Source organism: Solea senegalensis, linkage group LG11, assembly GCF_019176455.1.
Source record: "Solea senegalensis isolate Sse05_10M linkage group LG11, IFAPA_SoseM_1, whole genome shotgun sequence".
Classification (NCBI taxonomy): Eukaryota; Metazoa; Chordata; class Actinopteri; order Pleuronectiformes; family Soleidae; genus Solea; species Solea senegalensis.
The window spans coordinates 1,994,160-2,135,095 of NC_058031.1; the positions used below are offsets into that span (position 1 = coordinate 1,994,160).

Here is a 140,936-nt window from a genome sequence, read left to right on the forward strand (position 1 = left end):
AACCAGAACTGTGCCATTCAGTGGTTCCATTTAGGATGTGTATGTCATGATCTGTCACTTCCGTTAAGTATCTTGTTTTGTTTCTCCCTTCATGTTCCATGTCTTGTCTTCCTGTTTTATTTTGAAATCACTCACCCTTGTCTCTGTTTCAGGTTCCTGTCTACCCCGCCCCCTTCCTTGTCTGCGTGCACCTGATCCCTGATTGTGTCTACCACACCTGCATCCTATCACTCCCTAATCAAGCACTGCTTATATTCCCCTCTGTGTCTTGTCTCGTTGCCAGTTCGTTGTAGTTCATAGCTCACGTTCCAGCACTCTTTCACAGCCATAGTCTTGCCTTCTCGTGTTTTTGAACTTTGCCTGCCTTTTTGCCTGACGCTTTTGTACCTCTGCCTGATCTCTTGTTGACCTCCCGTGAACCGAACCTCTGCCTGGAATTAAACTCTGTTACTGACTGATTCCTGTTCTGAGTCCTGCATTCGAGTCCCTTGTTCTGCTCAGCCATAGTTCACGACAGTGTAGGACTCGGTTCTGCACCTGCCCAATACCAGCCATGGCTGTGTGACACATGTACACTGGGTTGAAACAATTTCCCCCCAGGGATTCATAATGGATTCTGATTCTTCTGTAGTTTATAGCAGAAGACTCTGATGGAAACAGTCTCTGTACTGTGGAAGACTCCCCGTCTCGTCCCCAAAAGTAGGAGCGACCGGTGGAGCTGAATGACTTCAGACTGGTGGCCCTGACTTCCCACATTATAAAGACCTAGGGTGGCTCCTAGTTTGTCGCATGGGGCTGCAGGTTGCTGAGGATCTGAGGATGCTGCACCGGGCATATTCCTACCTGGATGTACCTGGTATATATGTGAGGATTATGTTCTTCGACTTCTCAAGTGCGTTCAACACCTTGCAACCCCAGATACTGAGAGACAAGCTCCTCGGTATGCTACCACAATACGTCAGGCTGGGGAGATGCGTTTCTGGGAGACTGGAATGCCGCAACGGGGCTCCACAGGGGACTGTGTAGGGTCCCCTTCTGTTCACACTGTACACGTCAGACTTTCGCCACAACTCAAGTTCTGCCACATCCAGAAGTATTCAGATGATACAGCTGTTGTGGTACACGGTGGACAGGAGGGGGAATACAGGGACCTTGTGGGAACCTGCACCGACTGGAGCACGAGGAACGGCCTCCTCCTGAACACCAGGAGATTGTAAAAAGAAAATTAGAAGACAAAATGTGGCACATTTTAGAGTAGAGTGGCCAGAGTGATTGACAGCTGGTTTTGCCCATTGGAACCCTGGTTGCAAGTGACACCTCTGAACTTCCATTTGCAAGACATCAGCATGGCATGGAGACTTCAAAATGAAGTTAGTATTAGTGTGAGGTGGCTGGTTGGTTTGAATTTTTGTTTGATGGAGTAATGGAATGTTTTGCTGATGGATGAATGAATAAGAGCTGCATGTCGCTCAGAAACATCCACACATTTCTATCTTGTAGCAAATATTTCCATTCAGCTCCATTCAAGGCCACCCAGCTTCAAAGCACAATTACTGTGGAGTTTGTTTTGATTCAAATTCACGGAACAAAAAGCCTCGTTTTCAGCTCTGCACTTGTTACATGAATGGTGTTGGCCCATGCATGTGTGCGCTCCTCCGCTACAGTGTCAACCCCTCGACTTTAGAAACTCTGAACAAGTCGAGAGAAAGAGTGACGTCAAGGACGACGTTACACTACTGCTGTCAGGAGAACCAGATTTCCCCCGGCCAAACAGCATCCCCGCCTGCCATGCCTTGTGATTCACGTCATCTCTGAGGTTGAGGTGAAAATGTATGAAGACATCCAGCGGGTTTATTTATGGTGGTGATGGCAGCGCTTCTTAACGGCTGCTATGGTTACCTTCACACCAGATACGGGCGTAGAGCTCAGGTTGGCGGTGTTGTTGTCGTCGCTTGTACGCTCAACTCACTTATTTTTCTCTCAAAACAGATCTTACTGGTGGAGGTGTGACGCCTTAGAAGTCCATCCATGAGGGGAGCTGTGATGATGAGGATGATAAACATGATGATGCATGGAAAAGCCTGAGGGGGAGATCACTGTGTCACAATGTGATTGTGTGTTTCCTACAGGAGCATGTTTGCTGAATGAGAGAGAAAGAAATAGACAAACGATAAAGGACACTTTATTTCACGGTCGCTGAACTGTAGACAAACAATGCAAGGTTACTATCTGTGTAATTGTGCTGTAAATCATAACACGCAAGATAACAGCGGACTTTACAGTGTGTGTGTGTGGGAGGAGTGCCAGATGCAGGTGTCTCCAGGTTACTGGAGAATGTAAATGCAAACAAGCCTCCTCAAACAGAGGAAAGGAGAGTGTTTATAAAAACCCTGCAGCCACACACACACACACACACACACCATTGTGTTATGTGTGCGCGTTAGAATGATATCTTATTGGCAGATATGCAAATGTATAAGTTTGGTTTTACTTGTAGAAACATAGACCCCGGTACTCAAACTGTGGTACGTGTAGCATCAGTGGTACGCAGGCTTCTTCTGATGGTACTAGAGAGGAAAAATAAGAAATACTCTTTTACTGTCCCCATTTTTCCTTTTATCCCAACTGGTCCAGGAAGATGTTGCCTTGAGATAATGTATGTTGTGATACAAATAAAATTCAATTGAATATACCAGGGTATATGGAGCTGAGGAATTATGACCAGAGTGCATAGAAAAGGAAACAACGTCACTCTTGCCTTTGGAGCGAGACCCGGTTTTCAAGACCCGGTCGGAATGAGGGTATGTGCGTGGGTTTTCTCCGGGTTTTCCGGCTTCTTCCCACAGTGCACAGACATGCCGATTTTGGGATTAGGCATGGTTGTTTGTCTATGTGATGGACTAGCAATCTGGCTGAGATTGGCACAGCGTCCCCTGTAACCCTCATGTGGAGGATAAAGTGGTAAAAGATGGATGACTAGTCACCTTATCTCTCGCTCCATCTTAATCTATTTTCACTATATCAGCGTGTGAAGTATAAGTGAGGAAGAGGAGGATGATGAGAGCAAATTATCTTATTGGGAATAAATCTGCCTCCTGTGAAAAGTCTGTAGCTGACTTGTGTTTTAAACGTTGGTGATTATGGTTTTACAAGGTTTGAGAAACACTAAGTGTTTATATACAGGAAATGGCCGTAGACTTTCAGTTTGAAAACAACTCTGCTCGAAAATGAGCTTCTACCTCTCACTTGAAATACATGTTGACCATTTTGTAAATTATGGTCCCAATAACAGGCGACAGATGCTTTTGTCAAATAGGAGCCCGGAGTTTCTTGTTTCGGCTCAAATATTTCAATGTCTTTCTTGGGTTCCCTCTTATAGACAGGGTCTCCTACACTGTGTTCCCCGAGCATGTAGTTCAACCATTCCAGAGAGCATCTGAAGAGCAGAGCCCTCAACAAAACAAGTCTGACTGTGTTTCCATTTGTTGCAATAAATGATTTAATGATGTTCCTGACTGAACTGTTTGACCCATCCATGTGTGGTTAGGTTTGGGCACACAAAGCACCTGGTTAAGGCCAGGCAGGAAAAAACAAACGTGTCACTGCAACAAATCCTGTGACGTTTTATGGAAAGCTGAATGGTGGCGGACATCTCACCGTGTTTTCACACCACCACCAACCCCTTCCTCCTCCCTCTGGCGAGAACTTTGCCTCTGATATTTGTGAACTACGTCACTTTACAAACACTGATCTGACACTTATGAAACTATTTGCCAAATCGTCATATTCAAACTATTTACTCTGTACAGAAATGGTATGTGTATTCTATATACGGTGTTAAATCTGTGTTACTTTTCTGCAAATTCACATAACCAATAATAAATAGTTACCAGTCTGACCTCAGTTTGTGTGTGTGTGTGTGTGAAAAGCCTTAGGAGTGGATTAATCATTTATTTAAATCAGGAGGTGAGCACAAACATCAGTGTCTTATTTGATTTGCCGGAGCGGAAGCTGCGGTTTCGGGCGGCAGATGCTCGCAGAGATCGTTCTCTATTAATTTAACTGAAGGAAAACAGAAACGCTCTCATCACTGCTTTTGGGATTCTACACGTGGGCCAATCCATGAGGAGAAACAGCACATACCTGCTTTCAGAATGTGAGGACAGAACACCTGGATTTGTGTGTGCAGAATACACACAAGATAAAGCAAAGGAAATTCAAGAAGAGAAGTTGGGTAGTGTTGGACAGTTTGTGCTAAATCAATGACAACATCCTGAATTAGGACTAGAAAGATCTAGAAAGATTGGGTTTTCTTCCCCTCACAGCACTGAATCATCTTCTCTGTAAAAAACACACTAGAATGTCCTCATGACACCAGATTAAGACCTCATCCACACAAACAGATTTGTAACCAAATGACTCTAAACACTGTAGTAAATATGCCAGGCCTGTATGTGGCGCTGTAACATTGCCTAAAGCCAATTGGCCAAGGGAATAACTGGCTAGATTTCAGTCTATATCTGGTCCTTCCGACAATTGTGGGTAACCTCCGATTTTAGGCTGAACTGAACAGATTATCTGCACAATTATCTCAGCACATACACACACAGACAGTTGGCCTCCATGTCTGTTTATATTCTGAAGTTACTCCTCCCTGAAATGGTTTGATTTAACGACAAGTGTGTGTGTGTTCGGTGCCTCGGAAATCTAGCTTGTGCTTTCTCAGGATTAAAACATTAGTTCAAGTTCATTTTGTCTGTGTTCTCCCACATTTTTAAATCGGTCTTCTAGTGTTGGGCAGGGCTAAAGGAATCCAAAAACAAAAAAAAGACTTGTGCATAAAGCTTGCCGTGTACATGACATGTGATTCTGAACAAACTGCTAATGGAGTTGATTGTGTTTGAGCAAACTTTTAATCATGAAATGTAAATGCAACAATTTGGGCAGTTATTTTATGTCATTTTAGAGAAAACAGAGCTCCCCTTGCAGTTTTAAAGCAACTCCCTCTCCCTAGTAAAGCAACATAAATGAAAGACTTATTTCTTTGAGTGTGGTTTGCAGCACTGGAGACAATTATTAAACAGAATAGGACTCAGGAAATAAAGGTGCATGAACCACATTGATCAATGAAAGCAAAGAGAACACAAATGCCCCAAGGAAAATTAACAACACACATCCCAACAACAAGCTAACACAGTCTGTCCCCTCAAACACTGCTCAGGTGGCTTCTTATATCCTTCCTAGCCCCGCCCTAATTGGACTGAACCATTGCAAGAGGTAAAGGTAGGTGAAACTAAAACAAAGAGAACTCAATAAACTTGAGCCTGCAACAGAAACATATAGAAAAATGTCATTAAGTAAATGTCAAATGACACGATGAAAATCAACAACTTAACAACTGTTAAAGAAAAACATGATTGAAATGTCTGTCTTAGTATTAAAATCACACACACACACACACACACACACACACAGGAAGAGAGAGAGAGGGAGGGAGAGAGAGGGACCAGGTGAAATTAATGAGAGGCATTTTGAGATTTTCTTTCACTTTTATCCAGACAATTATGTTTAATTAAAAAAAACTCTTTACTTTATTGTCCTGTAGAGAAATTATACAAATGCAATTAAAGCAATAAAAACAACTGCATATAAATACAAAACAAAGCACACTGTATCAATCACAATAATCACAATAAACAATTCCTCCCTGGTCCAGTTTCATGTTTGAGGCCGTTTTTAGCTTTTGTCGACACTTGTGATATCAGGAAGCAGCGCAGGACACACAGGTGACGGCAGAGAGTGTAAATCTACTGAGATCCGTTAATATCACAGATGTCCTGTGGTTAAATGACATTACTCCACTCACCCATGTAACCCAATGGTTACCAAACCATGCTGGCATTCTACAGTATATAGAACTGGCTGGTTCACAAACCTTTTACAGTGTTACAGCGTTAAAAGCAAAATGCAAGGAAATCATGAACACACAAGAGCCACAGTGTCCAGTACAGGAATCTAGTAACAGTGTAACAGTAAGAGCGAGGGGCAAGTATCAAGGATCAGACAAAAAAACGAACTATAATTAAAGATAATATAATTCTCATTATCTGACCGATTCCTGCGTGTACAATTACAGAGTGATACCGTTAGTACAGAAAACATCATTTCTAATGGCGTCTCGGGGGGAACGAGAGAGTCTGTGTGATTTAAATGAGACAAACACAGGCTCATTTAGTGATTTAAGAGCAGAAAACGTCTCCACTCTCTGGATCGTGGAATCATTTTCAACTGGTGTCTGTTCATGCAGCAACATTTATTTAATATGTTTAGTTTGTGTCTGATTTTCACTTAGATTCCTCTTATTATTATTTTTGGAGTTCTTCCCTGTCCCGTCCTCCCTCCTCTGATTGTTGGCTCCGCCCTGACGCGAGTCACCTGAGTCTCATGAGTTTCACCTGTGTTCAATCAGTCTCCCCTGACTCCACAGTGTATTTAGTCTCTGCTCTCCTCAGTGTCTCTGTCACGTTGTTCTGTTTGTGTCATGAGGTTTTTCTTTGTGTTCTCAGTGTGTTTTTTGTAGTTTTCTTCAATGTCACCATATCTGGTTGTTTTTGCTTACTTTGTTAGGCTTTGTCTTTTGTTAAAATACTCTTTGTTCAAAAGTGTGCGTCCTAAACTTTTGTGAACCTGACAGAACCACATTTGAAAGCTATGCACACAGAGCTTAACAAACGTATTAGACCACCTGTCGTAAAAATGAGAAGATATTTTAGAAGTCTTTCAAAAAAAATCTCATTACTAACTAAAAATGTTAGTTATTTATTTGGCAAATAACAAACTGATTACACTTTATACAGGGAAGTCAGAAATGAAGCAAACCTAACATTCAAGTACTTAAACAAATGTTTAGGAATGACAACAAGTAAATAACTTGTCTTAATCAAGAAATAATGCACTTTCCTTTTTTGTCAAACAGTAAACTTAAAAGTTCATAGCTAACAATAATTATATTTTAGCATTAAAATGATCATTTCAGTGAAAGAGCTTCTACATACTAGTGCATTTAACATTATAAAAACATTTTGGCTTTGATAGGTGATCTAATACATTTGTTGAACACTATATAGGTTCAAGGTTCAAGGTTTTTATTTGCCATTTGTGCTTAAACAGACGAGTCAGTTGTAGGGGACAGAAACACACTTAAGTATAAATAAACATACATAACATATATATATATATATATATATATATATATAAAACAGAAGCTGAAGACATTCATATTGTACTACCATGCTATGTGAGGCATAATGTTGCATAGTGCCCCTTTTCTTTTAAATTCTACAAAATGAAGCACACTTGATTCGTTTAGAGCTTCACATTAACCTTAGTCTCTCACGTTGACGAGTCACCTTCAGGCAGCTCACAGCAAACACGACGAGAGAAGAAAATTGTCGCTCTATTGTTTGGAATCTGAGTCACGCTGTGAATCAAGGTCAGAGTTTTCTGTTTATTTATGACCAAAAATAGCATCCAACACGGAGAGCATGTTGCCAAGAGTGCCAGTGATGGGAGACATTGGACGCATGACGTCCATTTACAAAGCACTGCAGATTAGCTTCTAATGCTCACTCACTCACTCACACATTCATTCATCTTCTTCTGCTTTATCCTCCACGTGAGGGTCACACAAGGGTCGCTGGTGCCAGTCCCAGCTGACATAAGGCAAAAAGCAGGGACACACCTAATCCCCATATTGCATGTTTTTGGACTGTGGGAGGAAGCCCCCCACACACACACACACACACACACACACACACACACACACACACAGGGAGAACATGCTAAGTCCATGCAGAAAGACCCTCGTTCCAACCGGTGCTGGACCCGGGTCTTCTTGCTGCAAAGACAACAGTGTTAACCACTACACCAACCATGTGGCCCTTTGATGACACGACTTTAACGTCTTATAAATCTTCCCCATTCAAAACCTAGATATTGAAGTATATGAACTTAGAAGAATACATTAACACAGCTAATGTTTAATCCTGCAATGTATTAATATGGACATTAATAAGTAAACATGAGACAAGAGGGTATTCTGGACCCATGACGGTCAGACCATCATATGCTTTACAATATGCATCCTCTATATGACAGGAAGCTTGAGATATGATGTGTTAAGGAAGTATAGATGTCTCTTGTTTGACTAAATGGTGATATTGTCCAAAGTTGTTTATAGATCATAAGACTATGGTGTATTGTTTTTCATGTTGCCCCATGGAAACCGGGTGAATGGCAAAAACTATTTCGTGTACAGCAGTGACGTGCGGTGACCTTCATGACTGCTCTGGTGTCAGATGTCAGCTTATAGAATATAGAAGCTTATATTTCAATATATTTATATTTCTTTTAATTATGCTTTAATCAACTCTTCAACAATACGATGGCAAGAAAAACAAAAGAATATTTATTAATATTCAAATTGGATTTTTGACCACATCAAGACTAGAAAAGTGCTCTATAAATACAGACCATTTACTGTGTGTGTGTGGACCGGGTCGTCTCGTCTGCGTCTTTCTCTGGATTAAAATGTTTAAAATCACTTACAGAGTTTGTTGTTTTTATGTCGGATTTAAAAAATACTACTGTGTGATAGACTTTGGGTCTGTTTTTTTATATGAAGGATGCACCATATAAAGATAATTACGTTGTTTCTGTTGGAGAAGACAAAACAGGAGCAGATTAAAAACTCTACAGCTTTACGTTAAATCGGGCGTGTCCAAAGTCCGGCGTGCAGTCAGATTCTGTACAGTTTTATAATGCGTTATTTATGGCTGAAGTGGGACAGAAAGTCACCTCCATTAGCCCAGGCCAAACTATACACAAACTATACCCCGTTTACCCGGGGAATAAACTGCCCTAGGCCAAACATCCCCTGGGGGTATTGTCTGTTCTATGCCTATAGATTTTTTTTTTACACAGTATATTCACTCACTTATATTTATGAACATGTGTATATACCCTGGAATAATCTATATTTTAGTATTTCATCCTCTATTATGTTCTCTGACTCCAGATGTGAAAGGTTGAATTATTTTTGTTTGTTCTCTCCTGCGTGGCTTAGATTTGGATACACTTGCATTTTAAAAATGAAAATAAAATTATTATAAAACATAATGTATTTGTATGTAACTTTAATTTAAAAAAAAAAAAAAAGGTCAGAAGGGACCACTGGGCCCCGGAAATCTTCACATTATAAAATCAGATAAACCTCGTTTTAAAAAAGGTTTGAACCCCTGTGTTAAATATGTTCCTAATGAGGAGTGAGTGATAATGCAGTTTAGTTTCATGGGAACACAACTTTGTTTTTATGGTCATGACCCCGTCCTTAGTCCCAACTGCCACATAGTAACCACGTGGCTTGATTAGTATTCTTAGTCACCAGCAATTATACAGTAACACGTGTGTGTATATAGTTCATCTGTGTCTCAAAGTGACAAGACACTAATTGGATCGGGGGGATCATCACAGACTGTGAATAAATACTGCAGAAGAACCTTGAGACAGAATAAAGCAGCAGTCGAGTGTCACATGGAGACATAAACGAGGGAAGGAAGAAAGAGGAAGGACTCAAAGTGAAATCCTACTCCAGGTTGCTTAGGAACCTCAACACAGAGTGACACAGTCTCATTAGGCTGCGATAACATGAGGCACAAACACTTAGTGGAGAGGGACGGCGTTGATGAACGGCTTACAACACCATCATCATTTTTAAATGTGAATAAAGGAAACACAGAGTACATTTTGTCACTGACGACTCCACGCGGTACATTGACCTTGTGCTCACGGTCTTTTTTTTCTTTTCTTTTTTCTTCATACATTCGTATAGAAACATTTCAAATATCAGTGAGTCATTCGATTAGAAAAAATATTCCGAGTTTCAATTACATTCCTTTTTATTATAATACACAAGGTGTTGGAGTTCCGGTATGAAACATTTTAGATTTTCTTTTTTTGTTGAACAAGTTGAATATGCCCACCATGTAAAAGTGTAAAAATCACTTTAAACCTCCTTAAGAGTGTCATGATAATGAGGCCGCCTGGATTTATTTTGATTTCATGACGGTTGAATTGTCAAATGTTCAATGAGTGAGTGTTTCTGCAACTTTCAATATATGGCAGTTATTCAATGGACTTTGAGCTGTACCAATATTGTTGTATCAAAACGACTCTTTTCACAAACAAATGAACCACAAAATCAAAATACACAAATTGCAAATAAAATATGGATTGAATCATTCAAAAATATTGGATTTCATTTGTTGGAAAATACACTTTGTTTACAATGATCGTAATTTTGTTTGCTCCGACTCTCTTGCTTTTGCACTGCCTGACTTGTTCTGTGCGCTCCCTGATTTTGATCACTTTTTTCAGACTATTTGAGTATTTCCTGCGTTTCCACTACTATTTTCCAAGATTGGATTGTGTTTACAAAAAGCGGCCACCTTATTGGTCCAGCACGGTCACGTGACAGCTTTAGCACTTGTGGACAAAATCTTACTACACCCAGAGCAAACTACTGCGCAATTAAAACACTGATCATAAAAACTGCGGGGTTACAGGAGGATAACCTCTTAAAGGTATTTTAACAAAGTAAGAATTAAGTAGTTCACAAGCAGGGCCGCCACTCCCTGTACACAGAGCGCATAGGGCCCCAAGTAAGTAAAGCTTTATTTGTATAGCACCTTTTTAAAAACAGCAATTTACAAAGCACTTTGACATATATGTATATTGGTATAAACAAATAATAATAATGGCCATATTTACCCATCATGGTATGAAGGGGGAGACGGAGCAGCATTAAAGGACAAAGGAAATTATTAGCTTATTAGTAAATTGATTTAAGGTGCTTGCAATGAAATAAAAGGATAAAAAGATGGCATCTCATAAACGCAAGTCTATAAAAATCAGTTTTAAGAAGTAATTTAAAAGATGACACTGATTTAGCAAGCCTTATCTCCACAAGGCTGCGAACAGGCTTGTATGGGGTCAACATGTCTGTGATATATTCATGGGCTAGAGCCTTAAAAGTGATCAGTAAAATCTTAAAATCATTTAAGTCGTCTGTTAAAACCAGTGGGAAGCCTGGCTGCTGAGTTCTGAACCAGCTGGAGGTGGGAAAGGGATTTATGACTGATGCCGGTTAGAGGGGAGTTGCAGTAATCTAAATGGGAGAATATGAGGGCGTGGACTACTTTTTTAGGTCAGGCTGAAAAAAGAAAAAAAAGAATTAGCTATGAACAGGTCCACCGTTGCTGGGTTTTTTTTTTATTATGTACCCTATCCCTCAATTCGGGCAAATTAGATGTTTTACCTAATTTGTAAAAAGAGGGGAATAAAGAGTCCAATATAGGAGCCTGGTTGCAAGTGACATGGCAAAAACGGACATGACAACAGTCAAATCATGAATCATGAGTGTGTTTTGCGACATTTGTTTTTCACATACAGTCTACGGTCGTGACGTAAAAAAACAAATCTGTCACCAGACAACACAACTACACAAACTCCAACACTAAGAAATACAGAGTGCTGTGTGGAGCTAAAGGGGCTTAAAGCTCCGGGGTGTAACTTCTGTCTCCACTCAGAAGAATTCTGAGTAATAACCGAAACACTGGTGGCGCACGAATATCTTCTACTGTCACAAAGCTGTTGGCGTGCAAACACTGTGAAATATGTGGTTCACGTGGGAGCGCAGACAGTCAAGCTCAAAGACAAGGAAATGGATAGATAATCTCGTTTTACCCAGGAATATGTTAGAATGTGATGAAAGTGGTAGACAGCTTTTTTTTATTTGTTCAGGTGCTTTGGTCTGAAGGATGTTGTGAGGACTCAAAGCCGTGAGATGAAACGCATTTATTTTATATTTATGGTTTTTAAGGAAGTTGTAAAATGGGTCAGGTTAAAACAAAACTAAATCAAACTTAAACTAAACTTAATTATGTTAGGTTATTGCCAATGTGGGTACCTTTTTTTTATATATATATATATATATATATCCAAAACACAGAAAAACAAACTACACAAAAACAAACAGAATAAAAAGATTACTGTCTGCTTCTGTCGCTCTGGTAAACAATAAATTAAATAATCATACTCATATTAGTCATCCTACATAATTAACTTATGTGATGTCCAAAGCATATTTTCCACATTTAAATATGTTAAAAAGACCTGTTATAGATTTATTTTTTTCCCCCATACAACTAAATTGTTCAAACTATTAATTCCCTGTCCTGTAACTTCATGTCTCACCTTCTTTTCTTTGTGGGATTTAAAGTGTCAAACGAAATTTCTCTGGTGTCGCTCGGTTGCCAGGTCTGTACGCGAGCAGGCAAAAGCAGACACCCAGTGTTTTCCGTTTTCAGTAATGTGTTTTCATGACCATTTCAGTTAGTCATGAAATGTTGGACAAAGCTCTCTCTCTCTCTACAACCTCCACCATCCTCCGTGTCCTCGGGGACCTCCTGAATATGAGGTCCAGTGTTCTCAATATGTAGAAACACTGCAGTGCACAGAGGAAAAGGGTAAAACAGATGCTCCACACACTCGGCCTTTAATTGTCTTTTTAATTTTTAACTTTCAATCCTAACTCCTCCCTTTTTTTAATACTTTTACTTCTAAAACTTAAGAACATTTTAGTTCAGAAAATTACTTTGATACTTAAGTACAGTAAATGTCGTATACTTTAAGGCTTTTACTGAAGTAATATTATAAAAAAGTGACGTCAGCATCTACAAGTCATTTAAGTATACTAATAAAGCAAGCAGTTTAAAGTTTGCTTGCCAAAAAAACAGTCTATTTTTAGAAATAGTACAATCAGACACTGGAAACTTTAGCAGTGAATGATGAGGACAGGACAGGTGAATGAATGATGAGGACAGGTGAATTGGAGTTAATTAAGGTTCCTGAGTGAGTCAGTGAGAAAGTTAAAACATTTGTGACCTTTGACCCTTTCACTTTTGTAAGTCGCTTTGGATAAAAGCGTCTGCTAAATGACATGTAATGTAATGTAATGTAATGTAATGACCCATTCTGACGGATACATCATGTGTTTACATATTGTATTTGTTATTTGTCAGTCCTTTCATTTGTAAAGGTTTGCTTTTAATTAAAAACAACTGTGTTCCCTTGTCATTTTTGCACGATACAAGAAAGAACCTCAACCTCGTTAAAAAAGTAACTACGGAACTTTTACTCTGAGTCACTACTTTCTTTTTTTTTTTTTTACTTTAACTTAAGTACATTTTTAGACTAATACTTGTACTTAAGTAAAATCTTATCAAAATAGTGGCACTTGTGCTTGAGTAGAATATTTCAGTACTCTTTCCACCTCTGAGGCACTAAGGGTTAAAAATACATTTGATTTGCTTCATCTCCTTGAGTCACCTTTTTGTTTTTCCTGTCAGTCTTGCAAGTTGGCGTCAGAATAATTAAATTACCAGTGCACACTTCCTGCTTAAATTAGTTCTGTTTTTATTGTTATGACATATCACGACCCACTGGCTGGTTCTATATTTACATGGCATTCAAAACTGGCCAAACCTCATCAGAGAATGATATGAAAGCACAGTTGTAGAGTTATCACTGATGATTTTCTACTTATTTTCTATTTCATTTTGTTCCCAGAACTTTCCCCTAACATCAGTTTGTCACAACCTTTATAGAACGTTCTCTAAAGTTCCCCCAATGTTACAAAGGTGCCCATAAGTACATGTTATATAATTATTATAAACACTAAAAGGTGACATTTTTACCTGAAAACTGAATCCAAAATTTCATGGTGGCTGCGTCAGTCACTGCACTATTTCATTCTGTGATTGTTTTATATTAAAGTGAAATAAATAAGTGTTTTTATGGTACTGAACGGGGTAATTTAATTATTTTGTTGACTATGATCTTATCCCCAATTATCCACTTGCTCCTTTAATGAGAAATAGATTTGAATATCCCTGCAAATGTGGTAATTATGTTCAAGATTCCATATCGATTTTTTTATTAAAGTTTCTAATTATTCTGTGAAGGTTTGTAAGAAACAAGAAACAGCCCTCTGTGGTTCATGGTTTGTTTTTGGTCTTCTCTTTTACAGTATGTGTCTCCTGGGTCATGATGTCCACTCCCTGTTGTGGACTGTGTGTGCGTAGTTCTTTGTGTGGTTGAATAGTAGAGACAAGGTCTGAGATCTGTGTGTGTGAGAAAAAACCCCAGAATCAGGCTGTATAACACTATCTCTGTGTTATACATATGATTGGATTTTGAACCCTGTCGCCATAGTTACAGAGATTCATTTTTATCTTTAAGTGATGATTTAATTTGTTAAGAACATGTTGCTGATATAAAATGTGCAAATTAAATCACACATCACTATCTCCAAAGGGGTAAGAAAACCTTTATTTCCTCTTATGACGGAAGCTTAACACACAGGGAACCTATATTTTGACTGTGTGTATGTATATGTGTGTGTGTGTATATACATATGTGCATATAATGTGTGTATAATAATAATAATGCATTTCATTTTAAGCGCCTTTTTAACACTCAAGGACACTGTACAAAACAAACAACAATTTAAAAAACAGAAACAGGAGGACAGTAAACAGAAAATGTGTATAACGTGTGTGTGTATATATACACATGTGTGTATACCTTGTGTATAACGTGTGGATACTGCAGACTGTGCTCTCCTATAGGCCGCATCTGTGTTGCACTTTTTCTTCCTTCCTCCTCTAAATCTAAAGTATGAAGACTCTCAGAACAGAATCTCAGAACAGCCTTGGTCTGTAAACGAGTCTCTAAAGACTTCAGCCTTGAAACGGGATGAGGCTGAATTGTAATGTGCGGATCGTTTCATCGGGTCCTCCTACTGTACGACTCGGAGCGAGAGCTCACTGGCCCTGTTTTGCTGTTGATCTCATACACAAAGCAACCTGAAGGTGTTTACCCACCACATGGAACGTAACCGTGACACAGAGTGGGTGAAGGTTTTCCTGAGAGGTGGGGGAAGTATGGACATTTTGTTTTCCTCACTTGTATTACACACAGTCTGTACGTAACTTAAAAAAAGAATGGAATGGCTACTTTTATTTCTAAATGACCGATGTGTCGATGGACGACCTGTGCAGGTTCCTCATCCACAACTGAGCTGATGCTTTCAGTGGAGATTTTAGGTTTTTTGTCAAGCTTGTACTCGGAGCTGTTTCTAGGGTTAAAATAGACCAGACTAAGACAATAATTCAGTTTAATCCTCATGAACAAGGAACAATGTAACAGGATTTGTATGCTGCACACTTCATCTGTAAATGTGTTTTGTCAAGCAAAACCTGGCTGAGGGAGCGTTTGTGTGTGTGTGTGTGTGTGTGTGTACACTGGCAGAGCAGGGTCGGGCGGGGTTGAAAGATGTTGTATATCATTTCAGAGAACTTAATTTTCCTGTGTTTTCTTTCCTCTCAATGAGATTACCTGCTTAACCCCAATCAGTGTGTTTACATGCTTGTTAAAAGTACAAGTTTTAGTCACACTAAGACGATAATTCAGTTTTTTTAATGTTGTATAAATGCGTTAGTCCAACTAAAATCGAGCTAGTCTTAGTGGGACTAACATACCTGAATAATGTGATTCATAGTCCGATTATGCCGCATGTATACTCCAATTGCCTGTCTTAGTCAGACTATGGCCATAGCTTGATTTAAACTGCATGTAAATGTACAGAGTGTTAATGTAATTCACTCTTTGCTTGTTTATAAAAAGGTCAAAACACACAGGAAAAAGTCCTGTTAACTTAAATACGTGCCCACATGTGGACTGAACCTTGGGTTTTTTGCCAGTTCACCTTGTCCTCATCCAAGTATTAATTTGTGAATTCCTAGTGTATGACAGTCTCTGTTGTTTGGACATTGCCTCCCATAACTTCTTCGCATGCCATTTTTGATTGACTGCCTGTGTATTGACATTTCTCTTGACTCGGCAAATTGATTTTTGCCTCAACCCTCCGTGTGCCGCGCTGTGCTCTTGAATCGTCCGTTAACTGCAGCCGCAACACAGACTCTCAGAGGCTTTTCAGCCACGCACTTACACTCTGGATGCTGGAAAAATACTCTGAAGATGTTGATATAAATGCTCAAATTGTTGTTACATGGCAGCTATGAAAGAAGACAAAAATTCTTCTGTGCAAACACACTTATTATTATTATATTATTACCTGTTTGCCTGTGTTTTATCTTACTATGATGTCATAGCTTTCTAAACTGTAAAAAAGTACAAAATGGGTGTCCCACAGGGTTCCATTCTGGGACCATTGCTCTTGTGTTTGTACATTGATAAGATGAACTGAAGTGCCAAATAATTCCCTAACGCTGAAGTGTGCAAAACAATTTCAATGTGTTGTCAATAAGATGAGGAGAAAAAATATGTGAAGATTTCACAAGAACCATTCATCAGGAGATGGTAAATGAAACTGTTCACGTATTAATGGATCGCTCCTCGAGATGAGCCTTCTCATTTTTCGAGTGGGTCAACACAAAACACATGACATATTCACACTCATAAACCTATATTTGTGTTCAGATATCCTGGTATTGACTTTAATCTCCATTTTAAAAGTTGAGGCACATTTCAGGAAAACATTTTTGAAACCACAGGGTGGAGCAAAGTGCAGTACATATGATACACACCAGCTATAAGAGGGCTAAAAAGATTAACAATACATAAGTCACATCTAAAAGCCAATAAAAGAAGCATTTAAGGAACAGAACTCACTCTGGGTTAAAAGCCAATGAAAATAAATGTTTTTAAATGTGATTGTGTGTGTATACATAAAAGCAGCCCAGCTACATGCCATAAATCTTTGCTACTATGTAACAGTTTGAGGTCAGGCCGCCTAAGCAGCATTGATATCTGTATCTCTACAAACAAGCTGTGCAGATATTGAATCAGCAGAATTGAGCCATTACTTTGTAACTTATTAGGTTTGTAAGATTTTTCATTTGTTCTCTCATCAAATTGATTTTTTTTTGAGTGTATGAATGATCTTGCTTCAGCAGTGATGAGTCACATGACCTCAATACATTTTCATATAAAAGTCCAGTATGAGACACTACAGTAATGTCAGTCACTGTCACTTCATACAATCACCAGCCACTTTCAACATTCAACACTGTATTAATATAAATATCTAATATTACATGGAAGCAACTCAGTGCATTTAGGCATGAAGACATGCAACCATCAACAAAGTGTTTACTGACAGAAAATGGTTTTGAAAAAAATGCCTTGTTGATGCCAGAGGTCAGAGGAGTACGAGCAGTGTGGTGAAATGTTAAAAAGTTAACAGTAATTCTAACTCTAATAACCACTTGTTACAACCAGAAGACCATGTCTGAAGATACAGCAAAGACACTGCTTGCCAAGTTGTGTACTCTGGTAACTAATAAAGTGGCAGTTGTGTACTGAATATACACACACCATAGAGAAAGCAGTCTTGTATAAAGTACCTGAAAGAGATACTTATAAAAGAATAAAAATACAAGTATCTTAACCAGAAAATTACTTTGGTAGAAGTTGAAGTTACGTGTTTTATAATCTTACTTAAGTATTAGTCTTTAAGTCTATGACATTTGCTGTACTTAAGTACATTTTATATCAGAAAATGACTTTTGATACTTAAGTTTTAGAAGTAAAAGTATTGAAAAAGTGAGCAGTTACGATTGAGCCATGGTAGCTCAATCCTGGTGAGTTGTCCTTCAACTGGGAGGTTGTGGGTTCAATTCCTGGCTCTGCTAGTCTATGTATCCTTGAGCAAGATACTTAACCCCATGTTCATTTGTGTGAATGGGTGAAAACTGTAGTTTCAAGCAGCTCATCAAGACTAGAAAAGCTCCATATAAGTACAGGCCATTACTAAATCATCTGATTTTATAGGAACGAGTAACAAAGACAGTTGGAGGAAATGTAGTGGAGTAAAAGTACACCATTTATTTGGGAACAAATGACATGACAGTGTGGGTTCACTGTGATGAACAGCTCAGGGTTTGATTCAAATCCCACCAGAGATGGACTGATGGTGATGATGATGATGATGAGATGAACTATGATGCTTCTCCTATACCTTCTCCGTGTGGGTGTCGTTAAAGCTCCTGGAGCGGGGAGGAGGGGGGGCGGTGCCATTATTTACGCACTTTGTTTGCCTCCCATTGGGCCGTTCACAGAAGCGGCTCTGATGCACTGCGGTGACACGGCCGAGTCTGCGGCGATAAAAAGAACGGCGCGGAGCCACGCAGGAGAGTGCAGCACAGAGCCCCCGACAGTGAGTTTCCATTTGAAGGTAGATGCGCCTCTGCGAGTCCTAACGCGGCTGGAAGTATCTAACCAACTCCTGAGGTAGTGACTCTATACTTTACTGTCTCTGTGCAACTGTGATTTAAGATCATATTTAATGTTTCTCTGTTTAGATGTCAGTAAGAGGCGATGGCTGGAGGGTTTGGCACCAGTGCGTAATTACGCACGGCTCTATATGGTTACCAAACTGAGAGTTCTCTTTTTAAACAGCCCAACAATAGTAACAGTGGTAGTAAATATAATGATTAATGTAATAGTAAGTTGTATTCTATACTAGTGATGTTTCAGGAATCTCTGCAGATCAAGATATTCTACATGGATACATGGTCTATAATGTAACTTCTCTCTCACTCGCCCGTGTGTGTGTGTGTGTGTGTGTGCGCGCGCGCGTGTCAGGGATCAGGTGAAGAATGGAGTGGTATGTCCTGGTGCTGATCCTGAGCTTGCCGCCCTCCATCCACTCAGACTGTTCCTCACAGTGTCAGAAATGCGCGCAGCAACTGCTCAGCCCCGACGCCTTCAGCAGCCTGGTGAGAACAACTTTACTCTGTGTGTGTGTGTGTGTGTGTGTGAAGAGATGTTCTTTCATAAAACACTGACCATATCATGACCAGTAGTCCTCATGGAAACCAAAACCTGGCCCCAACGAGTGCAGAACCTAATTTCTGAGGAACTTAACATTTAACATTTGAATTGTGGTTAGGTTAAGGTTAAGGTTGGGCATTAATTGGTTAATGGTGTCGCTTTGTTTAGACTTTCAAAGTGAATGGAAGTCAACGTGAATGCAATCGATTTTTTTACATTTACATTTTAAAAAGATTCATAAGTGAACTGTGTCATTTTGAAAGTCAATCAAATCCTGTTATTATTGCGTAAAACATGTTTTAGATTTGAGTTTTTGAGTAAATGAGTATCTTGTTGAGTGGCCGCTGTTTTCACCACCTTACATTCATCCATATGATCTCATCTCACAGTATTTTCACCCTTGTCTTTGTCTCGGTGTCCTCTGTGTGTCCCTGGTGCAGTCATGTAGCGCGGAGTGTGAGGAGCAGCTGCGGAGCTGCGCCCCGGAGCCTCCGGGTCAGGCGGACTACAGCCAGGATGAAGCGGCGGAGGAGGAGGAGAGTCAGCAGGCGCAGGCGGAGCTGGTCAAACGCTACGGCGGCTTCATCAAGAGGATCGACAAGAACAAGAACAAAATCTTCGCCTCGCTCCCGTGGCGCGACAATTACGTCGCCAAGTCCGCGGCGCTGCCCAAGAAATACGAGGACTTGTTGAAGATGCTGGAGGAGCGGGACGCGGACGCGCCGCAGGAGCAGGCGCTGCGCACTTACACTAAACGCTACGGCGGCTTTTTACGCAAATTCGGCCCCAAGTCGAGGAGGAGTAGCTCTGCGGAGCAGCAGGGCGAGGAGCCGGAGGAGCTGCAGAAGCGCTACGGAGGCTTCATGAGGAGGATCCGGCCAAAGTTGAACAACCTGAAGTGGGACAAGCGGTACGGAGGTTTTCTGCGGCGCCACTTCAAAATCTCTGTGCGCTCAGCGGAGGAGCCGTTTTACTCGTACGACGAGCTGAGCCTTTAGATGAACTTCACACGAGGAGGAGGAAAGTTGTTGCAGGTTCCATGTTTCTCCACAGATCTTATAAACCGTCATATACACGTCACGTACGCGCCTGCTGCATCTCCTGCTTGTAGCCTCTCAGTTGCCTTCAGTGTAACAACTCTTCTTCATCTGTATGTTATTGGCGTCGTAGTCTCTTTCAATAAAGGATGCTTGTTTAATAAAATGATCAACATGGTGACAGCAGATTATTGTTGGGTCACGACAGGTCAAAGGTCAACTCATTTTGTCAAAAAAAATTCTCCACATTTTCTGGACTAAATGACTAAATGAACTACTATAATATTAATGTTACTGCAGCAGACATGCTATAACATAATAGATATAAATATTGACAGATTGTAATCTACGTACATTTACAGAGTAAATGGTGTAAATGAGGATATTGCACTTGAGAAAATTAACAAATAAGGCAAGAAAATCATTAGATCCTCATAAAATGCAGTTGCTGGACAATAATTCAATATCTCAATATCACAATATAATGTTTTGTGACAGCTGTAAAAAAATATAATGTGTTTTGCAATACACTTAGAGACAGAACATGTTGTAAAAATGTTTGTTTTTCTTTGTTTTTCTATCCATAAAAAAGTTTAGGTAACACAATTAAATGTGATAATTATCAATATCTCCAAATTTGACAATATTTTTATTTATTGTGATGAAGTTTGTTGGCCATTAGCACCAGAATTACAGAGATATTTTTACATCAAACCAATTACATATAACTGTGTACATCCCATGTTACATTTACACAGTACCGTTAGACGTCATAAAAAAGACCATAAAAGTCTATTTTATTATTAATTTATTATTAAACATCTTTTTAAAGCTGTAAGTAAACAGCAGTGGTTTGATGATGCATGTGCTTCCATGACAACGGAGGAAACTCCTGAGCCTCCACTCAAAGCTCCAGAATAAAGATTAAAAACATTGACTCAGTATTGATCCCTTCATGGTTCAGAACAGATCAAAAACAAACCAATGACGACACTGATGGTTAAAATATGTCCATGTGATAATGACAACACATAAAAAATGACCATTATAGATTTAACAAATGTGTTTTTGATGCCGATGAGAAGGGGGATTTATTTTTGGTTTGTTAATAATAGACAGCAAAGCATAACAATTTGTCTTAATGGGAATATGTTTAACGTACCTACATAGATAGATACAGGTTTATTACAGCACAATTACTCACCAAAATAGATCACAAATGAGCTTAATTAGGCTTAATTTGTTTGTGATTATGAGAGCAAATTATCACTTTAAATTTTCTCTGGTCATTTCAATCACAGCAGTCCTGGATTCTCACTTTTTTTTTTACATTAACACAGCACATTCTATAGATACATGCAAATATTTACATTTAAATATAAACATTTTGTTTTGCCATATTCTTGAATACAAATCATATCAACATTCCTTAGCTGACAAGTATTCCAGACTCCTCTGGAGGTGTAGAGGGTGGTGGTGGTGTGAAACGCAGTGTGAGACTGAAGATCACAGTTTGAGATGTAACAGTAAACACACACATGAAAAATGGAGAAAAAAAAACATGGGCGTTATCAACGCAGATGGAGAGAAACTGTTTATAACAATGTGTAAATATATAGCAATGATTAAAGCGTCAAATGTAGGCTGTTTGTCTCAGCGCTGAAATGACACTTTTCACTGTTTTCGTGTCTGAGATTAAACTTGGATGTGGTTCAGAGGAAAACACACACACACACACAGGTGTGGACAGCCTAAAAAAAAGCATCATCCCTTACCATAACCAGTTAATGCCTAATCCTTAACTTTAACCTTAACCACAATTCCTTGTAAATGACGTGCTGCCTCATTAGGACCAGATTTTTGGTCTCCATGAAGACTGCTGGTCCTGACAAGGTCAGTGTTCAGAGGTGACACACACACAGAAAATTAACATTGTTGCGCCATCTTGTGGTCGATTTGTTGTGATCTGCTCAATGACCAAAGTCATGTGGCCAAACACAGAATATAATTTATGAAATACCAGATGAATCAAGTATTTTCCTGAATGATTTATCAATTTAAATATCTATTTATTTCTTAAATTAAAGTTTATCCAACATTTCTGCATGTTGCGGTTACATTTTCGTCACCTACAGTATGTAGCCTTCAGTTAGCATCAAAACTCAAAAGATGTTTAGTTGTGAAAACATTTTGGCCTGTTAATCACATACATGTCCAACAAGTCACTTGGCAGGCTACAAATATGGCAGGTGGCTTACTGCAGTTCTGACTTTGAATGAGAAATGCAAGAGATATCAGTGGAAATGCAAAAGATATTTTGCCAAAAGAGCCAGTGAACTGGTAAATAGAAAAAGGTAAAAGGTGATAGAAAACAATTCATACAATCAGATGATTATCTGCAATACAAAAACTATTTTAGATGATCGAGTAATAATTCCACCTGAATGTTACACACTTAACACTTAAATGTGAACATGTTCTAGTTTCTTTGCTCCAAAAACGACAATAAACATCGAACTGGTTTGTGGACAAAATACAAATTGACAGGGTGACGTTTGGGGAAACACCGATCCACATTTTGAGGAATCGAGTAAATTAATTAACGAATAAATAATGAAAATAATCAGTTGCAGATTAAACCTTAGTTCATGATTACACTGAATTATGTGTTTTTTTTTTCTCCATGTTGACACTGATAAATGTGCGACGGTCCGAACAAAAATCTATGCCTCGTATTAGTATTTTGCTGCTGAAGTTGCCGCTGAATGCTGTAACCCCGTTGTAGTCGTGTGACAGCACACACGCACAAATATTCGTAACACACAGTTTTCAAAAACTTAGCATTTATTAGCCTGAATGCTCCTTTTACACTCAACACAAATACATATTTACAGGAGAATCACTTTACAATCACTGTACAACCTGCTGACACCAGGGGTCGCTCTAACTGAAACTGTGTGTGTGTTGACTGCATGAATGTAACGTGTAAGGTTTAGTGCACATGGTTTCACTGCTGCTCCTTATCGTCCTCTTTGACCTGCTCCGCGTGGCCTTCGTCTCCGTCGGCCTGAGCTTCCTCGTGTGAATCGGCGACGGTCGCCGTGGCGTCCATCACGCTGACGCCGTCCACCTGCTGCTGGATGCTGGTGCCCAGTGTGGAGGCCAGGCTCTGGAGCGAGGCCGGCAGCGTCACCAGCTGGAACTGAGGTCCGACCACTTTAACGAAGCCGCCGGCACCGGCCGCGCCCTCCTGGCCCGCCGCCGTGGACAGCACGGTCAAGTTGGAGGAGTCGGCGACCAGCTCTGACCCGGACAGCGCGGAGGTCAGGAAGGTGTAGCCACCCAGGTTGGTGCTGCCCGGAGTTCCTGCCATGGTTAGGACTTTGCCCAGTGGCAGGCTGGTCAGCTGGTTGAGAGGCAGCGTGATCTGGGCCGGAGCGGCGCTGACCTTGGCCGGGCTGGAGATGGTGCGCGTCAGCCGGGGACGCTTGGGCGGAGACAGCGCCGGGACCGGGGTGAGGGTCATCAGAACGTTGTTGAGGTGCTGGGACTTGCTCTTCAGCTCTTTGGCTCGCTTCCTGTGCTCGTCGCACTGTTGCTCCAGGGCTGTAGAGGGCGACAACGCAAACAATATAATGAAGTAATCATGCTGATAATTGTGCTGGTAGCAACAAACAAATACCAGTTATTTGTTTATTTAATTTTAAGATGGATTTATGCAACAGTTTGGTTTTTATTTTTATTTATTGGTGAAGTTTCATGCTGCTGTGATACGTCAGGGAACAGTTAGATTGATGTTCATCCCCTATTTTTTGTGCAGTAGTTTCTAATGTATTTTATTATGTATTTTATGGTCTCATTTTTTACGGTCTGACTTTTGTTTGTGTTATCTAGGGTTTTTTTTTTTGGTCATAAAACAAACTTTAACTCTTTCACTCAACACAACAACGCTGTAACTTCACCAGTTACATAAACACGACTGTATCCTGAGAGTGTAAGACCCCGCACTGAGGATTCCTGCACTGACCAGCGAGGCTGCGAGAGTACTGTTCTCTGTAGCGGTCCATCTGGCTCTTATGGCTGGCCAGAACCTTCTTCACCAGGTCCAACATCCCAAAGTTCTGCACTATGTTGTTCAGCAGGACGGCATCTGAATACAAAAACAAATACATTGTGTGGCCGCATTCACATTAAATATAAAAGTGAAATTGCTGAGTCACTGTTTTTGTAGTATGTGAACATGATATTTCCAGTTATAGAAAGTGTGCTGTGTTTTAACATTTTCTTATGACTTTTTACTGTGAAATGAAAACCATCACGTTAAAGGGATAGTTCAGGTCTTTTGAAGTGGGGCTGTATGTTGACTGCCCCTGCACCTTGAATTGTAGCAGGTTCACTTTCAATGAACACATGGCAGGGATATACAAGGAAAAACTGATTTTAACCACTTAATAAAAGGGTCACTAAATAAAATCTACACCTGCTTAAAGTGGATGATAACTTTGCCCACTTTTCTTGCAATCAGACAGCCTTTTCTTACTGAAAGAGTCACTTTGGAAACCGCACCAATGTCCATAGAGAAAATCAGCAGTTTTACATCAGGGCATCAAATGTAGATTTTCTCAATGGATTTTGGTGCAGGAGAGTGAGTGGATTACACAACTACACAAATATTCCCTTTAGGGAGACATATTGAAGCTGAAATGGGACACTGAGTTGCTCCTTTATCATCATAGAAAACTAAAAACAGTGTGACTCGAGCTGGCCTAACCTTTGACCTGTAGTGGTGGGTTACACACTCTCTCCTGAAGCCCCTTCAGCACCTCCTGCAGCTCCTTCTGGAAGTCCTCCACCACCTCCTCCAACAGCCCTGCCTCCTTCACTGAATGCCAGAAAACCACAGAGTCCTCTGAAAACACACAATAAAGAGTATGACACCTCCGATCAATCGCTTCACTCCACATGATGGTGGATGAATGTGTGAATGCAGGTTGCTCTGCTGATCACCTGCGATGGCTGTGACCCACTCCGACGTTTCCTCTGAGGAATCAGGAAACGTAGCTGCTGCTCCATTCACTACAACACAGACAGGAAACAGTGACGAGACTCAGACCAGTGTGTCTCTACACATGGTTGGAATTGGAGAACTGGAGCGTTGACATTGAGAATCTTTGAAGTTGTAAGTCTTTTTGGTCACAACTTCTCAGATTGTTTTTATTTACAAACTCTTGTTTCATCGTGAATGATTATTAGCAGCTTTTCATTATTTTAAAACTAGTTGTGTTGAATTGTTGTCTGAAGGAGAGGCATCACAGGTTGTTTTTCCCTGCTACAACAAGCACTGTTCTCAGTAGACCACATGTAACAGGTTAAAGTGTCTAAAACGTACCTTCAATTTTTTTTTTTACCCTTTAATAGTCTTATTGTCAATCATTTTCTATATTGTACATTCACAGATTTAAAAACACATGTGTATATTATTACTTTTATTACCTTTTACTGCCAGTGTTGTTTTCTTTGCTCCCACTCCACATGCTGCATATTATTGTCAATAATAATTATTGTGAAGGCTGAGGCTGTGGCACTTACAGTCAGCTGATGAGGGGGTGACGGGGAGGAGGTCAGCAGACTGGTCACTGCTGACGGACACTTTTGTTCCCACCAGGTCGATCTTGGTGCTGCGGCAGGTGTTGGAGCAGACCTTGGCGTGTTGGTAGAAGTCCAGTTCACCCGAGTCCATGATCTTCCTGTGGGGCGACATACACTCTGATGAGGCATTTTGAACATCTGCTCATCACATTTGCCAACAAACTAATGTGTGATGGAACAGTGCCACCCTGAGGCACATTTGTACACTGCACATCCACCAGTGAATAAACTGAAGATCTTGGGTGTCAGATTTTCTTCCAGCTTTTCTCTTACTCTTCCCTTGTCACTACAACAAGCCATCATGTTTTGTGTGGTCAAAGCAAAAGAGTTATTCTTAGAGATTGGAAAACAGTTTCTCCTTTTAAAAAAAACAAGTTCCTTGAAGTTTGGCAACCTTATATTGAGTACATAACCCTAACCATCCCCCCGGACTAGTTACAGTTTGCCTTCGTCTTTAATCCCCAATAAACCTCAGACAGTACAAATACATTAATCTTCATTTAATGGCGATTCATATTTCTCTGCTCTTTTTTTTTTTTTATCATAACCACCAAGAACTACGTGGTAATGATCATTCTCACTCGGGAGCAACATGTAATCTTTAATTATCTACCATTTTATAGTAATAAATGTCAATATCCACTGATTTTAAACTTCATCATGCTGACATTTCTGGCCACAGCACCCAACACTATACCACCATATTCAAAAGGGAATACAAAGCAGTAGTTAGGCCAACTAATGGCTCATTTTACTTAGTTGAGGGGGTCTTTTGACATTTTGACCTCACACATAGGGTTGTATATGTCACACATACAAACATATAGCAGTGGTGAAACTTTTGCTCCTCAACCCTGTCTGGTTGAAGCAAACAATAATACATAATTCAGCTCAACAGGTGATCATTACTTGTGTGACTCTACCCTACATTCTTTGTATTGTTCCACACCTGAGCATGGTGCCATTGAGGCGGATCGCTCTCTTCCAGTCTTTCAGAGTGGATTTTCCTGCTAAACACACAAACTCCTTCGGGCTGATGAGCTGCTCGTTGAACTGATAAGAGGAAAGAGAAACAGTTGTGAGTTGTATACTTCATGCATTTGTGTGCATTTCTGATTAGATAACAAACAAGTTCAGTTGTGTCAAATAACAGTTTTACCTGAACACATTTCACATTGATCCCAGGACAAACAAACTTCTTCCAGACCAGCGTGGCTTTGGCGTCTCCACAGGTGATCGGGTAGAAGACATCAGCCTCCACATCCACCTCCTCAGTTAACTTTACTGCAGAGACACAAACATAAAACATAAAAAATTAACCATCATATCAGTCATAAAACAAGTGTTACATTATATTCAAAGCACTTTCCAATGTTTCTCACTAGCTGGGTTCCCATTAGTCTGATTTATGCACATTTTCAATTTGCACAAACAAAACAAAGGAAACACAGAAATGTTAAAACATTTACACTAAGCTGAGGCAGAAATGTTGGTGTTTAAAAAACAGATCCAGCAAAGAAAGGATGACGTTCCGAAATCACATGGCTAAAATGTCAATCCAGCTTCTGATTTTTCACTGCACTAGAAAAACAGCAGAAATTATTACCTGACTTATTTCAAGAACATACTACCGTAATTACAGATGCCAAGAGGCAACAAACACAACCATGTTATACATGGTTGTTCAGAAAACCTCACCAAACCTGATCTAATGAGATGGGGATTATCTGGTGATGGTTACGGTTGGGGAAAAGTAATTGTTTAGGCTGAACATAAGTATATATCTTTTCAGCCAAAATATACAAGGATATTTTTTTGTCCCTATTACCCAATCCTTTTATTGTAACATCTAACATTTGACACAGGTGACAAAGTCCTGCAGGTCACATTACCAATGACTGCCTCTTCCTTTGACATTGAATCTGATCCACTGGCATCAGTGTCTGCCTCCACTGCAGCTACTCTGAGGACATCGTCCCTGAAAAAACACAAGAAACAACATGGTGATTTAATGTTTCTGACCAGTAAAGTCAACAGTCTTGTCTGTAATTCAGCATTGTGTCCAGTGTTAATACACAGGCACTGTGCAGCATGGACTGTTTACCCTGCTTGAGATGCCAGCTCTGCAGTCACCAGCACTGCTTTGTCCTCATCCACCACAGAGGGAAGCTCCTCGCTCACACTGTCTGGTATAGTGACAATCACGACCTCACTCATATCCTGCATGCTGACCTCGGATGAAGACATGGTGGACAGGTGGACCTTCCAAACAAATAGTATGACAGAAATTAGTATTCCATAGTAATGTTAAGTTTCAGGATGTGGCTTAACATTGTAAAAACAGATGGAAAAGCATAAAACATTTCCTGATGAAATCAATTAGAAATTTAATATTGGCTGCTATTCAGAGGCTGGAGTTAGGTTATACATTTCGAGAGTTGGGACATGGTATGGGATGGAAGATATCCTGACTCCTGACCAAAATAATCAGAACTGTACAATATGCCTCAAAATACAGCAAAGCTTTATGTATGTAACCATGATTTGGTACATTTTTGTAACCATAAGCAACATTTACTCAGCAAAAATATAAATGCGGAGGTCCAGGAATGACTGGAAAGACACCAGCTCCCTATGTGGCACCTCAAATTAACATAACTAGAACTGTATGTTAATGAGCGATATTCATGTGGAGGATAAAGCGGTAGAAATTAAATGAAAGTTGACCTCCACCCCTTACCCACACGAACTATAAGCTTATTGTGAGTGCTTTTTAGCACAATGCACATTATTTTTAGCATATTATTACATCATCATTCCTTAAAATTAACATTTAGTGAACGTCTTTAAATCACCTTCTTTCATAGCAAACATTTACAGATGACAATAGAAAAATAAAGCACAGGTGAAATGGATCAAATGAATAATGCCTGGGTTCCATTTAGATTGCATACTGTCACTCAGTCTTGACTGGTATGAACTAAACGGAGCCGCCGATTATGTTTTCAATTAACACCTGTGCTTTTCCCACTGAAACATGTACAAATATCTGTTTTGGTAAAGGCCTATACAGCAGAGCAGTGCAAATGTATGAGAAATCAGCATGGAGTTTGGTTTGCCTTCATTTAGGGGGGAAACTAACGCATGAGGCGTAAACAACACGCCGTTTGAACTATTGTCGTGCGTTCGTTAATTCTTACCTTCTAAACGAGATCGGCCGTAACTTGTAAAATGTTAAAAATGCGACACTGGGCGGAAAGTTAGCATAGCACGGTGTTTGCTAGCCAATGTTAGCTAGTTTGCTTAGCTAGATATGGAGAGCTGCGCTGCATTTAAGGGTCCTCCAGTTTCTCCTTATATTGTTGTTGTAATTAGTCTACAGATATGTCGTGTCTGGAGAGAAAAGTAAATAATACACTGACGAAATAATGTTTATCTCATCTAAAATACACTAACTTAGCGTCTTTCTCCTCCTTTATTTTGAAATAGTTCTTCTTCTCCTAAGGGTTTTTGTGATCGTTGGCATATTACCGCCACCTACTGGGATGGAGTGTAGCGTAGGCTGACATTATTGTTATGATTAAAGTATATTCATTTAGAAATATATATACAGTACTTTTGAGACAAACATTGAGAATAGTCATTATGTTGCCTGAAGGCAGTTTTTGGCATTTTCTTCGCGCAGTTTGTCTGTATTTAAGAATACAAAAATGACAAAAACGCTCCTACCGGTGGAGGGCAGCATTGCACCTTTCAGTGTACAGCCTGCTGGATAATTTTAGATGATGACGAAGAAGAATTATTGACGGAGGGTTTTGGCTTATACATGTGTAATGTGCAGTAGTTAAATACTGCAGTGACATTTAAAATGGCTGTCTCTGTCTGGGCAGATAAAGTACTGATGCTGCTCCGTCGCATGAACAACTTTTATTCAGCAGGTACAGTCGTCGCGTCGCTGTGTGGAGACGGAACATGGTGGTAAAAACCGTACAGGACTGCGTGTATAACTGTTTGTCCCCACAGATTCCTGCCGCACTGTATGTTCGAGGTTCGAGATCGACGGAGTGCAGGTCGGCTGGATCCCACCTCACGTGACTACTCTGTTGGCACGGTATCCGGATGTTTTCAGTCTGCCGCACGGTGGCGCTGTGTCCCTGCGTCCCAGTCTGGATTCATACGAGAGAAGGTCTGAGGCTGTGGACGCTGTCCTGCAGACCTTAAGACAGGAGGAGGAGTCTCTGAGCTGTCTCAGAGGATGGAGGGATGAGGTGTGTGAGACACACACATGCTGATTTTGCGTTCATTTTGTGGACATTAATTGACAAGGCATTCCCTAGCCCCTTACCCAAACCTTAACGCACAACTGAGTGTCTACCCCTAACCTTTACCAGAACCTAAACCTAAGTCCAACCCTAAAACCAGGTCTTAACCCATTGTTTATAGTACTACAATAAATACCTAACCTTAAAACCTAAAAAAAAATGCCCTCACAATAGGTTTTCTTGACAGTTACTCAAGGCTACTCAAGACATAGTCTGTCTCACACACGCATTTACAGGTTTGAACAGATTTTCTCCATAGGACACTGCATTGACATAAACATTCAATTGGACAGACTAACCAAAGTGGTATCCCTACTGGTTAACCATAACCAGTTACCTTAACCTTCACCACAATTCAAATCTTAACCCTAAACTTCATCAGAAATTAGATTCTGCCTCATTCCGACCAGCTTTTGGGCTCCATGAGGAATAATGGTCCCTACAGGGTCAGTGTTTTGTGCTCTGACGTATATATTTACTGATGTACAAATAAAAAGCCTTTTTCTAATGGTACCAATACTATCCATCCATCTTCTGGCGCTGGTGCCAATCCAATCAAAACAATTTTTTTGTATTTAAAAGTGATTAAAACACTTACACAGACATATGTATGAGTGGCATATTCAATTGTATCTTTCAGAAATACAGTGTGATGCCAACATTCTCCGATCCTCCCTTAATGTGGATGGAAAGAGCGGCTACAAGTGAGTTTGGCAGACCATAATATTTTTTCTCAATATCATATTACTACTCTATGAGTTAACTATGATGCTGCACTCTTTAGGTCTTTTTGGAGTGAAACGGTACGGAACCCATATCAACGGTTACACAGTCAGTGACAGTGGGGAAGTCAGCATGTGGCTGGCACGACGCTCCCCCACTAAGCAGACATACCCTGGACTATTGGACAATTTGGTGAGTGCAAGTTAGTTATACCTCTGCTGCATCATGTGACCCGTGTTTGTTTCCGCCACCATGTTGTCAGGAAAACTTTAACACTTGAAACCTGCAGAGATTGAGCCCTATATCACAGAGACTGACATCATGTACAGTACTTTTACAGTACTTAAGCATGGGAACAGTAATACTGACGTATTCTAGAGAAGCTGAATTCTGAAATCTTCAGCTGTCTGGTAAATTTTCATCGTAATAAGTGTGTAAAAGTGACAAGATATCTAAGTTAGTTAGTGCTGGATTCTGTGCCTGATATGATGGGATCACTACACCCACCGCCCCATCTTCTATGCTCACTTTGAGCATGTTTTATGGCAGTAACACCAGTGACACCAGTGTGTATTTCAAAACGGCACGAGTGATGCCAGAGCTGATCCCATGTTCACACGAGATACGTCCAGTTATATTCAATATGTGGATGGAATATCTCGGGACAAATCTTAACACCAGGTCTGACTTGGGCCAGCGTTTTGAGGAATGAATGAATGAAGGAGGGTGATGTGTATGTGTTGTGTTTTTTTCAAAGGCAGCAGGTGGTTTGTCTGCAGGTGTGGGCGTCAAACACACAATGGTGAAAGAATGTCAGGAGGAAGCTTGTATCCCAGCCGCCATTGCAGAGAAGGCTCGTCCTGTGAGCACAGTAAGGTGAGGTTGGTTACATGTTCCCTGTGATTGGTTAATTTCTCCTGCCACAGAGCAGGAAAAAGAAGAAGTGCAGAAGTCTAAGAAGTCAGATCGCTTTAATTTACATGATGCTGAAAGGTTTATTATGGAATAATTGGCCCAAGAGCACGTGATCCAATGTGGGAGAAGCCAAAATAATTGCATAACTCAAAAGAAGAAGTCCCTTCTCGTGAAACTCGACAATTCTATTCTCGGCTCCAAGGAAAAAGAAACTGATTCTCTCTGGTCAGCGTGTTTTTAAGAAAAACTCCTAAATGTGTGGTTAGAAAAGCTCAGCATCATCAATAGATTATGGCCCAACAGCTACTGGTGAAGTTTGATTTGTTCTTCTAATGGTACCAAAGAAGTGGGTACAGCAGAGTACGTCACATGTTACAAACCTTACATTTCTTGTTTTAGTGTCAACACACACACAGATGCTGCCATGTTGCTCAGGAGCATTCAGACTTCTGTCTGTATGTGGAGTGCACAGGGTTTGTTTTGTTATCCAGTACACACATCAAATTTGTGTTACTCTTGTGTGAGCGCAAGATGGTTCCCTGATCCTGCACTGGGAAACACAAATAATGCATAAAATACAATTAAGTAAAAAAAACTCCGTAGAGCATGATTCAGGGCAGTGCTGAGGGTGATGGTCCTCAGGACAACACGACTGCACCACTTTGGTCTAGACCAGGATTTTCATCTTTTCTAGCTACACGTACGAGGACGAAGAGGGCGTTTTCCCAGAGTGTCAGTTTGTGTTTGATTTGGAACTTCCTCGCGACTTCAAGCCCCGAATCGGGGACGGAGAGGTGCAAGACTTCTACCTCCTGCCCATTGATAAGGTGAGTATTAGTTTAGACGAGACAACAGCAAAATGTGACAGTCGGATCTACTTCCATCAATAAAATCAAGAGGGGAAACTGAATTCATTTCATATTCCACCCTCGTACTTCTATGTCCATTCACAAACAATCCCCCTGCTTAACAACACAACTTACAGATACATTTAATGACATTGTAGGTATTACTGTTGTTCTGTTGTTGTACACCACAACACTGAGAGAAGTGTTTTCTGATCACGCTGCCGTTGTTCCAGGTGAAAGAACTGCTGGCCACCGATGACTTCAAACCCAACTGTGCCATGGTCGTCTTAGACTTCCTCATTAGACATTCCTTTATTGAGCCGGACACAGGTTTGTCATGGTCGACAACATTTCTACTGTCAGGAGTTCATTATTAAAACAGTTGATCTTCCGCTGACGAATATTTGTTTCCTTTCAGAGCCATGCTATCAGGAATTTGTGGCAGGACTCCATCAGGCATTATAGAGAGTCATCCATACTACTGTTTTTGTTGTGACCTAGAAACACATTGAGGGTCACAGGGATTTGGAGCCAATCCAAGCTGACATTGGGTGAAAGGCGGCTCACACCCTGGACGGGTCACCAGTCCATTGCAGGGCAAACACACAGAGAGACAAACCACCATTCACTCTCACATTCACACCTACAGTCCATTCAGAGTGTCTGCATGTTTCTGGACTGTGGGAGGAAACCGGAGAACCCGGGGAAAGTCCACACACTTACGGAGAGAGACAGGGATTTGAACCGGTGACCTTCTTGCTGTGAGGCAGCATTGCAAGTCTCTATACACTGTTGTGTCCGTAAGGACAGACTGTAAAAAACTAATAAAAATCAGCAACACCATTTCAGCTGAGTCATGTTGTTGCCTGCTGATTTCTTCTTTAAGGGATTCTGATATTTGTACACATTTTGGGAATTATGTCTGTAGACAGTAAAAGTATGAACACAAATGTGTTGTTGACAGCTTCATATTGTAGCAGTTGACACTTATTGGGTAAACAATAAAACAATTATTTATTGATAACTGGTGGTTATCAATTACTCAGTTTGAGTGTTTTTTTAAAGAATTAAAACAAGTTTTCTGATTTTCTCATTTCTTAAATGTAAACATTTTCTGGTTTCATAACGGAATCATTTTTGACATCAAGTATCATGACATCATTTCAAACAAATAAGCATCGACACCAGCACTAGCAGACTTTGGTCATTCTCTGTCTGTTTCAATTTATTTCCTTTTAGAATACATTAAAAAAGACGACTGGAGAAGCGTCAGGATACTTTCTGCATACAAAAGAATTGTATAAATGACCAATCCTTAGGGAGCGCTTGCATTTTGTATTTCATCATCTGACATCATATACTTTTCAAGTGTGTGTATATACAGTATATATATATATACCCACATTGACCTTTGTGTAAAGTTGTGTGCAAATAATACATAAAACATATATATAAGCCAGTAGAATATCACAAAGTTAAATACAACAAAGCAGAAAAAAGAAAAGCTGTATGAGTGGAATGACAGAGTGTGGAAATAACATCCACAGAAGAACAGAGGGTTAAAAACACAGAGGGGTGCGTTTCATATTTGCACTGTGACGACGACGACTCCTCCATCAATGCTCCTCTGATTTCACCTCTCTAACACAATTACTGTTTTCAGCCTCTTCCACTTTGCTTTTTCCCTCCCTTAAACACTTTTTAGAAGGTGCAATATGCAACATTTGGCCTATCAAAATGTCAGTATGTCAATAATATGGATGTGCCACAAAATTACTGTTATTCTGCCTGCACTATTTATAATAGGGCTAAATGATATAATGGTGATAATATTCTGATATTATACATTTATTTCACAAATATTGTCTGCCAATAACATCCGAACACATGTTGAAAACCACGTGACACTGTTTATGAATATGATGCATTCATTTGGGATTGTTTCTATGGGAATCTTGAAGATTTCTCTGGTGTCTTTGCTCCATATAACAAAGAAATCATTAAAACGGAATTTTTGGTTTGTGGACAAAACATCATTTCTAGGTTTGATCAACATTTTCTGACATTTAACAGACCAAATAAGTATGAAAATAATAATTAGTTGCAGCCATAATTCTTTGTATTATCTGTTAGCATTTAACAATAATTTCCACAAATGGAGAAAAAGAAAATTGGCTGAATATGAGCCAAAACAAAAAATCATAAATCAGCATCAATTATCGGCCATCGGCTGCCCAAGATTTCTAAAAACAACTTGTCCTGTTTACATCAAGTTGGCTATGTTTTGTGAACTGAACTTCCCATGTCTTTGAGTTCCCAGGTCAAGTTTGGCTAAAGCGATAGACGCTATGAGTAAAAAAAAAATTTGGAGTCATGGAGCTGAAGGTGACCCTCCACTTTTACTTTCACCTTCGGCACTGACAACACCTGCGAACAACACGTGTGCGGACATGGTCGGGCTTGTTTTGTTCCGACATGCTGGTGCTCACTTTTTATATTTTGCACCTTGAAAGTTAAGCCTGATATTTAAAAATTATGTTTTTCAAAAAAAAAATATACCAGTAACAAAAAATGCAGAGCTAAAAAAAACAGAAAACAGCATTTATGCTGAAAAGAGAAATGCTGAAAGTACTATAGAATTGTAAAATGTACCCATCTTGTCAGGTAAACATGGAGGAGGTGATCATTTTGCATCACAATCAAATAAAAAGTGGGGAAATGATAAATGATGTCTTTTCTTTACTCAGAATAACTGGCCTCTCTGCTGTGGAGATTAAATTAGACCCAATAATATCTGTAAATTACTGTCTTGAGGACAATAATGTTAAGTTAATCGCTTCATAGCCGACGTGGTGCAGCGCGTCCATTCCAATTTATTTCAGTCGAGCTAAGTTAAGCTCAATCAACAAGTAGTATTTTACATTTGAATATAAAACACTCAAATTGAGTCACGTATTTTTCCTTTTTTTACTTGTAACTGCAAATAATCATACTCTCAGCTTTTTAAAATGAAAGAAAAAATTGAATCAAACGTTACAGGGTGATTCAAAAAAGAAAAAGAAAAGCAGGTCCATGTTTAAGTTAGTTTGGACTAACTTTGGGAATAAAGGAGAATGAAAAATGTAAAGAACGTTAGAGCTAAACTGAAAGACAAGCACAGTCACACTGCAAGCCATGGAAGTGTTCCAACAGTTAGTTAGGCAAGAATATAATCTGTCGCCCCCTAATCTCAACCACAAACCGTAGAACTACGGTTCATCGTCCTCCACTGAGAGAGGGAGTGACATGTTCTGTTCTCTTCATGTTCTCTTAATTTCAGCTTTAATTAATCCTTAACAAGTACAGTATTTCTATTTTGAGAGCTAAAAGCAATAACCTTGAATTTAGATGTATATATTCCCATATCCGTTGCATTTGACCTTCCTTTTTTTTTTTCTTTTAGCCCAGTTTGAATTTTCTCCCTCCTCCCTGTGGCCACCTCGCTGACAACAGACACAGTGAAGGTGTGTTTTTCTTGGCCATGTTTGTTTCCCCGCCTTCTCTCCTGCTGCTGCGTCGCCTGACTTTATAAAAGAACGCAGCCGCTTTTCTTGCCTCGCCTCTTTGCCTGCAGCGCCGCCCTGGTGGCCATTTCAAACACCTCCCTCACGCCGTCCTTCGTCTTGGCCGAGCACTCCAGGTAACCAAAGGCATTGATTCGGTTGGCCATGTCCCTCGCCTCCTCGGACTTCACCGGTTCCTGTGTGGAAGAATCCCGATCAGAAACACGACTTTAAAAAGTGTTGACCTTTTGGTGAAGCAACTCATTTTAAAAGAGACAATTTGTGGTCATTGATTGTAGTTAAAACATGTTGGGAAAATGTTATTGTATGATCCTGTATCGATGACATCTCGATAAATCAGGGGCCTCAAACTCAAATGAGCATCTAGTCTGGTCGAGAGGGGGGCGGATTTCGACCAGACATGATTTCTACGTCATGAATATCGCAATAATGATATTTATGATGACATTTCACACCGTTTCAAAGCGGGAGTGCTTGTTTCGACATGGAACAATGGATATTTCACAACAAAAGAATGACATTTATGACGAAAATGACTCTTTTAGACAGAAATAAAATAGTGTTAATATTAAAATAATGTAACACATATTATAAATACAACAGAAATTATTTATTTATTTATTACTATTATGACAGGGGGCCACATACAGGCCATGAGACCATTGCTATACATCCACGGTTACATAGCAAATTAACTCAGTAATAAAAACAGCAAAAATCAAATGCTTCCTCCCCTTGAAGAGAGTAATCCATGTTTTTATATCTTCACAACTGGAACGTTACTCCCAACATGTTGGTAGAGATCAATCACTGATGTATAGTTTGCAGCTTGTCCAGAGTGAAGCAGCTCACTCGTCTCTTCACCAGTACATGTAAACATGTTCACCCCTATAGTGGCCTCGCTCCACTGGCTACCAGTGCATTTTTAGAATAAAAAAAATGTTTTTTTTTGTTTTTAAATCCTTAAATGGACTGGTACTTCACTATCTGGTTGAACTGCTGAGAATTCACATCCCAGTCGGAGCCCTTAGGTTGGCCAACCATCTGTTGCAGGAAGTCCCTGAGACCAGACTAAAGACCAGAGGTGACCGAGCCTTGGCAGTGGCAGCCCCACAGCTTTGGAATAGCCTGCCCTGGCACGTCAGATGTGCTCAGACTCTTGAGGCTTTTAAAAAAAATTCTCCTTGGTATTTAATTCAGGCTGAGCTAGATTCCTGTTTTTTGTGTGTTTTACGGTGTTCGTATGCGGTGCAATATAATATGGTATTTCTATTGTCTGCCACTGTATTGTTCACTTTGGACAACCTTGGTTGTGTAAACATGCTTTATAAATACATTTGGACTTGACAATGCCTGCTGTCCCCTTGACCATGGAGGCCTGGGCAACACTCAGTATATTTCTATGCTTAAACCATAGCTTAACGACACTGTTTAATTTGACTGTCTTTGACCCAGTATACAAGCATTAGTGGAGAAGCGATTTATGGAATGAAAATGAACTTCCACCACTACAATAGGTGGTGATATGCCCCTTTCAAGTCATTTTTGGGTTGACCTATTACGTCACAGAACAAAACAAGTGTAACTGGCAGCTAGCTGTTAGCATGTGAGGCACCATTCCATGTATTTCTACCATCCATTAACTTAATAATATTTAGTTCTTGAAGATGGCATAGCCTACGTTCTCCTCAACATAGCGCTCAAGTAGACTTGGTTCAAGTTGAATAGTCACTTGACTACCAATTATCTGGGTGTGTTTACATTGCATACCTTCAGATTACCAGCCACATTGTTCAAAGCCGAGTGATTACAGTTCAGATTTAACAGATCAAATTCTTAACTACAGTTGGCCTAAAACTTTTCACAGTACTGTGTGTGTACTGCAGGTTCCTCCTGTCCTCTCTCCATAGGTTTATTGTCTCTCTCTACTATTACTATCAAAAAGCAGATATGTGGGCACCAAACAGTCAAGACACCACTTACCTGTTTCATCTTAGCTAGCTCTCGACGTGTGTGCTCATCGTTCCGCAGGTCTTTCTTGTTTCCCACAAGAATAATGGGCACATTGGGGCAAAAATGCTTGACCTCAGGAGTCCACTTCTCTGGAATATTCTCTGCATCAGGCACAAAGTGTCCATGTTCAGACAGCAGTAAATAGAAGCAGGATGTTTGCCAAAAACAACTCAGAGTAAAACTCACCTAAACTGTCAGGGCTGTCGATGGAGAAACACATGAGAATGACGTCTGTGTCTGGATAGGAGAGAGGCCTCAGTCGGTCGTAGTCCTCCTGACCCGCTGTGTCCCAGAGAGCCAGCTCCACCTACAGGAGTCAAGCACATGCATGTATAAGTGCATACATCACAACATCAGCATTATAATAGGTTCAGACACTCAGATTCCACTCCTGTCAATATGAAAAATTATAGATTTTTTTTGTCATTCGCAATAAAAAGCTTACCTGTTTACCATCCACCTCAATGTCTGCCACATAGTTTTCGAACACAGTGGGCACATAAACCTCGGGGAACTGATCTTTGCTGAAGACTATGAGGAGACAGGTTTTACCACAGGCTCCATCTCCAACTATCACAAGTTTCTTTCTGATTGCGGCCATCTGAAAGAATGAGTACACTTATTATTGATTCTGAGTGTTCAGATCGGGGACTCAGCCTTGACAAAGTTGGGTGAAGAAGAGAAGAAAGGGGAAGAAAAAAGACAGAAGAGAAGAGCAGTATTATTCTGAGACTGACACAGCACTGATGCATTGGACATCTGTGGCCGCATGCTGACATCAATATAAAATGTGTCATTGTTAGTTAATTGGGATACTCCTTCACAGTGCTTCCCAAACCTAACATATGGGGACATGTTTTAAGATGGCAAAAAGAGAAAATTGTGCAAAATATGAAGAACACCTAATATGACTCACAGTAGATATATATCATATGATGAGATATGTTTAACGAAGTAATCACAATACTGTTATTGAAAACATAAAGTAAACCTAAAGTCAAAATTATGTAACGACCCCAAAAGACCTTGGGTCCCAACCCAGTCTGTGGAAATGACTACACCACCATAAAATCCAGATGGTAAAAAAGATACTAAAATGTGGCAGGGGAGGTCAAGAAGCCACAGGCTCATACGAAGGACGAAGCTCCTCTTAAAAAAACAAACAAAGTAAAAAAGAAAAGAATACTACAGACTATAACACACTAACTAAGAAATGCACAATATATAAAAAATAATCAGTGAATAGTAATAAGAGAAACTAGAAAATAATAGTAAAAGTAAAAAATACACAAGCAATATGATTCGCGATATGAGAGGGAATGGTAATTTTAAGATAATGATTCCCATTTTAAATTGGACATATTTAAAATGATTACTATGTGATATTTTGTGAGATACAAATGTGTTTTCTTCAGTCTGTAGAATATGTTGTGTATGGGTCAAGACATTATATAATCGAAACTGGCAATTTGACACACATTTTGGCTTTAAGAAATTTGCAGTAAGCCGTATTGCGATTTTGATCAAATTTCGAATATTTTTTCAGCCCTGTTTTTTCCCCCATAGGCTAAATGCTACTGTGTGGGTCTACGTTAGCAGCAAACCTAAAGTAGAAATGTACCATGTACAGTCGAGTACATATCACCAACCATACCGTCGTCACAATGAATATATAATACGGTATTGTTTGCTCCGTGTTTTCCTGACAGTCAGTACTAACTGTACTGTGGAGCAGAGGGAGAACAGCTAACTAGCAGCTAGCATCAGGCATCTGAAGTAAGCTCAACTGTTAGCTTGCTAACTTGGCTTAGTTTTTCGGGAAAACTGGCCTCTTGTCAAAGCGGACACGTTAACATGTTTACACCACCGTAAGTTGCCAGAATTCGGCAGGTACGACTTAACACACAAAGTTGTGAGCCAGAAAGCGATTAAAAAGACAGTCCGGTAAAGGTTATTATAACATTTTTAAAAAGCAGATACTCGCCTTTCTTTCGATTTCCTGTCGGACCTCACAGTCCCCGCCCCCGACAGCCGTCCTCGCGACTGCGTCCGCCCACATGCCGTACTTGCAGCCAATGGAAGGCGGCGAAATCAAGTCAAAGAACGACGCAGCTAAACATAACTTATGAAAAACAAACACGTTCTGGTCACTTTTTTTAAAACGAGACACCCCTGTTGATATATGCTTCTAGAAACTGAATAGTTTTGGTGAATAATCACCAAGAGTTTCTTACTCTTTGAGATTCCAATTTTCCCATTTTGTTTGATACTAGTGGTGTGCACGGGGAGGGCAGGGGCAGTAGTTTCCAGTCTCAAACAGATATTATTGTGCAGTTTTTAAATGATCTGTCATTTAAAACTGTCTTTTTACACATTAGACATAATATTTGATGACAACGAGTCAATACGGTCCGTGACTTGTTTGAGCCAATGAGCGGTGAGGAGCTGGTGAACACTCGTTTGCTATTGGTCGCTTCAAAACGGGGGAGAATTTAAACCCGAACGTTACATCCACAGTTTGTGCTCGACTCGCTCTGAGAACGAACAGTCCTCGGTAAGCTTTTTCAGATACTCTTACTTAAAAAAAAATATATTATTAAACCTTTAGGGTTTGAATTAATTAGAGTTCGATACGTTCATACGAGTATTTGGTTTATAGTTTGAAGAAAACAGTTTTAGATACCAGCACAGTCTTATGTTTGGAAGCTTACGTTAAGGTTGGCTAGCTGGTTTAGCGTTTACGTGAACGTAAACTACATCTGATTTGACTGACCGTTTTATTAACGTTGCATTTACGAGTATTTATCGTCAAACTACGCACGGGATGTTCAGCTTGTACGGTTCAGCTCTGGTTGTTTACGTTTGGAGTCAGTTAAACCGAAACCGGGTCGGTTAACTAGATGTAGAACACTGATTAATGTCAGGTTTGTTTGACGTGTGTGTGTCACTGCCTTGTTTAGGTTATATTGTGTGGAAGGACAGTGTGCGGAAATGGCCGACAGCGACTCTGGTAGCGCCGCTGAACGCTACGAGTTTGATGCTCCGTCCCATGTAATTGACTTGCAAGAGCTGGAGAAGAGCGAAAACGATGATCAATGGTTTGGTGAGTTTCACTAAAATCTATTCAACGCTTCCACACACTATTTCATAATGTACAACACATGCAGCTATCAATACTCTCATCTCTGGTTACGACAGTCCTTACACCAGGATGAAAATACTTTTTACATGACGCAAACAAATATAACCATTAAATAACTTCAGAACAGCGAAGTATAAACCGTTGACTAGTGTGTCAAAGTTAACCACAACACAGCTGGAGTTCTTGCAAAAGAACATACAAGCAATTGAGTGTTAAATATTGTTTAATCCAAGCAAAATTTGTTTTTTTTGTTTTTTTCTATGGCTGCATATTTCCGCACTCACGCTGTCTGAAACAGAGTGTGAATAACTGTCTTTTATTGTGGCACAAGTCACAAAATACTATCTGAAATGTTGTGTGACTGTAATGAAGGATCATATACATGATGCTAAACTTAAGACTGATGTTATCAGCACAGGTTTAATGCTCTGAAACTTATTGTAAAAGCATCTTGGACAGAAGAATAAACCGTATATGTAAATTTTCGGAATTGATTCATCTGTCACTTATTTTCTTGAGATAATAGGTCAGTAGTTTGGCCTGTAAAATGTCAATGTTGTTTCCCAAACCTGGAAATGATGTTCTTTAAATGTTTTGTTTGAAAATATTCCCATTTAAGAGGCTGGAAAACCACAGCTTTTTAGTAAGTGATCAGTAGACGCAGCCCTAATCATAAGCTGATAATACTTGTGATTGTGTCTCAACATGCAGAACAAAAGGCTGGTGGAGCAGATGGTCAACTTTATACAGCTTCCAAATCCGACTGGCCCTTTATGAGAAGTAATTCGCCCAATGTGCCCCGGGCTATTGTAACTCCTCAAGTCAAGACGGATGTGGACACGGGTGAGTTCACTTTTATTTTGTCACTAACGACAAATACTGCTCTCGCTGTTATTAAGCTACTGAGATAACATTTGTAAGGTGGTTCTGAAAAGACTTATTCCACTCATGACTGTTTGTGAACCCAGTTCCTGGACCATCCACGTCTATACCTTCAAACCTCGTCACATCCTGGCCAGCTGGAACTGTGTTGCAGACGCTAACCAATGCTCCTCCAAGGAGGAGGACGGCAGCAAATCAACCTCCTTCCCAACCACGCAGGTACACTTCACATGAAGGTGACACGTGTTACAGAGTGAGAGGAATTGTCTTTATATATATACACCGTTTAAAAAATGAGTCTTATTTTCATCTGATTCTGTATCACTAAAGGTGTCAATTTGTAAAGGATAAAATTGACCTGAACATGTGACAAAGTGGTTAAGCAAATAGCTGAAGGTCTTGTATAGAAGCATGAACTGACATGTTTGTTTACTTTTAGGGTTTCAAAACGTAAAGAAGCGACCAGCAGCTCTGCTCCACCGTTGAAGAAAAACAGAATGTAAGTGTCATGACCTCCCCGTTCTCCTGCCGGCAGAAACTGGTCTGTACCTAAAATGGCTTACAGGTCCAACCGATGCTCCGCTAAACTCCTTTTTTAAGTTTTAACTGTCGCTGTTTGTTCCAGGAGTCCTGCTGCCCAACCAGCTCAAAGAACCAGCGGTGTCCTCCGCAGAAGTGGACAGCTCAATTCCAGGACTGCACTCCGAAGAAGTGGAAGGTTGAATCCCAAGACTGGGGCAACCGCTTCCACCAGTGCAAACACTGAGTAAGACAGCTGCTACTCTAAGACACGGTATTTAGAAAGCATCCTGAAGATGGGATAGAGTTGTCATGAGGCTCACATGGCTCACACACCACTAAAGGCCGGTTTATGCTTCAGTGTTTCATCAAAGGTGAAGGCTGACTGTCTAGTCTGTGCCTCTCATTAACTGTAGAAGCTCACCTTACCTCTGCTACAGTCAGGTTAATTGTGACAGTTCATAGTGACATTTATCAGCTTCACCTTCAATTCCTGCTCAGTCAAATAAACTCCACCAAGTTGTTTTTGCCAAATTATGGACACAGCACATCCATAAGGGTTGAGTTTATGAAGGAAAATGATACATTCCACTAACTTTTCATCCAACCACGGTGGAGAAATGAGTGTTGACTGAAAGTCAGCCAGGAAGGGATGGCTGTAATTGTATATAATATTTAACTCCTGGAATGCATTCATACAGTTTGGGGTGTGGACCTTGAGTTATTTCTCTACACTGGTGATTTGATCTGAATTCAGTTCAAATCCAGTGTATGTGTACAGAGCTGTTTTTAGACATTAATTCTGGGTAATGTCTGCAGATTTGGTCCAGACATTCTCCAGAGTTTTCCGTTCACATATGAAGAATGTACCGGTAGACTTAGGTTAGCGGGTGAAGCCTGCACGATCGGTCATCGCACAATATCTGAGATTAGACTAGAGAGCTGACAGTCTTGGGGAGAATCTCCGTAGCAACTTTGGCAGATCTTTGCGTTCAATAGAAACTTGACATATTTCGGGGGGAAAGCAGGTTAAAGCTGTATTTTGTGTTCAAACAGGCCGTGTAGCTCAGAAGAACAGGAGCTGGAGCGCATCAGGAACCTCCAGAAAGAAGTGGCTCTGCACCGCAAGAAGAACGAGGCTAGCTACAAAGCTGCTCTGGCTGGAAGTGAGTGGACACAACTGATTTACTGACTTTATGAGCAGCTGGAGCTCCACAATGATTTCTAAAAGGACGTCACTGTCCTTTCAGATCCACCACCAAAGAAAACTGTCCTGTCTACGACTGTGCCTAAAGAGTTCCACTTCAACACGGACACGCGTGTGAAGACGACCACTTCATCCAGCGGTGCACAGAGAGAAGTGGACTTTATGAGCCAGCTTCGTAAACCTTCGTCCCCTGTGAGTTCTTCATATGATCAAGCTGATAAAAGTTCTACTTCAGCTCACTGTGACAGTCCATATTTCTGTGGTATTTAAAATTCAACCAACATAAAATTAACAAAATTACCGTCTAATTTACTTTTTTAGGCTAAGGGTGTTAGAGGTGCCACAGTACCGAAACCCTTCAATCTGTCGAGGGGCAACAAGAGAAAGGTGGATGGAACAGGAGCTTATGTGTCCATGGCTGAGAAGATAGCCCAGTTCCAGACGAGAACTCCTGAGCGCTACCATCTGCGCAGCCGTCAGAATCAAGAGAGAGGTGCTGAAGACATTTTAATCTGTCACTACTTTGTCCTGTAACTCCTCGTTTCTGTCCTGTGTCACTGAGCTTTGTATGTTTATAAAATAAAGGACCATCTCCAGTAAAAGGTGGCCACCTGAAGCTCACTGAGCCTCACACCCCTCACCTGATGACCCGCCAGAGGTTTCGCCCGCCGACTGTTAAGAGCAGTGCTGAACTGGAGGCTGAGGAGGTGGACAAACTTCACAAGTAAGATCTTTTTACTTGGCTGCATTGGGTGTTGGTCAGTGATCAGACTATTTTCTGCAGTTACAGACCTAATGTGAATGGGGAAGAATGGATGTATAAGGACCAAAATAATTCCCTTATAAAAGATCTGTTTTTATGGTGACATAAATTGTGACCATATGCAAGCAGATGTTAGAATCAGTCATAGATCCAATGTTCTGTTGTGATGGCAGGTTTAAATTCAAGGCCCTGGAGCTGAACAAGAAAATCCTGGAGCGTGCAGAGGAGCTGAAGAAGCCGGCAGTGAAGGAACCCACGGTGCCTGAAGGCTTTGAGCTGCAGATTGAAAAAAGGCTGCAGGAGAGACAGAAGCCCCAGGAAGAGGAAGAGAAGCCACACACCTTTAAATCTCAACCTCTGCCCAAGAAGATCCTGGAAGGAGTCGTGGTGAGTCCCTGTCATATGAGATCAAGAAGACTTGAATAAAGTTAGGTGGATGAATGTAAAGGGGAGGATTTCTTGTCAACAGGGAATACCAGAAAAGAGAGTTCTCAATCCAACTGTTCCAGAGTCTCCAGCTTTTGCTCTGAAGAACAGGGTTCATGTGGAACGTAAGGCCGAGGAAGTAAGGAAAACGTGTATTACTACAACAATAATCATGTCAGCAATGCTAACATCCACTGCAGGATTTCCATGGAAAAGTCCTTTTAACCTGGTCTTGTCTCTTGTCAGGTCAAACAGCCGTCACCAATCAAGGCTCCTCCGGTGCCTCACTTCGGCCTCCCCTTCCAGCCGCGGCTTCCAGAGAGCCACCATGTGGAGTTGTGTCCTTTCTCCTTTGAGAAGAGGGAACTAGAGAGGAGGGCACTGAAAGAGAAGAAGCTGGAGGAGCTGCGAAATGAAGAGGTGAGTCTCATTCACTCCCTCAGCTCGGCTCAGTGTATCAGAGAAGAGCAGCTGTAACTTTCTAAGTTTGCTGTGACTGTTTCAGGTTCCTCAGTTCAAAGCTCAGCCTCTGCCACACTTTGACACTGTGCTGCTCCCTGAAAAGAAGAAGCTGGAGCCCACAAAGCCTGAGCCCTTCAGACTGATTGCGGATGAACGTGGTGCTGTGAAGAGCAGTCGAAGGGAACACATGGTACGATGGATGGATAGATCTACCGCTGAACCCTGCACAGATGTGTTTTTTGGAAATGTTGGAATTCAGACGTGTCTTCTTTGTCTCGTAGCTGAAAGAACAACAAAAACAACTCCAGGAAGCAGCAACATTCAGAGCCAGGCCTAACACAGTCACTCATAAAGAGCCTTTCCAGCCCAAAAAGGGGGAGCGGGCTGCAGTAGGTATGGCCAACATGACGTTTGTAAACTGCTCACCAAAGTCCCTGTCACATGGACCACTGTACTCTCTTGCCATGATATTGGTCCCTACACTCTTCAGAACTCTCTAAATCTTCCACAGCTGCGGAGGCCTTCGAGCTGTCGACAGAGCGACGTGCTCGGGAGCGACAGGAGTATGAGAGAGTGGCCAGCGAGAAGGAGGCTCGCCGGGCGCTAATGGAGGAGCAGCAGAGACAGGAGGACGAGCAGCGGGAAAAAGATCATGTCGTCAGGCTGCGACAAGATCAGGTCAGTGGCAAACACAGCGACGTTCACTCCTGAGAGATTAGTGACATGAATTTCTTTAAAGGACGTTTGAGCTAATACTGCAAATACATTTCTCTAAACGTAGACTCCATGGTTTATAACGGTTACGTTGTTTGTCTGTGCAGGTTCACAAAGCTCAGCCCATCAGGCATTACAAACCTGTAGCGGTGAAGAAGAGCGAAGTTCCCCTCACTATCCCACACTCTCCAAACTTCTCCGATCGCTTCCGCTTGTGATCAAAGAAGTTTTTTTTTTTATTATTTGTTATGAGACACCGATCATGTGACATTTGTACATAGATGTGTATATTTAAAACCACTGCAGCTCAGCTTTCGGTCGAGCCTTTTGTATTTTAAACGATGTGTTTACTCTGTTACATCAACTTATAATTAAAGTTTTTCAAACTTCAGTCATGATTTTGGAGATTCTATTTGAGTTGTCTTTATGTGTGTTTGTTCATTCTGATAAATTGACCAGAAAGATGACATGCGGTATTGACTAAAGGATTGTTTATATTTCGTGGGCCTGAAACATCAGTCAGGTGAAGCTGCAGACCCATTAATTCAGTCATTCTTAGTTATGAGCTCTTACATGCCTTCTTCCCATATTCCCACAAATGTAATGTAAAAATGTTTCCATGATTTGTTACGGATACAGGAAGTTTTAAGAAATGATCTGACTTATCACTTAAATCTGTTACAGTTTCTGTTGGGCTACACATATTGAGCTTACTGACATGTATACTGTAGATCTCAATTTTGGATTCTTGGTCTAAGTGAGCGTCCACACTGTGACACTGTCAAACATTCAAATGAGTGTTTCTACTTAGAGCTTGAGTTTACCGTTTTTTGACGGGCAGTTGAAGTTTCCACAGTAAATCCTTTTCCTCCACATGTCAAAATAAAGAATGGTTGCATCATATAAATACTTGCCAACAGTAACTGTAGCTATATGTAATCTGTACAAGAGCACCAAGTCCTTTTCAGCTCATTCGGTGCTTAAACGACACAAATCACAACTCGCGCGCTTCACTTGGCATTTTCACTTTTATTTTCTGTTTAGCACATTAATGGAGACAAATGACAAGTGTGAATATGATGCTGTTGTAAACTCGGCTGACTGAGTATCAGAATCAGTGAATACGAAGGGGAAAAAAAAACATCAGCACTGGTTCCAATATGAAATGTCAAGATGGCAGTGAAACTGCAAATATAAAAAAACATGGAGTTTTGGTTTTTAGCAAATCCAATACATAAGAACAAAAGGTAATAAATAAGTAACAGGCATTGGAGTGTCTCGGTTCAACAGAGTCACAACAGAAGTGAACTGAAATAGATGAAGGCACTTTGTGAACTTGGTGAAATGAAGTTTTCACAAAATCATGTAAAGAAGTGAATTTTTGGTGATTTCCTGAGAGGCACCACACGACCAAGACCAAACCGTCTTTAGACTGATCCAAAAGAAAGCTGCTCTGTATCTTTGTTACCTGTTAATCTAATAAAAACACCCGACCATGACTCAGCAGTTAACACTGGCCTGTTGTCACAGGCCTCAGTGGAGCAAGTAACTAACGGTCCGTCCACACGGAAATGAGTGTAGGTCAATCTGCATAGATTTTTTTTTGTTTCATCCACGCAGAAAAGAGAGGGAAAAGCTGGATGGGGACATTTCCTGAACCAGGAAACTTTCTCAAAAAGATTGTTTATATTTTGTCCGTGCGGATGTGGCCAAAAACAAAAGTCGAGTGAAGCTGTAGACTCAAGACAGCTCTTAAACACCTTCTCTTCCTATATTTCATATGACACACAGCACAATTCAGTCATGACTCAATTAGAAACTGGATTCACATCAGCTCCCACCCTGGAATATTCCTCATCCCCTAAGTCTCTCTGTGGTCATTTCAGTTTCAGTAAATTCCATATCCCGGAAGACATTTTCACTCCTAACAGGGATTGTTATGATTGTGTAGTGCATTATCTGCATAGAAAAGAAAAAGCTACTTTCTTAAACATGTAGGGGGCAGCAGAGCAGTAAATATGTAATGTAACTTTTGAATGTAATCGTTTGTTGCACATGCAGGTTGTGTGTGTACATTTATGTCATTCTGCCTCTGGTTAAATTCCATGAACGGAAACAAGGAAACAATGAAACCTTATTTTTATGCTGCCTCCTTCATCAAGCAATACAATCATACCTGCTGCCCGAGGGAGTGTGTGTGTGTGTTCACCAGTAGTGCAGGGGTGGGCGGGGCTAATAAGCATCCATCTCATCTCAACTACTGAACAACCGTGTTGTTTTCGAGCAGAAGAGTTCACTTCTGAAACTTGTCGTGGCCTCTTCTTTTGTGTTTGTCGCAGTGTTGCTTTACTTAGGCAATACAGCTGTTGCCTCTTTCTGTCTCGACATCAAGCAAATTGCTTCTGGTGTGCAGCACTGGCGTGTCGCAGGGCCACATAAGATCTAAACCTGCTATACCGAGAAACACAGAGAGAGTCGTGTGGAGTGGATAGGCTTAATCGACTTAGTGTGAACTCATATGTGTGTGTAGATGAGTCACTGAATTTGTGTTGTGGTTCTGCTCTCATTCAGACATCTGCAGGTCACTGGTGATAAAAGCTTGTGTTGTCTATGAAGGTTTGAATGAAGAGTGGTTATATCTGAGCTCTGAAAGGCTGCTGCTGACAGTTCTTTGAGTCATAGATGGTGTACAGAACTAGGAAATGAATGGAAAAAAAATCAGAGGATACAGAGCAGCTGTGATGGACCATGTGTGTCCTCTCTGGTCTGGACTTGCCGGTGCTGGTGTCGCTGCCTTTGGGATTTCAAGGATCCACAAAGGACACCGCGATGTAGCGGACGCCTCCAGTGGTCGGCAGGCCTTCGTGGTAGTGGGTGAGGCGGCCCGGGTGCATGAGGGCCCAGCCTTTACGGGGGGCCTGGACAGAGCAGTTGTAGCGGAGGAACCTGCATCCACCACCCTGCAGGTCACACCAGTAAAACATATGTTAACGTCCCACAGCTGCATGTGCACAGCGTGGTTTTGCTTGTATTAGCCTTTTTTACACTAGTGCACTCAGTGATTATTATATTATATTATAACCGTGATTATATATATATATGTGGAGGATTTATTTTAGGTTGGAATCAGTCTGAAAACAGTAGGGACACAAGAAAAGAAAATAGAAACGCAAGGACTTCTCATCACTTTTCCTTTTCTCCTTGAATAATTAAATTTGAGTATGAGTTTGATAAGACCACCTCCCAAAACCATGACCCAGTTTAAGTTTAACCCAAATACACAAAAATATGGCGGCACATTTATCTTCTAAAAGTGCATAGAATCTATTTCTAATCTTAAGACGTTCACAATAGAAACTATTCAGTTCCGTCCTGCATATACTGTAAAAGACTAAACTTAGTCACAGTTAAAAGTGGAAGAAGTTTCAATATTATCTGGAGCGCACCCACTAAAAACAACCTACTACTTTGTCCAGTAGATGGCACTATATCTATCACTGATATCAAAGTTAATTCACAAACTGTTCTCAGTGATTTGTTGGGTAAATCACAACAAACATGTGGCTGCCAGCAGGGACACAAGAAACTGAACATCTTAAGAATGTGTTTGCCTCTTTTTCTCTCATTAAACTGCCTTTGTAAACTGTTCACACCCACAAAACCAAAGTCCATAGACAAAATCAGCGATTTTACATCACGGCACACACAGGAGTTGTTGATCCACTGCTTCTTCTATTAGCACATTCAAATGTGTTTTTCTTTGCGACTTCCGTGTTTCATATCCTTCATTCCATTTCCCTCAGTGACACAGAGTTAATGATGCAGCAGTAATTCAGCAAACCCTGTGTCCCCTGTGAGCTAAAGATGCTGATTTTCTCTGTGGACTTTGGTGTGAGTGAGCATTTTTCAAACTTAGTTTTCCACCAGCCGGGAAAAGCAGTGAACACATTCTTACAGACAGACGTTCCTTTCACAGGGTTCCTACACCTTGGTTGAAAACTCAAAACTTAAGGACCAAATGTGCTGACACAGCTTAAGACGGGAGCCACTTTTATTGATTTGCAGCACGCTCTGCATCTGGACAAGTGATTGCTCTTGTGATCTTGGCCAAAGTCAGTGTTTGTAATTTTCTTTAGAGGGCCTTGAATATTTCTTTCCAAATTCACAAACTTCCAAGGTACCCAAGGACTTGTGGGAACCCTGCTTTCATTCATAGATAGATAAGACGTAATATGAATGGCCTTCAACAAGCAAAACCACATTATTGAAATTAAAAACACAGTGTTCAAAATTTCCCTCAGTAAGTAAATATTTAACATTTTATATTTATATGATTTAGCTGCGGCTGTTGTTCCTCAGTTCAAATCCATGTACTTGTACTAACGTGATAACACTGAGGATGCAGGGAAACAACATTTATGCAACAATGAACACACGGCTTCTGGCTTCAGCTGTATGTGTCATGCAAAGAAGACAGATTCACATGGAAACATGACACATGAAACACCAGAGAAATGGAGATGAGCATGCCAGAAATATGATGGCATTCCTCTGTTCAACCATACTTCCGACTGTGATGTCGGCATCATGCTTTGTTCAGACCTTTGTGCTACACTGAGAAGTCTGACACTCTTTATAAAATAATAAAAGTTACACGTTTTATTATTAACTACGTCGATTAATTTGTGGTGTTTCAATGAAGAGGTGTAACTTTATTTGTTTACAAATACTTTATAATCATCACAGGCTTGCAGCTAATCAGGAAAGTCAACCCTGACCCCATAGTAATGCAAGAAATTATCACTTCTACTTTTCACCCAAGGGAAATGTATGTTAACCATGTCATTATATGTGGTAAGGGTGTGGCTAAAATTAGACAACACACCCAAACTGTGACAAGTTTAGCCTAAATATATATGAAAATAACATTCATCCATTTGTGCAAAAAAGTCTCTGAAATTCATAGTACACCCAACAGGAAGTCAGTCATTTTCAATTCAGGGGTAATTTATGGCATTTTACAGCCTCCAACAGAATTAATCAGACGGACTACACGGAAAAGTATGTACGGTCCCATCCTGCATGTACTGTGTCAGACTATATTTAGACACAACAACACTGGATCTTTTATTTAATAAATCTGTCATAATTACCTGGAAGTTTCCTAGAAAGAGAAAGTAAAAACTGGTATCCTTCAAACTCATCACAATTCATTTGAAGTCAGTGAAAGTCGGCTGAAAATGTAAAACATGTTACGTGTGTTCCACGGTGAACATACTGAAACCATTTTGGAACTACACTGAGCGCTGATTCATGATGCGGTGAACACGTCAGATTTCTATCCTCTCCTGCTGAACACACTCACCTGAAAATCAACGCCCATTTGATTGAGTGCAAGGTTTATAGTGAAAGTGGAGGCGTCATGGTGTGGCCTCAAAGACGGCTGCTCATCTGGCTTATATCTAACTACAAAGGCCAAGTCAAACTGAGCCTGCAAACACAGAGACAGACAGAAAGACAGACAGAGAGGAGTCATGCAAGCATTCACAGAGACACAAGAGTGTGTAGTCACACACATCGTCACATAAAACGCCCCCTCACAGCTCCAAGCATGAGCTCGGTTCCTATTCCAGCATTCACTTCCAGAGGCGGAGCAGAGAAGCAGAGAGATGTGCAGACCATCTGCATCGTCATGTCCTGTAGCTTCTATTACCTGCCGCCGCCTCATTTACCTGGTAGTCAACGCCTTTGCTGTTGAGAGCTACGTTAATAGTGAAGGTGGAGGCGTCATGGTGAGGGACGAGCAGCGGCTGCTCGTCAGGTTTGTACCTCACCACAAAGTTCAGGGGAGTGGAACACTGATGAGAGAAGACATGTTGGTGAGCAGAACACACAGAGCAGATGATGACGCGCTCACCTCAGTGACTGTATATGAAGATGACTGCTCACGGCGAGTGAAACTTAAGCAGAGTTGCTCATAATTAGGGCTGCCTTGGTAGGCGAGTAAATGTAATACTTGAATTCACTAATGTTACGCACAAATTTGCTGTGGTTGCTTCCATTTCTGCTCCACTCCTCACAAATAGGACGCTTTCTGTTGCACGTGGACAAAAGTTTCGATATGCAATTGCTCGCTGTTTCAGAGAGCCGTCACACTCAGATGAAAGTCAAATGCTGGAAACATGTAGCTTTACACTGTAATGAGCTGGAATCAAACAATAATTATATGAGACATCAACAGAGTTGTGAAATGTAAATGAGCATCACCACAAAATGTCATCAAAATAGTAAGTCTACTATAAGAACGACAACTTTTAGATATGACTTGTGTCCAAACATGTATGCATCACATTATTTTAACTGACAAACACAGAACAGTAAAAAACTAAAATGCATCAATTTAAACTGATATGAAAACCATTAATTGTTCTGCCCCGACAGAGATTAACTTGAATTCAACTCCTCATTTAGTGGAGATGATAATGATGATGTTGGTTGAAGTCTTACCTGTGTGTAATAGCCAGGAAACATTTTCTCTGTTATGGGTGCGATGTACTCCAGTAAGAATTTACGCCATTCCTTATCAAAGTTGATTTGATTCATGTGGATGTCAATGGTGGGGACGTTCTCATAACCACCCTGAATTCTGGTGTCCTGGAATCACAAAAATCACACATGGTTAGTATTACTCGTCCTCAAATGCCGTAACTGCACCCGCTCCAATTACATAATTTAAAATTCCTAAAGACAAGAAGAGCAGAGTCCTGCTGTGAGGCCGCAGTACCACTGATAGAGAAAGAGGGAGACAGAGAGCAGGATTACAGCTAAACCAGCTCTGTGTTTGTGTATAATGTCATTAAACTACAGCCAAACTGGTGAAAATGTCACTTCTCTACCTGTTTATTGAACAGTTAAATTTGATACTGGAGACTTTGTGCTTATACTGACCAACAGTACTTACCTTACCATAATATTATGTGCACTCAGTGACAAACAGTGACATAATCAGACTTATATAAGTATATATGTCTGCATTTATGTGATGAATTTTACATGATTTAAACCTAATTTAATTATTCAAACTCAGGGGAGATGGAGGTCATTTATCTTATCATTTATCTTGACAATCACACACACACGCATAGGTATGATAACATACCGTATTGGCTCCTCCGGACCACTGACCAAAGTTCTCCATCTCCTCAACCAAGTGGTTACAGGCAATATCAGAAAACACTGGGAACCAGTAGACATCAGGACACGGCTGGTGGACACAGAGACAAAGTGTCAACACTGACATTAACCATACAACATTCTTGTATTTTTTGTGTTTGTGTGTGTGTGGGACAACTCACAGTTTCCATCAGGTTGGTTTTCATAATGAGCGAGTAGTTCTCATGAATATAACGGTCCTCCCAGTCCTGCAACAAACACACAGTTTAAGTGGTGCTCAAGTATTGCATATCTGATCTGTACACAGGTGTTAGGTTCATTTGAATATTATAGACATCACCTTCCATCATATTCCTAGTGATCACATTACACCACTGCAATAACCAACAAGCAAGACAAGGGGGAAGACTCCTTCAGTCTACAGTGAGTGTACAGTGAGTCCGTCATTAGTCAGACAAAACTCTCACCTGTGGGTTTTCAAAGATCTGCCACAGATCATTGTGGAGGTGGCTGGTCTGATAGTTATCTGTCGACAAGATGCGACCAAATGTGTGCATGTTGGTCACATACATGAAGATTCCCTGGGGTGACAACAGTTCAAATATAAAAGAATAATATAAACATTCATTTTCATTGGATAATTTCATGGCCAGAGCACATTTGTGCTTGTTTTCCTCACCTTGATGCGTACGTTGTGGCAGAATGCCATGTCAGGGTCTAAGATGTGAGAGTTGAACAGCTCGTAGTCGGTGAGCTCTGTTCGCAGGAGACTGGCCTTCACCAGGTAAACGTTAGTCACATACGGGACGTTCCACACACCTCTGACAACAGGACAGTGTTAGACATGTAATGACATGTAATTACACACACACACACAGTGCTGAATGTAACCTGATCACAACCTGACTGTGATAAAATACTATCATTAATATTATTGTCACTTAACCACATTTTGTTCCTTTGCTCTGGTTTACAAGAATATTAAATCATGTTTTCTGACCTGATCTCTTTTCATTTGCTTACATCACTCACCACACCTTCTCTTTTCTAACAGATACACACTCTGCAGTTACGTCCACTCTGTTCTGCTTTTGGTGAGATTATTCAAATTAGAATGTGATGTTCCCAACTTATTTTCTTTTTTTAATACTATTTTTATTCCTAATGCTTCCTCTTCGACTTCTGCTGGTTTTATTCACTGACAAACAGCCTGATCTCATGAGTGGAGAGGACTTCATCTCTGTGGACATTTGTGGTTAGGAATCTCTTCCCTGCTTTATCTAACTCTCCTGGATGTCTAACAGATGATTTACTTGGAGATTTGAAGACACAGAGTTTCAAAGAGAATGTCAGAGTTATTCTTACGGGTGCTGCCGCCTTGTTTCATAATTTCTTGTTATTTGGATAAATCCGAACAAAGGACTTCAAACACCAAAGTCAAAGAATAACACTTCTGAACTTGCGAATGAGGGCATGTCTGGACTGCGGTATCAGTAGTTTCGTCTGTCAGTAAATCTCCTCTGATGCTGAACAGACAAACGTGTTTAAAGTCTTTAACGAACAACTTGAGCAGCTTACTCTCTCCGTCCTTGAACAAGGTCCACGTAGTCCTCAGATCTGGCGTAGTAGCCGTCTGCACTGAGAGCTCCCCAGAAGTTGCTCCACAGTCGACCCACTCGAGTTATCATTGGCGCAACAATGGGACTACACAACCAAACAAGAAGCATTATTGTAGTTCTTCATGTAAGTCACCAAAATGAGTGTAAATAATTGACTTTGTGTAGTTGTGACTGGAGCTAGTTTAGATGAAAGGACTCACAGGTTTTGTTCGATGAGGATTTTGAGTACGTTATCATTCTTTAAGACCACCTCGATGTCCAAACTGAAGAAGTAGTCACAGTCCTCGTCCTTGCGGCACATGTCACTGAAGGAAGGGAAAGACACAGAAATGTCAGCACTGGATCAAACTCCACATGAACAAAATAAATCCACATCATTAACTTTGCTGTGGACAGAACATTATATGAGACGCTATTTTGTGCATGGAAAGCACCTGATGGTTGCTTTCAGTGCTTTACTGCGACTGTATGACTACATGTCAGATGGAAATTCTTTCCTCTAACTGTAAAGAGCGGTATTATCTCTAGAACAGGGGTTTTCTAACTCTTTTGAGGCAAGGGGGGAAACATCCCAAGGACCAGGAGCCATTGCACTTCAGAGTGATGGCCCACTATCTATACAGGTTTCATTCATGAAAGCATACAGGAGTCTGAATATTTCCTCCCTTGTTGTTGTGCCTGAAAGGCATGATTTTGTCATTTATCGCCTGAGCTATGGGTTGCGGACCCAAAATGAAAAGTAAGACATTCCAGAATGCAGACACGCTGCTCACTCATCCAGTGTGACCCAGGCCCAACAGTATGTTACAGGAGCTTTCTTCAAGTTCTTCAAGGAAACTCACAAGCCAAGGTTGCGGGAGGCAGCTCCATCCATCTCCTCCTCAGGCCCCAGGACCCGGACATCCCGATATAAGCTCCCATGATCCCGCAGGAAAGAGGTGACGTGGCGCTCATGATGGGGTTCCTGGAGGGAGAGGACAGAGTCTAATTCTCTCTCAGATCACTAAATTTACAGGATGTTAAAAGGTTATTGTGGAATTATTGATCAAAAAAGAATGTATGTAGTCTAGCCCAGTTTTAAAAGGGTTAGAATGAAGTTGGTGTTTTTACCTGGCTGAAAATGAAGAGTTTCAGCCTGTTCTTAGGATACTGCATTTTCAGTAGGCGTTCGAAAAACACAGAGACAAAGGGGGTGGGCTGCTGGATGAAGATGCCAATTGCCACCAGTGGGTATTCGCTCTCCTGTGGGGGTAAAAACATCATGAAGACAGTTTGTTTTTTTTCTTAACTATTATAACTGATTTCATGTAATTATAGATCACAATCGGCAGCAGCTTGTGAACAAACCTTGAGAGCAGTGAGGGGGTGAAGATCGTCGTGACACACTGTGCATCCTGTCTCAAATGTCCACGAGTTGGGGATGTAGTTACCCAGGTAGTTGATCTGCAGCTGCAAAAACACCAACATTATCACGTCTTAACCTAATATCAAAGGTTTTAAAGGTCCACTGTGTAAAATTTCGGTGAACTTGATATATTTTCATATATTTAAAGATATATTTTAAGATATCACTTCTGTTCTGGGTGTACCTGACATCCATACAACTCCAGTGTTTTTTATGCTACATCAATGAAAACTCTGTATGGATGCAGCTGAGTTACATGTGTGACGAGTAAGCCTGGTTTGACTGAACAGTACCTTGGTTGGTCCATTCCCATGGACAATGACTGGTAGGGTATCATATAGCACATTTCTGGCTCGTACTCTACCGTCCTCAAATTTCAGTACCACCTCATCTGGGAAATACAAACACACACAAACGCACACCCACAATAACATCAGTCTGATGGTTTGGACCAGACATCAGTCCCCCCATGTTCAGATCAGTGTCCTGTCCTGATCCAAACTTAAAACTAAAACTGTATGGTTGTATGAAGTAGACAGACAGACAGTGTGTTACTTATATAGAGGTTACTGTGATCTGCACACTCCCTGTAGTGAGAGGCAGGCAGATCAAGTGGGTGGGAGTTAAGGTTGTCCCTGCAACCAGGGACAACAGGAAGGAAAACACACACATTTTTCCACGTAATAAAAGGCTGACCTAATAAACCTACACCAGTTTACTCTCCTGAGAAAATGCTCACTGCTAAACAGCTTTTCTAACATGAGACTGAGGTGTATGTTGTTTTTATGAACCACACACTGTCTTAAACCAAACTTCACTTTACTTCACAACATGGAGGGGAGGACTAGTTGGTCTAATGCTGTCTCCATTAGTAAATTTAATTGTGTTATTTTGTGACGTCTGTCGGTGAAAACTTTCACTGAGATTTATCTTAGCAACACAAACTCATGTAGGCAGAAATAAACCTGCAACTCATGTGTCCTGTGAGCTAAAGCTGCTGTTTGTATCAGTGGACTCTGTTCCACTACATTTTCTAGATACCTTATTTGTCCCCTGATAATGACATGTAATGATAAACACTATTCACTATTCACATTAACAAAGCAACTTGGTCCAGGCCAGCTGAACATCCTACTTATTGTATGAATTTTAATAAAAGACATTGGAATAAATTACATTTTGGTTCTGTTCTTCGTAAATAAGGGGGGACAATGGGATTACTGGGGTTTTTTTTTTTACTTTTGCTTTCAAACAGGCAACAGACAGCAGTCAAACACAACATTAAAACCAGTGACAGTTTTTAATGTTGTTTTCTGATCAGTGTATGTTTAAATGTAAAACCACCCCTTGATCTAAGTTAGGGAAAGTTGTTGGATCTGTGGTATTTAGTCAGTCCTAAGGGACACCATTCATGCCGGCGTTGTCTCTGTGAGCTCCGGCATGTCCGTCTCACACACGACTCACAAATTCCTTTCAGGGGGGAAAAAAAAGTCCCACAGAAAGAGCTCATGTTTAAACGTGCAGCTCCGGCTCAAACGCTTCAAGTGTCAGTCCTTTCACATTTAACTTTGCTATGTTCTCTCACTGTGACGGTGCATCAGTGGCTCAGCATGGACCAGATTACTGAGGACACATACACACACACACAAACATGGGAGCTGCACGAGACGGTAACCACTGATGACCAGCAGCTTTTTTCAAACCAGTGGAATTTTCCATAGAAAGGAGGGCAAGTTGTAACATAAGCAGGGAACAAAACACACACAATACTGCTGTTGTACATGTCGTGCAGAACCGACGGTGAACCTGCTAACTCTCTGTAGATCACTGCATTATTATTTTTCTATAAATTGTTAATCGATAATATAACCTATGGATAAAAACTGTTGGTGTGCCTTTGATTATGATTTTTACTTTTTTGGACAAACTGTTTGCATCTTTGCTTGAGCATGTTTTGGTCTAAAAGCCATCACACGTGTCTGCATGAACAGTTATTAAATGTTATTATAAATGGTTGTTAAAATGTTTTTTTTTTTGTGTCACTTTGTAAACCACTCATGCTTCTGCACCAAAGTGAAATTTTGTGCGATTTTGCATCACAACAAACAGGAGTTATTGATCCACTGCTGCCTTTGACATCAGTGTTTGAAATCTTCTTCCAGATTTACCACAGTGACACATAGTTATCAAATGAGGCAGCAGTAAAACAGCAGCTCCTGTGCCTCTGCGGGCATAAAACACTGAATTTCTTTAAGGACTTTGGTGCAGTTCCCAGTCCGAAAAGGCTGTCTGACTGTGTGTCATTTCTTCATTCCAACAAACTTAAAAAACATTTATGACACAGCAGCAGTGTGAAGTCATTAGTTGACAGACTTTATTTATTTATTTAAATTTTGATTTCTTATGTAGCACACAAGGGCAGTATAAGGAGGTAGGCGTGGCAACTCAGTGTGACATGCAGGTAGAGAGAGACAGGCTAATCAGGAGAGTCAGAGCACCTGAGGAAGTTTTGATTAGGAGGATCTCTTGGGCAGGTGAAGCTCTTTTGTCTGCCAGAGTCAAGCTGGAGAGATGTGTGTATGTCAATGCTGGGGTGGCAACTGAGATGCCATTGGTATGTACATTATATTTTAGTTTAGTAACATTTATGATGCAGGTCTGTGCTGTTAACTTTGGTGGCATCCTGTCTTATGTCTGTTAATTGAGAGGATTATTAACTCCTGAAATTAGGGTTTGGACTGGATTGGCAATGTGATGAGTTTGTGTAGAGTTATTCATTTGAGTTGGAATGGTTGCCATAACTAATAATAATTATTATATTATTGATTTGAATTTGACTTAATTAATTCACTTTGTTTGCAAATGGAAGCGAGGGAGGTAAAATCATTTAATGCACTAAATATACTAAAGATTCAAAGGTTATTAATTGTAATTTCATTCTTAAAAATAAATCTGTTTAAAAACAGATCCTAAAAGAAACTTGTTTGTTGTTGTAGATCATTTATTAGACAATACACTGTATTATTAAATGGTATAAATTTAATTGTTTTCACTCTTTAGATTTACAGTATGAATTAACTTAAGTATTGATCATAGATTTTGGTGTGATAATGCATTTATTTGATCTTTGAACTGACTAACCTTATTTTGTTTCTTCCTAGATTATCAACCTACACGTACTATAATCAATGTCAATAAATGGATGAAAATTGTACTGAATCGTCCTCTGTTGCCCTCTATGCCTGGTCAAGTTTAGGCAGGCATTGATGTGAAAACCACAAGAAACTAGACAAGCAGAGAACTGCACCTCCTGTAAACTGGACACCATGTGTTGCACGATGCCTCAGCTCATGTTCTGTCTTAGTAACAAAGTTCACCATCTGGACTTACCGAGGGCCCCGTGCAGGTTCTGGAACAGTCTGCATTTGCTGTCCAAAGTGATATTTATGGATTTCTGAAACAGGGAAACACATAGTTTTCACTGTTACCATAATATCTAATCTAACAGAAAAACTATCACACAGAAAGGGAGTCAATATTCAAAAGAAACTATAAACAGCTCTTCCAGTTTTTCGATCAACAGGACAAAATCATGCCACAGTTAAACACGACTTTCATCCAACTTGTCGACTCGGCTGTTTTGTTGCGTTAACTGTCAATAAAACTGCTCTGCACTTCCTGCACATGTTTCAAATTAAAATTAGGAGGAAATTCTGCTGAGCCACTGGAAGGTTTTTAATGTGAAATGTCTGCACAGAAACTACAAAGTGTCTCCAAAAAAATCCTACAAACTCAAGTGATAGGAAAAAACACAGTATAGTCATTAATAATTAAACAAATACAGGAATATTTAACAAAAACAATTTGACAACAACTTTCTACATTTTAATATTTCTTTTGTACTATATTTCATGTAATTATCAGTTTATGTGATTCTACTTTTTTTTAAAAATACTATTATTGATAATAGTAGTAGTAGTAGTTCTAGTATTTTTGTGAAAGCACAAAACTATTAATGGACACATTGTGTTACAAGTCTTACTTTTTTTGCTGGATCGATGTAAATCTTGGTGAAGAACAGCTGGTCACTGTCACTGTCTTCACCCGTCCAATCAGAAACCAGCTCTTTGATGTTGGGAAGGTAGCCAATGAAACCTGAGGACAAAAAAAGATGACAGAAGAAACAAGACTAAAGCATTACAGTCACAAATATGGTAGAACTCCAGACGTGTTCACCTAACTCCATAGCTGTGTACACTAAGAGTTAGTTTGCTGTTTCAAATGACCTCTGATTATCGCCAGCTCTCTTTTACAGCCTCGGCACTGACTCAAACTAAAAACTGCAAACTACAGACCTGCTGTTTCTCTGCTATAAAAAGAAAAAGCCAAATGCCTTCTTACAAAAATGAGGGCCCTATTTAAACCAGCACATGGTTTTCTAAGTGCATGGTGTACGTGCATTAGCACGTGTCCAGCTCCACTTACCAGTTACACAATGTGTAATCTAGGCATAAGGTGAGGCACAAAGTAGTCTCGTAGGTGTGTTATGTGCATAAAATCAATTGAGTTTACACACAGAGCCAATGCAAACGTGAATAGAATAGATGCTAATTTTGTGTCACCTTTGTTTGACATTGCGAGTTGCACAAGTGACGCAATGCAAATCGTGTGAAGCGGCAAAATTCCCATCACTTGCTTAACTCGCTCAAGAAATATTTGAAGTGAACAATAATGTTCTCCAGAAATTGTGTCAGAAATGGACAGAATAATCGTGTGTTCCACCTTGAGTGAACAAAAAGTAAACCAAAACGTCACTGTGACCAAACTCACACAAGTAATGCAAAATTATGACATTTGCATTATTTGCTTTAATCGCTACAGTTGAAATATTTGAATTTGAGCATAACAAAATTCTCCAAAGTCAAATTGAGCTGAGATTCTTCCCTACATTCCCCACATTTTATCAGAAACAGAGTTGTTGTGTGTGCATACCGAGCATAAGAGGAGAGGGCGGGGCAGAGTATGAGCAACCTGTTAACTTCTGAAAATATGAGTGTGTCACTTGATTCAAGCTGTAGGTCACAGTGTTGTTGCTTAGCTCCAGGACTGGTAATATTGCATACTGTACCTTACAGGCACGAGTAATGCAAGGAAACACAAATTCTTCACTTTGTGTTTGGTGTTTCATAACAATGTGAGAGCAACCTGGCCTGCGACAGTTGAGTGACAGATAGGAGTGTTGGTGATACCTCCTGACCCCAGGAACCTGTTGCCCTCTCTGACGTGGGGGTGTTTGTCCTCCAGGTGTCTGTCAGGCCAGATCAGACTCTCAGAGGAGAACACCACCTTGTGTTTGGCCTGCTGGAACTTCTTGAGCAGCTCTTTGGGCCCCGAGGCAAAGACCACATCATAGCTGTGTCACACAGGGAGAGAAAATAGAAATGTTTACTGCACTGTGTGGCTTAGCTGTGTGACTGTGTGTACAGTATGTGTGTGACCAGTGAGATAATTAAAGTTAATGAATGGGTTGCATTTATAAGACGACAGCATCTTTTTACGTGGAGAGGGAAGATGTCAGTGGTTGTGTTTACAGGCAAGAAAGGAACTGTTTGATTAAAAGCACCAAGTGTATGTTTCTCACTGGCATCTGTTTACAAAGAGTCCAAAAACAGCAGCATCAAACATGAAGTGCAAACGTCTGTTTGCAAGTATGTGCCTGCTGAGCTGTTGAGCTGTAGAAACAGTGATTATGGAGGTGTAAATTTGCAGTTGAAACTGACTGGAAACACAACCAGCCCCAAAATGTCGTTGTGTTAACCATAATAAGACCAAGACTTATGCACATTTAAACAGTGAAAAGCTCACAAGTATTCATTGGTGACAAATCTTTTAGAGTGAATGGAACAAAAGTATATATCATGGCAAATTTAAGTCTTACTTCCACCTTTAAGACAATGTTATTATTACTCATTTCATCAATTTATGTAATTACACAAAAATATATCTGCAGCATCAAATCACAGCATGAAATATCTCTGGGAAAAAAAATCCCTTTTTTGAATTGTAAATAGCAACTAGGAGGAAAGGGGGGAGAGAGAGAGCGGAGGTGTGTGGAGGGGGGGGGGAGTGGGTGACAAAATTCTGCTGTTAAACACTGTTTAGAGCAGAACCTATTAATGGTGCTAGCCACAGTGATTATGCTGTTATTATCGTCTCTAATCATAATAATCATCGTGATCATCATAACCAGCAGGGCGAGTTTTTGCCGAGGAAAAATCTCATCCTGCTTATTAAAGTGCAACCACACAACCGCAACACTGTCAAACAGTGATAGCAAACAAGTTCATGCATATTGAAATGGATGGAGACAATCGCTGACAGAGGACACGTTAAAGCAGAGTGAGAAATCTGAAGTTGTCTGGAAAGAGTGGATTTAACACGGAAAAGTACTAAAGTCTGCAGTGAACCTTCTCTACCTGTCAATAAAAAGGATGACTTTGTCCTCATCCTTCATTTCTCCCAGAGCCGCTTTGAGGAGTCGCACCTTCTGACCTCCTCCTGGAGCCGACATGTAGTCGCCTCCTCTCCATGTCTCACCCTGACCAAGAACCTGAAAGCATACAGAAAGTACATATTTAAATGTATACATTTAATCTTAAATTATCTCCTTCCTTTGTAACACAGAAATGTAAATAACGTACATTACTTAGAAAGTTGTACTTTAAAAACACACAAATGCCAGTAAAATGTATTTTAAAAATCAGTTAGATAGAAAGGCCTTTGTGGCCAGACAGCAGGAAATTAATTTGCTGTACTTTCCTACCTTGACGGTGTAGTTGAAGTGTTCGGCCGACCTCAAGAAACGCCTGAAGCCGTCTGTCTCTTTGGTTGCAACTGTCACGACCAGAAGTTTATCTGGAAGATACAACATTTTTCCTCTTGCTTCAAGCACGGATTGACCCTAAAAGGAGCTGCCGTAACTGACAGCTTTAGCGATTTATGTCCTGATTGTGCTAAATGACAGTACTGTCTGACGGTAACCAAGCAGAATTAAAGCTGAAAGGGTAAAAGCTTGAACTCAAATCACAAGCGTCGGAAAAGTCTGTGTATCTATACCATAAATCGTTACGTAGCCTTACAGCAGGGTAACCCAGGTATTTACTGCTTTGCAAACATGACTGATGAAAAAACAAATGTACCACTAAACGTTACCTCTTCCTAAAATGTTCCCTGTTTGACATAGTTGCAATTTCACCTATGTAGGAGCAATGATAAACACTACAGAAACAGAAACATTTTCTTCCCATTGAGTTCACAACGAAGTATCATCATGACTGTGGCTAATTGGTAATCAGGGGGCTGCGGTTTGAAGGTCGGTGTTTCTAGGAGAACAAAGCGTGCTAATGATGCAATTTGTTTTCACAGGTTTGCAAACTGTGATTTAAAAGGATATCTGAGTGGGACAAATTGTGTTTAGGCTTTAGCAGTTGACCATTTTAAAACCATGTTAAACAAATTTGAAAAAGAAACTTATTTCCATTTGTGTGGAAAACCCTTTACATTTACAGATGTAAATGCAAAACTAACGTCTCTTATTTAATGTAGCAAAACTCAGTAATTTCACATGTGACTTTTTTTTCTCATTTTAGTTTCCGTATTTTACTTGCTAAAAAAACAAAAACTTGAATCCACCACTGCAAATACAATGATGGGCGTGAGAACAATCAGCACACAGATATTAACAGGTAACCGAATATGAGTCACTTGAGATGTCTATTATACTCAGACACATGATTTAAGTGTTTGCAGAGGTGCAACATGACAGACTAATTGGGTGATAAAGTATATCTTCTTTGATTTGGATTGCTTAATAATGCACAACAGTGTGACCTAATATAAAAAGGAAACCAATTAATATCTCAGTGGTTATCAGATGCTTAGGCTTTAGCGGTTTGGAGTAAGGTTGAACAATGAATTGCTTTCAAATCAAGATTGCAGTTCGACACAATGAAATGAGCAAAAAGCATAGGTTGCAATTTAATTTCTTCCATTTATGACTGTACAATCTTCTTGGCAAATTAAAAATTATGTTAACAGTCTCATGCTTATAACAGAATTGCAGATGGTCCCACACTGGTTTGAGACCTCTGGTTTAGTCATTTTGACCTGAAGACGACAGGAGGGTTTATTCATTACGTTGTGACCAATTTAAGTAATATTTTTAAGTTGGTCAATCATTTTTTCAGTGTGTGGGATTGCTCCATGACATTTTAAATCTATTAATACTTAATTGTATGGAAGACTGTTCCCGTCATAATTATGAGATACTAAGTCACAATTATGAAATGCTGAGTCATTGTTATGAGATAGTATGTCATAATTTTGAGATAGTATCCCATTATTGTGAGATGCTATGTGATAATTATTGCATTATTATTGCGTCATTATTATGAGATACCAAGTCATACATATGAGATGCTGAGTCATTATTGTGAGTTGCGGAGTCATTATTGTGAGATACTAAGTCATTATTTTGAGATAGTATCCTATTATTGTGAGATGCTGTCATAATTTTTGCTGAGTCATAATTATAAGATACTAAGTCAGAATTATAAGATGCTGAGTCATTATTATGAGATAGTAATTCATAATAAGTCATCATTTTGAGATAGTATTCCATTATTATGAGATTGTGGTAATAGTGAGATTATATTTCAAAATTGTGACTTACTAATGGGTTTTTATTTTACTTTTCAAGTGGCACAAACGGGCTTCCATAGAATTGAACCTTGACTCAAAAAAAGATAAATCGTCAATCAAATTTTAGCGGTGATATTAGAAGAATTTGATATTTCTCCCCAAAATAGTTCACGCTGTTGATACTGGAGCTTTCCGTTTTCAGAATTCTGACCATATTTCCATGTTTATGTGTTTTTCAAAATGGAGGAAGTAGTTTTATATAACATATATAAACTTCACTACATGTACAACTAGCATTCCATAGCTAGCCTAGCCTGAAGTTAGCGTTAGCGCAGAGAGACGACACAGTAAAGCGGCTCTACAGCAGCCCCGTTCCCGTCCACGTCAGCGGCATGGAGGTCCTTCCTCCTCCACCACCTTCACTTCCATCTACCCGTTCACACGCGTAGTGTCAATTCCATACTATCTGACCAGGTAAATATCACATAGGTTCAAATGTGAGTCTTATAAATAACAAATAATAAATAATAAAAGTAAATAACAGTCAACAACGTCACGTGCGCGTGCCAACTTTAAATCTCAGCTTTTCCACACGGACCACTGTTTTCCGGCCAACAACTAAAAACTCTGCTGCTGTGATTTGCCGCACGGACACATCACTGTTACAGGACGTCTATCCACACAAGACATTCACTCTGTCTGTACCGAGTCAAACCGAGCCGACAAGTGCTGACTAACTATCTCTATGTCTGTGTGTGTGTGTGTGTCGGCGGGGTTTTACTGTACCTCCAGGGACTCGCTGCTCTTCACTGACTGTTACAGGGAGAAGAAGCAGAGGACAGAAAAACAACAGAAACCACCCGAGTCTCATCTCTGAGCCTTGAGACGGGTCCTGGACTGATGTGAACGGGTATGAACCACCACCGTGGTCGACAACGTGAAGACTGGACTGGAGAGGAGGCGAAGTTTGATCTAGAAGTCTCTCTCTACAGCGCCGCCCCCCACTCTCTCTCTCACTGTGTGAGTCTATGTCTCTCTCCCTCTCCCACCCCCTCCCTCTCTCTTTCACTCACAAATCTTTTTTAACTACAGTATAAGAATGTAAGTGAAAAAAGGGCATTTTCTGAGTCACTTATATGTTTTAATAACATAGTAATAGTTTTAATAGTGACGTTAGAGTGGGTAAATTTCAGTGTGTGCAACAGAGGAAGCTGCAGCTGCATGATGATCCAGCTGCTCTGTCTGTCTGTCTGCATGTGTGCGTGGACATGATCGTCTGCACGTAGACCCATGTCAACTCCCTCCATTCATTACAGAGAGTCTTTATGTGAGGAGGGAGGACTGCAGCACATCTAGACAATGAGCACTACAGCACAAAACCAGAGCTGCAACCTGACCAAGAAACATGAATTTATAAAATAATCCTTTATCAGTCCCACATTGGGAAAGAGTACAGTGTTACAGCAGCAAAGGCAGTCTGTAAAGGTAATGAATAATCTGTCTTGTATAAAGTACCTAAAAGGGATACTTGAGTACAAGTATCTTACCAGAAAATAACTTTGGTAGAAGTTGAAGTCACTATGGCATTTATTGTACTAAAGTATTTAATTTAGTATTACTAAAGTATTGCAAGTATGTATTTTATCTTTTTTAAGTGAGGAGTAAGGATTTTTCACCCAGAAGTGGGTTCAATTCCTGACCTCTGCTCTCCTTGAGCAAGAAATCCCACATTGAAGCATGTAAATGGGTATGAAAGATGTGTGAATGGCAAAACTGTAGTGTAAAGCAGAAAAGCTCTATCTAAATATAGATCATTACCAACTCTTCTCCTGAGTTTATTTGGTAGTAACGAGTAACAAAGATAGTCAGAAAAAATGTAGTGGAGTAAAAGTTGCTAGAAATATAAATGAGGTAAAGTACAGATAAATTAATTGTGTACGTAAGTACAACATTACAACACTGTGAATAATAAGCATGCATTTCAAATCTATACAAGGGCAAAAATCCTATTTCATTGTTGGGGGAACATTTGAACAGTAAAATTGGACATAAAAATTAAAATAAAAACAATAAAAATGTGACACTTTCACTACTGAGCCCTCAGCATGTTCATATTTAAATAATTATATTAATTGTTCCACATTAGTCCATATCCCACCTGTGTGCAGTTTTTGTATGTTATATATGAACAGAATATCCTTGCTCACCATGATCACTGGTCTAATCTAGAAGAAAAGAAATACCCCCAATGAATAACCAGTACATCAATCTATTCTTCAAAAATATGTATTTATTATGTCAACACACAACTATTTTATATTAAGAAACGTGCATCAAAGATTAGAAACAAAAATATTAAAAACAAATTAATATTTATTATATATTGTATAGTATTATATAAATATTACTCATATTGATATTACTATGAATTCATATCATATTTATGTAATCTTAGTTTCAAATTTGATACATTAAAAAGTATTATTGTTGTTGTTATTACTATTACTATTATTATTATGGCTGGGCTTTGCGACATTTCCGGTTATTGCTTCGTCGTGTTGCTTTACGACACTTGTGACAAACCAGAAGTGTCAACCGCTGGCTGCAGCTCCTGGGGACACGGGTGTTTTTTGTTGCAGTACCCGGAGAAAACAAACACCAAACGACACGGACATGTGACACCGTAAAGACGGTCACACTCCGCCGGCGAAGGATACGACGGTGACCACGATGCGGGGAAGAACGACCGCTTTCAGGCAGCTTTCGTTCGCGGCCCTAGCCACCGAGCTAAGCTAACTCACCCGGAAGCTGGTTATCAAAGCTTGTTTTTGTGGCTTTACGCCTGAGGGAACATGATTTGAGAGTGAGTTGAAGTCCATGTGACGTGTATGGACTTTGATCCTGAGCAGCGTGGGTACAGTGTTGACTCGCGGACCTGGGATTCTCTGACCTGAAAATAAAATGTGGCTCCAGCAGAGACTGAAGGGGCTGCCGGGCTTGTTGTCGAGCAGCTGGGCGAGAAGGCTCACCATAGGTCTGCTGCTCTTCCTCATCTTCTACTGGTACCTGGGGGCGGAGCGCAGGTGGACGCTCTTCAGCAACTCGGCCATGGCTGGCGGGGCAGCTGGACAGTGTCTGCAGACTGAAATCCACAGGTGGAAGTCCCTGGTGGAACGAGGAGAGGGGATCTACAGGACACCTCAGGAACAGCTAGTCACACCTTTTGTATCAGGTAATGGTCACATTCTGCTTGACATTGACTCTAACAAACTGTGGGTGGCCTCGTCTTCGCAGCCCGGCATGGCCCCGGTCCACCAGACTGAGTTTTCCCCAAGAGTCGGTGTGCATCCGGAGGGGAATCGAGCCGAGGCCCAGGCCAGCATCCTGTTGTTCAGGAAAGGATCGGTGCTGTCAGTCCGCTGTGTACTGCAGTCATCCCAGGACTGTGTCACCATCAGAGAGGAGTTCATGGCACACAGGAGCAGACCCAACGTCTACCTGCAGCGGATCCACATCAACAACCCGTCTGACAGAGTCGCCTCGCTGGACGTTTCTTCTGACAATCCCACCTTCGGTAGCAAGTTCTCCACCACTGTGGAGAAACTGGAGGACACAGACATACTGCTGTCCGCTGGCAGAGTGCCTGTGGAGAGTAATCGCATAGTGCTGGTAGTGGTGGTCACCAAAAAGGTGAGCAGCAGGATTCAGGTCAGTGCAAAGTCAGAGTACACAGACAACATCCTGTCAGTGGTGTGGACCTCACAGCCCATCGATTCCTCCAAGCTGGAGGAGACCTTCAGTTCCCTCAGGGAAGGAGCCAAAAAGGAAATGGGGGAGCTGCTAAGCACCAGTGTGGATGATCTGGTGGCAGATCACCAGCAGGCCTGGATGGATCTCTTTATTTCAGGTGAGCTGAAGCTTAACCCCTGGTAGTTTCCTCCCTCCACATCTCCACCTTCACTGTTTCCACAACCTGAAAGTGCTCTGTGCTTTTAACTCACAGTGTTTATTAGGGATGTGCCAATATGATTCTTCTGATCATATATCAGAAAAAAGAAATCACTTCACTGGGCACCAGCTGTAAAGAGACTTGTGTCAGCAACGTCATGTGACCAGAATGTGACTAAGGAATGCACATGTGCCATGCTGTGGTTAAAAAAAGCTTATCAGTTGTGTATAATTTTGTAGAAAAGCAAGTGTGACTTAAAGTGTGATTGAAAAGCCTGCTTGATTGCTGTGGGACTGTACTGTGCCATTTCTCTTTAACTTCAGCTGCCACTCCCCTTGGGCTTCTGTAGTTTGTGGTTAGTGTACCACTAATCGACCTTTAGTTTGATAACTAACTGAATCGTCAACTATTTTGATAATGTTTCAGTGTTTTTTTCCCCCAAATAATTAAAACAAGCGCTCTGAGTTTTCAGCTCCTTAATGTGAATATCTTCTGGTTTCTTTGCTCTATATAACAAAGAATCCTGAATAATTTTGGTTCTTGGACAAAATAAGATGTTTGAGAAACTCATAATTTGTTGTTTTTCAGTGTTTTTGGACTGAACACTGATCAACAAGTACTCGATTAACTGACAGTAATAAAGCCAGATTCATCCACAAAACACACACACATACAAAGTATTCAAGTCTACAGTCGGACACGGAATGGGCATGATTTATCACTGCACCATATCCATGTTGCCGCAGTCTCCCTGGTCACAGCCATGTACTCATCACACCCGCACGTCCTAAGGTCTCGCACCATCCTTTTTTATTCATTTTATTTAACCTTTATTTAATCAGATAAAAGACCCATTGACGTCAAGACAAGGATGATCTGGACAAGAAAGGCACCAGCACACGTCATCGTTAATAAAACAGTTAATTTATCAGCTTGTACCAATAAGAAATAAGACTGCATACATATTGTCGATTGTGAGCCGAGTTACAACCCGTTGAGGTGTATTTCAGTTCAGTGTCTGTGTCAGATGGAGGGTGCTGCGCTCCCGGTCATGCAGGAAGTACTGAACACCACAAGATCTGTTTGAACAGGCTACCATCAGGCAGGCCAACAACATTCAGTTCAACAGGTTCAACAATCACATGTTGTTTCCGGAATATGTTTTACTGATCTCAGGGAGGAGGTCCAGCATAATCACCTTAAACACACGTTAATCCCTCTCTCTATCAAAGTCAAAAATGAGGGAGGAGGGGAGGAAGGAAAACAAAGGTGATCGTTCTGTATATGGATGTACGTATGTGTGTATGTCAGTATGTAGGTATGGACGTGGGTACGAAGGAGGGTGTGTTTGTACATCACTATGTATTTTTATGCACTACATGCATTGCATGTATGGTTTATTTTCTAATGATTCAGTACAACGAAAGCAACTGCTTTGCTCGTCACTAGTTTGTGTCGCGTATAAAACAACGTCACGACTGTGCTATGGCAACCCTGCCCACGTTGACGAGGAACTATAGTTCCTATATAATGGAAGACAACGTGCCTGATATCAACCGAGTAGCGTAGAGCTGAGTAGTGTAGTGTAGAAGTGCCATTAGTGTTACTATCTGCAGTCTAACTATTAGATGTCACTAATTCTTACCTTTTAAGATATTGTTCCTGTCAAACTGTCACTCATTGCTTCTGCTTCTTGGTTCATTCAGGTGTCGAAATGAGGAAGATCACAGACTCCCACACACCATCGAGCCGCACAGTCAACACCACCCTCTACTACATCCTCTCCTCCTCCACTGCTCCCCTTCTGGACCACAGGCTGGTCAGCGAGGAGCGCGCACGCCTCGAGTCCAGCCTCAACTACGCTGACCACTGCTTCAGCGGCCACGCCACCATGCACGCAGAGAACCTGTGGCCCGAGCGTGTGAGCAGCACCGCGCAGATCCTGCAGCTTGTCACGCTGTGGACCCTGACTCTGCAGAAGAGAGGCTGCAAGGTGCTGGTGGCGGCGGGGGCCCACGGAGCCATGCAGGGCATGGTGCTCAGCTTTGGCGGCCTCCAGTTCACGGAAAACCACCTTCAGTTCCAGGCTGACCCGGACGTGCTGCACAACAGCTACGCCCTGAGAGGGATCCACTACAACCAGGACCTCATCAACCTGGCCGTGCTGCTGGACATGGACGGGAAGCCGTTTCTTCACGTGTCGGTGAAGCAGCAGGAGCAGCCAGTGAAGCTGTACGCCTGCGAGGCCGGCTGCCTCAACGAGCCCGTGGAGCTGACATCCGAGATCAAAGGCCATACCTTCCCTGTGATGGTGACTCAGCCGATCACCCCGCTGCTCTATATCTCCACAGACCTGCGTCACCTGCAGGACCTGCGCCACACGCTGCACCTTAAGGCCATCCTGGCCCACGAGGAGCACATGGCGAACAGATACCCAGGCCTGCCCTTCCTCTTCTGGTTCAGCGTGGCCTCGCTTATAACGCTCTTCCACCTTTTCCTCTTCAAGGTCATATACAACGAGTACTGTGGCCCCGGCGCCAAGCCCCTCTTCAGGAGCAAGGTATAAACAGTGATGAACAGAAACTAGAAAAACTGCGAACTGAACTCTGCTCATTTTTGGTTTTGTTTCGTTTTTTAAATTTGTGTGGTGGCAAAGGTATTCTCTCTCTCTTTCTGGGTTGGTTTCTCAGTTTTGACTGTCTCTTGGTGAGTGAGCTTCCCCCCCCCGAGCGTGGAGAGGGTGAAGTGGCAAAGAAGCCTTACACACCTCGCCTTCCCTCTCTCACAAAACATGGCTCCGCTGGTCTTAGTTCAATGTTTTTCCACCATGACTCTTTCCCCTAAAAGAACAGTGAGCAATGAAGAGACCTATTGCGGGTGAAAGCACCAGTAGAATAGCAGCACTCGGTCAGAATGAAGAGTGCTTTAAGTTAGTAACCATCTGGTCTGTGACATCATTTAGCACAGCACCTGTTCCGCTGCACTTCACATCCATATGTGGAATATAAAGCATTTTTTTTGATTGCGTCGCACAAAATGAAGCACAAAAGTAAAAAAAAAAAAAATTCACATTAGAAGTTGATTGTTTCACTATTTTGTTGGGAGTTTGTTTTCTGAGTTAAGATTAATTCTGCGTTGTAACAGCATTCACAGTTACGTCTTAAAAGGAACATACACACAGTCATAAAAGCTTCACCAAAGTGTAGAAGGAGTTTGACAAATATAATCCATTACAGAAATCATGACTGCTTTTATTTTGTAAAAGAAGAAGATTGTAGTTCTGTCAAAAATATTAAACAAAAATCTATTTTGTAAGTCTGTTAAAATCAAGGACTTAATCGTGACACACGTTGTGTGTTTTGGGTGAGAAATGACAAATCTAATCTTGTTTATTTTAAGCGTCACATTGTAAGAGCAGCTCTGTTGCTCACTGCGATGAGGACTAAACTAAAAACACATTTCCTCTGAGCTGATTTTCACACTTTGACTGAAATAACGTGAAGCACGGCCGCTGACCATTCCGCAGGCTACGAACACACCTGTAGATGCTGCAGCATGACTGTGAATGTCTGCTTACATCAGCAGTGTAAACGTCTAGTGATCTTCTAGTTATGACCCTTAAATCTTATATTACTGACCCGTAAAGTTTCTATGAAGTGAAGTGGATGAGTGAAGCTGACTGTGCTCTGTGTGCCTCCTGTGCTGAGGGACACGCTATCTAAACAATATGTTCACCAATTTCTCTCCCCATTAGACACACTTTTACCACAAGAAACTGAAAGTTTTGTCACGTCATAATCGCCCCCACCCAGTCCATTGAGATAATCTGCATTTTTTTTGTTGCTGTGACACAGGAGCCGCTGGTCTATGCTGGTCTACAGCTGTCTCATTTGGTAAAATTGTGTCACTAAGGTAAATCCCAATGAAGGCTTTCCAACACAGAAGTTCCAAAATAACACATTTTCAGCGTTCTGATGAAGGCAGAAGTGGACGGACAACTTGTGTGTGTGTGTGCCGATTTTCTCCATGGGCTTTGGTTCAGGGAACAAGTGATTTTTACATAGCGACACAATCTTCAGTTTCCTGTTGGAAAAGGTTGTTTAAAGAGCTCAATAAAGTGTACAGATTTTATTAGGTGGCTAAAATGTTATTTTGAGAGAGCGCACACACACATGTATAATTACATCATACAACCACACTTTTTAAAACCCAAACTATTCCCTTAATATTAAAACGACGGTCTGTTAGAGCTGGAATGCAGATTACGTTGGCATGGTCTTCTGTACCATCAGTTACGTTAATGACGCAGTGAAAAAACAGGCGGACCGTAAACAAACCAGCAGGTCAGACAAAGTTATTTGGAGGTCACTTTATTATTTAGGTGGTTGTCGCTTTATTACTTTTGCCCGATTCCTGTGAGTCCACTGTTCCTTTGGTTTACTGTCCACGTGTTTTCTCATCAGCTATAACAAAAATCCAACTACATGTTGGAATAAATAAATTATCCTGTTGTCGCGGATCAGCCCAGAGGAAATGATCCAGCCTTTGATTATTAACTGTTCCTAAATTAGACTTCAGTGTAGCAGGGTGGTGCTATTTGAAAAAAACACATGTGCTAACATAAGTTCATGCTGAGATGCCGGACACTTGGTGAAGGTTTGATTTTCCTTATCTGCTATTCACTCTTTTATTTTTCTCCTTCCTGCCTTTTGATGATGTTTTATATTGAATCACTCAATTAAATTAACATTGGATCTATAGGTTGGCTTTGGCTCTTCAGTATTCACCTCTGTGTGCTCCAGTCACAGGTCCCTCATCCTCAGCATGTCTGTGTGGCCCCCACCCCCCCACACTTGTTTTCTTTTCTCCCCCTGGGCACCAGTGTGAATGACTTAGGTGTTAGTGTTAACGCAGCTGGTCATCCGTTCTAACTCCGCCCCCCCCTCCTCCTCTGACTTCAGCAGGTTGCCAGCAAAAGTGAGGATGCCTGCTGCGACACCAGTGACACTGCTTGCACACAGTCAACGTGCAGCGGTGGTTCTGCTTGAGCTTTTGGCAGCTTGATGGCAGATGGTAGCATGGCTGTGCTGGTGTTCAGTGAGAGGTCACGGTCAGGCGTTGTTGTCGGCTGTCGACATGTCACAGCTTAAACTGGCTGCTTTTAATAATGAGTGACATCTGCTGGTGAGAAGCGGCACGGGGCAGGAGGTTATCGCTGCCCGCCGACAGCCCAGACTGTAAGTACTTAAAGCTCCAGTGCATAACTTCTTAATCACACGCCACTCAGGCCACTCAGGCACAGCTGTCTCACTTTACTCACGCTATATTGCTCTTGTGATTCTGCCGCCTTGCTTCTGTCAGTCGCAAGGGAAAAACGGACCACTTCCTGTGTGCAGTGCTTTGGATTTTTATACTCTACATCTTATTGGGAAACACAGATTGATTGACATTATGTGGCTGGAATGTACGGTACCTTTGTTTATATTTAAAAGTTTTTGCACTACAGCTACTTTATGTTTTTGTTCTTCGGGGTCTTCTGTGATTCTAGGTTTAAAAAGACACGTGTCCACACTTGAGCTGGGGACACACGACTACACAGTCGTCACAGTCGAGTGGTTTCCTCTGACGAAAGACATCAAACTCTCGCAAGAGCGTCCACCTCTGCGCTACTTCCCGTGTCTTCTGACACCATTTCCTGTGTCCCACCTACTCTTTTTTCATTGGCTGTTTACAGTTGGGGTTGTTTGACTGCGACTGAGGCCAACTGTCCCCGACTACTACTGCCTGGTGCAGACTCTGCCCAGCTGTGTATCCAGGGTAAAATCGGGGCAAAAAAATCCTAGTAGTGCGTCACAGCTTTCAGGATTTCTTGTGCAACTGCTTCATTTTCCCCAAGAATGTAAAAGGAGACGAACGCTCTGGGAGCAAAAGTCTTAAATTCAATAGGAAAATTATCCTAAAAAATTGGGTCAGTGGAGCTACTCGCAGCTCACAGCACCACCAATTTTTCTCTACTGGACTTGAAGCTGCAGTCGGCAGGATCACAAGAGATATAGTTGCTTTTTTGGGTCTCATATTTTGGAACAGAGGCTTTGTGAAACTGAGCTGCACTGTGATTAATCAAACTACCGTCAACAGGACAGACTTCTGTAAACAGGAGGAGATGAGATCACTTGAATTAACATAATGCTGAAAGCTTATTTTGAAATGATTGATAAATACCGGAAAAAAGACAAACACGCAGAATCTGTTCAAATACTTAGGAAAAAATAAGGAAAAAGGATTTTTTTTTTATTAGAACAGCCGCATAGAGGAGGTTTATTATACAGAGTTAAAGCTGCTTTTAGAGACGTCGTCTGTTGGCGAACTTCCCGCCCTCCCTCATTCCGTTATCTCATGAACACATTTGAAAAGGGGAGGGGCCTTTTATTTACTGACAAACAGCAGAGACGACCGCCTCCCTGTGGAGTCTGGCTCCTGATTGGATAAAGTGTTGTGTCCTATATTGACTGTCGGACTCCTTAATTTCTCTGAACAAACACTCCAGCCCAGTGACAGCTGTTACTGTCACTCACTGACTGCAGCTTTAATTCACCCAGAGAGGTTTTACTAATCAAACTGTACACTGAAAGTAAATCATTCAACATAACCATGTCACTTTGACACATGGTGGTGGAAGCAGACATTTCATCCAAGTTCACTCATTCACTGGCTGTTAGAATGACAGAGTAGTTTCCTAGAGTAGAATAAGGTGGAAATCATTCATGTTTTTGTTTTTTTTTCCTCTTCTCTTTGTGACTCAATCCAATCTCTAATAACGTTATGTGAACTACTGAGTCTGCCTTAATGAAGAAATGAAGAAGATAATTTATTGAGCTTAAACGGCCGTGAGCTGTTATCAGATTGTACTTGAATGGCTCGGTGCGCGTGTGTGTGTAAAAATGATTTTTTTCCTGTCTGTCTTCTGCCAGGGAGAATAAATACTGATTATTGTGAGGAAATGATCGATTATGTGTGAAGATTTGTTCCATATATTTCAGTTTGGATCATACAGAGCTGCAATATCATTCAGTCACAGTTTCAGTGGCAGCAGCTGTTGTCAGTGAGATACCACGCACTTCATAGGCCAAGTAACAACCCACCATGATGTGGTTTATGAATTTCCGTTTTGAAGTTTTTAAACCACAATTACGGTCGCAAATGGGTGGAAAACCATCTGTAAATTTCCAGAAACCTTCTGTGGGAACTTAAATTGGGACGTTTTGGAAAAATTGGAATCTACACAGACTGTTACACACTCATATATACAGTACTGGTATGTATATTCTATTCTATATTCTATAAAATGTATGCCAATAAACCCTCCTAGACCACACTAGACCAGTGGTCAGCAACTGGTGGCCCGTGGGCCAAAAGTGGCCTGCCAGCATCAGTATCTGGCCCCGGCAGATGATTAAATATTAGGTTGTCTTCACAAAAAGCTTTTCTTCTGGAAAAAAAACTATTGCTAGACAGTATTGATTGACAGTTAACCTAAACTAAATGTTCGGTTTGGAAAAATACAAATAAAAACACTGCTGTTGTCATGAAGACAGCCAGGTTTGGGGAGTAAATGTCAGTAAAATAACTTCTTGCATAGAAGAAGCAGTAATTTATAACTGAAATGATGCACAATGAATATTAACGGTACGAGTATGTGTCTCACATGCATTTGTCTCTGTAACAAGCTGGTGATTAAAGACAACGTCCACATTATTGTTCTGATTGAAGATGTTTTAAGGCACCTGATGAAGAAATGATGTTTTGGTCCAATATTCAGTTGCTTACAAACAAAATTGGCATTTACTTGCTGAACCCCGCACTGACATTTAGGCATCTCCAGTGTGAATGCTTGAATTATGACAATGATGAGAATTTGAGTTTTACCTAACACTTTTATTTTTTTAAATCAGGATTTCTGTAGAAAAAACCCCAAAGACAAGTGTCCATCACTAACCACGCCAACTGTCTGCTACAAAGATTCTTTTAGATGCCGTTTATGAAGTTATGATGTCACAATAATGACGACAACACCTCTGCTTACAAAGGGATAGAACAGCAGATGAGAAACTTCATTTAACTTTTCCCTACAGTGAAATGTGTCTGAGCTTTTTCGTGACTAATAACATACAGATCTAAAACACCGGAAAACAACTTTTCAAGCATCATGTGTGGTCAGACACCACTACAGCGTCACCGTGGCTTACAAATGGCTACATCAACACTTCTCTAGTGACAGCAGTTCAACAGTAACTCAACAGTCACTCGACTTTGGTACAAGTATCATGAAATGTAATACAGACTATACACGCAGCTGTTTGCTTTTCTACTTTTTCAAGTCTGATTCAAGCACGCCTGCATCAACATGTCACTGTAGGCACTTAATGGCAGCCTTTAACTTCCCATGTGCATAGACTCAACCTCATGTTGTCTGATGCAGAGCTGTAGCTGTAGGACATGAATTCAAATGGCTTTGTTAAATGAAAACAGGAGAAAATGCAAGAACAACCGAACTCAGGTTTCAAGTAAAAATTGTAGAAACAATGTCCCGTCAAACTAAAAACAGTGATTCAACAACAGTCACTCCAACATTTTTACGTACAAAGTTATGAAAGTTATCTACTCATTTTTTCTTTTTCTTGAGCGAAACAGAAAAGTCAGGAACAGAATATAACTTTTCCACTTTTCATGCAGAGAATTGGGTCGCGTTGGCTCATCGCAGCCATGCAAAAGGTTTGGAAAACACTTCACACATCTCGATTAAAACAAGATCATAATGTTGATTCAACAAAGTAGCAGTGGATTACATTACATTTCACATGTGTCAGAGTTGTCGCAATTTTGTGTTTTTGAGTGGATGCACAGTATTTGTAAGCCATATTTAAAATTACCCAACTGCATTGTGGGTCCTATTGCTTCACTTTGCTCTCAGCAGACGTTAAGAAATGTTCAACTTTTTTTAAATTGCAGCCAATAAAATCACATTATGCATATATTCCATCACTGGTGCTGGCCAATCATTTAAATTAAATTATAATAAATTTAAATGAGTGGAAATCAGCAAAGCATTTTTGTGGATACAGCTCTAATTTGCAGGCACACGGACATATTCAGTATTGCTGACGTAATGGTCCAACAAAAACACCACCAACCGCTAGAACAGCCTTGTGCGAGAGCTCTGTTTGCATGGTGTCGTGTCTGAGCGGATGCAAATAAGCATGATTTATCACCTGTGTCGCATAAAGTTGTGACACATCTTCTGCCGATTGCAGTTCGGCAACGTGTGAACCATGTGACCATGTCCAGCATCCACATCCAGCAGTCCACTGGGGTTTGTGCGGCTTAAATGTTGTCATCCACTAGGACAGGGTTTCTCAATCCTGGTCCTGGAGACCCACTGCCCTGCACGTTTTAGAGGTGTCCTTGCTCCAACACACCTGATTCACATAAATGGATCATTATCAGGTTTCTGCAGTGCTTGCTGATGAGCTTGGAGCAGGGAAACATGCAGGGCAGTGGGTCCCCAGGACCAGGAATGAGAAACCCGGCGCTAGAGTCCACGTGGACGTCTATGCAGACGACAAAAGTGGGACTAGGTAGGATTGCGTGGAATACCAGACCAGTGTGGGTCCTCATTATAACATGAATGGAACTGCAGGAATCAGAACAAATACAAAAGTCTCTACAGACACAAAACAAAAAGCATTAAAAGACCTGAAGCCAGGGTTTCTCAATCCTGGTCCTTGAGATGTTTCCATGCTCCAACACACCTGATTCAAATGGTCAGCTCATCAGCAAGCTCTGCAGAAGCCTGATAACGAGCCATTTATTTGAATCAGGTGTGTTGGAGCAAGGAAACTAATAAAACACGCAGGAGAGTGGATCCCCAGGACCAGGATTGAGAGACCCTGTCTTTCGCTGTCAGGAGTTAAACCAGCCTCCTCCTGGACTTCATCTCTGTGGACAGCGGAGACATCTTTAGACAAGCTTATCACAAAGACTGGAGGCTGAGATGTGACTGGTCTGAAACAAGTGGAACAGCCTGTTTACATGGAGCAGTACAGGGCTGTGTCAGGGGTCAACAGGCCACTCTGGTAAGGATTTTCTTTTTTTTTGCCATTTTAGGAGGTAAAATAATCCAACATGTGAGTTTGAACTTTCATTTTAACTCAACAATCCAGCGACTGAATTGTTAGAGTTAGAAAATACGGGCTGAAAATCTCCTGTGCTGACTGTAAATGCCTCCTGCATGAAGCCATGGTGCAGTAATACTTTATTTAAAAAAACAAAAAAGTTATCAGTGTAAACAGTGAGTCAAAAAGTCCCCACTGACGTCAAAGAAAAACATCAAATATCAAACACCTGTGGCCCAGTACCTCTTCTCAGTCAGTTCACATTTGTCCAGAGCTGCCTTTGTGAGCTGTGTGTGTGTGATGGGCTATGAGTCTTTGAGCATGCTGATATGGGCAAAGACCTTGAGTGCAGGGCCCAGTTTGATGTTCATGGTTCCCATGAGATGATCCTCCTTCAGCAGCAGCAGCGCCTGTCCGTCGATCTCCTGAGAGCGGAACTCCTCGGCGATCTCCAGACAACCTGCAGCAACGACACACACGCAGTTACAGTAGCTGACACGTCACACGTCACATTCACTGCGATCTGTAGACTGAGAGACGAGCTGAGACCTGCTCCGTTTGGCTCTGGCGTACGAGTTTTGCTGACAGTAATTAAACACTGCCACATTGATCAAGTGTCAATCACCTTACACTGAAAGGTAAAAAAGGTGCTGTATGTAACGTTTAACAAGTTCTGGCATGACTTCCTCAGCCTCAACAACGACTTGTACGCTGACTCCTAGGAGGACTGGGTTGGATTTGCACCTGTGGTAAACAGCAGTGACCGACTTCACTGAAGAAAAGTGAGCAGTGAGTTGTTGTTATTTTGTCTAAGAACTACAAGTTTTATCAAGTGCAGCTTATAAGACCTAACAGGAAAGTGACTGATGCTGAGCAAGAGTGTTGCTATAGTTACCTCATCAGTGTTAGTACAATACTGCTCTGTCACTGTTTTGGCCGGAGCCTAGGACACTCGCTTTTGTGGCCGTCACAAGCCTTTAAGACTGCAAGCAAAGCAATGAGGGTGTAGAATGCTACGTTTAGTTTTTTATATATATATTTATAAAAAGTAATAATATTTATGTTTTAAAATCTTATAAGCATCAGCCCTACTTATGCTTCACCTCTTGATTTCTGAGCGAACAACTCATTTCCTCAGGTTCATTGAGCTGTTTTTAGCATATTTGTTCATTATTCTGTTGCGCCTTTGTTGTCTTTGCTATAAAACAACTATCAAAAGATTACTTAGTAATGAAAATAATTGTTAGTTGCTGCCTCAGGGCATCTGTCTCCTATGAAGCACATGCTTTTGTCCCCGCTCATCTAATGAGAGGACCTGCTCCAATCGCTCATTAACGGAAGAAAAATGATTATCCGCCACTAATTGCAAAACTGGTCCGTCTGCATATTTCTGGACTGAAAATCGCGTCGCGTGAACAAGGCTCGAGACAATGAACATGGATTAAGAGGCTGCGGTTTGCCACTTGGCAGCCCCACCTGACAGAGAGGAGATGAACTCGTAGACGTCCGTGATGTTCCACTGACCAGGATCGCTGGGCAGGAAGGTGTGAGGCAGCAGGGGAAGCTCCAAGTCCGGCACCGAAGGCAATCGCTGGGTTGTCAGAGTGTTTACGAAGCTTGGTAAATCGGAACATTGGCTGGACTCGCCCTGTGCTGGGTGGACAGAGTGACCGGTGGACAGAGCAGCAGGAGCAGGAGCAGCAGGCTTCTGCACATGGAGGTCAAAATTAAAAGCCTGATCAGAATAAAAGTGCTTCATGTCAACATGGTTCAGGTTAAACAAAGTACTGTGCAAAAGCCTGAGGCACCATTTGGTTTGTTAGTTTATCAATGCTATAATGATCATATAGTGTCATTATTTCATATGCAGTTTAAAAAAAACAACAACTTATCTTTCAGAAAAGAAAACGGCTCTTTTGAGTTAGTGTCAAGTATTCAGTGTGATCTAACCCTGACACTTGAACAATAACAGGACCCTGGCTTTACATTACTGGTAAAACCTATTTGTTGTACTATTTAATGTCGACAAACATTAAGAACAACAAAGCTGGTTGTGCCTTTTATAATAGTACTGTAATTCTCTCTCTCTCACCTTCTTTTTCGTGTCTAAATTGGAGTTTCTGTGGTTTCCATTCATGACTCTTTGTTTCTTCATGTTCTCCAGGGTGCTTTTACGGTTTGGGAAGAGACCCATTCTCTTTGTGCAGCCCACATTGTAGCTACAAAAGAAAGATATAATGTGACATGAGCTTCATGATTAGTCATTCAATCAATCATGAATAGCTTGCACAGCAATTCCACAAATAATCCCTTGTTACAATAATAGTATGCCGGCCAGCAGAAAGAGCAGAAGTCCACACCGGACACTTTGTTGACACTTTGCACGTCCATCTGTAATTGCAAGGATCATCTGTTCCTTCTGTTTATAGCATGAATGTCAAATGGTTCGCTTGACAGGCTTCAAACGTGGCAGGTGACTTACTGCAGGCACCAGAGTGATAAAAAAAATGCAGGAGATATCGGTAAACAAACAGGCACACATTGTAAACGGGCACTGCACTAGAGACAGACAGACACGCCTTTGTTGTCTTGCCTTACCGTTTGGCACACACTGTCGAGCAGAACCTCTTTGACCTTTTGAAGATGGAGGCAAAGTCCACTCTGCCGCACAGCTCACAGGTCAGCATGGGCTCCTGCTGGTTCTTCAACTCTGAGGGAACACAGTGGATAGATACGCTGTCAGCCGGACTAAGTCATAAAAGCTCATCTCCACAGTACAATGTAAACATTTAGAATTTCTTTTCCTAAAAGTGGGTGAAAATGAGTCTGGTGCTCTTCAAGCAACAACTCCTTAAACTCAAACCTAGAGATCCTCTAGCTCTAAGTTGTGTGGTGTGTCCTTGACTGAGGGAGCGTTTGTGTATACAGTGGCAGCACAGGGGCGGGTGGAGACAAGAAGCATTTATTCAAAACTGTTGAAAACAACTGAGCAGCAGAATTCTCTTCTGAAACTCTTTTCGTGGGCATTTCTTCGTGCTCTCAGCATCACTCCAAACTGTTTGCAGTCGTCTCACTTCACTGCCTCAGCGTTGCCGTGGCCTCTGTTTGTACGGACATAAAACAAATCACTTCCTGTGTGCAGAGCAGGAATGCGGCTGGGATGACACGAGAGCCAAACACTGCCATGTACTGAGACACACAGAGAGAGGCATGTGGAGCTGATAGACTCAATAAGTGCTGTGTGAACTCGCGTGACAATGGTTTGAATTAGCAGACATTTGTTTATATTTAAAAGTTAAACACTACAGCTTTTAACTTTGCAGTTATAAATACAGCCATTTGATGTGAGTGACTGTGTATGTAACATGTATGTCTAGTGATGGGACGTATGTTAAGGAAATCTATGCCTATTATTATTATTATTATTATTATTATTATTATTATTATTATCATATTATTACCATTTAAAATCGCCTTGTTTTGTGTCGTGTCGTGAGAACTTTACCATTTGGTGAGAGGCCGTTCATCTTTGAGTCTGCTGTGAGTCGCCATAGGCTGTCAATTGAGAAAGATGGACGTTCTACCTGCAGACACACAAAAAACAAACAAACTGATGACTACAGCAAGAGGGCGGTGCTGCAGCTCACTAAAACACTGGTAGAACATCTTGTACATCTACAGCCTCTTGTTCAAACTGAAAAGTCAAATGTCTGCCCTTATTTTGAGAAATATTTGCGTATAGAGAAATATAATGTGTCTGGAGGACTTTTCCTTTTTCTTCCACAGATTTTAGAGAAAATTCTCAGTGTCTGAAATAAAGAAGACTATTAGACTATAATTCCTCTGTCTCTCGTAAAAGTATCCAATTAGTTCAGAGCGTATGGTTCCTGTGGTTCCTTTTGTACATGGAACTGAAATGTTTAAAACCAAAAAGGAACATGACTGTATAGTTTCTTACAGATAAAGTTGTGAATAATATAATAAATAAGTCTTCACTCGTGGTTCACAGACAAGTCCCACGTATTTAATCAGTATTTACACATCTATTTTGTTTCTTGAGACACTTAATAGTATAAACACTGACCTTGTCAGGGCCAATAGACTTAATAGGGACCAAAGCCTGGTCCTAATGAGGCAGGACGTGGTTTCTGAGGCCCTGGTTAAGGTTAGGGTTAAGCATTAACCATTAATGGGGGCAAATGCAGAGATGCAGTACTCACAGGAAAAGGGTCGGCACCCTCCTGGATAACAAAGCCTTCTATAAGATGGGTGAGGATGTCGGACCTGACTAAGGCCTGGGCTGGTTTGCTCTCTCCATTTTGTTGGCTGCTGGTAGTGTTCCCATTCCCAGAGGTCATGACTAGAGCACAGGCCACCCCTCACCTGTCAAAACAACAGCATGGTGAAGTCAGAAGGTCAACCCTTGAAACCAGGGCAGGCCCCCAGTAACTGCCATTCAAACCCAAGTCCTTCACATAAGGTACAGTGTTCTGGTGAAAGAACAGGGTTTCTCTTCATTGATTTGTAAATCTGTTTGTTTATTTATGTTTTTGGAGAAAATAAATAATGTAATGTATTTTCTCATGCCATGAAGGTGATGTTTTCCACTTCATTTATATTTTAAAATGCCACCAACTGTTTGACTTGACTGTTTTTATGACTAAACTAATAGTTGCAATCAGCAGCACAACCCTGAATAAGCAAATGTGAGATAAGGATGAGCCAATAATATAGTCAGAAATCCTGGTCTGTAACACTGGTCAAAATCACAAGATCAGCTTTTACAAAAAGAAAACCTGTGAAACAAAGTAATAACCACAGACTGTAAAAATGTAAATAAAAAGCAACAGTGTGTTTTTACTCTGTTATGTTGTGAGCTACTTATTTCTTCTTACTTGCGTCACAGATGTGGCATTGTGTTTTTAAATATAGCCGTTTATGATTGTGATGATTATTATTCATAATCAATTAATCTGTCAGTTTCTCGATTAAGGGAGTAATCATGTGGTCCACAAAATGTCAGAAAATGTTGTCAGTGTTTCTCAAACCTAGAGAGGATGATGTTCTCAAATGTCTTGTTTTGTCCAAAAACCAAAAAATATTCTGTTTTAATAATGATTTCTTTGTTATATGAAGCAAACAACTTGTTTTAATTCCTTAAAAACACTCAAACTGATTAATCGATTGTCAAAATAGTTGACGATTCATTTAGTAACTGATTCATCAAGTAATTGTTTCAGCCCTATATACAGTAGAACAGTATTTCTGATTTTCCTCCACGTACCACCAGAGGAAGCTCGCGTACCACTGGTGGTGCATGTACCCACAGTTTGAGAACCATAGGGGGCTAAATTGTTTCAGTTGCCCTAATTTGCTAGCACTGAACTGTGGTTATTAAAGTGGAGAAAGACATTGGCACATAGCTTATTTTAAAAAACAACAACCAAGAGAGTTAGCAACAGTTCACACGCTAGCCACAACAAGGTGATTTATAGGATTATATATATTTATAGGTATGTGTGTGTGTGTGTGTATAGTTTGATACTATATTTAGAAATGACGCATACTTAAACCATTCACAACGTTAGCTTTGTGCTAATATAAAGTTACAACTAGCCTCGTGTCAAACCAGTGTGGCCAGTGTTTTAGTGGATTTGTTAGCAGTTGGTGTGTGTGTGTGTGTGTGTGTTATATGGTTTTATTTAAAAACACACTCTCTGTTTGTTTGTTTTTAAATCAAACTCACTCACTCACTCACTCGTTCACTCCAGAGTAGATAGCTTACTTTTTTACAGTGTGAAACCAGCTTTGGGTGAGTGAGAGAACAGGCGCTGTTGCTCGGTAACAATGGCAGAGCGAAGAAAAGCTCTTTGTTCAGCGGCTCCAAACAACGCTTTCATTTACTTCCACTGCCTCCGCCACAACGACGGCCCGCCGCTTTCACACACAGGTACTCACACACACGTACACACACATGCACCAGTTTTGCAGTAAAGTGGAAAGCAAAAGTCCAGCCGTTCTTCACATGGACACAGACAAAGTTAACGGCGCGTTCACGTCCCCTCACTGTTTCTCCTCATCCACTCAGTGTGTCTGTGTGTGTGTGTGTGTGTGAACATCCAAGCCTGGGACATTCACACGAAGCACTTCCGGCAACAACTTTCAAAATTAAACGTACATTTGGTTAAAATTTAGGAGAGTTTACTGCAAGTCAAGTCAAGTGGGTTTTATTGTCATTTCATTTCATTCAGCTCGCCATACAACTTTATTCTAGGGCTGCAACTAACGATTAGTTTCATAATCGATTACTCTATCCATTATTTAATTAATTAATCGAGTAATCGTTTGATCCATAAAATGTCAGAAAATGTTGATCAGTTTTTCTCAAACCTGAAAAGGACAATGTCTTCAACTGTCTTGCTTTTGTCCAAAAACCACATTTTATTCAGTGTTATTAATTTCTTTGTCAAATGGAGCAAATAAACCAGAACATATTCACATTTAAGAAGCTGAAAAATCTGAAAACTTGTTTTAATTCCTTAACTACACTCGAACCGATTAATCAATTATCAAAATAGTTGACGATTTATTTAGTAATCGATTAATTGAGTACTTGTTTCAGCCCTACTTTAATCTCCAGTTTTTTTTGCTCCTCCATTGACATGCTTGTAAAGTTACTTTGCCTGTAAAAGAAACAAATAAATGAAATGTGGACTGTAAAAAAACACAGATGCGGAGGGGGTCGGTGTTGATAACACTGGGCATGACACGATGTGAATTTTGCGTCGGTCTGGCCACACAGTGCAATTTGTGCGATCGACACAATGTGTCAATAGCTCCAACTTTAAATATTTTGTATCGATAGTCTACATCAATCGTGCATCGTGCACATGACATGATTTGCGTCATCAACGTGCAATGCACAGCCCAGAAGTGGAGCAATGGAGGTTGGGCACCTTGCTCAGCGGCACCAAACTGGCAACCCCCTGGATACAAGCCCAATTCCCTTCCACTTGACGACTTGCTCCTGCTACCTGTATTGACTTGAAAAAGAGAGGCTCTTGTGACTTTTTTCCTGGTTGAATAAAGTTGTTTTTTTAGTACAATATTTGCTACAGTAACTTTATTTCATGTAATCAATCAATTTTTTAAGACTGTACCTCATTTTCACTTGTAACCCTGACCTTTGACATGTCTGTGCAAGCAATACAGGATATCGACATTAAAACTTTTATTTTGAAGTTTGTCAGCGGAAGTGGAGCTGCCTCTGGTGCTGATGCTGCTGATGCTGCTGACTTGGTCCTTGCGTTCATTCATTCACTGATGGGACAGAAGATGCTGAGTACGTTCAGTGCGCTCGTGCCTCCGCAGAGAACGCGGAGTCGGCGTTGATAAAGTCACCGATGAGCTGCAGCGCGAGTCTCATGTCATCGCTGGACTTGATGAAAAAGCAGTGTTTGGCGTCTGGGACTCGGTCCTCTGCTCATCTCAAACGGAGACTCGTCAGGAGGAGCAGGGTCGCGCCGTGGACGCAGCAGGACGCGGACAGCGAGTGTCAGCTGTGCAGGTGAAGGTGTCCACATATCATCCAGGTGTTTTCTCATTCATGAAAACATCAGCTGTATTGCTTTGATTTGAATGTTCACCCATGTTTTTGCATTTATTTGAACATAATAAAATAACTAAAATTATTTTTATTTATCCTTTATTTAGCCAGGACGATACAGGATTGAGATCTTCTTCCAGGGAGTCCTGTAGACAATTTCAGATATAGATCTCACAACAGAATATGATAGTTAAAAGAGAGAGATATAATAAAGTGAACTGCAGATGTGTACAGCCATACCAACAAGATCCCTAATCTGAAATCTATTAGACCTCTGAGCTTGGGATGGAAGAAAAAGAGGTTCAGAGATGTAAGATGTTGCCAAACCATTAAGAGCTTTAAAAACCAACAATACAATTTTAAAATCAATCCTGAAACTACACTGGAATTAGTTTGTTTGGTGAACACTGAACGCCTCCTTCAGCCGTTCACCTGTTGTGTCCCTGTCTTCCAGGTGTTCCGTGATTCCTACGTCTGGCAGTAGTCGCACAGTTCGACGGATTCTGATGGTCTGCCTCCTCTCTCTCCTGGCCCTGCTTGGCTCCGTGTCCATTGACCTCAGCTCCAACTTTGAACTGCTGCACACGACAGGAGCCGCCTACGACGAACTGACTTCCTGCAGGACCATGGCGATCCTGCAACTTGTCGGCAAGCTTCAGACGATGAGACGCTTGTTGGCCAAACAAACAGGCGGCGAGGTGTTTGAGAGCAGTTTCTCGGAGGCTGTATCTCCCATTTTGGATCATCTGTGTGGTGCAGGTCACAGAAACAGCCACGGACTCTCCTGTGGTGTCGAGTTGCCTGGACTTTGCCAAGAGGTGAGGACGAGCATTCAAGGATTTGTGGACATGAACCGTACAAGTGAAAACAGCACTGCTGCTTTTACCTTGGTCATTGAGAAGCTTCTGGACATCTGGGGTCCTGTAGAAGATACTTTAGTCAAAGTCAAACAGAGTTCTAGCTGGAGAGACGTCCTGTCCGCAAGGCTTCTCGTAACATTTATAGAGCTCAACCACCAGTTAATGGACTTCCCCCATCTAGCAGATCACACTGACTTCCAGCACAAGTGGACTTCTATCCTAAGCTGCCTGGTCTTTGCCAAAGTTCTGACAGAACAACTGGACGACTGCTGGTCAGAGAACATAGACCTCAAGTTCAACTCCAGCCAACATGTGAAACATAGCTTTGACACAAGTTTGTGGCAGATCTCTGGAGCAGAGCCACCGTTTCTGTCTGGGTCTCATGTTGGGATTCAAGCTCTGGCCAACACTCAGCAGTGTTTCTTTGATACTGCGGTGCCAGCTCTCAGGTTGGCCTCTCGGGCTGTATCCTCTGGCCTCAGTATGAGGATCTGCCTCCTGGCCATCGCCTGCCTCATCTACCCAGTGGTTATGCTCTCTTTCAAGCAGATGGCTGAGTGGATACAGAAATATGCCCAAAGATTGAAGGAGAAGATGGAGGACCTGAAGCGCCAGAGGGAGCTGGCCGAAGACCTGCTGCATCAAATGTTACCCAAGTCGGTGGCCAAGCAGCTGCGCCAAAATAAACACGTTGAAGCCGAAAGCTATGACAAGGTTGGTGAAAACTATTTTCTAAAACCTATTTCAAGGAAAGGCACTTGGCCACCAATAGCTTCAAATGTTCAGTTCTGCATTTCAACTCAGAAAAGAGCGTGTTTGAGCAACAAACCTCAGTTCAATCATATTATCCTCATCCATCCTGGTCTTTTTCTGAGGGCAGCCCAAATGAGCCGAGTAGTGCTAGAACAATCTAGAAAAGCGCCATTTGTCTCTGTCTTTTCTCTCGTGTCTCCTACCCAACCAATTGCTTGCTCATTGTGTTCCTGTTTGGTTTCTCAGGAACCCACTTCCCTCTTCCAGGTATGGTATGATTTTACACTTGCTGTGTCTTAGGACATGAGTGGAGGAAGCTTCTTTAATGAGAGATGAAAGATCTTCAAGAAAACAAGAAACCTATCTACTCTCAGGTTCAGACTCAAGGTTCAGACTCAAGACTTTAGACCAAAGAGCTTTTTTGTATTGGCTCAGGAGCTGACTTTGATCCTGATTTTGGACTTGGAATTGTTTGGGGCCTGACTTTGGATTTCATTGTTAAGTTGACTTGGAACTAGTTGCCTTTTTAAAAGTGAATAAACTGCTAATGTTTTACAGTAATTAATGGCAGCAATTGCTGCACATGATTTATTTTATTTTATTTTACATAATTACAAAAGAATAAGGGTGAATCAGCACAAAAAAAAGAGATGGAGACATGAATGAATTGTGCCTTAGATAATCAGTGCAACCTCTCCCTTCACGTCCTCTCTCTTACACTTTTAACACATTCAGAGAGTTCCTAATGTGGCAAAGAGGCCACAGGGAGCTACTCTGAAGAGACAACCTCTGCAAGATCTGCAGACATGCTCAACAAGGGTGTGTGCGCGACGCTGCCTTTGTTGCCATTGTTGGCGTAATTACCTATAATTGCCCTGTTTCATATTCATCAGGAGATAAAACAAGTTATGCAGGTGAAAATTGCATCTGGCTTATTGAAGAGGTTTAAAGCAGCTGTACCAAACGCAACAGAGTGCAGCTGCGGCGGCGGCAGCTGCTCCTGAGAAGGAGCGTGGGCTTATTTTAAAACTCATTTCTGAGAGGAAGAAAAGGGAAAGCATTCTTCTCCCATTGTGTTCCAGAAAAGTGAAGCGTGATGTCCTACTGAGGCCAAAATGTACATTACACCTGAAACCAGAGGTGTTTCCAGAACACTTTACTAATAATGCTCATTATCATTGATAACAATGAATGTGCCCCCAAGCATATTCAAGGGTTAGGTAAGGCTAATGGATGAATGGAGGGATGGTTCAGACATTTATTGATAATTGATAATGGCTTATATGTTTAATTACTCAATTTGAAACATATATATGAAGGTTGAAATATCTTTTCATATTCAATTTTGTCTCCAAACATCTGGTTGCTGCTCTAATAGTTATATTTAATATTTACTATTTAAAATGAATAAATGTTAGATCCACAAAATGTCAGAACATGTTAAAAAAAGAGGTCTTGTTTTGTCCACAAACAATTAGTTTCAATGTTTTCCCCAGTAAATACTAAAAGAAAAACATTCAAACTAATCAATTGATCATTAAAATAATTGGAGTCACAATCTTAAATATCCATAATCAACTCAAGTTCATCAATCCTGAGGATATTTTGAGTGTAAATATACAGTACAGTATATTATACACACACCTCCATACATCTTCCTCTTCTTTCGGCTTCTGCCTTTAGGGGGCGCCACAGCAGATCATCTGCCTCATCTCACCCTCTCCCTTATGTCAATCATATATATTAATAAAGAGTATGCACAAATGTATTCATATATATTAATACACACACATATATGTGTATATATATATATACATATATATATATATATATGTGTATATATACTGTATATACACTTCTCCCCGTCGACTCCCAGGTGACCATTTTCTTCTCGGACATCGTGGGCTTCACGTCCATCTCTGCGTCCTGTTCTCCTCTGCAGGTGGTGGAGATGCTCAACAACCTCTACATGTGCTTCGACACGCGCATCGACTCCTACGACGTCTACAAGGTAACTTTAGTGCAACTTTATTCATGAGGCACTTTTTAAACGGGACGCAGTGCAGAAGCAGGTGTAACATTCAGAACATCCAGGAGCAACAAATTAATCCTTAGTCCTCCTGAATCCCCTCTCTCAGGTTTGTGCAGATTTTCTTTGAAGGACAATGCATTGATTTCAATTAATTTGGACAAAGCAATATCCCTGACCTTAATTATAACCAAATAAATATTATCCCCAAACTTAATCAGTTCCTCAGAAATGAGGTTCTGCCACATTAGGACTGTAACAACTGCTTCTGCAACAACTGGTCCTGACATTGTCAGTGTTTATGCCACAGTGAGGTACCAAAAGAGGTAAGAAATTCAAGTACACACACACACATGGCCCATCTGTACAGACAGACGATCTCAAAACAACATAATTTATTATTTGTGAGCAGAAAGGCTGTGTATTTGCATAAAGAGCAGGGAGGTAAGATCTGATCAAAGTGGTCACCTGAGACCCATGTGGACACAAACACAGACAATCAGCGAACAGACAATTCCTCTCCTCAACTCGTCTTTGTCTTCGCAGTGAGAAACTCTCATCAAACTAAATCAAACTCACATGTTATTTTTCTCCAACTACCTGTTCAGCTCAGAGAGACACTTTTTTTATTACAACATGTATAATTTCATTACACTAAATTGTGAAGATTTGCATCAACAAATAATATTAACTAGATTCCCAGATACACTGGTTTACACCTGGAAAAAAATGGGTTTAGGGGTTTAGTTCCACTTTAAACATTCTGCAAGAGTAGCTGTATGAGGTACTGGCACATAATAATGATATGATGATAATAAACTTCATAGCTCTTTTCATTGTGACCATGTACTTAAAACACATTAAAATATTCCCAAAAGCTTTGATAAAAGCAAGGTTTTAAGATGTGATTTAAAAAAAAAGCAATAGATGACAAAGGTTTGATCTCCTTTTAAAATAAGATAAGATGGTCATTTATTAGTCCCACAGTGGGGAAATTTACATTTTCACAGTAGCAAACACAGATAAACCTAATTAATAATAAACATTCATTTCGACATAATGTTAAAGTACAATATAGAAAACAAATAAAACAACACAACTATAAAAAGTTAAAATAGAATTCACATTATAGACATCACAAGAATATATACAGTTTGTCACATACTGAGATTAATGACCAAACTGAAACCAGGTGGAGACGATCGGGGACGCGTACATGGTGGTGAGCGGCCTCCCCGAGAGAAACGGAGACAAGCACGCTGATGAGATCGCAAAGATGGCGCTGGACTTGGTGGCGGCCGTCAGACAGATCATCGTCCCTCACATGCCCAACCACAAACTGCAGCTCCGAGCTGGCATTCACACAGGTGAGGGGGGCGCTCACGGGGAAAGTTACTCTACAGTACACACACACACAAATCCTAAAAACACACGAGAATAAAAATAACAAGTGCTCCTTTATATATTTGCACTGTGTGAATATGTGAATCTTCTCCTCCATGAATGACCTTTGATTCATTGTCTCTCTACTCAAAAGGTCCATGTGTGGCAGGAATAGTGGGCTACAAGATGCCACGGTACTGTCTGTTTGGAGATACTGTCAACACAGCGTCCCGAATGGAGTCCACCAGCCTGCGTATGTGCAACTAAATACACACAAACTACTCACACTTCAGCAGGAGGGGTCAAACTCAGATGACCTGGGGGGGCCAATGAGCATCTAGTCTGGTCTAAGCTGGGTTAGACAAAAAAAAAAATTGAAAAACACAATGTCCCATTACAATTAAGATGTTCATGATGATATTTTGCAGAATTGTAAATTTGCCCTTCTTTAGCACACGTAAGGGCTTTAAATGGATAGTTCTTAGTTTTTTTTTAAGTGTGGTTGTGTAAGGTACTGACCACAGACTGTATATAAAATGGACATAGTTACCTGGTTTGAAATGTGAAGCCCAGAGTGAGATGGAAGCAGCAGTTAGCCTCCAGGCGGCGACTCGCAAAAATATCTGAATTTGTTATAAAAATGTTATAGTGTAGTATGTCGACCAAAATCTGACAAAAATGTCATAGTTTAGTATGTCGTCCAAAATGTGACAAAAAAGTCAGTTTAGTATGTTGTCAAAAATCGGACAAAAATGCCATAGTTTAGTATGTCGTCCAAAATGTGACAAAAAGTCATACTTTAGTATCTCATCAAAATTTTGACAAAATAAGTCATAGTTTAGTATCTCATCAAAATTTTGACAAAAAAGGCATACTTTAGTATGTCAGACAAAATTTGACAAAAAGTCATACTTTAGTATCTCATCAAAATTGTGACAAAAAAGTGATACTTATAGTATGTCGTCCAAAATTTGACAAAAATATGATAGTTTAGTATTTCGTCCAAAATTTGACAAAAATTTCATAGTTTAGTATGCCGTCCAAAATTTGGTAAAAATGTCATAGTTTAGGATGTCGTCCAAAATGTGACAAAAATGTCATAGTTTAGGATGTTGTCCAAAATGCGACAAAAGTGTGACAAAAAACCCATCGTTTAGTATGTTGTCCAAAATTTGACAAAAATGTGACAAAAATGCCATAGTTTAGTATGTTGTCCAAAATTTGACAAAAATGTGACAAAAAGTCATAGTTTAGTATGTCGTCAAAATTTTGACAAAAAAGTCATACTTTAGTATGTCGTCCAAAATGTGACAAAAATGTCATAGTTTAGTATGTCGTCCAAAATTTGGCAAAAATGTCATAGTATAGTATGTTGTCCAAAATTTGGCAAAAATACCATAATTTAGTATGTCGTCTAAAATGTGACAAAAATGTCAAAGTTAAGTTTGTCGTCCAAAATGTGACAAAAAGTCATAGTTTAGTATGTCCTCCAAAATCTGACAAAATTTTGCAAAATGTCATAGTTTAGGATGTCGTAAAAAATTTGACAAAAAATGTCATAGTTTAGTATGTGGTAAAAATGTGACAAAAATGTCATAGTATAGTATGTCCTCCAAAACGTGACAAAAATGTCATAGTATAGTATGTCGTGCAAAATGTGACAAAAATGTCATAGTATAGTATGTCGTCCAAAATGTGACAAAAATGTCATAGTATAGTATGTCGTCCAAAATGTGACAACAATGTCAGAGTTTAGTATGTCGTGCATAATGTGACAAAAAAGTCGTACTTTAGTATGTCATCCAATTTCTAGGTTCTCACTAGATGCCTTGCCGCAGCAGGCACTAATAAAACAATCATTTTAACTTACATGTTGGATCATTGCCTCAGAAATACGTCATAATAATAATATGAGTAACTGTATTATTTTTTCATCTGTATTTGTCACTCTTTGTCAGCTCAGAAAATCCACGTCAGCTCAGAAACCTACTTGGCTTTGGTCAGAGAAAATGTCTACGAGCTGCAGCTTCGTGGAGAGATTGAAGTGAAGGTACAGATTTTTTACATGTGCCTTTCGTTTAATTTATCTGTGTTTCTATTTACTTTTAACACGTTTTGTGCCTGTGTATGTGTGCTCTGTGATCTCTACGCTCTTTACTTTGCTTACTTATTCATTTCCTGTGTGCCTTTGCCTTTCCCTGCCAGGGTAAAGGAAAAATGAACACATACTGGCTGATTGGCAATAAGAACTACAGCGTTCAGAATGACAGTCTGGTCTGCAACTGGCATCCCGGCATGGCCAAAAAGAAGAAGATGGCGGCGGCGGCGGCAGGAAGCGATGTCTCTGTGGCCACGGTGAGTCCGACTGCTTCAGTGTTTTGCTACACGGTTTATTTAGTGTATTCAGTTTTACAAAATATTCAATATTTTCTGCAAAAGTTTTTCCCATGGGAATGAATGAAGACATTTTCGAAATAACATTTTCATGCATCATCAACACCTTCTAACTCATTCATACTTTTATGTAGTTACACTATTTCAATTTCAATATTTAGACAAACATTTCAAGATGATTCAAGAGATACAACTTTTCAATACCGTTCATATTTTTTTCACAATCAGAGTTTACATTTCAGCTGTTTTTTTGCACTTTTTGGCATGAGCTAGAGTGGAGATTAAAAAAATCTCTCTTCAAATTTGCTCTCAAGTCCACAAATGTCACTATTCATACATGATTTTCTACCAGAATGTAGACACATCGGTTTAGTTTTAATTTAATTGTTGTGATCCATGTTTGCAAGCAGGAGTTCCCCAACTTTTCAGGCTCTGACCAGTTAAGTAACAAGGCCAGAGACATCCATAATCCCAAAAGGACGTAACCCTAATAATGTTATTTATTGATCCAGGCGCAGATCTTCACAGTTTAAAGTTTAGTTAAAGTATTGAAATGATACATATTGTGATTTTTTTTCTTCATTTTGTCACTCAGCCTCAGAATCAGACTCATTAAAAACATTATTTTTATTCAGTCGTTGCAAACAGATATGGCATTGGTGTATATTTGAAAGGGTTGAGGAAGCTAGATCTGATCTTGTGAGGTCACAAGATATCCTTTTCATGTCACATAATTCACTTCATGTCCATATGTAATCAGATTACTGAGGATAAGTGTCAACATCAACCACAACCGTATAAATAAAAATACATGAAATTGAAGGACAATATTTATCAAAGTGATCACTGAATATTGATGTGTGTCTCTGTGCCAGTCGTCTGTGACAGTACAGAGCCTCAGTGAGTACACTTCCAACCCGGCCTCCCTTCCCTCCTCAATGCTGAACCAAAGTCCATCCCGACCCCGGATGGATAATCCCGGCCTGAGTGTGGCAGTTCAGCCAGAACCGTCTGGAAGCAGCTTCAGCACCCTGGGCTCCATGATCGGACGGCTGCAGGGAGATGATCCGTCCAGTCGGCCAGCGTAGGAGCAGCAGTGGACACAGTCCATTGGCCTGGTGTCTGACCTCAGCCCCATCTTTTCCTGTTATTAAGGACAAGAGTCAGTGGTTTGCGGAATTTAAAACAACACTCTTACACAAGTCTATTGTTTCTACAGAGTATGATCACTACTTTATCAGAGCCTTTTTTGGCTGGAAACTGAAGTATGTAAACTGCTCACTCTCCCTGCACCAGAGTCCATAGAGAAAAACCAGTGATTTAACATCACAGCACACAGGAGTTGTTGGTCGACTGCCTCCAATGGTGAGTGCAAATGTGCAGTTTTGTGACATTTGCTGTTTGAAATCTTTTGTTCAGATTTTTGAAACAATTGAAAACAAACTTACCAAACAAGGCAGCAGTATACCAGCAGCTCCTGTGTCCCCTCAACTAAAATCGTCAATTTTCTCTATGGACTTTGGTGTAGGGAGAGTGAGCAGTTTACATACTTCAGTTTCTCCGGGTTCTTCGGCTTCCTCCCATAGTCCTAAAACATGCAATATGGGGATTAGGTAAATTGGTCACTCTAAATTGACCGTATGTATGAATGTGAGAGTGAATGGTTGTTTGTCTCTATGTGGTGATGAACTGGCAAACTATTGCCCCCCCATCGCCCTGTGTCAGCTGGGATTGGCACAGCACCCCTTGCGACAATCCTGTGGAGGATAAAGCAGTAGAAAATGGATGGATGGACTTTGGTGCAGGATAGTGAGCAGTTTATAAACAACAGCTTCCAGCTGGAAAAGGCTAACAAACAGCAAGATAAGGCATATGACCCATACTTAAGATATCATCAGACAGACATCAACTGTGTAAACTGGATAGCCTATTAAGTGGCTAAATGGACTATCCTTTTCAAGCTGATCCAATAGTTTCATCTCTTCAAAAGTATGTATTTCTTTTGAAGAGGTAACATCAGAGGGATTTTCTTGTGTTTTCCATGTGCAGTAGGAGAGGCAGCACTTGACAGTTTTGATATACATACACCATCTGTGATGCAGACACTGTGTCACTGTAAAGTCGAAGCACTGCCAATGTTTTGTGGGAGATGTCTAAAGATGTTAAATAAAAAAAAGTTAAAATAGTGAGGGTGGTAAAAGGTCTTGTGTACAGGCTTTTATACTAGCACCTACAAGCAGGTTGGTACTAACAATACGACAATGTGTTGACATTAGAAAGGGAATAGGTTTCAGTACGTTCTGTAACGTCACCACTAGATGCCACTAAATCCACACACTCAGCCTTTAAATAGTTGTATCTCAATTATTTGTGCATCTGCTTCTATAATACAACACACCAGATGGTAAAAGCAGATATTTATAGTATGAACCAATTTTTAAACAGCTGTGGTTTCACACTGTGAAATCAGGGAATGCTTCCAGGGATCATGGAAAGTTTAACGTTGCAAAAGCATAAAACATTCCTGATAAATAGTGGGGAAGGAAAAAGGAAGAGTATTATTGCTTTTTTAATCCAGCAGGTGTCAGCAACAGACCAGAATCACCAGAAGCGAGAGGGTGATTTACAAGTGGAAAAGAAGATGGTTGTAATTAGTGTCATTAAAACATGAATAATGAATCCCATCTTTAACCTCGTATTGGATTAAGTCAGAGGTCTCAAAGTCGCGGCCCGCAGGCCACGAATGGTCCCCTTATTGATCTCATGCGCACTGTCGCTTAAAATCATGTCATGAAAACATGGCCCACGACCTTCTCTTCTGAGTAAACACAGTGCTTTTACAGACTGATATGAATAGAATATAGACTAGACTAAATATATTATTATTATTGTAATAATAATAATGATAATAACAGTATTAGTATTAGTATTATCATCATTATTATTATTATTATTATTATTTTCATTATTATTATTATTATTATTATTAATAACAATAATTATTATAACAATAGCAGTAATAATAAATTATTCTTATGTATTACATTCAACATGAAATTATACATATAAACTTGACTAGTGTTTTAACTACAATTAGTATTTACGTAGTCTTTGATTTGAATTCTGTCTGTTTTGGGTAGTGGATCCATATATTAGATTTGGCAGAAAGTTTTATGCCGGATGTCCTGGGGTCAATTTAGAGTGTCCATTTAACAATGAGCAATGGGGATTGGGTACCTTGCTCAAAAGGTACGCCAGCCCTGCTGGCAACCCTTCTGTCACTCTAACACAAACTCGGACACTGTTTGTCCAGCTTGAATAAAAATGAACATCTATCTGGTGGAAAGATGAAGCTGTTGCGTGGTGAAGTTCATACACATGTTGAAAAACAAAAGCAGATGACTGCGCCAACCCACAGTGAGGGTGGATTATAAAAATAAAACAAATATAATCTTAATCTATATTTATCGCCAAGCACAGTTTTATCTGGAATGTGTTCAACCTTTGTTTGACTGCAGGTGACAAAGAATCTTTAACCTGTTCTACCTGATAAACATGCTTTGTAAAATCAATTCTGACCATCATGGGGAGAACAATGAGGAAAGTTTAGTTTTAACTAAGGAAAAGTGCAAACTCCTCACCTCACCTTCATCTTAAGTTACAGTTGTTATCAAATGTGACTGTGATATGTTTTTTTTATCTTTTTAAAACAGCTAGCATCTCCATCGCAGCATATGACGCATATGACTCAGCATGTGCTAGCAGCTTATGTTAACTTGAATACTAATGTTCTTTGAGTCTTTCTTGTTTATTCGTAGATTTTAACATTTCTCACTAGACGTCCATTTTACATCAGGCAGACAAACTTCCCATTTATCCCAGACTGACGCACCTTTTACGGTAGTATGGATGTTTGGCTCGGTGTATTGTAACTGTACTTGTTCTTTACTAATTGTCGAGTAGTGACACTAATATTTTTATTTGTTTGTTTGGTCCTTTTCTAATGGGCCATTTTTCTGTTGGACTGTTTTGGCTTTTACACTTTTTCCTCACAGTATTTCGTAGTGGTGCATTTGTATTTTCTTGTGAAACTTAATAAAAAAAATTCCTTACTGAATTAGCAAATAGCACTTCAAAATTTCCATCCAGCTGCTTCCTGCTGTCGTCATGGCACGTTTCATCTGTTTCCAGTCTGTGACATCAACCTGTGGTGTGGACGGGAGAGGGAGAGTGTGTGTGTGTACGGCCATGGTAAACTTGACAATAGTAGACAGTAGACAGACTCTGTTGACCCTAACCCTAACCCCAGAGATTGGTAAGTATTCAATGCAATAACTTAATAACTTAATAACTAAATTAATGGGACACACAAGGAATTATTTGCTAATTCTAAATTGCGCAACACACATTTTCAGTTTATTTGTTATTTATTATGATTGCTCCTACAGGTTTGACAAGCAACCAAGACAGAGAGGAAGAGGAGGGAAACCATTCTTCACTGTCTGACCAATGTCTTCACTGCAAAAGGAAGCTGACCATTGTCACCAGAGGCAGAGAGAGTTTACATTTAATAAAGAAATAAATAGCTGAGTAAGTAAGCGTCACCGCCACTGCTTAAATTTGACAGGTGACTGAAGAAGTCCATAGATGTTGGACGTATATGCTGTGAAAAAGTAGCCCCATTATGACCCTGTTCACATCCTCATAATTGTTGGGAACAATCACAGTTTGACTTTACGTTCCCTTTAATTATGCCTGAACTTTTACAATGACAATAAAGCTCTACTTACTTATTTACTGACTGGCCCTCGTTCTGCTGCACAGCCTCACGCTGCCAGATTTGGGGGTAAAACCGTCCATTCTTTGAGAGAAGCCCCGTTTTCTTGATGTCAGTGGCCTCTCTCTCCTCTTTCGGACAGCTAACAAATACAAAATACAAAGTCAACATCAATTTCTATATTAAATAACATCTTTTTTTTAACATTGGTTCAAAAATAACATTAATACTTGTCAGTAATATTTAAGTTGGTCTACTTCCCCACAAGAATTAAAGCTGTAGTAGGCAGGATGTGTGGCAAAATATCTGAGTGAGTCTGTCGCTGCTTTCAGACATGTTCTGAACTCTCGAGACTCTGTAGATTGTGTCAAGGGTTGTATGTGTAAACGCAAATGTCTGCCAAAGCTGCTCTACAGAGATTCCTCTGAGATTCTCCTGCCAGTTCCCTGGTACAATCGCCACGTTATTGTCCAAGAGAGCTGAGAGAAAGAAAAATGAGAAAACACAGCAAAGAAAAACTTTGGATAATCCACACTGCTACAGCCAGGTGCCACTCCCTCACCTGGAGATTTGGGTCCAAACTTTCTCCAGAGTGTGCGACGAATATGACGAATGCAGCAGAAGTTTGTCTAGGTGAAACGTGTTCACAACAGTGTGATAATCTGAGAATCTGCGGCGTTCATGGCGTCTCTGAAAGCAGCTAAAGTCTGTTTATCTAATCCTGCAGTGGTTAGTTTGTACTTCTCAGCAGGGCATTGTAAAATCTATTAGAGAACTTATATAATGCTATTTTAAAGTGGCATAACATGTGACTAAGCACTCCCCATAGTTTTGAAAGCGGCAGACAATGAATGAATGAAAATATTTGTCCTGGGGGGAAAAAAATCTTAAATATGACTTTGTTCACATTTTTAATGTGTTATGTTTATTTGTAAACACAACATGGCGTATCTCAAGTTATGGCCAAAATGGTAATCACAATTATGTTTGATCAAAACTGGTGCCCGCTCAAAACAAAGGTCAAAGCAGTCACCTTTAATTCTTCTTCTTTAAATAAATTTCCGGCAGGCTGTACACCAAGGGGTGCAATGCTGCCCTCCACAGGAAAAAAAACACTAGCATCTTCATGGCACCTCTTTCTTCTTATTATTCCTCCTCCGCCAGAGCTTTGCTGCAAAACTCATCCTGCAGTTTTGAGAAAACCCCCACAAATCACACATAAAACATGTGGTTTAGCGCATTTCTACATGGAAGAAAAATTATTTTTTTTGAATTCAGGAAACAGATCATATGTACCAGCAGGAACGTTCAAATTTTCTCCTGAGAAATCTTTTTTCTAGTCATTTATGTTTATTCACTGGTTATAGGGACAGCATATTTTAATTGCAGTGTCATCTGTTGACTTCAATGTTCAGCTAAATATTAGCTAATGTACAAGTCTGCGTGTGGGCCAGAATTCTTTTAGGGGCCTCAAAAATGTCTGAAGTTTGGGAAGCTCTGGTTCATGTGATCTAATACTCACATTTGTGTATTGTTTTTAAAAAGCAAGCATATATTTAAAATGTTTACAAATTCTATAAATCGAATTGAATATCCAATATATATTCCATATATTGTGAAAATCCTTGACCTTAAGCAGTCCTGTGGTGAATATGTCTCACATAGGTCAATATGGATAAGAAAGTAATAGCTAGAGCTAAAATGATACCAATGCACATATATTACTAATGGGTTGACATCATTCTTATCCCTGGAGGGTTGTGGGGGGCCGATGTAGCCACAGACGTGACAGAAGTGCAAAAACACCACTGACTTCCACACACGTTTTCGACACTATGTGTAAACGGCCCCTAAGATCTGCCTCACTAATTTTGCATTAGTGTTTTTGTAACTGCCAATTGCCAATTGGTGGACATGTTTTCTGTGAATGTGCTTGTGTGAGCTCATCAAGCGATTGGGGTTTTTCTGTTGAGCAGCAGCTGATTGGAAATAGTCTGACCTCTAGATCTGAAGAATCTGCAAATCCGCTTAAACAGTGGTGTTTTTGCTTTAACCGGCTCTTTTTCATGGTCCCAATCTTGTTTTATCAAACAGGAGGATGATGATGACCTATCGGTGCTGATGGGAGATACACTAGAGCTTTGACCCGTTGAAATAAAAGGATGCATCAGGGCTTTGCCGGGCGTGATTCTTTCACTGGCATCTACTGCCATCATCTCATTGAGGAGGCTCACAAAGGCCTCCTCGTTCCCACTGGTTTCTGGAAAAGTCTTCACAATGTCATCAAGACTGCTTAATCTGTGAAATATGAACTTACGCTGATATGGTCCATGCGTCCGTCTTTTTGGAAGTCCCTTGGGACATCTGCATGTTTCATTAATCCTCCATGATGAACTGGGGAATTCTTCATCTTTTTTAAAATACTGTTTGGTATAAACTCCAGAATTCAGCAGGTGTTCACCAGGCAGACCATGCAGCTGCACAGTGTCTCTCACTCTTTCATGTTCACACCGTGATGGATACAGATGTTTGCCAAGGTATAGGAAGGCTGCAACGCAACCAAGGGACCACATGTCTACACCTTCATGCAGAGGGAGACCCAGCAAGACTTCAGGAGCCCTGTACAAAGTGGCCTGGTGCTTACTGCCAATGCTCATGTCTGAGGTAGAGTGGGCCAGTCCAAAATCAATCAGCTTCACCTTGAAGGGCAGCTGCTCATGATTAATCAACATGATATTGTCTGGTTTGATGTCTGTATGGACCACTCTTACGCTCTTGAGTGCACTTAGAGCCACCAGCATCTGTTGTACGATCACCTGAACCTCGCACAGTTGCAGTGGTCTGGAAAAACACTTCACAAACTGGTGAAGGTCCATGTCCAGCATTTCAAATTCTAGAGTCAAGAATCCGGCAAACTCAAAATGCCTGTTAAACTTGATCAAGTTGGCCGTATCTTTGTCAAGCGTCCGGAGTTTTTCGAGCATGGCCACCTCTTTTTCACCAGTCCACCTCTTCACAGACTTCAGGGCAACCGTTTGTTTGGTTTCTACGGAAACACATTTGTGTACTTTTCCGAAGGCCCCTGTCCCCAGTGGATTCACCAGGGAATACCCATTTAATGTATAAATTAGTTTATAATTGGGCTCCCGTTCCCTGTGTTTTCTCCTCTGTAAACCCATCTGTGAAATGGGTACAAGTCTGATTGTACGAGTATGATGAACATTGCTTGTATTCCATAATCCTGATGCCACACTAACAATCTCTTCTATTCCTTTGATCCATATGACATCATGATCACGACATCATCAGTCTACCTCATGACATCATCGTCTTTGTCACAGAGAGATGCAATGCTGCCCTCCACGGGAAAAATGTTTCTGTTTGCAGTTCAAAGTTGATCAACTCGGTCCAAGGTCCTTCAACGTCAGTTTAAAAGTCCCTCAACACAGCTCAAAGCTGTTGTAATGTTGCCATCCACGGTTCTCAATCAGCAGTTTATAGTCCTTCATTACTATAATAGTATAGTATATAGTGAAGGAGCTTTCTTGCTCCTGAGATGCAATGTCATGGATGCGAGCTATTGTTAAACCCCATTGAAGAAAAAGTGAAGGACTGCCCTACACTACCTAGTTCCTTGTCTGTCCATCCATCATTCCTTTTTTATTCTGTTTATCCTACACTTGTCTGTGAATAGTCCGATATGGTATATATGTAAATGTTATGTAAAAAGTCTGATATTGTACAGTCAGTATTTATAATCATATATAAATGTTTGTGAATAATCAATGTACAGTCAGTTTATATGATTATATATATGGAAATGTTTCTGAATAGTCCGATGTTGCACAGTCAGTATATACAGTATTTAAATGTTTGTGAAAAGTCTGATATTGTATGGTGAGTATATTTGTACATTTTAATAGTCTGATATTGTACAGATAACCCAAACCAACCTCTCTTGCACCTTTCTTATTTTACCCTTATTTGCATTAATTCAACTTAGTTTTGTTGTGTTGTCTCTTTTAAAGTCTCGTATATCCAATGAAAGTAACCCACACTTTGTGAGTCATTTGTGTTTTGTTTTCATGCTTTTCTTAAAGCAGACTAGTGTGCGCGCATAAGTTGTAGTAAAATCCTCTGTGTAGAAGTTTGTTGCAGTTTTTTTTACTTTCTTTCTCCTCCTTGCGCCTCTTCCTCCCTCCTGCTGGATGGCTTTGGAGAATGCTTGGTTTCCTGTATGAATAGTAAATGTAAACCACGTGGTGTGAAATCAGACTGCAGCTTCTTTTGTTCAAATCAATCAAACCGGAGACGGACAGAGAGAGCGAGCTGCTGAATCAGGAAATCGCCGGTACATTTTTGGGTATTTCTTCCATTTATGAATTTACAAACAAACATCTGTCGTTAAATCTCACGCCTTGCACGTGTGCCGAGCTCTAAAAAGCCATTTTCGTAAACATTTTCGAAAAGTTTTATTTTATGTATGTTTATTGTGGCACCGTTTCATGTAACGTTAGTGTCTTTATTTAGACCGCCTGTTAGCTTTCAGCGGCGAGAGGGGGGAACGTTAGCACAATGAACCCGGCTATCGCTGCGCTAATGTTGCACATTAAAGCACGAGCTTTTTATTCCAGTCGGCGGTCAAAGGTTGACGCTCAATTTATAGAAACCCCAAACGTCACCCGGGTCGTTTGTGTCGCTGCCGTCTGACTGAAACGCTAACTTTACCGATGATGTGAGTTAGCACGTCGGCTAGCTCGCTACCCCGAGCATAATGTGAACAAAGAGCGACAGTGGTTAGCTCGTACGCTTAATGAGGCTAACGGCTAACTAGCGCGTAGTCAGACGCCGGTATGTGTTTAATTGGTTGCTGTTTTTTTTTTTATTGTTGACGCTGTTTTTTCTGTTTTTTGATCAAATAGTCAAAAGAAAATGTATAAGTTAAAGTCACCGTGTCTACGTTAATGGTCTGTAAATGGTTAAAGAGATAACCAGGGGCAAAGTCAAGTAAAGTTTTAAGGGGCAGAAGCAGTTTGTTATTGGACTGTAAAGACAAATAAAACCACATTGTGAGACACTTTAGTTTGTTCTTAAAACTTTTAGAGTCGAGGTAAGAGGCTAGAGCAGTGGTTCTCAAAAGTTTTATACCAAGTACCACCTGAGAAAATATCGCAACACCATTATCACCAACGTTAAAATACAGTGGCGTAAATAGACCGGGCAACATTTCACCCAGCGCTACAATAATTGACTCCGTTTTCGACAGTCATGGACTCAAGTGTAGTTTTACTCAAACTGTTCTTTATAGATACCTTTTTCATGTTTAATGCCTCTTTGCATACATGCTCGCTCATGTTAAATTTAGAATTTAGAGCATGTTACCCGTTGGCGTATATTGCGTTTGATAATCTTATACTTTTCTATTTCTAAGTGTTCTTTTTGTTTTTAAAGGAGCCAATGCAATACATCCTATCACCGTATAAGCCAGTGGTTCTCAAACATTTTATACCAAGTATCACCTGAGGAAATGGAGCTCTTAAAGCAGGGGTGTCTAACTCAAATGACCTGGGGGGCAATGAGTCTGGTCAAGGGGGCGACATAGAGGGGGGAAAAAAAGTGGAAAAAACAACTGTTTAGTACCTGGTGGGCAATATAAGATATTCATTATGATATTAGACAGAATTGCAAAGTAAAAGTGCTTGTTTAGATATAAAATGATTCACAATAAAAACATATTCATGATGCACAAAAACTGAGAATTAAATTGAAAATTTAGCAGATAATGACAAGGATAATTGTGATTAAAACAGCTTAAATATATATAATTTCATGTTGAGTGTAATACATTTAATAAAGCAATGATTGCAACCGAATGTCTTATTACTATTATAAAAATATTGCTGGCAAATACATTTAGTCTTATATTCTGTCTGTTCCATCAGCTTGCACAGTGGTTGGGGGCGGGCTGCATGTGGCCCCAGGGCCACCAGTTTGACACGTGTCTTAATGTAACACCGTTATCGCTAATGTTAAAATAGGTCGAGTAAAGTCAGTTACAGACTTTTCACAGGAGGCAGATTTATTACCGATAAGATAATTTGCTCTCATCATCCTCCTCTTCCTCACATACTTCACACACTGGTATAGTAAAATAGAGTCAATGGAGCAAGAGATAAGGTGACTTGAATTATTATTATTATTCATTCATCTTCCAGTGCCCCACTTAATGAATGCATTTTTTGATTATTTGTTTAATTTTCTTTGCCCTGTGGTCAATATTCCCCAGTTCCACGTCGATCACATACCCTGGTATATAGAGTAGAACAATATTTTCCCTTATCTTTTGATAATTTGTTACATGCATTCATAATTTAGTGTTTATTTGAATGTACAAGAGAGACATACCATTAAGGTGTTGCATAAATGGTAAAGTTGAGCAATCTTGTGTACCATTTGGTTGAAATCTATATTCAAGTGTGTGAGTGTGTTTTACCTGTTAGTCTTTTTTTCCTGTAAAAAAAAAAAATAAAAATACTGACCCTTTTCAGGATAGTTGTTTTCAAATAGTTGTTGGGTGTATGTATACATGTGGAGCCTCTTCACTGAGTTACACCTCTTTATATCCAACTTCCCTGTTCTGCAGAAATGGATGATTATTATTTTTTTTTATTTTTTTTTATTTGAGCTGTGTAATTTGCATTTTTCAGATGTATTAATAAAGCTGCTTTTGAGTTGTTGGTCACAGTTATGATTGCACATACAATTAGACTCTGAACGACTCATTATTGTTGCACCCTCTAAACCGTCCACTTCCTCTTCCTCTCAGAAACCGCTTCTAATCTAAAAATGCCACGCAAGAAGGTGACAGACATCTCAGGAAATGGTGGGGTGAAGAAGAAGAGGGTCAGTGCGAAGAGGAAAGAGAGGGACTTCAGTAGTGATGACGATTTTGACTTCGAGCAGGAGAACAACAAGAAACCTGGCAGGCCTGCCACCAAGTCTGGTCTCCAGCCCGTCACTGTGCCAGACGACATCAAAGAGAAAATAGTGGGTATTAGGCTCTATGTTTAAATCAGTCTGACTGCCTAGTTTAAGGGAACTGAAATAATGACATGGTTTTTTTTTTGTCTCAGGGCGAATTGGTGAATATTGGGGAAATATTAAATTTAAATCTCTTCTGATTCTGACAGTGATTTAATTCTTCAGCAAAATATTTTCTTTTATCTGCTCATGTTTGTGTTCTGACACTTAGCTAAAAGAGAATATTCTCTACAGGGAATGTTGCTGTGGACACTGGATGGTTTGTTTTCTCAACACCAGGCACTTGATTGTCAATCTAAAGTGTACCATGATCAAACCACAGATGTTGCCATCCAGCTTTAGTTGTTTGAAATAATTAGCTAAGGCTTCAAGTTATTAACTCATTGTTCCCTCTCTACAGAAACTTGAGTGCCCAAAGGTAAAAGGTCAACTGCTCATCTTTGGAGCAACCAACTGGGATCTGATTGGAAGGAAGGAGGTGCCCAAACAACAAGGTAGTTATGATATTAAGAGAAAATTTAGTCCACAGTTTCCAGTTTCCTGCTCTAACTGTGCAGTTAATTGTTAAAATCCCCCTGCAGCTTTGTCACAGTCAGAATGTCAGGTTTTGGTGTTTTTGTCCAGAGACCAAAACAAAAACCTTTGCTCAATGACAAGCAGCATCTGATAGCACCTGCGTTTTTGCCCTTGATGCTGCACCCGTGCTCTGATTTGTCCAGATATGGTTCCTGCAAGCAAATAAAACACATCTGATGTTTTAGTTTTGATTTATGGCTTCGGAAGTCTTGTCCTGATCACTAGGTAGGGCTGCAGCGCTTAATCGGTTACTAAATGAATAAACTGTTAAACTTGTTAAATAATCAAGTTTCTGATTTTTCTGCTTCTTAAAGATGAAAATTTTTTGGTTTCTTTGCTCCATATGTCAAAGAAAATCAATTGTGGGACAATAATTTGTTTATTTTTTAAAAAACATTTTCTGACGTTTAATGAATCAAACAACTATTATTTGTTAAAGTAATTGATCAGTTGATTATGATATAATTTTTAGTTGCAGACCTCAGACCACTGTGTTACACAAACAAGATTTCAGATGTCATCCAGACAGAATTGACAAAGGGTTGAGGTTTTCCATACGTCTGCATATTGTGTGTACACGTGTGCCTTTGTCTGATATGCACAGGCAGCATATGTGTTAATAGTAGCGAGATCCCATTTATTGATTGTGACATTAATGCCTATTCATATGTATGCATGGTGTGTGCCGCCCCCCTGCTGTGTGCGCACTGATGCCTGGGGCAGACCGTGCTCGGCCGCGCTCCATCCTTCTTTCGCGACTCTGGTACATGCTGATAAATCAGCTTTGTTGAGAGTGAATGGGGGTTGGGGTGTCAGCAGGAGCAGCTGCATAGACAAAGACCATGTCTAGATGGGCGAGATGCTGTTCCTGCCAGAGCACTAAACATGCTTTCACATAAATCTTTTTGTTGTGCTCTTGCACTCGATACACAAACTTAGTGCCGGAAGTATTTGTATTTTTTGTTCTTTAGGCTCCGAGCGTTAAGTTTTTAAAACTTTTAGGGTATTAAAAGTGGCTAGTCTCAACTTTAATATGAGAATGTAGATTTTTCTCAGTATACAGAAAATGCTATGGGAAATAGAGCCATTTTAAACACAGTGAATGTTTGAACAAAACACATTTTTCCCCCGTGAGTGTGTTATCTTAAGAACACCCTGAGAAAAACCTTCACATTTGGCACAAATCTACGCTTGGACTCAGAAAATTAACTGTTATGATTTGGGTGGTCAAGGTGACGGTGGCCTCACAAAACAGTAAATTCCTTTTAAGACTGCGGGTGTATGTTTTGGGTCTGGAAGAAATAAATTGTAGACAAAAACTAGGGAGTGAATCAGACATACTCTGAGAAAGAGATGAGTTTTCTTCAGCACGTACTGTAGAAATAATAAAGTAAGATAAGATAATCCTTATTTTGTACCAAGATGGGAAAATGTGCAATGTTACAACAGCACAGACAGACGAAAAGTAAAGGTCTTAAACATTAAATAAGAATTATAAACACCAGGAAGTATTGAAAAATATAAAATTTTTACATGTTATCAACGCTGGTGTTGACACAGTTGCTCGTCAGGTTATTCTGATTTGTTGTCTCTGTGTTTTTAGCTGCATTCCGTAACCTGGGCCAGAATCTGTGGGGTCCTCATCGCTATGGTTGTCTGAATGACATCCAGGTCAGCTGTGTGGTGTCTGGTCCCTGTTCTGCACACAGTCTCCTAATGACCACTGAGGGCAAGCTGTGGAGCTGGGGTGAGTAACATCCAGAGGTTTTTACTGTTAAAAAAACAAAAAAACTTACCTTTTAAGCCACATCTCAAAGATAATGTGGTGGATACTCAGGTTTTCCTATAGCTCTGGTTACTGTAGAACTTTGGTGAGTGGTCAGCTTTCTGTGGAGAAATGAGAAATGTGCATGGGTGAATACAACTCACTGATGGTCAATGTTGGCAGCAGAAAACATTCAATAAGTTTCCAAGCACAGTTACTACACCATTCAATTAGACAATTACCCTTTTCCCAGGAAATGAGCTCCAGTGGGGAATTATTTTATTGACAGAAATGTCTCCACCTTCTCTACATCACTCTAGGTGGCAGCTTTCAGTTTGTTAGTATTAGACGGCTTCTGGTTTTGTGTGCATGTGAAGTGTTCCTACCATCCATACAATTCTTTAAGCTGGCAGATAGATCGTGCACTCTGTGTCCTCATCAGTCCATAAAATGTACCAGCATGTTTCTGGTTATTAATCAGGTGTGTGAACTGTGTGAAATGCACAGACAGCTCAGGCCAGCTCGAGTCTGTCTGTGCATGTACATGCATTAGCATGCAAATTAGTCTAGTTTACATGTATTTTAAATGCCCCGTTTCAATTAGCCTAACACAATACTCAATAAGCATTACTTTATTAATTCAAGGAATGTCTGTCAGTCCGACTGTTGATCATATAACTGTCAAACAGTTCCTGTGACAGGCTTCAAACTTGGCAGTTAGCCTACTAAGGGCACCCATGTGTGCACTACTGACTTTGATGATGCTTGGATGTGAAATGCCAGAGATATTGTTTGGCAACTGTGGGAGTAAATGTTCTTCTTTAAAAGAGCACAGCAGTGTGGAGTGTCAACCTTGACTTTGTTTGAATAAGAAACAAGTACAGGTGCTGTTTTACTAGTACTTAATAATAAGGTTTACGGTGCTAATCACCACTAATCTGTACAGAGCATCAGCTGTCAGTTGTTTGTGCTTCTTTTTAAATGAATGAAATGTTAAAATGAAATCAGTGGATTTGTGTGTAGTTGACCAGCACTAAGCTCCAGTTTCTTACCTCCTTAGGTCGTAATGACAAAGGTCAGCTGGGTCACGGCGACACCAAGCGCGTGGAAGCTCCAAAGATAATCGAGGCCCTGGCAGATCAGGTGTTTGTTTCTGCAGCCTGTGGACGCAATCACACCCTGGCACTCACAGGTAGGCTGAGCCACAGAAAAATGATCAATACTATACGCTATATAAAACATAATGAAGAATTTTTTGTATTGATAGTAAGTCAACAGTGATAGCTCTGTGTTTGCTCATGGTTTTCCCTCAGAGGACGGCACTGCATACTCTTTTGGTGAGAACAAGTTGGGGCAACTTGGCCAAGGAAACCAGACTGATGCCATCCTCAGCCCAGCACCAGTAAGTCCATCACTGACACACAAGGCAACTGATTCCTCACATATACAACATACTGTATGTGTGTGGGATTTAAGTAGGGAGACATTAAAGGCACAGTGTGTAAAATGTATCTGTTTAAGTTTAATGTTCAAGTTGAATATCCCTCATCTCACCTCACCTTCCAAGTGTGTTGAAAAACTAGTGTAGCTGTCAAGTTTGTCCATTATGGGCTATTGTATAAATATGGTCAGTGAGGCTTTTAAAACATTACATTAGATGTCATGTCATTAAAAGTTTTTTGGTTCAGAGAAAGAGGATTCAATTTTAGTCTGATAGAATGATTGTTTGGCTGCAGAGATAAAGGGAGTGAAGGTGGAGAGAAGAGAATGATATGAAAGCAGGTCGTCCAGGTCTTTTGGTTTTCCATTTCCTTTCTGCTGCCTGTATCGTGGCTCTCTCGGCACACACTGAGTCAGACAACCACGGGGCTGGGGAGGACTTACGAACCCGCCGGGAAGTAAGAGGACAGAGAGAAGACGACAGAGTAGAGAGGAAGGTGTCTGTGGCAGAGTTGGGATGCATGAGGGAGAAGGAGTCAGCTGAAAGAAGTGCTGATAGAACAGTTGAGGACAGAGAGGAGGGAGGGAGAGAGCGAATGTTACGACGGACAAGTGCAGTATCTGATGAGATGAGATCATCAGATTGGAAGAGTGGGAGAGAGTAGGATATGAAGAAATTATCCGAGACATGATGTGGAGTTACCGTGAGGTCGGAGGTGGAGCAGTTTCTGGTGAAAATGAGATCAAGGTGGTTGCCAGCTTTGTGAGTTGGTGGAGAAGGAGCAAGTGAGAGAGGAAGAGAGGAAAGTAAAAGAAGTAAATAAGATGACTTCTCTGACTGGATGTTGTCGCCAAGAAGAACAAGTGGTGGGCCATTTTCTGGGGTGTTTGAAAGGAGGACATCTCGTTCCTCCAAGAAGTGTCCCAGTGGGCCTGGTGGACGGTAGATGACAACAATGATTAGTTTTACTGGATGAGTTACAGTTACAGCATGAAATTCAAAAACAAGTAGAACTTTCTGTCCTCGCTGAGGCCTCACTTAAACACTGTTAATGTGCGTTCTGTGTTAATTGTGAACCTTCTTTCTCTCTGTAGATTTCCTACAATGGACAGCCTCTGGTGAAGGTGTCCTGTGGTGCCGAATTCAGCATGGTGGTGGACTGCAAAGGAAACCTGTATTCCTTTGGCTGCCCAGAGTACGGACAGCTGGGTACGTTCATGACACACACATATTGTCTTTAACATTTGTTGCTAAGTCTGTTTGAGATACTCGGCAAGTTAACCCTCTTATGAGCATCATGATATTCAGGCTGCCTGGATTTATTTTTGGTAAAATGGTAGAATTGTCAAAAGATGTTCAATGAGTGAATGCTTCTGAAAATATCACAGGTTACAAATTGTATTTAAATTTGTTGCCTAACATTGAGTCCTGTCTCACTGCAGGTCACAACAGCGACGGCAAGTTCATAGCTCGCGCCCAGCGCATTGAGTACGACTGTGAGCTCATTCCTCGTCGGGTCGCCATCTTCATCGAGAAGTCCAAGGACGGTCAGGTCACGCCTGTGCCCAACGTGGTGGTTCGAGACGTGGCCTGCGGGGGAAACCACACTGTGAGGAAATCCACTTATTTGTCTCAGCACGGCTCCAACCTTTAAATTGCTCTGTTACAGCTTACAGACTAATCCCGTCATGTTTGTGTGTGTGTGGTTGTAGTTGGTGCTGGACTCTCAGAAGCGAGTGTTCAGCTGGGGTTTTGGGGGTTACGGTCGCCTGGGCCACACGGAGCAGAAGGATGAGATGGTTCCTCGGCTGGTCAAACTGTTCGACTTCCCTGGACGTGGTGCCAGTCAAATTTGTGCTGGTTATCAGTGTTCCTTTGCTGTCAATGAGATGGGTAAGAAAAGAACACTTAATGCCTCTTGAATATCAGAAAATTCAGGTATGTGTTCAAACTTCTTACGGAAAGTTCAGATTCAAACCTTAAAATCTCATTAAGTTCAAACTATGACACCATCTGAGGTAATTATTGCATGGTCCAGCAGACGGTGTAGTGAGCACAGCTTGGCCATAAATCAACTTTGACTACATCAGAGAAATAAGACAGTGACGTCACGTTGTTCTCAGTCAAGTTTTACTTCCTAACTTGAGTTTTGCAGTGAAAATGAACAACAAAGACAAAATAAATTTGTCCTCCTGAGGCAACAATCATGACACCGAAGCATCTGAAAATACGATACAATAATACTTTGTCAGAACATGTTAAACATTACAATTGCTCAAACACATTACAAGATGACCAGAAGATGACTATAAAATTGGATACATTTTTTTGTCATGATGCATCAAAAATTGTTTCACTTTTGTGTGACTATTTTAGTTCCAAAATTGTGCAATCTTTTTAACATTTTTAACAATATGCATGAAAAAAGGATTAAATATTCTAGAAATTAAAAGCCAAAAACACAAAAAATGTCTAGGTGTGGGGGGAAACTAGATTTTTGGAAAAAGTGACGGTTTTAGTTCATGTAGTTGCTTGACCAGTGTTTCTATGTTTGCAGGGGGTTTGTTTTTCTGGGGGGTGACCAACACTTCCAGAGAGTCCACCATGTACCCGAAATCTGTGCAGGATCTGTGTGGCTGGAAGATCCGCAGCCTGGCCTGTGGGTGAGTGATGATCACTTTATACACATACATTTCTGTGTCAGCTCTTCATTACTGTGCAGTATTTTGTGTTCTTCTGTTTCAAGTGTGACTGTATATTTGTGTTGAACAGGAAGAGCAGCATCATAATTGCTGCCGATGAGAGTACGATCAGCTGGGGGCCATCACCCACATTTGGAGAACTGGTAAGACATGATGCATTTGTCCATGGGGGGCAGGACACGAGGTTGTATAACATGTGACTGTTGACATAAGAGCAAAGCAGTGAATCATGTCATGTGTCCTTCAGGGATACGGAGACAACAAACCTAAGTCCTCCACTACTGCCCAGGAAGTCAAGACCCTGGATGGCATCTACATTGAGCAGGTAAGTGGGAGAGAAGTCAAGACAGACACATACAGTATTTAATGCATTAACCTTAGCCTTAACCATCACAACTAAATGCCTAACCCTAAAGCCTAGCTTTAAAACTCAACAACCACATCCTCTTCACTACATCCATGAAGCTTCTCTGTGGCCTTGTTCTTTTCCTCCTTCCCCAGCAGCTCCATCTTCAACATCCTTTGTACAATATAATCACTGTCTCTCCTCTGCACGAGACCAAACCATCTCAACCATGACTCTGTTTCTTTATCTCCAAACATTCAACCTGAGCTATCACTCAAATATAGTCATTTTTAAAATCCTGTCCATCCAGGTCACCCCTGATAAATCTAAACTTTTTCAGCTTTGCCCTCTCCAACTCTGCCTCCTGTCTCCAAGTCATACTTCATAGCAAGTCTCACTTGAATCTTGCAGACCTTCCATTTCACACTTGTCTCCACCCTGCCTGCACTTTTTTCCTCACCTCTCTTGTGCACTGTTGTCACATGATCTTACTCAGACATTAAATGCAGAACCTCTAGAGCAGAACTTTTCAATTACAAACTCAGTTGGGCTGCATTTTCAAACCAAGAAATCCAGCTGGGTTAGACATTTTCTGCAGCCAGTAAGCAGCAGGTAATGACACATTTAAAAAGTGCATTAAACATATAATAAAAGGACTAGCAATACAATTATTTTGGTCACACCTGTCGTTGGCACACAAAAAAAAAGAAAAAAGTGCACAGTATTAGCTGTAACTACACTACAAATAAACATGTTTGTCATCTCACATGCAAATTAAAGTGCATGAAATCAAAAAGGTGCACTATATTAGCATTCATTTATCTTTGGAACATGTCATATATGACCCACAGACATAATAATATATTATAAATATATTCTGGAGAATGTCTGGAATCATTTTTGGGAACATTTGCTTTCACGCCTTCCTCAGAGTTCAGTAAATACTTTAAATACTACTAGTTTAGTGGTTACCTGGTTGTAAACGCTGACGATGTCCTGGCTTGTCTCTCTTTTGGGTGCAGGTGGAGATGGGCTACTGTCACTCTCTGGTCATTGCCAGACAGGACACTCCGCAGGAACAGGAGAAACTGAAAAAGCTGCCCGAGTACAACCCCCGAACAATCTGAGCGACTCTGCAACATCAACGCCTCAACCTTTTCCCCACCGGAGCGGAGACCAGCCCTGCTCGGCACCAACACCTTCTGGTCATGGTGATTTCTTAGTGGGGTGGTTGAGTTCGGGAAGTGGTGTGGGCGGGGGGGCAGAGGGGACACTCAAAAATTCTGAAAGTTATCCACTCATCTCAACTACCAGCAAACTGGCTGTGCACCAATTATTAAATCCGGAGACGTCACGTCCCACTTTGAGCAACAGTTTGCTCCGAGCACTTCACATCCAGCAGAGTCGTGCTTCCCAAAAAACCCCCCCTCTTCCATTTTGTAACACAGCCAAACATTGTCGTCTTCATGTTTCTCGTTCTGTTGTTGTTTTGTCGCAGTATTTGAAACGATAGCGTTGTTTAGTCACATTTACGGGTGCTACAGCAGAGTCCTCGGTCTTTTCCTCCTGAGGACCTTTCAAAGGTTTAACAACACTCCATACCTGTGCCTTTTTCTACACGTCTCTTCAGGTTATGGATGTTCTGTTTCTGTTGTTCAGAGAATCAGCTCATCAGTCTGATGTAATGGACATGGCAGTATGAGCTAGCATGCATGTGTCTGTTTGTGTGTGTGTGCGCGCGTGTGTGTGTGTAACTGCCACAGATTACAATCAGGATTTTGGAACACAATGTTCTGAGTTAGTGCACTTCACTCAATGTTACATTCCTTTTATTTCTTCCTTCCGTCTTCAGTGTTTGCATCAAGGATGCTCACCTCAGTCCTTCTGTGACCACACTGTTTGCGAGGTCTTTGCTAATTTGACTCACATTAATTATTCCAGTGCTGAAAGCAGTTTTACAAGCCGCTCAGAACTTAAAAGAACCAATGATGTGCTGTCTGTCGTTCTTTGTTTATGGTGTTTTTCTCTGATCTGTCCTACATTCTTTTTTATAGTGGAATTTATTGGGACTACATTGTTTTGTTTTTTTCATTGAAATGGTTAAATAAAGATGTCATGTTAACAGATTGTCTTTCACCGTCGTCCTCTATTCAATCTCAAGCTAATATTTTAGGGGGGGCCACAGGATTGGTTTAGTGGTTAGCATTCTTGTCCTTGGTGGAAGCTTTTAGTCAGGGCATCTATGGATTAGGTCTAACAATATTTCAAAAATAAATATCTGCAATCTTAACATCAATAATCAAACCACCTCAAATGTTAAAAATGAGGTAGGAAAATTACCAAATGCAAAGTTATATACACATTCTTTTTCAAGAATCTCAACCTATATGGATCAATCCTTCCCAACATCAAGCTAAAATTATCCTGATTCATCCTGAAAATGTTTCAGTGGAAGTCCCGTCAATATTGCAGCTAATTACAAAATTTCCATTTCTTTTTAAACAAAGTTCAGTCTTCAAAGGAGGCTCACATTCAATATGATGCTAGTGCTCCCTCTGGTGACACTTGAACATATTACCAGGACTGATGTCAAGCTAGAAATGACCTATTACTACATTCCCAATTATCCTGTGACACTATTGGCGCATTTCCACCGGCTCTACTTGCCTCGCCACGGCACAATTAGGTTGCATCTTCACCACAAAAAAGTACCTACTTAACGTAGGCGGAGTCATCATTGCATGACTGAGTGAAACTGTGGTGACTTCGTTTTATACAAGACACACGAGTGACTAGTGACTTTAACCCAGACTTCTATAGCTGTTGGAGATTAACCCACGTTTTTAGGATTGTTAAGTAGTTTTAAGTGATCTACAGTTCGGCTTGATTTCTGTGTGGGACGTCACTTCCTGTGACGGTGGCAGTCTGACCAATCATCGCATAGTACCTACTACTAGCACGCTTGGAACCTCGCCGGAGCAGGTACTAAAAATAGTACCTGGTACCAGGTACTATGCTAGTGGAAACGCTACTTAAACCGTGCCGTGGCGAGTAGAGCCAGTGGAAATGTGCCATATCGGACCGTAAAAAAAAAAAAATCACCTGAAACGAGCTTCTGTACTGTAAACAACATTTATTTAAATGTACAAAACCTGATGAATTGTTCAATTTAATCTTCATCCTCTTCCTCCTCTTCCTGATTGATCTGGAAGTAGCGAAGCTCGTAGCTCTCCTTGGTGTTGGCCACAACACGCAGCCAATCACGAAGGTTGTTCTTCTTCAGATACTTCTTGGTCAAATACTTCAGGTATCTGCAAAAACAGTGGACAAACACGATGAGTCAGATTCTCTGTTTTTTGGAACACAGCTGCACTGATTCTGTTGCCCTGTCTGACAAACAATCTTTATACAACCAATTTACAGATGAGTGCAGTGTAAATGACCGCCAAGACACACAATAGCAGGACAAAAGATACCACAATAATGTGTTACAGGTGAATGTTTCACTTATAGTTTAGAAAAACTATGTGAAGGCCATAAGAGGGTTAGCATAATTAGAGGAAACTAGATGATTGAGTACAGTACATATGAGTGAAAACCAGTGTGATTGACAGCTGGCATCTTCCAATAGGAGCCCGATTTCAGGTCACGCCTCTAAACTTCCATATGCAAGGCGTCAAAATGGCCCCAGTTAAATCACAATTCCAGAAGCTTCACAACAGGAGATGAGATATTTACGGGTGATCAATTAACACTTTCTACGTCTAGAACTGCAGTGTCGGCCTAATCTGACATAGTTTTAAAACAGCTGTGACCTATGAACCCTGTAAGTTCACAGGGCAGTGTACCATGACGGCATCTTACCTTTTGGAGAAGGGAACCTCAGAGGACACGGTGATCTTACTCTTACTCCGCTCGATGGAAACCACACCACCACCGAGGTTGCCGGCTTTTCCATTCACCTTGATGCGTTCCTGAAGAAACTGCTCCTGAATATGACACAAACACAGACACAGGTTAACAAAGCTACTGCACCAAGGTAATCATAGTTAACGAAAACTAACGAAATAACTAAAACTAAAATTGAAAAAAACATTTCAGTAAATTGAAATAAAAATAAAAACTAGAGTTTAATTTCATACATAATCCTTTTGGGTTCATATAAATGTACACAAAGACCTTTTGAATGTTGCACCTGGCAAATACTCCATATTACAAAACACTAAAACTAAGCATGAACAAAAAAATGAAAACTAGCAAACTCGCTCTAAAAACTATTTAAAACAAACTCTAAAGTCAAAACAAAATAAAATCTAATACTCATGAAAAACTATTACAACCCTGCACTACACAGCTGCATTAATTCAGTATACAAATATCTGATATTTCATTTTTAGATCAAGTGCGTTCACTGCTTTATATAAATGTTAAGACTTTTTCCAGCAGGAAACTGAAGTTTATCAAATCCTTCTCTCCCAAACCAAACTCCATTAAGAATTTCACCAGTTTGAGTTCACAGGGACTCAAGAGCTACCAGTTTATTGCTGCCTCATTTGAATGCGCCACATATGACGCTTTGCCACAACGCAGCCCGGCACGGCTCGACTCTACACGGTTTGGTATGGTTTTCCATTACTATAGTACCTCCTCAATGTGTGAGGAGTCATCATAGCGTGACCTTGTTTTAAACCAGCACACACAAACGTAAATCAGTTGTTTTCGTTGTACTGAATCATTAGAATCAGTTAATTAAAAAGATTTGTTCACAGAATGGTTCAGTACGTCCTCAGACTCCGTCTGACACAGTCACTGATCTTAAATACAGCGGCACAGGTTGTGATCGCAGGCTTCCAGCGGTGCTGTATTTAAATACACCAGGCCCTTCTGTTAAATATAGAGATTTTAGACATTTCCTTGAAAATGCTGGAGATTAACACAAGTTTCCAGGATTTTTAACTGATCTACAGTTCAGCATTTTTAGGTTTGATTCTTGTGCCGGACGTGTTGCTCCTAACTCTACAGCTTGCTTGGAACCTCGCCAGAGCAGGTACTAAAAAAGTACTAGCAAAAAAACAAACAAACATTCCAAGTCGAGTACTATGTAGTTGAAAACTGGCATTAGGTTAATCCTAGCACAAGATCACTTAAGTCACAAAAAACACATTTGAACTTACAAAGTTTGCAGCATCCATGATGCCATCCTCCACGGGATGTGTGCAGTCCAGTGTGAACTTCAGGACCTGCTTCTTCTTCTTACCACCTTTACCAGGGGTATGCTTCTTCTGAATCACAAAACACAGAAAAGCAGCAGTTAAAATCAGGACTGAACTTATCACACAGCTCCTTCATGTCTGATACTCTGAAACCAGTACTGATCATGGTGGATCACGGTTTCCCAAACTTTTAGTAAGGGGATGTAATTTTTTAAGATGACATACCATGACACCATTTACAATCTATATCGTGAGCACATGTGTGAATATTGTAATGTTTCTGGTTACTTTTACAGCCATTTCTGTGACACCTAAAATTATCTGGAATGAAAGAGTGAGTAATTTGAGCCTCACGAGACAGGAAGTAGTTTTTCTCCATTTTATGAGCAATGAAATGTCAACAGTTTTCTCTTTTGTAGTTCTGAAATTTCATAAATGATAAAAAAAAATATACCTATATAGTATATCTGTATAAAAACCTTAATACATGTTATTATCTTGATGTTGTGGATCAAATAAGTGTTGCAAATCCACATTAATTTTATTTGGGTGTATATATTTGCCAGATCTCGGTACAGTGGGGTTCAGAAAACATGTTGGCTTTACAAAGGAAGAAATCCACCTCATGATAAAAGCAATACTACGCCAGATTATTTAAATTAGGGCGTTTTAAAAAGAGGATTTGGTGACTGTAGTCAATGAAAACAGGCAGTCACTGTTAGCTTTATCGCGCTGACACCACATATGTTTAAACGTAAACAGAGTTCAGTCACGTTAGCGGCATCTATACATGAACTGTACTGTCATAATTTATGTTTTTTAAGGTACACACACACACACGCAGGGAACAACAACGTGGTGGTGACGCCGCTGCTAAGCTAACAGCCGAAGGCCACTCGTTAGCTCCGCTGCGTGTTGTTCGGATTAAAACACGTCGGAACCGAGTCCGAACTCTGCTCTAACATCAGCACCATCACACACGGGGTGTCGCGTCATCGCACACACTTTGTCGAACTCCCACTCAGCACAAAAACACACGTTTGTGAGACTTTTTCCCATACGCGATTGTACTTACAATAGGCGCCATGGCGTAGAAGCAGGGGGAAAGGAAGAGCGTCGAGGGCGCATGCGCTACGTTAACAAATCGAACACGGAGTCATCGATTGGATCCGATCGCTCTAAGGTTGATTAACCTTAGATTTTTTGCCTCCATGTACATTTGAAAACATTAACAAACGTAGCATTTCTGAAATAAATAACATAAGGTAAATCTTTTTCTAAAGGGGATTGTTTTTCATTCATTTTGTAAAATGATGTAAAGTGACACAAAAGGAACTTAAAACTGTAACTGTCTGATTATTTTTGTCATATTATATATATTATATATTATATACATTTCTGAATGTTTATGTTCAGGATTTAGAGTGTACACACACCACATGTGATCCCTGTAACATATTAATGCATGTAAAATAAAATGGAGAGAAAATACGTCCAGTGGATCACAAATACCTAAAACATGTTTATTTCTGTTCAGAGTGACAGCTGACTGAACTGAATGATCAGCAGGATTAACAAATCCTAGTTGTTTCTGCATAGAATAAATCACAGAATGGTAACTTATGCGCCACTGCTTTCATGCAACTGAGTTAAGGCGAAATTAAGCCAGGACAATGACATAACCCAGCTTAATCCCCTACACTACTTTTTGTCCTTGTCAACATAACAACACAGCAGAAAGTGAAGAGGTCATTGTCACACTGGATTATTTACATATGATTACAAAGTAGAGACAGTCTTACCTTCATGTAGTGTTAATTAGAGTTCCTTCTCTCTTTCACTGACAGATTTAACCATCCTTTATCTTCTGTGCATCCATGACGTGTAACCTTGTTCATGTCCTTGTAAAGGAGCCAAGAACAAATATGTTCAACAAAAAAAGAATAATGAAGACAGAGCCTTAATAATAACTGCCTTGTTTTTAATTCACACAAGTGATGTTGAGAAAATCTGTACAGTTTCTGTCAGAGTAACAAACCGTTTTAATGCAGGACTATGATAAATAAATAGTACTCCACACACGATGAAAGTGCAACAGATTTCAGAAGTGAACTCGGGTGTCTCATAGAGTCGTTTGAACATTATCTAATCCCCCACAGAGCAGGTTCATGTTTGCTACAGGTGTCACACTCCCACACTCATTCACTCACTCACTCACTCACTCACCGAGCCTCTCTGACTGCTTTACACAAATACAGCTTTCAGCAGATTGCGCCACTGGTCAAAGTAAGACTTGCATTATGATGAACAGGTTGAATATTTCTCGTGCCTTCTGGTGTCGAGTTAGTCCTGAGTGTTATGATTAGCAGCAGTGAGCAGACTCTACACTTTAACACAGACAGTGAAGTGATGGTATCCACCATCAAGAGCTGGTTAAATTAGGTTGTGTTTGCCGAAGGCAGAAAGAGACAAGCACTTGGCCACTGAGTCAGCTCAATAATCTGCATCCATATTAACATACGTAGAAGTGTTTATCACCCTTTAGATGGACTAGAAGCTGATTCTCCCCTCAGTTGTTGTTTGCTTCGTTTCAGAAAGTACAACTTATGAGAAGCAAAGGTGAAAATGGATCTTTTTTGAGACAACAACAAAGTAAAAGTGTTAACTGAGCTTTTTGTTCTCAGCTGATAGTCTAGTAATGGCCAATAAGAACCATTTAATACAAGTAACTTCATCATTTTATCCAAAAGCCTCTGTTCATGACCACCCAGACTAAACAGCATCAGTATTTTTTAAACAAAACTAACCTGCAATATTTTTAACCTTCTCCAATTTAGTGCTGTAGTGAGAGATGCCAGGTGTAACAGAGGTTCTTAAACAAAAACGGAGAAGTGTGGATGTCACCTAAAGGTCCATGAGGACGAGAGTAAGGTGGCGACACCAGGAGGAGGGTGAGCCTTCTTATCGTACGGTGAGGAAGTGGGCAGCTGACGTAACACATGTGGCACAGGGAGCCTGGATTACAGTAGGGAGAAAAAAACAAAACAGACATTTTGATATGTAGTATTCTGTAATATACACTGCGATATGTAAATCCACAGGAATTGTCAAAAGATAACTTGAAAACCTTTAGTCTCATCTGCATAGAAATGAACACTAATGATCAGTGTGTAAACCATCATTTCTTGGACTCTTGGAGTATTGAGTGACTTTTCAGTATTTTTTTTTTTTTAAGTTCTGCTCTCAGTGTTGGAAGATACTGTTAACTGATGGCGAACCTGACATGAAGAGCTCAACCAATTACGTGATTGAGTATTTCAGAAACACTAAAGTGGAGTTATATATGACTAAAATGATCAGACACATGTAATTGAATAGAAGCGCAGTATTTCTTTTTAAATGAAGCAGCAAAAAAAAATGCAGCATAATGCGTTGATGTTTCCCATGTTCCTGTGATGTGTTTGAGTATATTGCGATAAAGATAGATAAATGACAAAGCCTGGATAATGAACCCCATCACACCCAAAACATCAGCTTCTACACAGACAGGATTTATGACCACTGGACTATGTGTGTGTAAACGAAGGAGGGTCGATGTGGAAATAGAACTGTGTTAGGACTTTCTACAAACCCTTTTCTTCTACACATGAACGTCTCAATGTGCACTCAGAAAACTGCAGCATACAGACGCCGTGTTGAGCAAATGTACCCAAGTAAAACTTTGGTATACAGTAGAAGGTACCATGGTTGATTTAAAGACTAAAGAAACCACCTGTGATAAATGACTCCCACCATCAAACGTGTTTACGAGGTGGTGAACAATCCACTTTTGTGGAGCGGAAATATACAAAAGGTTTAGGAATAGTGCACTTTGACCCAACTCGAGATAGTTGTTGAAAGATATAGATGAGCCTAAAGAAAATAACTCAGCAATATGTTTTGTGATTCTCAATCATTTCCCTTTTAAACGTCTCCAAATAGCCCAGTGGACAAATCAACCTTGAGCACAACAATGAGGACACTATGCATGTGTGTAAAGCATGCAAACATAAACACAAATTTAACGGATACAGTGAGTGTAACTGGAATACATCTAGTACAGTGGAGGTTCTCTGGTCTTTAACGGGATTTTGGAGGTTGGTAGAAAAAAACAGCAGCCCAGCTGCCCGCCTCGCACCCAACGGTCACAGTCTTTTCTGTGAGCTACAGGCTCTCAGCCAGCTGCAGGGTTTCCCCTCTGGAGGGCAGTGGTCACGGCAGACACCGCACAACCACCAGGTCTGACCTGTTATACATCAGGAAGTCTGTTACATCGGGCATCCAGCTCTCGGTGTGCTAGTTGACTCGGATGCCTGAGATGAAAGGAAGCCCAGTGGGAACCTTCTTTTTGTACTCCACATAGTCCTCAGCAAAGAAATTGATGAGGGAGACCTCCTCCTCCTCGATCCGCTCTCGGAAGAACCGCCAGCTGGCTATCGTGTAGCCCAGCGTACACACTGGGTTACACAGCAGGATCTGAAGCAGTCAGACAGTTTTTATGAGACACATATAACACCATAGGTTTTATTGCAATAAAGTGTTTGTTTACAGGCAGTTGCATGGATAATGAACAACCCAGAACTCATTATTTGTTCCTATAAATGAAAGGGATGCTTATAGTTAGGGTATTTTATAGGTGACTCACAACACATTAACCGTGCCGGGGTCCAGGAGCATTGCAACATGTCAGAATCTTTTTAAAATGAGACAGTCCTTGGTGAGATAGTGTTGTGTTGAATACATTTATGCTATGGGTTTGGCAGAAAGTGAGTTAGTTGCTGGATCTCACCTGTGTTCCTATGCTCCAGTAGAACCAGCCCACGTAGGAGGGATGTCTGAAGTACGCGTAGACACCATCAGTGACCAGCACGTGGCTCCGGGCCTTCTCATTCTGCACGATGTGGTTGAAGTTGGAGCCGGCAGTCAACATGGCCGCCTTGCGCAGGCCCTCACCGCACAGCACCATGAACAAACCCAGGAAGCTCAGCCAGTGCAGCTGCTTCAGCTCTGAGACAGAGACACAGAGAGAGAAGTCTTGAATTTCAGCACCATGTTCAGGTTTGGGAAAAGAATTTACTTGCACATGCACATTTTTAAATGGAGTGAACGAGAATGACGATAGACCACCTGGAACTGTCAGCTTCTCCACAGTAAACTCCACCCATGATGACACAGCAGCCAGTGTGTACTCCATACTGTGGTTGAGAAGGAAGGAGTCCAGCGACAGACTGCGAGGGTTGATGACTGCGGTGACCAGATACTCAGAGTAATGGAAGAACGACAGGGAGCACATGTACCTGCAGAGAGACTCACTGTTACTACACTGAGTAAACAAGGTTCACCATGAAGATCTATACAACTGTAAGGAAACAAAGTCATTATATAAGTCAATTATAGATTTTTTTTTTTTTTTTTTTAATCGAGCACTTGTTTGGTCCATAAAATGTTAGAAATGTTAATAGTTGTTTCCCAAACCTCAAAATTATGATGTTTTTAAAATGTCTTATTTTGTCCACAAACCAAAATTATCCAATATAATGATTTCTTTGTTATATGGAGGAAGGAAACCAAAATAATATTTACATTTAAGAAGCTGAAAAGTCAGAAAACTCTCAAAATAGTTGACAGTTAATGTAGTATTCGATTGACGAATCAGCACTAGTTTGGACTGATCTGATCGACATCGGGTGCTGATGTGGATTAATTAAAGCTCCAGTGTGTAACTTCTGTAACCAAAGCACTGCTTGTGTCTCTACCTCCCCACACCACAGATGAGCCTACAGAGCTTTCTGAAAGGACGACTCATGGTCCATAATCCAAACAATGTTTCAGAGAGCTGTGGTTAACAACCTTAACCATAAGTTAGCTTTCAACATTTGTTACACATCAATCATGTTTCAGATGCTGCCGTCTCACTTCATTAGTGTAGTTGTTATGTTTGTTATGCTCCTTTCCCTCTGTCATTTGTGACATATAATGCAATACTGTGTCTCGACAGAAATGAAAACAAAACACTACTATACTGAAAAAGACAGAGTTTAGTGGAGTCAGTAGGCTTAATCAGCATTGTGTGAACTCATGTAAGAAACATTCCTTTAAAGTTGGGCTACAGGTGTACCACAGCAGGAGAAGACCATTAGGGTCACATAATACCAAAAGACCAAAGCCGGTCTGACCATGTACATACCAGCCAAAATATGTCCATGTGGTTTCAGAGAAGCTGATAATTAGGCCACAGCCAAAAGTGAATCCCAGAAAACAGGCCCTGACAGCAATCTGGAAGAATCAGACAGGTCAAAGGTTAACAGCAGATTGTATTTACAAAAATCCAGATGAACAGCAAATTTAAGTCAACGCTAAAATCTAACACTGACACCGCCAATTTTCTTTTCACACTTTAGGGTATTACGGAAGATGATAAGATTGTTAACTGAACAATTATATGTTTAACGTTTCGTTGTTCTCATACAAACCAGGGGTGTCAAACTCAACTACAGAGGGGGCCAAAAATTAAAAACTGTGTCCAAGTCGAGGGCCAGAGGAGGTCAAATTACAAAAAATTCACAACAGATGATTGTCCATATGATTGCCTGATTTCTTCTGCTGTATTTCAGTAGACCAGCACATACAGCCCTGTGGTCACATGTATCTTCGGTAGTATTTATTTATTTATACATGTATTTTTCTAGATGTATAAATCTAAATGAGAGGGGGCCAAATAGAAATGTGTGCTCTGTGATTTCAAAGCCCACATTTCATTTGTTTATTTATTTTACTGGCAAGGTAACTTGATAAGTATGGTACTAATCAGTGAGTGAGTGGAGGAAAAAAACGTGATCTCATGGGCCAAATACAACTGGATGGTGGGCGGGATGTGGCCCGTGGGCCTTGAGTTTGACACCTGTGGTACAAACCAAATCAAAGAGATGAAGGTGAATGGGTGAATTACAAAACAATAGTGTAAAAGTGAAAAGATCTGTATAAATACAAATCATTTCCAACTTTTCTTCTTCTGATTTTATTTGCTAGTAATGAGTAACAAAGATAGAGGAAATGTAGTGGAGTAAAAAGTAAAAGTTGCTAGAAATCTCTGATAAATTAAGTTAAGTACAGTAACGAAATATTTGTACTGTGTTCCAACATTACAACAAAATGGGTTGCTATCTAAACGCAACCCTTTATTAGACCTCAGAGTTTGGGAGGGGTGTGAAGAATGAGTTCAGAGAGGCAAGAGGATGCCAAACCATTGAGCTTTAAAAAAAACAAAACAATAAGCATTTTAAAATCAACCTTAAAACGATTAGGAAGCTAGTGGAGGGAGGAGCAACACAGTGTGATATGAGCTCTTTTTATTAAAATGGGTGTACCTAATAAATTGACAGGTGTGTGTATGAACAACAGAGTTAAACAGTGTCTCTTAATCGGTTTTACTTTCTATTTAGGGAACATAATCTCCTAGAGAACATAATGAGATTAACTCACCGTGTAACTATGTAAGCTAGCTGTCTACTGTATGTGTGACAGCTAGCCAACATTAGCAGTGTTACATGTGTGTTAAAGCATGTTTTATCACCGTAAGCAGCTTTAGCTTTAAATGAAGTGTTCAACAGCATTAAAACACAAGCTTGTCTGACTCATTGAAAGACATTTAAAAAGAGTGAGAGAAGCTGACGTCAGTGCTTACCTTGTACAGAGGTGCTCTGTATGTGATTAGCAGGAGGCCGTTGACAACTGCTATGTGCATGCAAATCGCTATTTTCCCCGGAGTTTCCGTCAGATAATCGAAGACCCAGTCCAGGTGCCCAAAGCTGGTTCTTATCAGCGGGATCAAAACCACACTGAGTCCTAAAAGAAAGCATTTGACACTCACTCTTCCTTCTAGCAGTAACTTAGTGCCTGCCATGTTGGAAATCCTGTACCTTCGGGAAGTATCGCGATAGCTAACCGGCAACCCCGAGATGTCTCGTTCTCTTCCTGATACTTGATTTGGTTCATTTTCACGACGTTTTTTTTATTATTTAAACTTTATTTGACTAGATAAATCCCATTGAGATTTTTTCTTTTTTTAATAAACCTTGTTAGATTTTATTCACGTTTAACTATTCCACTTGGTTGTTACCAGGAGCAACCGTCACTTAATTTTGTTCAGAATGACAATAAAACTCCTTTGAATTTACTGTTCCAAGGGAGACCTTGCCAAGATAGCCAGCATCACATAAAAACCCAATAATAACAAACTTACACAATTAAAACAATGACAAAAAATAAACAATGTATGATAAATTACTAAAAACTAGTATACGTCATGGAATCAGCCTCAAATATTCTTAATTTTGCTTTAAACTCACTCAATAAAATAAATTCTGTAATTTTCTAATTATTCTGCAAGAATGAATGGTGCAGATTGGATAAAAGCCCATAAGAAACACACAGTAACAGATAATCCTGGGAATGACAAGAGTATAATGATTTAATCACTTATCTCAAAGTAATGACTTTCCATCTCAAATAAGAAGTTACTATCTTAGGGTAAATATCATTATTTTTTCTCTCAGCAAGGCCTTAATATCTAAATAATAATAACTAATTTCTATTTAAATGAAGGTGCTAAATCTTACCATTTTTTTTGCTGATTTATTATTTTTACGAAACACAAAAAAACAACCAGGGATTCTCAGACAATGGAAGTACATAGTCCAAATAGTGTTAAGTAGACATTAAAGGCTGGAAATGATTTAAATTCTGCATATTTGGAGACAGATTAACGATTATTTATAATATACCCTAATGAGGGATGGAGGTACTGAGGGTGAGCTCATCCATCGGATGTTCTTTTTGAATTATTTAACTTAATTCACTTAGTTTTTGATTCATCCCTTCTGTCTGTTGTATGGTTGTGGATTTTTTGTTTTTGTTTTAAGGACAATGTAATCCAAAATATTTGCCCCAACTCGCTGAATTAATCATCAATCCACCCCCTCAGTGTAATAAGACATTCTGCAAACATGAGCCACAAATGTTTTACATTTTTTCATAACTTTAATTCATTAAAAAACAATGTTAAAATTTGTTTCTTAATAATACGTTAGATTACTGTACATGATACATGTTTACTTTTCGTGACATCGCTGTCAGAGCAGGAAGTCTTTGTCAGTGATCTGCTGTTGTTACAGTATTTCTGAGGTTTGTGGTGTTGATTGAGTGTCGCTTACAAATATCAATGTCTCATTGATGTCACACGTCGCCACCCTCTTCATATTTTCTTTGCCGATCTTCTCTCACAGCAGGAACATCAGCAGCTCTGACCAATCAGAGCATCCAACATCTCTTTGTACTGCTTCTTATGATGAGGACGAATGAACACGCCAAATCCTTCACAAAGCAAATAGTTAAAAAAAAGAGAATTGTTGAGAACAAACATTTAAAAGAATGTGGTACATTTTTAAATGCAGGGATTTGTAAGAACTTACTGAGTAGAAGGCTGAAGTCCTCGTTTCTCTCTGTGAACAAGCTCACCACCGTGGTCACCAGCTTCTCGTAGTCGTCATTCTGCTTGTAGCTGTGAATCGCCTGAAAGAGCTGAGCTGACTTTTGGGCTCCCAGAGCTTTTTTCACATCAGCCAGAAAAGCAGAGTGGACCTCTTTCTTTGGAGCACCACCTTGTGGACATAAACACAGAGCACTGGAGGTCAGGAAAAAACTGTTTTTGGTCACATGACAAAAGGCTAACATCACCACACCAAAGTCTGTGTTTTTAGCTTGCAGGAACACAAGAGCTGATATTCTAATGCTGCTTCGTTTGGCAAGTTTGTGTCACTTTGGCAAATCTAAAACAAAAGATTTCAAACACAGAAGTCGCAGAATAACACATTTGTACGTACTGATTGAGGCAGCAGTGGATCACCTACTCACCTACAATTGTACGTGCTGTGACATAAAATCGCTTGATTTTCTCTATGGACTTTGGTGTGGGGAGGGAGAGGTTTACAAAGCCACACAAACGTCACTTTCCATTCAGAAAAGGCTGATTAACAGCAAGACAATGTGGTGGACATAATCTTAACATATTGAATTTTTAATGTCTCAGGCTGAATCCTGATGATGGCTGTTTTTTGGTTGCTTTGCAGCATACAAAGTTTGTTAATTATGGTGATTAATGTGACCTCTCCACTGAAGGACCACGTCTGCCTATCTGGAACAAAACACCTAATAAAAGCACCCACTCTCTCTGATCTGCTCCATATTTGGGCACAACTGCCACAGATTTGACATTTTAAAAGTGTTTATTGCAGAATCCTTTGTTTTTCCATCAAAGGTAAAAGGATGTAAGATCCTACCAGTCTGAGGTTCTTTTAATCCCTTCTGGCTGAGGTGTTGTCCCCCTTTGTTGAGCTGTTCTGTGCTGAGCTGACTGCAGGTCGACATCGCACTGGAGGAGCTCAGAGCCACAGCAGGCTGTTTGTCTGTGGTTTAAACAAAATAAAAACACAACAGCCTGTTGGCACAGTCCCTCCATCTTCTACCAAGTTCATTTGAATACTCGATGCAAACACACACACACCTGTTCTGATTTTATTCAAGAAATGCAAATTCTTGTGTAATATAGATGAGGATGAGTGATCCATACCACTAGGCAGCATCAGTGTTTTCTTGTCATCCTTGGATAGCGAGTGGTCAGGTTTGTATCCACAGCCCTGACCGGTCAGCTCCACACATCGCTCGTCAAACTTCTTCTTGTGATGTGGACGAACAAACTGGTAGAAGCCTGTGACACAGAGACAGAGTTAGAAACACGGTCTGAAAAGTCGCCAGATTTACAGTAGTTGTTGGCAACACTGTAATTGATGGCCATCAGGGGATGAAGAGGATTTCAACAAGTGTTTGAAAACAAATCACAGAGTCAACCTTTAATGACTTATTTGGCAGTAAAGCAACAGCTGTTGACATCAAATTCAAGGACTATTCAAGGACTAATTCCCTCAAATTCAAAGCACCAAATGTGCTGACACAGCTAAAGATGGGAGGGCAATTTGAAAGCGCCGCTTCTCTCATGGTGTCTATGGATCTTGGTTAAGTCAGTCATTGTCATTTTCTTTGGTGAGACACAAGATCTTCGTGGAATATGAACAGCAGAGAGAGACAGTGGCCCAGTCTACGTACACCAAGCAATGTAGGGGCGCATGAAACAGTAGGTGGTGTCGTAACAAACAAGGGAGACATTTACCTTAATATCAACTTCTTTCTTGCACAATATTCAATGACTTTCAACTTTCGAGGGTTTCAAGGACCCGTGGGGACTGCGGTCACAGCAGCAGACTCACCGCGGAGCAGACTGTGTGTGTTGGTGTCCTCAGCTAAAACAGCTGTGTCAGTGAGCAGGGCCTCCAGGTCGTCAGTCTTCTTGTAGGTCTGCAGAGCCTGCACTATGCGTTCAAAGTTGACTTGGCTCAGCGATTTCTTCATGTCTGCCAGGAAGATCTTTGCCCTGCTGGCTTTACCTTCAGCAGACACATCCTCCAACACGCTGGGTTTCTTCAACCACACGGAGAGGAAAAGAGAAAAAATACATTGATTACGACGTTCTGTACAGGTACAGTTAATTTTGATTCATAATGTCACACATACAGTAAAATAGTTGTTTTACCTGCTCATGGACCAATTTGATTTTCCGTTTTCCTCCCCGCATTTCATCATCCATCCTCTTGTCAAATTGAATCAAACGCGTGGACAGATGGCTCGCCTTCAAACGGAACATGAAAAATTACATGTTGACCCAGTCAAGTCACTTGACGTGGTAATTTCAAGTTATTTTAGTTAAACACAGTAAACATAGAGTAAAAATAATGTTGATAGATAGATGTATAACGAGTACAAGTACAAACTGAAGTAATTGACCTGGTGTTTCTGTTTAGAACCGGAGTTCAGGTCAGGTCAGTGAATGCAACACACAGAATATTGAAGTCCTCCACAGTGGATGTTTATCCTTTTCCTCCACAACAACTCGAAATAAACCACGATGGTTGGACTATGTCAATAGTTATCACTGGTTAGAGTTTATAAAGAAGAACTGAGTCTGAAATTGTATTATACTCATAAGTGCTGCTGATAACGCAGTGTTCACTTGGGACACTGGTTATTACCAGGTCTAAACAGGCTCTAAAAGGCAGCACTGCCTTTGACTTGTAGAAAAACAGACAACACGTTACCGTGTCCTTCCCTGCAGCAGCATCACTGCAGCCGTTGCCTCGTTCCAGAGCATCCAGCAGGTTCACCGGCCTCCTTGGACTATCCTGCACACCACACTCGTACTCAATACAGATCCTGGCCATCCCACTGGCTCCGCTCTGTTCATCTGACCACAAACACAAGACAACAGGTGAGGTGACATTACAGGAAGTGATAGGACTGAGCTTTTTATGGAATCTTCATACTCACTGAGCCTCCTCCTCTTCAGGCTGGGAAGGTGGGAGTCCAACATCTTTGCCTTCTGGGTGTGGGAGCTTTGGGATGACAGAAGGGAGGAAGTGAGGCCAGAGGACTGAGTGTCTGGTTGACAGACTGCTCCACAGCTCCCTGCGGCAGAGTTCTTCTTCTCTACCACAGGTCTCTGGAACAACCAAACACAAGAGCACAGTCAGTACAGACTCACAAATCAAAATGGAGTCAACTCATCCAGCTCATTTCCTTTCAGGTGCTAATGTGAATGTTCAATCTGCCACAGATACATACAGTATATTACATTTATCAAATCAGTGCAGCAGATCAGAGCTAAAGACTTCACAAAAACACATTTGCAGATCACAGATTTTAGAATGTATAAAGATAAAAAGGGCAGAAATGCAAAGATACTCACTAATTAAAATACCATGTAATATTTCATTTTAAAGAAAGTGGGAGCAGGGGTTGTGTCCATTAAAGGTGAATTTGTTGAAGCCTTTATTGTGTATCATATACGCTGCAATGTGTGGGCGACTTTTGTTGATGTTGTTGTTATTATTCTGCTTCTGTTTGGTCTTTATGAACAGAAATGATATTTAACATGCAAACATTAAACAGTCTAAAGTCTAAAACAGACTCTGTCAAGAAAATATATCAGACCTGAGGGAGCATTTGCGTGTATACCTTTTTCTGGGTGCTTATTTTTGGTTATTTTTAAATATTTTGGCTATAGTGGAGTTCCACTGAGTGTTGGAGGTAGGTACTAATCTAAAAAAACAAAATAAAGCAGCTTTGTGAACTGTGCATGTGCAAGGACCCACCAGTTTCTGTGCAACTCTGAAGAACTGAGAAGCGTCACGGACCACATTCCCAAAGCCGTCATAGAGGCGAACGTAAGGTCGAACCCAAGATGGAAGCTGAGCCCGGGCATCACTGCCCTTAAACCTGCAGGAAGAGTCACGTGATCTTTTAATTTAACCACCTCAGAATCATCAGAAGCTGAAATTGGTTTAATTATTCAACAACTTAATCACACAAGAGGAAAAATGCCTCTGCAGTGTCTTTGTGTAGGTAATTCTGTGATATTCAACCAAACTCTGACCTGTGGTCACACAAGAAGATGGCTCCAAAATCCTCCTTATGTCGAATGACCCTGCCGATGGCCTGGTTCACAGCTCTGTAAGCCTGCTGTTTGTACCACTCATTCCCAGACAGGTACTGTCCCACACACACACATGCACACACAACAGATATAACGACTAAGACTTAATCAGTAAAACATCACAGAGCTCTTTCAGTCAAACTGAGAGGTTTCTCTTACCTTAAGTCCTGGAGTTTTTTTGCAGCTCAACTCGTCCAAGAACTTCATCTTCAGGATGACGCGAGGGTCCATCTTCGGAGGGAAGGGAAGACCGGTGACGATGACGCCGCGGCCGAAGGTGTCAGCAAAATCCAGACCCTCACTAGCCTGACGCAGGGATACATTGACAGAAAGCACTGTGTGAGAGACATACCTGTGTATTGTTAGCGTGGCATGAAGGGAAAAGAAAAGCCTGTTGAACCTTGGTATTCCTGAGAGCTGTGACACTGCACAAAGTTTGTTTTCATTGAGGACAGAGTATGTACGACTATGCTGAAAAGTTTAGATCGCAATTGGACAATATGGTTCAATACAATTTGGCAGAAAATTATGACTAATGTCTGATATCATACGGATACAGGTCAAAAATCACTGGATCAGACATTGGACTGATAAAATTATATATATATATATATATATCATATGCTTCACTATGCAGAGACTTTAAAAATAATAATAAAGAATAATCAGCAAAAGCATTTTAGCTGTTTATTTCTTATTTCTTTTCTGAAATTGGATTTCAGAAACCTACAATGCTTCCATGTGGCAAATAATAGATATAAATAATATATTTATAATAACCTCACCTTTCCTCGACACACAGCAAAGAAGCTTCCCCCTTTGGATGCTGGATCATTAACTTTGTTGTAATAACCATCAATAGTCTATGAACAGATAAGAGACGGGGTCAGCTGCTGAAATGTAGTCATTTAGGGAAATATTCTTAGTAAAATAGCAATACAGACATTTAGCAAAAGCTTTACTTGCCTCATTAAAAGTGCCTTTGCCTTTTGGTTCAACAAACATAGGCTTTATGTTTTCAATACGATCTGCCTGTCCATTTTCCTGATGAGAACACACAAACATCAGAAATCATGTGGAAGGTTCGACATTATGTCTTCACTGTTGATACATTTTACTACATACTTACTCTCCAGAACTCCAGGGTTTTCTCCATTAAAGGAAAAGAAGGAAAAAACACTAAGAGACCATGAGGAACCACACGACTCAGGTTGGCTGAGGAGAGAACACAAAACATGACACATTTATGATGAGGAAAAGTTTATGTATGTATAGTTTAAACCAGAAGTTTACATACACTATATAAAAAGACACATATGGATGAACCAGACTTGCAAGTCCACAATTCTCTTCCTGATATCTTGGCTGATTTCTTTTGACTTTCCCATGATGTTACACGAAAAAGCAGTGTGTTTCAGGTGTGCCTTAAAATACATCCACAGGTGTGTCGCTAATTAACTCAAATGTTGTCAATAAACCTATCAGAAGCTTCCAAAGACATGGCATCTTCATTTGGGCTTTCCCAAATTGTTTAAAGGCATAATAATCTTAGTGTATGTAAACGTCTGACTTTGAAGAAAGTAATAACAAATTGTCTAAAAAAAATCCTTCGCTCATTATTCTGGCATTTAGCAAATATAAATAATTGTGATAATTTATATAGTGTATGTAAACTTTTGGTTTCAACTGTTTGTGGAGGAGACTGAGGTATGTCAGTGTGCAGGAGGTTTTCCTTAAGGCTTTCTCTGACTCTGTGTCGGCATCAGTGGTCTGGGATGCCACATGAAACTCATGCTATGTTGATACAGTATTGTGTGCAATTCCACCAATGTTATTCATATCAGTGCAATACTTTACAATGTTTACACTGCAAGTCTTAAGCTCATGCTGTGTATACTCACTGTCTATACTGCATTACTACTACCTTATTATCTTAATATTTTTCTATATTTGTATATAAAATTGTATATGTTACAATTCATGTTTATAATATTTAATATTTACTTTTTGTAAAAAAAACTCCCCCCTTGTGGTGCTAAGACTGTGGCTTATTTTCAGCCACAAAAAAAGTCCTTCAATCATCGATAGAGAAAAAAAAAATCAGTTGGACTTACCAACAGTGTTGCCTAAAGACGCCATGTTTTCAGGAATAAACCTGTCATAGAAAGAAAGGTTACAAATTTCAAATTTGCAAGAAAATTGATTTGCCTTTTACTATAATCATCATCACATCTGCACATGTAAATCACTACACTACGAGTCTCAAAGATGGTCAACAAATCTTACTCAGATTTATTTGTAAAGCAAATGTATTACACACTGACAACTCAATGTGCTTGACATAAAATAAACAGAGTACAGAAAAATAGAAAGAGAAAAAAAACACAAAGCTAGATGGCTAGACGGCAAACTGGCTTGCTGCCCCCTCACTGAGAGGATGGCAAAGGCATTCACCAAACTCGAGACTGTTCGCTGTCCTAGCTCCCAAATGGTGGAACAAGCTCCCCATTGACATCCGGACAGCGGAAAGCCTCCACATCTTCCGCTGCCGACTGAAAACACATTTCTTTCGACTCTACCTCGACTAAGACGACGACAAAGCACTAACAATAACTTACTTGTACATCGCACTTATGACTAGCACGATATAGTTTGGATCACTTGAAGCACTTACTTACTTCTTGCTCTTGTTTGTTCCCAAATGTTTAAATGCACTAATTGTAAGTCGCTTTGGATAAAAGCGTCTGCTAAATGACATGTAATGTAATGTAGACTAAAAATAGAGCATAGAATATGACAGTGCAGCGTAAACCAATAATTTAAGGATTGTACATTACATGTAAAGTCATTTAAAAGAGCTCACTCGTACATTTTTAACCTGGATTTAAAAATATTTACATTGGTACTGATTTCAGCACCATGCTCAAGTCAAGTCTGAACAGAGCCTCTAGTTGTGTGATGTAATCAATACTGCAAATAATAATAATAAAAAATACTAACCTTCTATCAAATGCTGAACTTAACTGGACGCCATCTGGGCCTCGGTCAATGACGCTGACAAAGATCTGATCCCGTTCAATCACGTGGCTGTTTTCCAGACACACTGGGAATTCTCTACAGCAACAACAAAAATACAGGATTAAGATTAACTGTTAACTGCTGCTATGAGTTTAAATTAGTACCATCATAGACACAACCACACAGATCACACATCAGAGTGCATAATGTAGATACAAATCACAGCACTGGGCAGTAATATTGAGACATATTATGACATAGATGAGATAGTAGCTTTGCTTCATTTTGAAAAATAACTTACATCCTCATCTCAGAGGTGAAGGAGGACAGAGGAGAGAGGGTCCCACTGGTCAGAATGATGCTGCGAACACCTTGATTTACCAGTTCTTGCATGCTGAAGCCAGGAGAGAAGCACCAGTAACTCAAAATGTTGCCTACAAGGTGCCAAGAAACAGTCTGTTAAAATGGGTTTTCAGTGAGAAAACCTAGAGAAAACTCTCAGCAGGGTCAGAAAGGTTTATTGCAACATCGCTATAAATGAAAGACAAATTTTCTTCTGAAACACTGTGTGGTGGAGAAAAGAAAATAAACCTGCTGCCGTAGCAGGAAACTGGAAAAAACGCTGCAAATGATGCATCAGAGAAATCCCATCCCTCCTTTCTATTCTCTAATCAATGTAAGATTAAAACACTTCTGTGTAATCACCTTAGAATAATTCAGTGACAAATTGTTCAATAACAAAGTAATAAAACAAATATCTGACAGTTGCAGCCCACTAGAAAACTGGGATTTTGTGGAATGAATGTGAATTATGTGCAGAGGCTCAAGGCTGCATCAACATCACCTTGTTTCTTTGATGCGGTAGAAGCCCACACATCCGTGTTCTGTTTCTTCCTGTTAAAGCTGTTGTCTTTGTGGATATGAACCTGAGTCGAACACATGAATATGATAAGATGATGTCACTGTGGTGGAGATGCACAGTCAATTCCCGGGCTGTTCACGTCGATGTTTAATGAACACGCACCTTAAAATGAGCTGTGTTGGTCTGCATCTGTAGGTCTCTGTCCTTATCCGACGGTTCACCACAAAACACCAGCTGCAGGTCGAAGAAATAATGTTGAGGTTTAAAAACAACTTCATCACAAATACCACATTAGGAAGTGATTTGGGGACACTGGGGATTTTTAAGCCACTACAATGGTAACTATAACCAACACATATTATTTATTTTCTCTCATGGTTAAAATATTCATTCATGTTACAACAGTGTGAGTAGAGCTTGGATTTTCTCCCTCTATCTACGATTCCTCACCAACACATACACGGACATCAAACACATCTGTACAGTTAGACAATGTGAGCATTTTGTTCAGTGTGGGGACGTGAGACCCGATCACAACTGCTCACATCCAGGAAACGCCATTCTTTGCATTGTCCACTTTGTCCACTTGTGGTTTAATCTCTTTCAGGAAGGATTCCTAATGCCAGGTCTGGACAGAATACTATAAAAATGTGCAACTGCTCCTCTAACTTCATCATGTAGCGTACCTGTATGATATCAGACAGCTTCTGCAGTCCATTTGTGTTCAGGAATACTCCCGTCTCTGGAGGGACAACATGTTTCAGACCAGTGTGGAAAAAGTCTAATGAAGTTCTTGGTGTACAGTCAATTACTGCTTTTTTGTAGGCATTTATCAAAATAAATCAACAAATAAGAGACCCCATCTCTAGATGGATGGTAAAAGAAGAAAGTTAAGTCATACTGACGTCCTGCTAAGTATCCACTGATCTGCTCCAGAGCTTCGTAGACGGCCGTCTTGCTGTCGTAGGTGAGGTGAGCTCTCTCCAACAGCTCAAAGATGAAGCTGAGACAGAGACAGAGCAGATGTGTCAACACTCAGACATACAGTGCACAAAAGCACAGATTAATATTCAAGATTTATCGTCCACTATCACGCTTTGACCTACATTCCTGGTTTTGTGATGCCTTTGTCACTTGGAACCTCATAAGAATCAATAGCAGCTTCCAGGTCCAGCAGAATCTCTATGAAAGCAGACATGATACCCATGGTTAGGTAAAACGCATTAAATCCAGGCATTTGTATAACTTAATTTAAAGATACTTACGCTTGATTTTAGCAATCGTGGTTATATCTACTTTTAAACCTGAAACAGAAAAACATATTAGCAGCTGAAACTAGTGACATAACATAACAAACGTGACGTTCAAAGGTTGAGATATGTAAGAATTCAGACCTGAGTTGAGGGATTCTACATTGAAGTCTTCAGTGAAAGTGTTTCCATGGCTGACCTCTTTAGCCTGCTCCGCCAGCAGCCTGTCCACGGCACTAATGGCGGAGGCTACATCATAGGGAGTCAGGTCAAAAGATGTCGACTCTTCACAGGTCTTTTCCTGCAGACAACAGAGAAACATGCTGGGATAAGCTCTGCTCTCTGTATATACCTCTGCTCCCAATAAATGAAAACACTTCTAGTGCAGTTTCTGCTCAATACCTGCCTATTTTTTGTGTATTTTTGGTGTGTTAGAATTCTAACTTACTACAACTCAACAGTTTTGTTTAAAGTGAGAAAATTCAAATAAGGACTGCATCGCCTGCGTTGGCACTATGTTACTTCAGGTTTTGGGTCTACATCCTTCTACTTTACGTTTATGTGATCCAGTTTTGATGAAATCATGTGACTGACAAAAATCTACAAAGAGCAGATTTAAAGTTTCAGTACTGAGGAGAGAAGAGAAACAGTATTTGGATTTTTCTGTATGTCCTGTACATATAGAAAGTCTTTGAATCTTTGAAAAGCAGTAGCTGTGATGAGAAATGTGAGGACTGACAAGGAAATGTAAGACATTCCTCCAGCTATTATCACTCTTCATTTACATCATCAAGTGGGGTCTTATCTAGAGCTGAAACAATTAATCGATGATTAAATTAATTGTGAACTGTTTTGATTTCTGATTGTTTCAGTTTCTTTAATGTGAATATTATCTGGTTTCTTTGCTCCAGATAACAAATAAATCATTAGAAACTGAATCATTTTGGTTTGTTTGTTTTTTTCTGTAATTTTAATACAGAATCTTCTGTAAATTCTGTTGAAGTGTTTGATACATTTTAATTGAAATCCTACTGAATCACTCACAATAAATAATATGTAATGAAATTATACAACTGGTGCTAAAACACATTAGTGAAGTGTTTTTATCAAATAACAGAGTGAACATGTTTAAAACAGTCTTACCACATTATGAGCTTCATCAAAAATGACAACAGCGCTTTTCAGTTCGATATTGTGGGCCCTGCGGCTCTGTGAAACAACGAGGAGAGAGAATTCACACTTTTATTAGAGCAGGACAATGCACTTAATACAACAGCAGACAATTCATTGATAAGTCTAAGTTGCAGCCCCAACATTTGTATTTGAATACATGTAGGGAAGTGAGATCACAGTCAGATGATCTCAGGACCCACATTGAACAGACAAATGTCAGAACTCAGCACTTGTAGACACATGTGATCTGAAGATGACTGTGAAGGCCGCTCACCTTTGGGTCCAACAGGTAGTTGTACGGCATAAAAATGATTTCTGCCTGCTGCTTCAAGGAACGTGAGAGGTAGTATGGACAGACTCTGGAGAGAAGGAGAAGAAGAAAAAAAGACCGATTGAGGTATCACACAGATATTTTTTTGGTGCTGTGTCTTACAGAATGTACCTTTTTTTTACCCAGACTGATTTACTTATTAATAACTAATTTCCCTTTTTATGTCCCCATGTGAGTGTTATTAAAAGTAGAGCTGCAATGATTAATTGATTACTAAATTAATTTCCAACTATTTTCATAATTATTGAATTGGTTTGAGTGTTTTAAATAAATCAAGAGAATTTAACTTTAGCTGGACAGAGATCAGATCAGGAGACACACATCATAGCGGCTTGATAATTTTTAAATTATATGTAAACATAATCTCGACATTTTAAAATCAGGTGCAAATAAACTAAATGTTTTAATAGTGGATCTATAAATAGGTGAACATGAATATAGAAATCTCACCTTTGTTTGTTGCCGAATTTGACCAAGTCTTCCACGTCAAGGATAGAGTTCACCAAGTCTCTGTCGGTGCTTTTTTCTGAGGACGAAATCACAGAATCAAGTGTTATGTTGACTTTAAATGTGTTCAGTGTTCAAGTACAAACATGTGGCCTGTTAAAAGACTTGTGTATGTATCTGAACAAAAGGATTTTCCATGTTATCCTTTAAGTTGCTACATGGATAATCAACTCTTTAGATACAAACGAATCCTGTGGTTTCACCGATTAATCAGTTTGACTTTTTCTGTGATTTCAGATTCTTAATTGTAAATATATTGCAGTTTCTCTTGCTCCTCTATGACAGTAAACTGAATATCTTTGGTTTGTGGATGAAACAAGACGACACCTGAGGTTTGGGAAACAAAGATCAACATCTGTCTTCATAAACAACTGAGTGATTGAGAAAATAATCATTACTCAAGGTAATTTTGTATAATCCACCTGGGTGAAGCCCCTCACTGTCTTATGCAATTACCGTCAACATTGTTGTAGTAGACGCATGACCTTGTGGAGACTTTTCCTCTGCACATATGGACCTGAAAACACCACAGGTATCAGTTTTCCAAAGTAGCCACACATACTCACATACTCTCATCTGCAAACTAGAGGTGAGGTGTGTGGTGTGTTTACTTTGATGTGGTGGCTCTCTTGACGCATCACTTCCTGGTTGATACACAGCTGCTCTCTTGACCCCAGGACACAGACTTTAGGGCTGAATAAACAAACAAACACATAATGGTTACAAGACCAGAAATGGCCAAATACTGGGATAAAATAAAAACTCTAGGTCAAACATTAATTTCAGGTTAAAGATCCATAGAATGTCCACATCAACAGCAATGTTATTCAGATTTTCAGTCTGTAAATTTGGGAAAGTCTGGATTGTGTATTTGCATTTTAACAGATCCGATATCAGTCAACATAGTCATTTTATACCTTTTAAACTATGACACTGATAACAACACATTTGTATACACATAGGATTGTATCAGAATTTACATTTTACATCTGTCTGGTATCCGAGTATCGTATCGGCTCATCCCTAGACATGGGTCAATGTAAGTCAATCAATCATGTATGAAACGTGTGCATCTGACTGTATAGCAACATTCCCCATGAAATAATACTAATACCCATGCTTATGAGTTAACAGTACCTGTAAGACGTGTTCTTCAACTCATTGATAACCTGTGCGAGCTGCGAGTGAGTCCTGGATGCATATATGATCTTGGGGACATCAGTGTAACTGGCTGGAAGACACAAGGACACACAACACTTGCATTTTGTTGCATTAAGGCAGGGGTCGGGAACCTTTTTGACTCAGAGAGCCATGAAAGCAAAATATTTGCAAATTTATTTCAGTGAGAGCCATATAATATATTTTAAGACTGAATTTAACTAAATGTGAGTATAATAAACCTCTGAATTTATTCTTTTAAATAATGTTGTTATAATACTCTTCGCGCAGTGTGTCACCAGCAGCATATCTTGCGATCACACTGAACTGCGACAAATGACTTACGTCTGTTGACTCATCCAAAGCCAGGGAATAGAACGGTGCTGCATTTATGTCATTCACTTGCGTTTCCTCCACTTCCAAAATCGATGGATGGATTAAAACAAGTGATAATATTTTATGTTTTATCTGAAAAGCCGAAATCTGCGAGCCAGATGCAATCATCAAAAGAGCCACACCTGGCTCCCGAGCCATAGGTTCCCTACCCCTGCATTAAGGTATCAGCAAGAGTAGATTCTATTTATGAATAAATGATGGTTGAACTGCTGGCTGTAAAAAATGCCTTAAAGCGGACCTTCAGAGGGATGACAGGGAGTGTGTTTCTTACTTGGTGTGGGACCGTCTGCAGCAGTTGATCCCCACGATGACAGAGGTGTATTCTGGAACATCTCACCAGCACCAGCACTAGTACCAGCACCACCCATTCTCTCTTTTATCTTTTGGGCAGAGATTGAGTCCTTGAAGTGCTCCCTCCAGGCTAATGTGGCACACAGCAGGCACAGGGTTTTACCAGTCCCCGTGGGACTCTCCAGAACCCCATTCTTTTCCTGGAACAAACACACAGACACATTAAGCAGGTGAAGTTATTCTCAAA

The 140,936-nt window shown here is 40.4% G+C and overlaps 13 protein-coding genes across 16 annotated transcripts in view; 6 read left to right on the forward strand and 7 right to left on the reverse strand.

Annotated features, from left to right (window-relative positions):
* The first annotated feature begins 18,318 nt into the window (after positions 1-18,318).
* On the forward strand, positions 18,319-20,181 carry pdyn (prodynorphin). The gene is made up of 3 exons (XM_044039176.1): positions 18,319-18,432; positions 18,787-18,920; positions 19,416-20,181. Exons 2-3 carry the CDS (start codon positions 18,801-18,803, stop codon positions 19,971-19,973), a joined length of 678 nt encoding a protein of 225 aa, XP_043895111.1. The 5' UTR covers positions 18,319-18,432; positions 18,787-18,800; the 3' UTR covers positions 19,974-20,181.
* A 2,657-nt stretch (positions 20,182-22,838) lies between these two features.
* gmeb2 (glucocorticoid modulatory element binding protein 2) lies at positions 22,839-29,178 on the reverse strand. Its single transcript, XM_044039175.1, has 10 exons — positions 28,862-29,178; positions 27,766-27,923; positions 27,554-27,639; positions 26,821-26,945; positions 26,611-26,714; positions 25,602-25,759; positions 25,020-25,088; positions 24,784-24,921; positions 24,040-24,162; positions 22,839-23,618 (listed from the first exon to the last, which is right to left on the reverse strand). Exons 2-10 carry the CDS (start codon positions 27,906-27,908, stop codon positions 23,020-23,022), a joined length of 1,545 nt encoding a protein of 514 aa, XP_043895110.1. The 5' UTR covers positions 27,909-27,923; positions 28,862-29,178; the 3' UTR covers positions 22,839-23,019.
* A 255-nt stretch (positions 29,179-29,433) lies between these two features.
* Positions 29,434-33,312, forward strand: tpk2 (thiamin pyrophosphokinase 2). The gene is made up of 8 exons (XM_044037640.1): positions 29,434-29,599; positions 29,685-29,929; positions 30,624-30,687; positions 30,768-30,898; positions 31,464-31,582; positions 32,316-32,448; positions 32,703-32,799; positions 32,888-33,312. The coding sequence occupies exons 1-8, from the start codon at positions 29,530-29,532 to the stop codon at positions 32,932-32,934; spliced, it is 906 nt and encodes a 301-aa protein (XP_043893575.1). The 5' UTR covers positions 29,434-29,529; the 3' UTR covers positions 32,935-33,312.
* Positions 33,313-33,673: 361 nt separating this feature from the next.
* On the reverse strand, positions 33,674-40,081 carry rhoaa (ras homolog gene family, member Aa). Its single transcript, XM_044037641.1, has 5 exons — positions 40,030-40,081; positions 38,491-38,646; positions 38,232-38,352; positions 38,016-38,146; positions 33,674-36,208 (listed from the first exon to the last, which is right to left on the reverse strand). Exons 2-5 carry the CDS (start codon positions 38,644-38,646, stop codon positions 36,035-36,037), a joined length of 582 nt encoding a protein of 193 aa, XP_043893576.1. The 5' UTR covers positions 40,030-40,081; the 3' UTR covers positions 33,674-36,034.
* A 137-nt stretch (positions 40,082-40,218) lies between these two features.
* On the forward strand, positions 40,219-46,551 carry LOC122776877 (targeting protein for Xklp2-like). Its single transcript, XM_044037639.1, has 17 exons — positions 40,219-40,599; positions 41,006-41,148; positions 41,899-42,030; positions 42,156-42,288; positions 42,509-42,568; positions 42,695-42,835; positions 43,645-43,754; positions 43,839-43,987; positions 44,117-44,288; positions 44,381-44,519; positions 44,732-44,945; positions 45,028-45,123; positions 45,231-45,404; positions 45,490-45,636; positions 45,728-45,839; positions 45,958-46,124; positions 46,268-46,551. Exons 2-17 carry the CDS (start codon positions 41,037-41,039, stop codon positions 46,376-46,378), a joined length of 2,169 nt encoding a protein of 722 aa, XP_043893574.1. The 5' UTR covers positions 40,219-40,599; positions 41,006-41,036; the 3' UTR covers positions 46,379-46,551.
* Positions 46,552-47,169: 618 nt separating this feature from the next.
* Positions 47,170-66,055, reverse strand: plod1a (procollagen-lysine, 2-oxoglutarate 5-dioxygenase 1a). Of its 2 annotated transcripts, none has more exons than XM_044038688.1 (19): positions 65,844-66,055; positions 63,181-63,272; positions 62,834-62,967; positions 61,607-61,770; positions 60,400-60,512; positions 59,748-59,811; positions 56,651-56,748; positions 56,300-56,401; positions 56,063-56,194; positions 55,795-55,916; positions 55,153-55,257; positions 54,912-55,037; positions 54,013-54,154; positions 53,801-53,914; positions 53,516-53,581; positions 53,320-53,424; positions 52,668-52,814; positions 51,526-51,651; positions 47,170-49,120 (listed from the first exon to the last, which is right to left on the reverse strand). In XM_044038688.1, exons 1-19 carry the CDS (start codon positions 65,926-65,928, stop codon positions 48,965-48,967), a joined length of 2,193 nt encoding a protein of 730 aa, XP_043894623.1. In that variant the 5' UTR covers positions 65,929-66,055; the 3' UTR covers positions 47,170-48,964. The 2 variants fall into 2 exon arrangements, with proteins under 2 accessions (XP_043894623.1, XP_043894626.1); XM_044038691.1 differs by lacking the exon at positions 51,526-51,651 and adding an exon at positions 51,893-52,018.
* Positions 66,056-67,620: 1,565 nt separating this feature from the next.
* On the forward strand, positions 67,621-76,007 carry kiaa2013 (KIAA2013 ortholog). The gene is made up of 3 exons (XM_044038556.1): positions 67,621-68,964; positions 70,713-71,566; positions 73,968-76,007. The coding sequence occupies exons 1-3, from the start codon at positions 68,019-68,021 to the stop codon at positions 74,052-74,054; spliced, it is 1,887 nt and encodes a 628-aa protein (XP_043894491.1). The 5' UTR covers positions 67,621-68,018; the 3' UTR covers positions 74,055-76,007.
* Positions 76,008-79,161: 3,154 nt separating this feature from the next.
* On the reverse strand, positions 79,162-85,276 carry phc2a (polyhomeotic homolog 2a (Drosophila)). Its single transcript, XM_044037416.1, has 7 exons — positions 84,964-85,276; positions 83,399-83,561; positions 82,684-82,762; positions 81,777-81,888; positions 81,271-81,397; positions 80,655-80,886; positions 79,162-79,638 (listed from the first exon to the last, which is right to left on the reverse strand). Exons 2-7 carry the CDS (start codon positions 83,534-83,536, stop codon positions 79,484-79,486), a joined length of 843 nt encoding a protein of 280 aa, XP_043893351.1. The 5' UTR covers positions 83,537-83,561; positions 84,964-85,276; the 3' UTR covers positions 79,162-79,483.
* LOC122776794 lies at positions 85,026-95,445 on the forward strand. The gene is made up of 9 exons (XM_044037516.1): positions 85,026-85,128; positions 86,550-86,745; positions 87,239-88,358; positions 90,274-90,408; positions 91,619-91,793; positions 91,964-92,062; positions 93,768-93,859; positions 94,015-94,164; positions 95,079-95,445. The coding sequence occupies exons 1-9, from the start codon at positions 85,026-85,028 to the stop codon at positions 95,289-95,291; spliced, it is 2,283 nt and encodes a 760-aa protein (XP_043893451.1). The 3' UTR covers positions 95,292-95,445.
* Positions 95,446-103,206: 7,761 nt separating this feature from the next.
* On the forward strand, positions 103,207-114,975 carry rcc2 (regulator of chromosome condensation 2). 2 transcript variants are annotated; one of them, XM_044039109.1, is made up of 13 exons: positions 103,207-103,343; positions 105,807-106,027; positions 106,422-106,515; positions 108,201-108,344; positions 109,423-109,554; positions 109,676-109,764; positions 110,898-111,012; positions 111,246-111,412; positions 111,516-111,696; positions 112,361-112,466; positions 112,576-112,648; positions 112,753-112,830; positions 113,874-114,975. In XM_044039109.1, the coding sequence occupies exons 2-13, from the start codon at positions 105,827-105,829 to the stop codon at positions 113,976-113,978; spliced, it is 1,485 nt and encodes a 494-aa protein (XP_043895044.1). In that variant the 5' UTR covers positions 103,207-103,343; positions 105,807-105,826; the 3' UTR covers positions 113,979-114,975. The 2 variants fall into 2 exon arrangements, with proteins under 2 accessions (XP_043895044.1, XP_043895043.1); XM_044039108.1 differs by having other exon boundaries at positions 103,207-103,331.
* A 989-nt stretch (positions 114,976-115,964) lies between these two features.
* Positions 115,965-119,222, reverse strand: LOC122776715 (60S ribosomal protein L22). The gene is made up of 4 exons (XM_044037380.1): positions 119,140-119,222; positions 118,026-118,133; positions 116,716-116,840; positions 115,965-116,162 (listed from the first exon to the last, which is right to left on the reverse strand). The coding sequence occupies exons 1-4, from the start codon at positions 119,149-119,151 to the stop codon at positions 116,021-116,023; spliced, it is 387 nt and encodes a 128-aa protein (XP_043893315.1). The 5' UTR covers positions 119,152-119,222; the 3' UTR covers positions 115,965-116,020.
* An 802-nt stretch (positions 119,223-120,024) lies between these two features.
* Positions 120,025-126,027, reverse strand: icmt (isoprenylcysteine carboxyl methyltransferase). 2 transcript variants are annotated; one of them, XR_006361363.1, is made up of 6 exons: positions 125,788-126,027; positions 124,291-124,379; positions 123,231-123,400; positions 122,893-123,110; positions 122,350-122,579; positions 120,025-121,079 (listed from the first exon to the last, which is right to left on the reverse strand). XR_006361363.1 is itself a non-coding variant. In XM_044039286.1 (5 exons), the coding sequence occupies exons 1-5, from the start codon at positions 126,004-126,006 to the stop codon at positions 122,400-122,402; spliced, it is 876 nt and encodes a 291-aa protein (XP_043895221.1). In that variant the 5' UTR covers positions 126,007-126,027; the 3' UTR covers positions 120,025-122,399. The 2 variants fall into 2 exon arrangements, 1 of the variants encoding a protein (XP_043895221.1); XM_044039286.1 differs by having other exon boundaries at positions 120,025-122,579.
* Positions 126,028-127,122: 1,095 nt separating this feature from the next.
* Positions 127,123-140,936, reverse strand: part of rtel1 (regulator of telomere elongation helicase 1) — a 14,576-nt gene continuing 762 nt past the window's right edge. The window contains 32 exon segments of the mRNA XM_044037162.1: positions 127,123-127,404; positions 127,406-127,475; positions 127,574-127,762; positions 128,441-128,566; positions 128,731-128,868; positions 129,425-129,635; positions 129,748-129,843; positions 130,310-130,455; positions 130,539-130,710; positions 131,363-131,486; positions 131,644-131,759; positions 131,863-132,009; positions 132,489-132,566; positions 132,670-132,747; positions 132,833-132,918; positions 133,818-133,858; positions 134,704-134,817; positions 135,023-135,155; positions 135,566-135,647; positions 135,746-135,817; positions 136,270-136,325; positions 136,489-136,586; positions 136,690-136,765; positions 136,849-136,887; positions 136,978-137,134; positions 137,977-138,042; positions 138,281-138,365; positions 138,788-138,863; positions 139,301-139,361; positions 139,456-139,537; positions 139,982-140,075; positions 140,670-140,889. Coding sequence (XP_043893097.1) covers positions 127,338-127,404; positions 127,406-127,475; positions 127,574-127,762; positions 128,441-128,566; positions 128,731-128,868; positions 129,425-129,635; positions 129,748-129,843; positions 130,310-130,455; positions 130,539-130,710; positions 131,363-131,486; positions 131,644-131,759; positions 131,863-132,009; positions 132,489-132,566; positions 132,670-132,747; positions 132,833-132,918; positions 133,818-133,858; positions 134,704-134,817; positions 135,023-135,155; positions 135,566-135,647; positions 135,746-135,817; positions 136,270-136,325; positions 136,489-136,586; positions 136,690-136,765; positions 136,849-136,887; positions 136,978-137,134; positions 137,977-138,042; positions 138,281-138,365; positions 138,788-138,863; positions 139,301-139,361; positions 139,456-139,537; positions 139,982-140,075; positions 140,670-140,889 — 3,396 coding nt within the window. The 3' untranslated portion in view covers positions 127,123-127,337.

Coding starts and splice junctions, on each gene's coding strand:
- rhoaa (XM_044037641.1), bottom strand. CDS start 38,646: ATGGCCGCAATCAGAAAGAAACTTGTGATAGTTGGAGATGGAGCCTGT. Junction 38,147..38,231: donor CGACAGCCCTGACAGTTTAG/GTGAGTTTTACT, acceptor TGCCTGATGCAG/AGAATATTCCAGAGAAGTGG. Junction 36,209..38,015: donor AGCTAGCTAAGATGAAACAG/GTAAGTGGTGTC, acceptor TCTTCCACACAG/GAACCGGTGAAGTCCGAGGA.
- kiaa2013 (XM_044038556.1), top strand. CDS start 68,019: ATGTGGCTCCAGCAGAGACTGAAGGGGCTGCCGGGCTTGTTGTCGAGC. Junction 68,965..70,712: donor GATGGATCTCTTTATTTCAG/GTGAGCTGAAGC, acceptor TGGTTCATTCAG/GTGTCGAAATGAGGAAGATC. Junction 71,567..73,967: donor AGCCCCTCTTCAGGAGCAAG/GTATAAACAGTG, acceptor CTCTGACTTCAG/CAGGTTGCCAGCAAAAGTGA.
- plod1a (XM_044038688.1), bottom strand. CDS start 65,928: ATGAGACTCGGGTGGTTTCTGTTGTTTTTCTGTCCTCTGCTTCTTCTC. Junction 56,749..59,747: donor GAACCTGCACGGGGCCCTCG/GTAAGTCCAGAT, acceptor TGTATTTCCCAG/ATGAGGTGGTACTGAAATTT. Junction 54,155..54,911: donor CTTGTTCAAGGACGGAGAGA/GTAAGCTGCTCA, acceptor TCCTGTTGTCAG/AGGTGTGTGGAACGTCCCGT.
- gmeb2 (XM_044039175.1), bottom strand. CDS start 27,908: ATGTCTTCATCCGAGGTCAGCATGCAGGATATGAGTGAGGTCGTGATT. Junction 26,715..26,820: donor TCAATGTGAAATGTGTTCAG/GTAAAACTGTTA, acceptor TCCTCTTATCAG/TTCAACGAGCAGCTCATCAG. Junction 25,760..26,610: donor CTCAATGGCACCATGCTCAG/GTGTGGAACAAT, acceptor GTCGCCCCACAG/GAAGATCATGGACTCGGGTG.
- LOC122776715 (XM_044037380.1), bottom strand. Junction 116,841..118,025: donor TCATGGATGCTGCAAACTTT/GTAAGTTCAAAT, acceptor TGTCATATTCAG/GAGCAGTTTCTTCAGGAACG. Junction 116,163..116,715: donor GAGGTTCCCTTCTCCAAAAG/GTAAGATGCCGT, acceptor CTGTTTTTGCAG/ATACCTGAAGTATTTGACCA.
- icmt (XM_044039286.1), bottom strand. CDS start 126,006: ATGGCAGGCACTAAGTTACTGCTAGAAGGAAGAGTGAGTGTCAAATGC. Junction 123,111..123,230: donor GGAGAAGCTGACAGTTCCAG/GTGGTCTATCGT, acceptor TCTCTGTCTCAG/AGCTGAAGCAGCTGCACTGG. Junction 122,580..122,892: donor ACTGGAGCATAGGAACACAG/GTGAGATCCAGC, acceptor TGACTGCTTCAG/ATCCTGCTGTGTAACCCAGT.
- tpk2 (XM_044037640.1), top strand. CDS start 29,530: ATGGCTGTCTCTGTCTGGGCAGATAAAGTACTGATGCTGCTCCGTCGC. Junction 29,600..29,684: donor GAACAACTTTTATTCAGCAG/GTACAGTCGTCG, acceptor TTGTCCCCACAG/ATTCCTGCCGCACTGTATGT. Junction 32,449..32,702: donor ACCTCCTGCCCATTGATAAG/GTGAGTATTAGT, acceptor CCGTTGTTCCAG/GTGAAAGAACTGCTGGCCAC.
- rcc2 (XM_044039109.1), top strand. CDS start 105,827: ATGCCACGCAAGAAGGTGACAGACATCTCAGGAAATGGTGGGGTGAAG. Junction 106,028..106,421: donor ACGACATCAAAGAGAAAATA/GTGGGTATTAGG, acceptor CCCTCTCTACAG/AAACTTGAGTGCCCAAAGGT. Junction 108,345..109,422: donor GGGCAAGCTGTGGAGCTGGG/GTGAGTAACATC, acceptor TTACCTCCTTAG/GTCGTAATGACAAAGGTCAG.
- pdyn (XM_044039176.1), top strand. CDS start 18,801: ATGGAGTGGTATGTCCTGGTGCTGATCCTGAGCTTGCCGCCCTCCATC. Junction 18,921..19,415: donor CCGACGCCTTCAGCAGCCTG/GTGAGAACAACT, acceptor TCCCTGGTGCAG/TCATGTAGCGCGGAGTGTGA.
- LOC122776877 (XM_044037639.1), top strand. CDS start 41,037: ATGGCCGACAGCGACTCTGGTAGCGCCGCTGAACGCTACGAGTTTGAT. Junction 45,637..45,727: donor GCAGTCGAAGGGAACACATG/GTACGATGGATG, acceptor TTTGTCTCGTAG/CTGAAAGAACAACAAAAACA. Junction 46,125..46,267: donor TCAGGCTGCGACAAGATCAG/GTCAGTGGCAAA, acceptor TTGTCTGTGCAG/GTTCACAAAGCTCAGCCCAT.
- LOC122776794 (XM_044037516.1), top strand. CDS start 85,026: ATGGCAGAGCGAAGAAAAGCTCTTTGTTCAGCGGCTCCAAACAACGCT. Junction 88,359..90,273: donor AAGCCGAAAGCTATGACAAG/GTTGGTGAAAAC, acceptor GTCGACTCCCAG/GTGACCATTTTCTTCTCGGA. Junction 93,860..94,014: donor GTGGAGAGATTGAAGTGAAG/GTACAGATTTTT, acceptor TTTCCCTGCCAG/GGTAAAGGAAAAATGAACAC.
- phc2a (XM_044037416.1), bottom strand. CDS start 83,536: ATGACCTCTGGGAATGGGAACACTACCAGCAGCCAACAAAATGGAGAG. Junction 82,763..83,398: donor AGGGTGCCGACCCTTTTCCT/GTGAGTACTGCA, acceptor GTGTGTCTGCAG/GTAGAACGTCCATCTTTCTC. Junction 81,398..81,776: donor TCGACAGTGTGTGCCAAACG/GTAAGGCAAGAC, acceptor TTTCTTTTGTAG/CTACAATGTGGGCTGCACAA.